The sequence below is a fragment of the Chelonoidis abingdonii genome, chromosome 9 (genome assembly GCF_003597395.2).
Source record: "Chelonoidis abingdonii isolate Lonesome George chromosome 9, CheloAbing_2.0, whole genome shotgun sequence".
NCBI lineage: Eukaryota > Metazoa > Chordata > Testudines > Testudinidae > Chelonoidis > Chelonoidis abingdonii.
In genome coordinates, this window is record NC_133777.1 from 38483825 (window position 1) to 38611859 (window position 128035).

The window sequence follows — 128035 nt, forward strand, 5'->3', positions numbered from 1 at the left end:
GTTGGCCTCTTGATTGCCCTCTAAGGTCTGCTCATGGGCTGGCTAATAACCCCATATGTGCAGCTCTCCCAGGGAAGCACACATCTCAGCCAGTGGAAGTGCACAGCTACTTGTAGAGATACGTAAGATCTCCCAGAGCTGGTGCGATCAGCACCACTGGAGGGCTGTCAAATACAGCATTGCTAGCTGTTCTGAATGAAGGAGGTGTAACCTAAGACGGCTCCAGTGCGTTGTTCAGAGACTTGCTCCCCTTGCCCTTGTTCTGACGTATCGCTATACGTACTCGTTGCTGTGCCTCAAGATACTGGGGCCTGCAGGTGTAAACGCAGTTCCCATCGTCCTGGCCCATTCCTTTGCCGACTCTAGAATGGAAGCCTCCATTCTGAACAATGTTCACAGGGGCTGACACCGCTCACTGTCAGTGATGTGGTTGCAGAGCAAACCACAAATAGACCTTCTTGACTGAGCGGCTGGGACCCTTTCACCCCATGAGGCTGGATCACTCATCTGTAAGCTCCCCTGGCTCATGAAATCCTGTCTGAGGGGGAAGCGGTCACTACAGACAAGAAGTGGGTGCCAGAATGCAAAGTTTGGGCATGGTATCTCCCTGACCTGACTGAGCTGAGCAAGTTTCAGTTTAAAAAAAGTCTCTTGTCTGATTTCCAAACGGCAGTGAGGATCCAGTGCTTTGCCAGGCAAAGGGCTGGGGAGCAAGACCCTCTCTGCTCAGCGTAGCAGAGAGCAGGTTTGTTTGGCCAATCGCTACTCTTCGGAAAGGCAGTCAGTACGTTGAGAGAGGTGCTGATAAGTAGCCAAGGTGGGATTTTGTGGACAATTGTTTTACAAACTGTGACGGGAACAGAAACGGGCATTTGTGGCATTTTGTAAAAGCTCAGTTACAACCAGTTTTCACCCAGCAGCCTTGAAGTAGTGCTGAGACCCAGCAAATGAACCTGCCCCAGCCAGCGTGACTGCTGAAGCAGGGTGCAGAGTAAGGTGGAGACAGCCTCACGAAGAGCTAGTCAGCTAGTTATAAAGCTCTGTCCATGGGAATGGTCTCAGCTGGGAGTGACACGGGAAAGGAAAATTCTTGTTTCAAATATGATTATGATCTTAACTGTCCCTTTAAATCCCCCAAAGTGAGCACTGTCTCCCTGCCCAACGGGAAATGTGCAAGGGAAACAGTGAGTGGCTGCATTAATCACCAGGAGTCTCGCTGACATGTGAGACCATTCCACGTGCGAGGGCTTGCTAACACACTGGGCATTACGAAGGAGCGAAGCCCAAAGTGCCCTGACCCCAGCCCCTGCTCCCGTTCATTCTGACAGCACTCGCCCCCTTCAGACGTTCGCTCGCCCCCACCTGCTGTGCTGGAGGGAAGCAGCATTATCCTAATTTTACAGATGGATAAGCTGAGGCACGGAGAGTTTTGGGAGACTTGCCTGAAGTCCAAAGGGAGTCAGTATCAGAACACAGGGATTCCTGGCCCCCACCCTGTACTGGAACCCTGAGATCACAACCCCTTCTTTCTTGTTTTCCTGCTCCAGACTCCTAGGACTGAGCAAAAGAGCCTCTGTCAAGTTCCTGTTCCACTCATGGGATTGCTTGTGGGAGCTTATCTGGATTTGTCTAGCCCCTGATCTCTTTGAAGGGCGTGCTTGGGCTTTCTTTGTAAAACTCGTTCAGAGAGGTTAGGGTTGACAGTAGCAGAGTCAAACCAAGTCTCAGATGCAAGCAGAAGGGACTAGGAAGGAGACCCCTGCACACCTTGTGTAAAGCAAAACAGCTTTGGTTGTGAAGTTGCTTAAAAATCCCTCAAACTCTTCTAGTTGACAGTTGAGTGAGTGTTTGCACCTTGGGACTTGTTCATGCTTGGGGTGCAGCGCAACAAATCAGCCACCACCACCAGGCAGGGACTGCGCCTTGGTAAGCAGGAGGGGGAAGCAGAGCTGAAGTATAAATGCAAGTGATGGACCTAAGAGAGGGAGGAGCGGTCCATTTTATCCCCTAGACCTATCCCATGAGGCCTGCAGCTACCCTCATCTTCAGCACCAGGGACACTTCTGCTTCCTCTTGCTCAAAGCAGCCTGGGGGCTTGGCTCATGATGGAGCATGGCACACTGGGACCTGTGTTCTCTGCAGGTCATATCTCTTCATTAAAGATGACGGCTGTCGTCTGATATTGTTATACAAGCTTGACAGAGCCTGCGGCCTTCTGAGGGTCATGCAGGGCACCCTGCAGTGGTGCTGTAGGCAGAGCAATAGGCTTCAGCGACAGCTGGGTGGTTAGTGCCCAGCGAGAGGGAGCCATTGCTTAAAGATGTGTATAAGTTTCAGTGACTGATTCACAGGGCTCTGCGTGGCCCCTGCTGTGGAACTGAGGTACAGCACCTGAGCTTTCGCTTAAAAAGAAAACACAAAATCAAAAGGTTGGTTCTTGCCCCTCATGACTGTGACAAAAACATCTCCAATGTAAACCAGTCTGTTGCTGTCTCCTCACGTCTGCTGCCTCCTAAAACAGGAGCTCTGAGCTGGTGTCTGTAAACAATGCCCCCTCCGGCTTGGTGGGGCAATAATCCTGGAACCTAGGGACCGTTTTAGTGTCAATGCAATTAAGTATTTCATTGTTCGCTTAGCCCACTGTCTCTCACTGCCTCTCCAAGTGCCTAAACCCACAATGTGCTGTACCTCGCTGCCATGTCCTCCAGCATGCATGCACCAACCTCTACCAGTCACTTGTGCTTTGTCAGTGCAGACGTTGTTGGCACTGAAAGGCATCACAAAGTGAACAGGTTATAACAACTCAGTCAGTGGCAGAGATGCTGAGCTGAACATATTCTTTATATTCCTTCTCAGTGCAATAAAAACTTCCCTTCGTGAATTTACCAGCCCACCCCCAAAACATGAGCACCATGGTGCAGAATGGAGGTGCAGTTTGCTGCTGCTGTTGGTGATTAATAATTGGGTTCAGTTGACATTGGTTTAACTGCTTTTAACAGGACACAATCAACATGTACTGCATATCCCCTCAGCCCCCGCTTTCCCAGTCATGTGGAAGTCCCAGACAGACAACAAAGGAAACTCGGTATGTGGAGGAAGCAGCAGGAAGGGCTGTTGGATGTGCAATAGAAATAAACTGACAATAGCAAGCACATACAATACTGCTCTCTCTAATCTTTCCCTTAGAGAATTTTGACTGTTGTTTGAAACAGCTGTGTGCACAAGACTTTAAGCTGGTGGTGCCCCTTTAAATTAACCATTAAAGGAGCAAAGGATTTACTGTGCAAAGAATTGAGCAGGGATCCCAGTTTCACACTGGGTCCAGTTTGGTGGGGTTGCCTAACGTTACCCCTTGTTTTCCTCACCTGCAGAGCTCCGACAACATCCCTCCAGGATATGAGCCCATTTCGCTGCTGGAAGCATTGAATGGCCTCCGCTCCATCTCCCCATCCATCCCTTCCGCTCCTCTGTACGAGGAAATCAGCTACACTGGCATGGTGGATGGGCTGCCTCCTGTCGGCCGCCCACTAGCTGGGATTGACAGAGCCACGGAGAGCGGCCCTCAAAAGAGCAAGCGGAGCAAATCTCCAGACAGGTCAGCCCCAACAAAGGAACAAAAGAGTCTGCGCCTCGCATGGGCCCTTTGGGTCCTCCCCAGCACAATACAGCCCTGTCATCTCCTTCTTGGCTTGCCTGGCCCATGGCTTGGCATTGCCGCCTAGCGATCCCGGCACTGCTAAGCCTGCAGCGGTGGGTGGACGACAGCTGTTCAGAGCTGGGAGCTTGGGGTGGTGCCTGCATGTTAGACTTAGAAATGCCTGTCTTGCGATTGTTTGAGGATTCCATGGAGGGCTCACTGTTCACTGAAGAAAGTTGAATTTTTACCAAGCAGATCTGTTCTGCCAGCTGTTTCCAGGGTGTTTTGGCTTCAATAGCTGGTGACACAACTCCAGAGTTTTAAACAGGCTGGAAGAAACCTCTTCCCTTCCCAATTACCCAGGTGTCCCTGACTTTGTATACATGATGTCATAACTCTGCTGGTTCTCCAGTCCTCCATGGAGTCCTCCAAGAGACAGGAGCTGAATTTCTAGTGTGAAAAACAGAGACACAAACCTTTGTTACAATTTTTGAAGCCACCTTTATCCATCACCCAGAAGCAGAATGGGTGGGTGCACATGTGTTCCCACCGTAGGTCGCCTCTGACATGGTTTGTGCAGGACCAGGACGAAAGTGACCCTGCACAAAGCAGTGTCAGAGCCAGGATGAAAGTGGGTTAGCTGCTGGCTCTGTGCTGTGCCACCCCAGCCCTTGTCTCCTCTCATGGGCAGTGACTTCATTTCCTGCTAACAGAGAGATCCTGATCCATGAGCTCTGCAGGCCGTGTCCAGATGAGGATTGAAAGTGGTGGTGGTGTTGGGTTAACTAACACCTTGTTTGAAAAGTCTAGTGCAGAGAAGGCAGCCTGGACTCTAGGCTCTCCCTCAGCTAGCTTCACCTTGTCAGATACCATGTGTCCACTAGGCTAGTCAGACACATTGGCCAACCCCCTTCTAACACGTCCAGTGCCAGCCTGAGCAAGGCTTATTATCAGAAAATTCACTTCCTGCTCCGAATCCCACATTTCCCTGTTTGGAGCATCCTTCAAGAGAGTGTTTGACTTTCCCATGTGCTCTCTGCTGCATAGGGCTGGCGCCAGGCACCAGCTTAGCAAGCAGGTGCTTGGGGTGGCCACTCCAGAGAGGGGCAGCACATCCAGCTATTCGGCAGCAATTCGGCGGAGGGTCCCTCACGCCCATTCAGAGCGAAAGACCTCCCGCTGAATTGCCGCAGATCGCGATTGCGGCTTTTTTTATTTTTTTTTATTTTTTTGGCTGCTTGGGTGGCAAAACCCCTGGAGCTGGCCCTGCTGCTGCACATGTCAGTCTCCTTCGCCGCTCCTCATTCTCTTGCCTGGAGCATGTGGCCTAGCTCCACCAGCAGCTGCTAACTTTGGAAACGTCCCTCCCCCAAGGCCTCTTCCTTGCACGTGCCTTCTAAAATACATCTAGAGAGCTTGGCGCTACCAACCATTCCCCTCTGTCTTCACAGGCTGCATCACAGGAGGTCCCCAGCTTTCTCTCGTCAGCTGTCGATAAGCATACTGAGCAGGGGAGTAGCCTTCCTGGCTCCTTGTCACAGGACGATCTGCTGTCCTAGTGCAGTGTGAGGCTGGGAAGCAGCAGCCCCCGATTTTTAAGCTGGTTTTTCAGCCATACTCTCACACCCTGCATGTCCTGCAGCCCCAGTTCCATGCTCGTGCTTCCTTTGAGCATTATCTGGTATCGTGTGCCCCAAGCCCAGGGCTGCAAGGGATCCTCCCCTTGACACATTGAAGCCCAGTCGAGAGGCAGAACCCTGACAAGCATTGCAAGAAGGGGCTGAAACTCCTGGGAGTGCCAGGCTCAGCTCCCAACAGGCCTGAGATGGCCCTTCGCCCTGCTGAGCAGGTTCTATGCAAGTGACAGTTGGCATGTGTCTCAGATGAGACACACCAGAGGTGTGAGCACTCGGAGCAGCTGCTTATGCCCTTCTATCCCTTTCTATGAGAGGGAGGTTTGTGATCACACATTCCCCTGCCTGCACTCTTGTGCACCTCCTGGCTTCTGCCGTTTCCGCTGTGCTGTGCCTGCCGGGGGCTGAGCGATGCCTTGGGAATGGAAGTCACTGTGTTTTGTGGCTCTCTGCAGTGTCACTCTTCCCCTCCTTCCCCCCCCAGTGCATTACGATCTCCTTCATCTCCAATCCATGAAGAGGATGAGGAGAAGCTCTCTGAGGACTTGGACTCCCAGCCAGCGCTGAGCGAGGCTGAGCTGGTGCTGAGGGAGAACAGCTCTCCTGGAGTAAGTCCCCATCCCAAACGCTGCTCAACCCTGGCTGCTCCTTGCCCCATAGCCCTACACCAGCGAAGGGCCACTCCCTGGCAGCTGGCTACGGGTGCTGGTCTGGGGAGCTGCATTTCGGGCAGGGTCTTCCTGAGTAACGGTGCTCAGGGTTAACCCTTTAGTGTAGAACGAGAAGGAGCTCAGAGTTCACTCCCGGGGAACCCTGAACACTTCCCCTCCTCCCTCAACTCCACAGCTTTCTACCCCTCACCCCCAATGCCTTGGGTTTCCCATGCTGCCAACCCCTCCCCCTGGGCGCAATGGGAACAATTACAATTGCAGCCAGGGAGAGCATTTCTAACCCCTTGGGGCTGGCGCCTGAAGGGCTTTGTTAACATGGGATGCTCCTGCCGGGGCAAAAGGGATCCTGAGTGGCATCCTTCGGGAGAGAGCTAGGTTAATTCTGGCTCCAATCACCGCAGTTGGCTCTGCAGCTTCCTAGCTCTGAATCCCCCAGCCTGGGCCTGTCTGGTGCGCCCACAATCAGCATCTAACACCCGGGAACCTCCAGGAGGGTTCAACGGGGGGTGCTGTCCCCGAACAGGTGGGCACCCTCATTCCCCAGGCTAAAACGGCACTAGTGTGGGGATAATGCTGGGCACCCTGTATTGGGGCATCAGACGAGCTGCCTCCCCACCCCCCCATCCTGGGCACAGCCTGCTGAGCGCCTCGGTAGAGTATACTGGGTCCAAGGGGAGGGGTTCCAGCCTGCAGAGATTGTTCTATTCTCTCCTTTTCCAGAGAATGGTGGCTGAAGAAATTGAGGAGATCTCATCCCTGCAGCAAGGTACGTCCTGCCCATACCTATGAGACAAGTCAGTCTAGAGGGTGGAGTTTGGGGCTGGAAGTGACCCCCTGCTAGCCTCTTGGCCCTGTTCTCTCGGCTTGTGGAGGGCTCCTTCTGATCCCCCTTGAAGATACTCTTCGGGATTGGACGTGGTCTCAGCCTGGGATCACATGCCCAGGTCACTAATCTCCGCTGAATGTGGGAATCCCTCTGCCAGGGACCGGCTTTGAGGTTTACAGTTCTCTTGGAAACATGAGTCTGACAATGGCTAATCAGCTGAAATTCCCCCGTCTAAGGGCCTGTCTTGGCAGCAAGCTAGAGAGTAAATCTGCAGCGCACTAGCCTGCTGCATATTAACTGGCCACATGGATCCTGCAATCATGCGCTCAGGGTATGTGCATGTTTGATCTGGGAGGTGTGATTGCCAGCCTGTGCTATGCGTGAGCTAGCACGCTAAAAACAGGGGAGATGGGGTAGCATGGGTCGTGGCTGGAATATGTACTTGCCTGGATCCCAGGAACTTTCACAGGTGGCTGGTCTGAGCAGCCCCAGCTACACTGCTGTGTTTAGCACGCCTGCCTGAGCTGGGAATCTCACCTCCCAGCTCAAAGGCAAGATGTAAACATTCCCCAGTGTGCATTGAGCGCTAGGGAGCTTTGTGTGTGGTAGCAGGGTCTGCATGGCCAGTTAGCACACAGACAGGCACTAACTCTCTAGACAAGCCTGTACTTTGTCCATGGGATTTCCTTGGAGACTGAGCGCCCCCTAGTACTTGTGCACAGACACAACGCCTGACCGGTGCCTGCTGGGGCCAAGGTGTGGTTCTTCATTGAAACATGCACTTTGTGCTACAGGGATCTTTGTGTGAAGAACTACCAAGATCTGCAGAGCTCTGTGCGCTGCGACACCCTCCAGCATTTCTTGTGTCTCAGATCTTCCCGAGGGAGTGTTTAAAAACTGCATTTGAATAGTGGCTGAAGCTGAAGGGGAAGCTGGGAACGAGGGAAGCGACAGTGACTGAAATTTCACGCGCGTTCCTTCCCAGCCGGCTCTCCCTGGAGCTCAGCTCTTCCAGGATGGGCTGACAGGGCAGATCAGTAATGCAGCACCAGGCTGGCTGTGTGCATTTCCCTCCCCTTTGCTGCTGTTGCCATGTTCCCCAGCCTGCGCCCGAGGGCCAGGAGGGAGGCAGAGGCTCTCAGTTGGCCATTGTGCCAGGCAGCACCCACTGTTCCCAAACACTTAATGGGAAATTTCACTGCAACTTAAAAGCCTAGATCTCATTCCCTAGACAAACCCTCAGTAACACTGGGCTGCCTGTTGATCCGCTGTGGGAGGTGGCCTCCACATGGGGAGGGAGGAGAGCACCCGGGGGTGGGTTCTCCATCCTGCCCAATGCCAGGTGACCATCTCCCCGCTCCAGCACTGCTCGGTGGGCAAGACCCAGGCTGTGTCCTGCATGTGTGGGGCTGGCTCAGCGCTGCTAAGATTTGCCCTCTGGTGCTGTGATCAGTGCCCAGGGCTGGGCTGGCAGGACAAATGGCAGGAGGCGCTGCATGACTTTGCTGGGCTCCCTAGGCCTGATGTGTCTTCAAGCGTCTCAGCTGCAGACAAGAGAGGTGCCTTTTTCAGTCGCTGGCCGTGTCACCTGGCAGCGTTTGCAGGGCGCGGCAAGGGGTAGTGGGGAAAGAACCTGTTCTTTCCATGCTGTGGGGAGCGGGGGCGGGGGGGCTTGTTGGCACTGGCCTCTCCTCTGGAGGGAAGGCAGCACAGGGCCTGCTGTCTCTCTCCCGCTCAGTGTATCGGGACATTCTCTGCTGACTCCAGGTAGCTGCCTGCCCTCCATGGAAGACATCCTGCCGGAGAACATCTGCAGTGAGCACAGGAGCCTTACGCAGTCAGAGAGTGACCCCGCTGTCAGTGTGTACCTGCCAGGTAACCGCCCAGCCTGGGGGCGGGGGGAGATCTCCTTGTGCTGGCACAGCGCTGATTGGTGGGCGGCTGCACTGCCGTGGCTTGGCAAGGGGGTCTGTGCTGTGTATACTTGCTGGGGGCTGAGCCACCCTGTTTGCAGTTTGCTTGCCTGGATCGGCGCTTCAGGCAGCTCGTCTCCAGCAGAGAGTAAAACTCTCCCCTAAAGCACCCACTTGCCATGATCATGTGGCGCTAACTGCTGCCCCCAGGGGCATGGGCGAGTGGGGCTCCCAGAGAGGTAACTTGCCCTGTATCTCTGCTTCCCCTCTCTCTCCCTTTGCCGTCCCCTCTTCCCCCACCCTTTTGTCTTGCTGCTTCCAGCCCTCCACCCCACCCCCTTTCTTCCTTTCTGCTCTTTGGGCTGCAGCCACTAGAGGGCAACACAATTGCAAGTGTGATAGTGGCTTCTTCATGTGAGTTGGTGAGATTCTCTCCCCACCCCACAACCAAAGATTCATGAATATGCGAGCTGAGGCATAACATGGTGGAGGGCTGAAAACTCCTGGTCTCCTTCCTCTAGTGACGGCAACATCTGATCACTGGCCCTGGTGCTCCAGCTGTGAGCTCCCGCCGAAGGGAAGAGCCCACCTGGCAACAGATACTGGGCACACTGGGATCTTTATTGCTCCTTGTCTCCATACTGCTGACCCAGGGAGGGAGAGGCAGGGCCTGCCATGCTGTGGCCCCTGAGCATGCATGCTGTCACCATGGTCCACACGTGGCACTCTGGGGTCATCCTGTAAGGGGGAGGGGCCCATCTGTGGGCATGCCGGCCCCACTCACTGTGCTGCGGGTCGGGGATTGCGCTTTGGGGGGCTTCGTGGCTGAGCTGCTCCCAGCGCAGCTCCATCAGCTGTAGTTGTTGCAGCCTGTTCTCTCCCGTAGAGTCGCGGTCTGTTCTGAGCATCTCTCTAATGTCTCCTTCCTTCTGTCTGCCTCCCTGCTCCTGCCCTGGGCAGCACTGGGTCCCGATTCCTGCTCTATTGGGATAGAGGAGTAAGCTGGTACGTCGTCTCATTCTCTCTTACGTGCAGGGAATTGCATGGGGCGGCAGGAGCGTTTCAGGGTGGGGGCAGGCTAACTGAATGTGTCAGTACCAGGCTGGCTTCTTCTCCCCTCCCTGCCCTTCCAGCTCAGCCCAGGATGGTGCATTGTTGCAATGGTTTCCCCTCACCACTGGGTGGCAGTAACAGGCGCCAGAGCAGGGCGTGGGAGACAAGTATGTGATGAGCCAACTGGTCTGAAATCCGGGAGTTCAGCTGCTCCCAGGGCTTCTCTCTCCAGACTGCTCAGCTTGTGCCTCCTTTGTATCCTGTCTGCAAACTGACCTGGCAGCTCTGATCCCAGCCCCTGGCAGAACTGGCAGCATTCCTGAGTCCCCTCTGCCCAGTGCTAGTTGGGCCAAGCACCCTGCCAGGTTCTGAGGGGAGTCTGCTGGGCAAAGCACCCACTGGCCTTCTCCCCAAGAGAGCGAGGTGAGTTCAGCCCACTCCTTGCGACTCAGGGCACACGGTGCCGTCAGCCACTGCTGCTGTGACAGGAACAGAGGAACCCGGTCCCTGCTATGCTGAGCACCCTCCCCCAGCTCCTCACTGAATGCTCCTGCAGGAGGCCCTATGGCTGTATGTGAGCCCTTAAGCATGTAATAACTCAGCCCTGTTAGCAGGAGTGGCCAGAGTGTGGAGCTGGCCCAGAAACGCCCCCTCTCACACACAGAAGGAGATCTGATTGATGTGCTTCCACTCACCGTGTGCAGGGTTCCCCAAAGACTGGGGGGCCAAAAGCCTGAAACCTGTGAGGGTTCCTATCTGGGCCCCAGTGCCCGCTGGGTCCATGTCCTGCTGAACTGTGGCAGAGGGCATGGGGCTCATGCACTCATCAGCAAAGCCAAGAAACTGGACAGGAAATTCTTGTGGGTCCCCACCCAGCCCCTCTGTCCTGGGAGCCAGTGCAGGGCAGTCCCCTTCCCGAGCAAAGGAGAGCGGGGCATACCTGGCATATGCTGGAGTGTGGGGAGCATCCCATTTGCAGCATGGAGTCCCTCTGGCTCCCCCAGAAAGGTCCTGTGCCCACAGGGCTCCTCCAGTGCACACATGCTGGCTGATTTCCCCCCAAGCTGTGGCTCAGTCCATTTTGCGCCCACCTGCTCCACCCCTAGGCTGATGAGAGGGCAGCAGGGGTTGACACATGGATCGATCTCCCTCTCTCTCTTTCCCTTTGTTCAGGGTTGTCCGACTCTGAGACCCTTCCAAGCCATGGCACCAACAGTCCCACTCAGCCCCTCCTCTTCAACCAGCCCTGGCTCTGCCCGGAGGACTCGCACAGCCTTTCCTTCCGCCCAGGCCTGTGGGAGTCTCAACTGCGTCTCAAGCCACACGCACAAGCTCTCCTCTCCCCGAGGGAGCCAAGAGCCGCCCGGGCCCAGCAGGGCCCCCAACTGACACTCTGATCATGGCTCGGGTGTGTTAAATGAGTCTGTAAATGGGGCAAGAGGAAGGCAGGTGCAGAGTTTGAGCCAGGCTCCGTGGGGCCCTGGCGCCCACTTTCCTCTTGGGACTGGCCGCTCCCCTCACCAACGGGCACAACGTTTGCACGGGTTGGTTTTTAAAAGATGTTTAAAGTACTTCCTGTTCTAACCCCTCTGCCCCTCCCCTCCCCCAGAGGAGCCAGTGGGAGGAGGCTGGTGGGGGGTGCAAATGAAGGACACTCCCATGTATATTTTGTACACATGATGACTGCTCGCAGCTGTGGGCTGGCGCTACCCTTCCTCTGTAAATACGCCTTGGGCCAGTCGCCCTTTGCAGGCCAGCCAGGCTCTGCTCTGTTTTCTCCTGGGGGCATCCAGCCCAGGGGGCTCTCCAGCTGTTTTCTCCATGTGGCTCCCCCTCTCCTCCAGGTGTCTCTCTCCTGGGAGTGGCATTGCCTCCTGGCCAGCTGGTGACCCCATGATTGCTTTGCAGCTGGCGCTCGCTCCCCTGCAGCCTTGTGTGGGAGGAGCAGGGTGGCCGGGCTCATGCCTTCCCCTGCAAACGGACAAGGGTCCCAGCTCCCCTCTGCTCTGGGTCAGTCCTTCCCAGGAAAGATCCAGCTGAATCTCCAGTGTGGGGCACATGAGTCACCACTCCCCTTCCTGATCCTGCACCAGGGCTCTTGGATTCAGCTGCCCCTGCTAGCCTGCCCCCTCCAGCCTGTGTGTTGCTCCTCCCTGCCAGGCCCTGGTTCCTGGGCCCTCAGGGTGCCATGAATGGCTGCAGGCAGGCTCTTACCTAGTTCACAGTCAGCTGCCTGGTCTGTCAGCACCGGTGGGCTCCAGGGCGGCTTTTGGAACTCTTTAGACACAAGCACAAGCATCCTGCTGGAAGGTGGGGACTTTGCCCTGCCAGGCAGCCACCAGCAGCACCCACTTGGCTCCCTGCAAGGCCAGGGCCAGCAGGGCCTTGCTGAGTGACGCTGTTCAGGGGAGCTCTTAGGGAGAATAGCCCGTTCCTCATCCTTTACTACTCTGCCCCCTTTCCCTGCTGTGGTGAGGCCCGGGCACCTGCTCCTCCCAGCTCTGGAGACACCCTTCCTGGGCCCAGTTTCAGCCCCTGGCATCTCCCCGTAGTCCCTGCACCACTGTGGTATGTCTGAGCCCTGGCAGGGCAGAGAGCCCAGCCTGCAGAGAGTAGGGAGCAGCGCACTGACAGTGCTAGGCCCTATTACAGCTGGGGGAGGAGCAGCCTGGCAGCTTGTCTCATGCTGGCTGAGGCAGAGCCGATGAGTCAAGCACTCAGCTCTGAGTGGGATGGGGCCCAGCATCTCTCCAAACCTCAGCATGCGGCATTCCCAGCAACAAGACCCAGAGAGGGCAAGAGGGGTCTTGCCCCCAGCTATGGGATTCCTGCCATGCTGGCGCCTGGGAAAGGCCGCCATGGCAGAGAATCACCCCCCAACCAGGGTCCCTTTGAGTTGCAGCCAGCTCCCCCCACCCAGGTAGGGCCTTTATGAGGCAGGAGATCAGCCCTGGGCCCCCACTGCGATCCTGGGCTTAGGTGTGTCTGTTGCTGAGGAGATGGGGTGTGCATGGTAGCAGCAGAGGGGGCAGTCTTCCCAATACTCCTGTTGTGGCCCCTGCGCCAGAGAGCAGGCATGGTTGTGGCACAGGGAGATGCCATGAAAAGCACCCCCCCAGCCTTCGCTGCTGACTGTGGTGACTCCCTTTGGCAGCAGGGCAGCTCCCTTCACCGCTAGCTTCAGGGGCGTGACTCTCTGCCCCTTGTCCTGACCTGCTGCTGCATGGTCACTGGGCAGGGTTGCTAGCGGGGCATGGGGTTGCTGGCAGCCTATGGGGCTGAGGGAGCTCTGCACACAGCTTCACACTGGGACCTGGAGCAGGGGGCATTTGGGCACCTGCCTTTCCCCACTGTACATAGCCAACACCCATGGGCTCGTTGGTGCCCCTTTTGCCCGCCTTGATCGATGTCGCTCAGTGCGGTGACCTTGCCGTGTGCCTTGTTCCTGCTTTCTGTGCTATGGGGAGTCCCCCACCCCACCCCTGGGGCTGGCCCAGACCCTGCAGGAGTCTCCTGTCCCTGCTGGGAGCTGTGTCCACAAGGACGTGTTCCCGTGGGCAGGTTTGTGTGCATGGCTGCTGGGTGCTGCCGTCTGTTTCCGTTCGCCGTCATGCCTTTCGTTCTCTGCTGCTCCCCAGCAAGATGGGCCAGCTCCCTGTCTGCCCCAGCAGGGATTTCTGGGGCTCCTCCCTTTGTTCCTCTGTTTAGAGTAATAAATCCATGGAGCAATAGCCTCTGTTTCTCTGTTATTGGAGTTGCCGTGTTCATCCTCCGCTCTATGCAGGGGGAGCAGAGCATTCCAGGGCAGGCGACTGAGAAGAGCTCTGGGTTTGTTCCAGCTTCACAAAACAAACCCCTTGGATGCGGGCCCCAGCTGAAACTCCTGCAAACTCCAGCCTAGTCACAGGGCAGGGCAATCACTCCACTTCTCCAAGGGCAGCCAGCACTGGGTCTTTCTCATGCCTCTGGGAAGCACATATCAGTCTCCAGTGCTCTGCCCCTGCAGCAGCCCAGACTTGGGCCTGGGTTTGCCCTGTCGCAGGGTGACCGCCTGCAGGACACTGGGTGGACACTGACTCCTCTGCGGAGGCCTGGCCTCCTACCCCATGGCTCTCAGACCCCAGGACGTGCATAGCGGGCCCAGGAGAGGTCTGGTGGAGGCTGGGGCTGGAGGGTAGCTAAGAGGTCTCCATCCTGCCAGCCCCGCACTCTGAGCACAACACCTGTCTCCCCAAGCAGCTATCTGCAGGGCCTCAGGCATGGGATCTGTCTGTGGGCAGGGAGGCTCCACGTGCCCAGGGGCTGCTGGGCCCCTGCCACTCACGTCTGCTTCTTCAGGCCATAGCCCTCCCCACCCGCAGGCCAGCTTGTCTACTGGTGGTGGGGAGATGTCCCTGCCACACAAGCAGGATGAGCTCTTTCCAGCTGGTGCCTGGACTCTCTGCTGCTGAGCTGGTGGCACCCACCTACCCCGCCAACCTGGCTGTCCACTGGCAGTGGGCGCCCTGGTGTTCCCCTCAGCTCTGATAGGGTGCCCACTCACCCTCAGGTATCAGGCTTCTCCTGGCACTCCCTGCTGCTGCCATGTGTCCCCTAAGCTTGCTCCTAGCCAGTAACAGTGGTGATAACTGTGACTCCCGGAGTCAAAGGGTTAACTACAGATCACAGTGCAGAGAACACAGCTGATCAGACAGCTGTGAGGGGCAGGTCCCTGTGGGGGTGGGGGGGCCCTTGGTCCCTTCCCTCCCACTCCCATGTTGGAGCAGGAGGAGCTCAGCCTGGCCTCCCTGACCCCAACTGTCAGAGACCCCAGTTGCTGTTCACTGGGAGCCAGGGAAGCTGGAGCCGGGGGACAGCTTGGCCATCCTTGTTCATTGCTGGAGCCTGGGGTGCATTTGGGGGTGGGATGAGGGGTTCCAGAGATAGAAAGTTCAGCCTGAGCTGCTTTTATCATTTTTAGATTCTTATAACTGGGTTGCGGAGGAAGGAGACAAAACTCAGGCCCTGGCCACCACCACCACCCCCCCAAATATTCATCCCCGGCCTGCCCTGAGACACTGAGCAACGGGACCAGGGGCCAGGCTCAAGATATTTCCAAAGCTATTGCTCTCTGCCTGGTGTCCAGGAGCCCCTGACGGAAGTGGGAAGCTAAGAATGGGCATGTCTGGTGTGTGGCACAGTGTGCAGCTCTGAGATCACAGTTGGGAGCTGAGAATGGGCATGCTCAGTGCCTGGCACAGGTCCACAGGAGGGAGAGCTGAGAATACCAACTAAGGTGAATGCAACAGTTGACACCTCTTTCAGGCTGCATTCATCCGCATGGGTGTTCTTACTCAGCTGAGAACACCTCATTGAGATGAATGGGCCACTTCGCAGCTCCCAGAACTCCCTGTCCTACAGCCACAGATGGATGTGCAGAGGCCCCTGTGCCTCACAGGGGCCAGAGCTGGAGCAGACACTCTGCATCTACACTCTGCAGCCCCTGCCTGCATGCCTCTGGCGGGTTCATGCGCTCCTCGCAGCCCCACCACCTCCCCTCAAGGGGTGGTATGGGCCTGCCAGGGACATAGAGGGGCCAGGAGAAAGTGGAGCTGGCAGCTGAGTGGTGCATAGCTCAGTGGTCAGAGCAGTGGGGGCTTGGTCAGACAGCAGGCGAGAATATGGTGGGTTGGAGATGATGTAGGGGACCAGCCAAACCCTGTCTTTAGAAACCCCAGTTCAGTGACTAGAGCTCTGATGAAAAACTGAATGTGATCCCTTGATGAAAAAGGGATGGTCTTCAAAGGGGCCTTTGCACCCCCAACTTTCCCTTTTCCAATTCTGTTCTGGCAGTGGTTTTGAGCCCCAGAGAACAATCTGTTCCCTCCCCTACAAATACCCCCAACATCCTCTACACTCCCTCCCTGTGGCTGTTCTACCAGGTTGGGGGTGAGCCCAAGGGTTTCCACTTCCCTCCACTGCTCCCCAATAGGGGAAGGGAACCTAGAACTCCCCACTTCCCCATGCTCCCTCCAGGCATGGGGACAGGCACCAGGCTTACCCCTTTTCCCCCAGTGATGCTGTTTCTAGGGAGAAAGAGGAGCTCAGAGTAGGATAGGAGAGTATGGGGAGGAAAACGGGTCAGAGTTGTGCAGGAAGGTATTGTGGGTCTTCAGCTGTGCCTCCCAGCTCCCACATCCTTGCCCTCCCCACCATTCCTCCCTTCAAAATATACTGCCCACCACTGGCTCCAGGTCAATCCCTGTCTTAATCTGTGGGACCCTACCCCCATGACGTTAGATGTCCAAAAACTATTATTCTAACACTGAGAAAGAGGACAACTTTGGTTAAAAGCCCATCCTTTTTCGGTGGGGAAATAAAATTATATATAGATAAATATAGATATATATAAAGTGCGTGTGTATGTGTAGGTGTAAGTGTAGAAGATTGATAAGGGAAGCCCATACACTGATAGACTTTAAGGTCAGAAGGGACCATTATGATCTTCTAATCTGACCTGCACAACGCAGGCCACAGAATCTCCCCCACCCGCTCCTGTAACAAACCCCTGACCTATGTCTGAGCGATTGAAGTCCTCAGCGTGTGGGTTAAAGACTTCATGGTGCAGAGAATCCTCCAGCAAGTGACCCATGCCCCACGCTGCAGAAGAAGGTGAAAAAAACCCAGGGCCTCTGCCAATCTGCCCTGGAGGAAAATTCCTTCCTGACCCCAAATATGGCAATCAGCTAAACCCTGAGCATGTGGGCAAGACTCACCAGCCAGACACCCAGGAAAGAATTCTCTGTAGTAACTCAGATCCTATCCTATCTTGTGTCCCATCACAGTCCATTGAGCATATTTACCACTAACAGTCAAAGATCAATTAATTGCCAAAATTAGGCTATGCCGTCGTACCATCCCCTCCATAAACTTATCAAGCTTAGTCTTGATGACAAGCTTAGTTTTGCCTCCGCTGCTCCCCCTGGAAGGTTGTTCCAGAACTTCACTCCTCTGATGGTTAGAAACCATCTAATTTCAAGTCTAAACTTCCCACATTAGTACTGAGCTTAAATAATTCCTCTCCCTGATATTTGTCCCTCTGATATATTTATAGAGAGCAATCATATCTCCCCTCAGCTGCCTTTTGGTTAGGCTAAACAAGGCAAGCTCTTTGAGTCTCCTTTCATAAGACAGGTTTTCCATTCCTCAGGTCATGCTAGTAGCCCTTCTCTGTACCTGTTCCAGTTTGAATTCCCAGCATTACTGAGCTGTGTGTCACACTGAAGCCTAGAATATTGAGTCAGTGTGAAGTGATGGAGACAGCTACAATCAGGGGCTCTTTGGGTTCAGAATATCACTAGGGTCAGTTGTCACTGGGCTTAATGATCTGGTACTGTCACAGTTTTTAAGTTCTCAGCCGTTTTGACCAGGAATTCCACCTTTGTGACAGCCAGGCTTGCATTTATGCCATGCCACGAGTCCTAGACAATTGTGATAGCAGAGGGAACTCAACCAATCACCACCCTTACGCTACCACTCATTTGCATGCAACAATTCCATTGGTTGTATGAGAGACTGCACCGATGGTGGATTCTTGTCCCAACTGCTACCTGCACAAATCAACACAAACCTCCCAGCACAACCCACTTAGACACAAAGGAACACAACAATATACCCAGCACACACACTGACCACAAACACAGGTAGGTCTTACAGCAGCCACCACCCACCCAGATCTACTCCATTCTCCAGCAGCTCAACACAAGTCACCACCACCTACGCAGCAACACACAATACACCTTAGAGTAAACTATGGTCTGGGGGCTGCATCTGGCTCTTCAGATGTTTTAATCTGGCTTTCAAGCTTCCACCAGGAGCTGGGTCTGGGGCTTGCCCCACTCCAGCTGGAAAGCAGGGTCAGGGTCAGGGTCAGGGTCAGGGTCAGGGTCAGGGTCAGGGTCAGGGTCAGGGGTTGGTCCTGCTCTGTGTGTGCTGTGGCGCTGCACAGCTCCTGGAAGCAATGGCATGTCCCCCCCTCTGGTTCCTATGCATAGAGGAGCCAGGGGGCTCTACATGCTGCCCCCTGCCCCAAGTGTGGCCCCCACAGCTCCCATTGGCAGGGAACTATGGCCAATGCAAGCTGCAGGGGTGGAGCCTGCGGACAGGGCAGTGCGCAGAGCTGCCTGGCTACACTTCTGCATAGGAGCCGGAGCAGGGGCATGCTGCTGCTTCCAGGAGCTGCTTGAGGTAAGCGCTGCCGGGAGCCTGCCCCCCTCCCAGCCCCCAACTCCCTGCCCCAGCCCTGATCCCTCTCCTACCCTCCAAATCCCTCGGTCCCAGGCCAGGGCACTCTCCTGCACCCCCAAACTCCTCATCTTCAGCCCCATCCAAGAGCCCACACCCCTAGCCAGAGCTCTCACCTCCTCCCCACCCCAACCCCCAATTTCATGAGCATTCATGGCCTGCCATACAATTTCCATACCCAGATGTGGCCCTCGGGCCAAAAAGTTTGCCCACTCCTGCCTTAGAGTTATCACTTTGAAGGCTGAAGTGTCTGGTATGAGGAACTGTTATCAGAGCATGAACTCCCCTCTCCCGCATAGCCTAGACAGATGCTGGGGTTATTAAGACCTACCTGGGAAGCTGTCAAGGGCAGGGTCAGGATAGGCTGACCAGATAGTGTGAAAAATTGGGACTTTTTTTTTTTGGGTGGGGGTGGGGTGGTAGTTGATGTATAAGAGAAAGCGCCCCTCTCTTCCCCCATCCCACAGCAAGGTCCCTGTGTGCCTTCTGCCTGTGATCAGAGAAAGTTATAGCCAGGGCAATGCCACTGTCCTGTGAGGACAGGGAACTACGCTTCTGTGTGGCCTTCTCCCCGCATCACAGAACCATTGACTGCCCCAGATCCACCTCTGTATTCTCATGGGTGCCAAGAAGTCACATTGGCTGGTCTGAAGGCTGCCAGGAGCCCTTCCAGTGCTTGAAATCTGCCTTGCTGGTGGCACCAACACCAGCCTACCCAGATTACGCCCTTCCCTTCAAATGCTATTTAGATGCTGCCACATGGGGTGGGTGCGGGGCTCCCCCAGGACAGGCAGGTGGGGGGTAGCATATGTCAGCTTGGGACTGAGCAGCTCAAATATGGCAAATAGCCATTACAGCAACTTCCCACTAGAACTGCTGGCCCTCGTCCGAGGTTTCAGAGGTACCTGGCAGCTGCTCACTTTACTGTATACACAGACAACAACCCCTGGCACAGCGCCACTCTGCCAGGTGAGGAGCACCGGGAGGATGCTGGGCATCACAGCTGGCCAGCTACACTCCCACTGCGCAGTTCAGGCAGATGCTCTGTGTAGGCGCAAAGCACATGGGGTCTGGCAGGGAATGGGGGCCTTGGGGGAGAGGGGAGAACAGAACCCCTGGCAGTGGGGGGAATGGAGGGCATGGGGTGGAGTGGGAATGGTGCACACTGAGCCACTGGCCTGGGGGACCTGGAGTCAGGGGAGCTGGGACCGGAGGGTGCATAAAACTCCAGGCAGCAGTGAGGTTGGGGTCTTCCAGGGATTCCCTGCAATAGAGGTGGTGGGAGCGTAGCCCCCAAGGAGCTCCTGGGGCTCAGCCCACAGAAGCTACGCATGCACCCTTCTGGTTTGTTAAACATCATCTGGCTCCCAGAAGAGTCCTCCTATGCCCCCCCACACACACCCACGTCTGGGGCGCCACATGCCTACTGAGCACTGGGTGGTTCACATGCACGTTTCCCCGGCCTGCCAGCTGGCCTGATCAGTGCAGGGTCTCAGCCTTCCTTGTGCGGCTGTGCCCTGACTGAGCTCTGCCTCGCAGCTGCTCTCCTTGATTGGCTGGAGCCTGCTTTTTGGATCACCCACTTGGTCATCTGCCTCTGCCCTTGACCCTTCCCCAATGGGTCTAATCCCCCCAACTCCTGCCTGGGCTCATGGGGCGCCAGGCTGCCCTTGCACCAAGGTGCCTGGCCTCAGACCCTGGAAGGAATAATGGCCTGGGTTCTCCAACCCCATCTTCTCTCTCCCAGTGTCTAGTTTGATTATCCTTCAGCCCCATTCACCTTGCCTGGGCTCCTGGAATGGGGCGACTGCCCTCCTGGCCTGGGTCCGAGAACCAGTTCCCGTGGTGGTGGGGGGGTCCCACCTCACATAGCAAGAAAGACAGCTAAGGAAAAATGAGGTTAGAAAAACAACCTTGAATACAAGTGACATCGAAGAGATCTTAACAGAACAGAAGTGTCCCAGCCCAGGATGGGTATGAGGAGCCCAGCTTGGCAAGTTCCTCTTGCGTCTGCATGGGGCCGTGTCTGGGGACTGCTCTGAGGAACGGGCCGCTCGAGCAGGGCCCACTGAGCCACATCGATTCGCTCTAAAATACCTGGGCTGCTTCCAGGCCAAGGACCTCAGAGTCAGACTGCACCAGTCCTAGTTCCGCCCGCCCGCCCGCTGTCTGTGCCAGTGATTTATGGAGTTGCTTCACTTTGACATTTTGAGCAGGATTCACGTTGCACCAGCGCCCCCGACAGGCCTTTATGTGAATTAAATTGTTGGAATTCCCTCTTCCCATCGGTACTAAATCTAGCTACCTGGTGCCAACCAGGGCAGAAGCTACCCCCCATAAGGCCAGAGGTGAGCAATGCCCGCTGAAGTTCTGGCAATCCTCAGGAGGGGCCTGGCTCATATCCAGGAGGGCGTCTCGTCCAGCCCCACTACACACCCAAACCCGACTGACCCAGCCTGGCTTAGAGCCAATCCTTATCCCGATCTGGCTTGCTGACTTCCCTTCCTACACATGCCAGAGGCTGTTCCTTTGGAGACCTGCTGTGGATATGGGTACAGCTAACATGAGGTTTACACCATCTGCTCTGGATTTTCAAGGCCCAGCGAGAGCTCACCGGATGCTGCTGGAATTGCAACACTTTCCAAGGCTTGGGGCCCTCTCTCGGAGTGAACCCATTCCAGGGCACCCTGCCCTTCACAAAGAAAAGAGAACTCTCCCCGGGGGCGCCCACTGGCTTCTCTGAGATAGGTTGCATTACCGCACTGAACGCCTTGCTGCACTCATGTCCGCCACTCCAGATTTGGGGATCTGAACCCGACTCCCTTTCGACTGGCTGAGGGCAACAGAGACCATCACCCATCTCTTCGGAATGGCTCTCGCCCGTCCCTTTGGACCAACCGAGCCTACTTACCCTTCTCCACTCCGGCCTCCAAAGTTCTTGTCTGAATATTTGCTACTGCCACCAAGCTCTGCACCTACCGCAGCTGCCCCTGGCCCCGTACCTCAGCGGCCCTCCTGCCTGTCACAGCATAGATCTCCCAGCTCTCATCACTGGCATTGACTGGGGATGGCCCCAAAGCTCCAGCATCTCTATTTTCCAGGCAGGTGAGTTGTTACATGCTCCTTGGATTCCCACAGCCAACGTCCTACTGTCTGTGCCAACCAGCACCTTTTCTGAGCTCTGATAAGCATGGGCATCAGGTGCCTAAACCCAGCGTTTAGCTCATCCCGCAGTGCTCGAAAGCAAGCACGAGGCACTCCTGTCCCACACCCGGCTCCACGAAAGCAAGCTGGGCACCTCACCCACGGACAGCCTGAGAACAGCCTGAGATCATTGCAGCCCCACAACCTGCAGTCATTCGCTGTGCCAGATAAAACTGCTGATACAGATGAGCACCGGCTCCCCGTGGGAGCCAGCTACTAGATGGGTTGCTGAGTCTGTGCCCCATGCCCAAGATGGACGACTGACTCAAGTGTCCTCTGGCTTTGCCCTGCCCAGGCATGGGCATAGTCTCATTGCCAAGGGGCTGCAGGTCAGCACTGAGAAGCATCAATAGAGCTGCAGGAGCTATGGGACACTGGAAGAGCTGTGTTGGTTCCCATATTGTTTGGAATCAGTGTCCCTGAGTCTAGCCCCTACCATCCTGCCTGGTCCCGCCCGCATTCCATGTGGGATCATCCACTGTGTGCCCCCCTGGGGCCATGGGGAGCAGTGGCTGGGCTGGGGGGGTTGCTCTGTCCTGGGGGGGCTCCGTACAAGGCCCTTTCCCAGCAGGTGGGAGGGGATGTAGCACAGAGAGGGCATGGGGAGCACAGGGTTGGGGGGCACAGATTCACCCAGACACAGCGGGGGTGTTGGGAGGGTACACCCCCTGAGTCCCTGTCAAGAAGCATGCAGTTCCCCACAACCTCCCCCATACACACCCAGCACTACACAGAATTGGGGGTCCCAGAGACAGCCAACCTCACTTGGCCCATTGCATCCCACTGCCCCCTGCCCCTAGTCTCCCTGCAGGGACCTCAGACTCAGCTTCCCTGAGGGGCCTCTGGGACAGAACTAGCCCCTGGGACAGGGAATGAGGCACAAGATTCAGCCAAAGTCAGAGAGGGGAATTCGAGCCCAAGGTTGGATCCCCACAGCCCAGCACCCCCCGAAAAGGGCCCCTGGCTTTCCTCCCCAGGCCCTGCCTCCCCCCAGGCCCTGCCACCTGAGACTGGGCCTTGCTGCAGCTGTTGGGACATGTGCATGAGGCACAGCACCCTAGACCACACGGGACCTGTACCATACAGCTTAGGCCAGTGACCGACCCACTGAACAATGGCCAGGCAGGGAAGGGGAGGCAGTGGTTGGAATGCGGAACAGGGCAGGTGCGTCTGTCTGGTGGTGCAAGCAAGCCCCAGCTTGCCCTGTACTAAGTACCTCACGCAAACCCTGGCCCAGGGACAATGGGCAAGGGAAGGGGAGTCAGAGGGATATGGTTTCCCTGCAGCCCTGTCCAGGGGCTGAGCTTCTTTGGTGCTTTCCCACACCTTCCAAAGCACCTTTCTTTGGCTTCCTTCTTCCTCTCTCCAAGTTTTGCTTCCGCCCTGTTAACTCACCAGGTTTATTTCCACCCCCATTAGCACATCAAAACCAGTCCTGCTTTTGGGGGGCCCCTGTTCTCCTGGGGGGCGGGGGGCAGCTCTCTGCTGGCAAAATCAAACACAAAAGCCAGCGGCCTCCAGCTCATTAATCCTGGAGAAGGCAGAGGGAGACTCGGGGGGTTGGCGGAGCACTTTGGAGCCCCAGAGTCTCTCAGAACAAGGCAAGGCTATCAGAGCATCAAGAGTCGAGCAGCAGTTACAGTGAAGCAATGGGGCTGCGAGGTGCCGCCAGCCAAGCCGTGGTGGGTGTCAGCCTGGGGGAAGGGCTCCCATGGGAGATGGCTCAGGCCTCTGTGGGTCTTGGCAGGTGCTGCTCAGGGCAGCGTTGGTTACTCATTTGTCCCTGCCCCTCTGCAGCGTGGGGGGCAGAGTGCAGCCTTTCGAAGGGGATTTCAGACGGAGCTTCGGCTCATTAATGTCCATGTGACACAGAGTAGGGGTGTTAGCCCTCCCTGCCCACACTGGCCAAGTGCAAACATGGGCAACTGAATTTCCTCTCCATGCATCACCCGGCAGTTTCAGTGGGAAACTGGCAACTTTCCCTGCTCTCCTGAACTGTGAGATAGCATTGCTATGCTCTGTTCAGCAGCTGCTACGTCCCACCCCAGAGACTGCTGCATCTCAGCTGGGAGGGAAGCAATTCTTGGGCATGTAGTTTGCAAAGCACATTGCAATCTTGCGGGCTTCAAGGTGCTTGAAAAGCAAGTGGAGATGGAGTCCCTGGGGGTGTTGTCCCTGGGGTCAGGCTTGGGAACAGGTGCCCCACACTAATAGGAGGTCCAAGTGCAGTGGCAGGCTGACTGGGCTGGGGCGTGAAGGTGTCAGGAACAGAAGAAGTGGTGCCTGGAGCCACTTCAGGAGCAACAACCAAAGGGAACAGGGCTGGTCTCTCCTGCGTCAAAGCTCACTGGCTTGGCCTTAGTGCCCTCCTCAGCCAGGGGCAGAACTCAGCTCCAGAGCCCCAGACCAGGCCCAGGCTACTCGTCCATTCTGCCTGGCACTTGGGGGGTGATCTGGGGACTCCCCCAGCTCTCCATGTCAGGACTCCATCACTCACCCTAGCGGTGCCCCTCACCCAGATCTCTGGCAGGTGATGGTCACAAAGGAATCAGTTTGCAGAAAAGATACAATGGGCCAAGCAGAGACAGACCAAACCCTCCAGCCCTGTGGCCCTATGAAACGTCCTGGCTCAGCCAGGAGGAGCCTCCGCCAGGCTCAGCCAGTTCCCAGAGCTGAGCCAGGTAGTGGGGTTGGGTCAAAGTCCTCACTCTATCTTCTTGTAGGAGCACATCACGCTTGCAGCCACGGAACACTGCTGATTCCCGTCCAGGGACAAGGGCTGAAGGTGGCTTGAGGTGACTGATCAAGTTGGGACAGGCCAGGCCAGGGCTGGGGCTGCACCTCTGCAGAGGTGCAGGCGAGCTGAGGTTTGCTCTCAGGAGCAGATGAAGCCCCGAGGAATTTCTCCATGACATGTAGGAGGATAAATCACACCTCAGTCATGAAACACACCATCTTGGCCACCCATAGGGCAACATTAACCCATCCAGGCAATGCTCAGCCAGGCCTAGGCTGAACTCTCAGGGTTGTCAGAGCCTGTTCAGAGACCTCCTCCCCTCCCCATTCCATGTTGCTAGGGAAATAGCCCATTAGGCATTATTTGGGGTTCTTCGAGTGCTTGTGTGTGTCCATTCCACATTGCGTGTGCGCATGCCCAGTGCCGGAGATTGTTCCCTCAGTGGTAGCCGGCGGGCCAGCTCAAGCACACTCTGGTGCCGTTCGCTCATGCGCTGATATAAGGAGCACCGCCAGCTCCAGACTCTCTCAGTTCCTTCTTACCATCTGTGGTGGTTGCTCGAACAACTCCCCTTGCTTAGGCAAGGAGGTTTCAGTGGTTTTCATGTCAGCTTAGTTTATTACTCTTAATATAGTAGTGTAAATAGTGTAAATATCGCGCATGAAGCTAGGCTGCCTCCTTTAGGGGAGAGGGCTCCCTCTGCCCCTGGGGCCAGGCGTGCCTTGGTCCCCGGGCACCAAACCTTGTGCCACCCATGGCAAACCTATGCTGGTGAGCGACCCACGCTCCAGTTGGCTGAAGTGTCTGGGAGAGGCTCACGATCAAGCGTGCTGTCAGATCGGTCGTACGAAGAAAGAGAGAGGCTAGCTTAGGGCTCTCTGAATGGAAACTGCTCAGACTGGCATCGGAGCCAAGCTGCTCAGATTCAGCACTGAGCACTCCGGGACGAAGTGCCCCTTCAGCACCACGCAGCTTGATGCTGGTCTCCAGCTCCAGCGCTGAGGGAAAAAACCCTCAGAAAGAGCGCGCCGAGAGAGGCCCTGGAGTGCGACCCACGTTGGGCCATTCCTCCAGCCCTGGTCCCCTGGCAGCACCATCAACTCTGCCCCAATGAGTCTGGTGTGGGAGCCCCCGCCGACGCCAGGAAGTCTTCGCGGCACCAATGGGCTCACTGGTTCACCCCCACACACACACACTTCTGGCCAGGTGTGTTAGTAAAGTCAGGTGTTAATGCACACACAAAATCTCCTGTCGCTGGCTGCTCATATGGAGACCTCACTTACCCTCCCTGCATGCCTATGATAGGGGACCTGCCAACCACTTGACTCCTCCCCTGCCTTGCAGCCTCCTAGGTTTCTTGGCTTCCCTGGCCCACCAACACCACCTCACCGACTCTCCCCTCCTCAGCTGCTCCTGTCTCCAGATCCCAAGTAGAGGAGCGGGTCCAAAGCAGTGGGAGGCTCCAACAGCAGCTTTTCCTTGATTCCCCTGTTCCCTCCTGCCCCTGGTCGTGCACTGCTCTAGGGCCATACCTGGTTCAGTGGCAGGGCAGGTCTGTTTCCTTAGCCCCAAGGCTGCCACACAGAGCTCTGCCGTGGGCCCAGGCCTGTCATCATGACAGCTCCTGGCTGGCTCTTGCAGGCCCCAAACTCCTGTGACTCACAATCAGGTGGCAAGAGTTGGCAGCTCTGCCACACTGCCTTTCCCTGGCTACTGCGAGAGTACTCCCCCTCCCTGTCACTACCCAGCCTGGGGCCTGGCCATCTAAGCCCTTCCATCTCCCACCCCATCACTAGCCTCTGCCGCCACCTCCAGCCTCCTTCCTGGGGTCCCCACATCCACCTGCACCCCATTTCCCTGCAACTGCTAAATCTGCCTCCTGCTCCCCCTCACTTTCCACATTCCCTTTTCACAGTCCCTGCTGCTCCTCAGTCCCCGTGTCCTGTTTAGCCACCTGAACTGTAGACTGCCAACCATGTCGTGTGTGGGGGTCTGCAGGAGTGGTAGAAACTCCCACAAAGTGGGTGGGCTACCGGTGCCCAAACTATGGCCCTGCCCCACATTACCATTCCCCTTGAGGCCCTGCCCCTACACTGCCCCTTCCCCAAAGGCCTTGCCCTCTGCTCGCTCTTCACCACCCCTACTCCCCATCGCTTGCCCTTATGGCCAGTAAAAAGTGAGGGGGGAGCATGGCCCCCCTGGCCACTCCTGTTCTGGCACCTCTGGGTGCCTCCATACCTCCCATGCCATCCTTACTTCTGCGCTGCTGCTGGCGGCAGTGCTGCCTTCAAAGCTGGGCACCCAGCCAGCAGCCGCTGCTCTCTGGCCACCGAGGCTGGGCTGCACAGGGAGGCGTTTCTGAGCCTGGGAGCTCCATTGGACACCCCCTCCCCCGCTCCCCGAGCACCATGCCCATGGGAAGGGGGATCCAGAGGCTGGCCTGCTGTAGTTCCAAGGGGCATTGCCTGCTCCCTCCCAGCTGTCCAGGGGTTCCAGCCCTGGGCTCATCTGCACTCTCCTCCCACCCCTGGTCAGTGGCACTCAGATGCCTCCTCACCCCCATCCTACACTGTGCCCTGGGCGGTCACCCACCCACAGGCTGGCCCTGGGCTGTCACCCACCCACAGGCTGGCCCTGTTCATGCGACTTGCACCAGTAGGAAAAAAAAAAAAAACCCAAGATTTGAGTTTTCTATCATGGGATCCTGGAGGAAGCTTAATTTTACTTAGAGCTCACTTCTCTCATGATACATTTGTGACAGTTGGCATGTCTGGAAGTGTCTCTGCCCAGCTGGCACTGGTGCCCTTGGGGCTCAGGGTCCTACTTCGCAGTGGGGGCCACTAATTCCTTCCCATCATATCCCCCTGGTCATGCCCAGAGGCTGTGGGGCCCTCCCTGAGTTGTGAGCCCTTTGTGCCTCTCCAGCAATCTGGGGGAGGAGGGGGACAAACATCTTAAGGGGTGGAGGAGGGAGAAGTGGGGTGGATGGGAGTGTAGGAGCCTGACCTGTCCAGTGACCAGGATGTGGGGGAGAGCTGTGCTGGGCCCATGCCCCCAGAAGCTGCACATGCTGATGCCAGGAGGGCCTCATATGGGACAGGATTAGTCAGCGCCAAGTCAAACAGGCAGCAACGATGTGGCTGCACCAGCTGGTTGGGCCACTCCCATGTGGGCCAGGACGCTGTGCACCCCAGGCTGCTCTCTGAGCCCGCGCCTCTAGCTCATTCGCGCCCTGGCACGCTCGGCTCTCCTGAGCGCCACGAGACATGGCGGGCTCTGCCGGGCGAGCCCAGACACGCACAGTGGTCCTGATGGAGTGGGGGGAGTGTTACACACAGAGGAAGGGAGAGGGAGGCACACACGGAGCAGGAAGGACACGCTGTGGGAGGGAGAGCAGGCAGAGCAGCATGGTGCCAGTCTGTGGGTTCAGAGTCGTGTCCCGCCTGCAGCTACTGGGGGGCTTTCCCTCCTCAGCCTTAGCCCCCACACCCGTGGCCCCTGCCCAGCTACGTAGGGGAGGGTGAAGTGGGGGCCTTACACGCATACCGCACACTGACCCACCGGTGCCCTCCAATACCCGGGGGCCTGTGCACCCCATTGTAGTGTGCTCTCCTGCGTGGAGAGCTGCGGGGTGCTGGCTTTTGGAGTCTCCCCTATGTGATGCTGGGTGGGCTGGATAGCCATGGGCTGCCCTGACTCAGCACTGGGGGCATGGGAGGTCTAGGCTCCAGCACTGGCAGGGATGGCACCAGACACTTGCTAACCGGGCCTTTCTCCAGCGAGCCACTCCCTGCCCTGGAGCCATGCTACCTGGAGGAAGCTCCCCCTCCCCCTCCGAGGACACTGAGCTGGGGAAGCTCCTGGACCTGACCCATGACGTGCCCAAGGGTTGAGACTCCTGAGTGATAGAGGGGCCCATTTGTGTCCCAGGCAGCCTGGCCCCAGGGCTGGGTCAGCCCACAGCCTGCTCCCCGGGGGTCCCTCCAGCACCTGGTGCTGAACCCTTGGGCCCTGTCTCTGGAGAGGCTTCGGGCCAGTCCAGAGAGCTGAGCTCTCCAGTGGTGACTGGAGCCCCCCCACCTCGAAACTACACCTATGCTGCTTGTCTTGGCTGGTGCCCCTCAATCCTGACCCTCATCTCCCCTGCTAGTCTAATCCTAGGCTGCCCCCCAGAGCCACCAATACCTCTGAATCCTCTGTCCTCATCTCTGCCCCTCAACCCTCACCTGCAGCCTCCCCCATCCCAGCCCAGGGCTCCGCACACATACAGCTCAGCTGCTGCCCCTCAATCATTACAGGCAGACCCTTGCCAATCCCTGCTAGGCTGGATCAGAAGCTGCTAGGTGTGCAAAGGGATGTGGGTCAGTTCCTGTGCGCTGTTCTTGGTCCCACAGTAACCCATCCCCACAAGGGGAAGGGCTGTGCAGGACCCCACCATGCTGTCCTGCTTTAGGGAAGTGGGGTGGGAGCTCAGGTTGACTGCAAACCCCAGGGGATGTGCTCTTTGGGGCTAAGTTGTGGGGATTCCCAACTCCATTCCTAGGCAGGGCTGGCCCAGCTAGTTCTGCCTGCTCTGCTGTGCTCCAGGAAGCAGCCCTTGAAGCTCAGCCAGTTCTTTCCTGCAAGTAGCTTAGAGTGACATTGCAGGTGACAGGCCCATGTTCCCGGCACCCGTCTTCTGCTCCTGTCCCACAGCCTGGCAGTTAATCAGCCATTGTATGCCCGGGTTCAGTGCCGGTCACCCTGGCACAGGTTGAAACTGCCAGCACACGCCCCCCGGGGCTCTGTTCCCGCTCGCAGCCCGCGCCATGCAGGCCCGTGCGCTCGTGCGTGACATTCACAGTTACCGCCTGAGTGCAAACATGCCACCCACATTGCATCTGCCAGCCCCATGCAGTGAGCCCAGCCAGAGAGCCAGTCCGCACGGCGGGCAGGGGAAAGGGCCCTGCAGAGAGCTTGGGAGCTGGGGGAGGCCTGCTGGGTTACAGCTTCCAGCACAGACCCGTTATGAGACCCCCCCATCCCTTGGCAGACGGGGGACCAGTACGCCCTCACACACACTGCTGGGTCCCCAGTGTCTGTCTGCCCAAGGCCTGCTCAGAGGAAGTGTGAAGGAAATGCAGGGCCCAGGCTGGCCAATCACAGGGCCTCAGTCTGACTGTCCCTGCTGGCAGCGCATGACCAGCTCGGGGGCATTGCCCCTGTGTAGGTTTGTGTGCCCCCCTGCCCCACAGGACTGTGTGGGGAAGGCCCAACTGGGCAGAGCTGTTCGAATCACTGGGTGTGGGGAGCTCAGAGGGCCCCACAAGGCAGCAGGTTGGGCCTCACCAGACCCCACAGGGGCATTCGCCGTAGTATGTAGGTTCTTGTGCCCAGAGCTCTGGGTGCCATGGGTGGGTCTTGTAACCTGTTAGCCCCCCAACGTCCAGCCCTGGCTCTCCAAGCGCCTAGGGACTCAATCCAATGGCTTATCAAATGACACTGGAAGCAGAGATGCCCTAGCACGAGCCCCCGCAACAATGGGGGGGGGAGGGGCTGGCCCCGAGCCTCATGGAGGGAGTTTGCTGCACTCCAACACCCTCAGGATGGGCAGGGTGCCAGGCATGTGCTGGGTGAGGCCTAGAGATGGGGGATGCGTGTCCCATGCCCGGGGGGCTGCCAAGGGTCCAGCACTTCATGTGGGCCGATATGCATGGCAGCCCAACCATGCCTGCTGCAGCCTAGTCGCAACATCACGCACTCAGCTGCAGTGGGGGGGCAGGGTCACCCCCCCCCGCAGGCTGTAGGCACAGGTGTTGCCAGAGAAGAGGCAGCAGCAAAAAGGGGGAGAATGGGGATGGCGGTAGAGTGTGAAAAGGGACAGAATGGGGGTGCAGTCACCCTAAACCCCGATCCCTCAGTGACCCTTCAGGCTCCCACTGCCCCCAGAATTTCCAGATCAGGCTGTGCCAGGCTGGCGGGGTGGGGGGGTGGCGGCAGGGTAGCTTGCCCGAGGCCCTGCAGGGACACAGAGGGCCGTGTTCACCAGGGCGGACACCCATGCCCTCACCAGCTGCAGCAGCAGGTATGGGTATGTGTCGGTTCATTTCAAATACGCAAATCAGCTCATTAAGTGATTTATCTAAAATATCACCCAGGGCACTGCCCAAAATGTGATCACATGGGGCACCTACCTAAACCAGCCCTCAGCCAGAGGGCGAGCGGGGGGGCCGTGGTTAGAGCGGACAATGGAAATAGTCTAGGCCAGTATGATAAACCTCAGTGGTTCAGGAAGCAAATTAGCACTCACCATTGCCCAGAAACCTGGCACAGTGAATTCATTGTTTCTAGCACTATCACGCTATTCCTATTTAACCAGCATGACAGGGGAAATACTGCGTTTCTATTTATAGTGTGATGGCTCACAGCAAAATCACTGACAGGGTTTATTATTTTTATCAGCCACAATTGGTTAATGACATAGTAAAAGGCTCCTCGTCGGTTACTAACACCGATCAGTTAATAATTAAATCACACAGGGGTTTAAAATCGTGGGCTGCACAGTGCAGCAGGAGACACGTTAAGGAGCCACTTGAGGCTCATGCACCGCAGTCTGCAGCTCACTGGCCTAGCCATCGGCCTTGCTAAGCAAGCTCAGCATTCCCAGCAATCTGAACCTAGCCAGCGCCCGCTTCCCCGCCCCTCCATGCCCAATCTCTGTTCCTAGCCTGGCTCTGGGGACCCCTTCAGCAGCCAACCCAACGTGCTGAGCCTCCAGGCGCAGCACACTTCACATTGTGCTGAGCATTTGCTGACAAGCCCCAGGGATGGGGGGCAAGTGAGATGGATTTGGGGCAGCACTTGCCAATGGTGAGAGGCAGCCATTGGTCCTAGTTCCAGCTGGCTGAGCCAGCCCCACTGCTCAGGGACCCTGCTAGCTGCCCTGGGAGGGACTCTGAGCCAGTTCTGGCTCATGCTATTCAGTCTCCTGCTTTAATTACAGCTCCCGGCTTCAAAAGGCCATGCCTGCTGGGGCTATGCAGCTACGAGGGGCCTGGGCCACTGGGTGCTTTGGCTTATGCGGGTCAGTGAGCTGTTGACTCAGTGACCCAGACTAACACTAAGCTGAGTGGGGAGGGGCAGGGAGAAAATAGGGTTTTGGCTCTGTTCTGATTTCCATGGCATTGCTGCTGGGCCGGGGGATGGGAGACTGGCAGAGCATGCAGCAGGCAGGGTGCAGCTGCAGCTCTGAGGGCAGAGCCAGCTGGGCTGAGGATGGCCTCAGCCGAATTTCAACATGCTAACACCCAGAGCAGCGGTGCCATCTCCCGCAGCCCAGGGGCAGTCTCTGTGTCGTGTCCCTCAGCCTGGGGGTGTGAGCTGAGATGGCTAAAAGGGCCAGACCCCTGGAGGCCTCTGCCTCTCCTGGGCAGGCTGAGCCCAGCTGCCTCTCTACTGCGGCACTGACAGTAGGCAGAGCAAAGAGCTCTTTCCAAACTCCTCTTGGGTGGGCTGGCACAGCGACCCAGGCCCTGAACCTCTCACTGGCCCGAGCAGCCACCCCATGGGTTGAGCTTTCAGTGAAAAGCCCCTTCCTCCGGTATTACCCCCATGCCCTGCATCATGCCCCTTGCTGACCATGGTCACCCTGAGTGGCCCTGTCTGTGCCCCAAAGAACTGTGGAGGGAGCAGGGGCAATGGTGCGGGGCATGGCCCCAGCAAGGTGCCCAGATGGGTTTGAAATGGACCGTGGCTTTCGCCCCTTGTGCAGAAGAGGCAGGTGCCCAGGCAAGTGTGATGAGACCCCCAGGGCCTGGCATCTTGTGTGGCCATGTGCCCCTGGGCAGCCTGAGAGTGAAACGCTCCCAGATCACACCTCCCCTGCACCAGGCAGGGCAGCACCCAACTCAAGCTGGTGGCACAACAGAGGTGCCAGAGTTGCAGCAGGCTTGTGAGGGGCTAGTAGGGTGAACTGTGTGAGGCCTGGGCCACTCAGCCACTGCGCAGGAGGCAGCTGTTCAGCTCTGCTTGAAGAGTCTAGCAGTGCTCAGCACACAGCATGGGGTGGGAGTGGGGGATCATGGGGGCCAGCAGCCACCTGGCTAAGCCTGCCTCAGGCTGGGTGTGGCAGTGCCAGGGCTCTGGCTGGTCAGTGCGGTGGAGGCTCAGAGAGGGAGGTGGGGCTGGGGAGCAGTGAAGGGAGAACGACCTGAAGCTCTTCTGAAGCTGAGGAGGGAGGGGCAGAGGGGCTGGACTCCCCCTGGCTTGAGGTGCTGAGCACCTGATTGCTGCCCAGATGGTTCAAGCAGGGTGATGCCTGGCAGCCTTGGGACACAGAGGCTCCTGGCACGTTCACATTTGGAACAGGGAACCCCGTGCTGGAGGTTTGCACCCCTGGATGCAGCAATGCCCATATTAGCCAGCCCAGCTGGCATCAGCCCTGCTCGCCGCACCAGGCTTGCTCAGCTTGGCTGCCCTGCCACCTCCCCCCCATCGGGGGTTAGAACTGCCTGGCACACCAATGGGCTGGTGTGTTCTCAGCCTGGCATCAGGAGCCATGCTGCTGTGTGCTGGGGGGCAGCTGGGCACGATCCCAGCACGTGCAATGAGCTGCGAACTCTGGAACTGAACGCGACACTGTTGGAGGGATCCATTTTTATTCTTTTTGTCTTTTACAATAAAAAAACAAAACAAAACAAAAAAAAAACCCAAGGGAATTAAACACAAAAAGCCACACAAGTCTGAGACTTCAGCCTGCAGTTTCTCCCAGGAAACCCAGCACCATGCCAGGTCGGCAGGCCCGTTCCCTGCACGCTCAGACACTGGCAAGGAAAGAACTGTCAACAGCACCCAGCACGTCATCCAGGAAACAGGCGCTGCCCGGTCCATGTCACTTGGGCGCAGATGCACTGAGCGCTGGTGGAGTGTTAGTCATCACTGTGACCTGAGCGACACGTATGGAGCCGTTTGCATGATGCTGTGTGCGAGGCCCAGAGAGGGTAGGGGATGCGAGGATATGGGTGGAAGTGGGAAACGTTACGTTGGACTCTCTTGACACGTGTGAATGTGCATGTGCATGTTTACAGTTTCAGCCGGGTTGCAGAGCCATTGCAAGCCCAGTGATTTCAGGTTAAAGGCCACAAGGACGTGCTTCAGCCCGGCTCATTTGCCCTCTGGATGCTCAGGCACAGCTCCCAGGGGCATGGGTTTGAGAAGACTCCACAGATCCATGGAGATTTTGTGCGTTGTTTTCAAAATCGCCAAGAATGCCTGCAGCCTGGCCCTGCGGAGGTGGGCTGCCAGCTGAATTGCTCTAGGGGACACAGCCACACTTTCTCTTTCTCACACTCTGCTTCTGTTCCCTCTTCAGTAGGGATGTAAATATCCATTTAAAAAGTTAACTGTTTAAATGATTAAAATTAGGTCACTTAAACGGTTAACCAATAAAAGGGAGAGAGACTGGACCCTCTGCAGCTGGGGCTGCTCTGGCTGGCTGAACCATGGCGCTGCAGCTAACGGTTAGGATCGGTTAACCAGTTAACCATTTAGTATTTTACATCCTTACTCTTAACACCATTGCTAGCTAAGGATAACAGCCCTATGCTGATCATCCTCATCCCAGCTCCTACCTCCCTCCCTGCGTGGCCACCTAGGGCCCTGGACAGGAGCTGGATCTCCCAGGAGCTGTTGCACGAGGCCAGCTGTGGGGACTGCACAGGTGGGCAGTTCACAGTAAGCACTAGGAGCTGGTAGCACCAGCAAGGTCAAGCCCTCGGACCCCTCATGGCTGCTGGCTTTAGCCTCCGTCTCTTTCGAGCAACCCTGCCCCCTTCCCAGCCTGCAGCATGGCTCCAGCGGCTTGAGCAGGTGGAAAGGGGACCTGCAGCAGCAAGAGCCATGTCACCCCCTGACATGACTGGTGTTTCCCAGCCTGGCAAGGGCTACAGCTGCAATTGCACTGTGGGTGGTGCTGGCCCTGGGGGTGCCTGGGAAAGTTCAGTTCAGGGCATGGGGGCAGCTGGGTTCATAATTGGTAAGCCAGGCAGATGAGAGTGCTTCACCCCAGCTGCTGGCTAGCCTGGGGCTCCCTGCAGCACCCTGCTGCTGCAACATGGGCAGGTCTCTAAGTGGCCCTGTATTGCCACCATCCTCCCTCCCAGTGGTAAGATCCTTGTCCCGCATGCTGCTGGCACTGCTCAGTGCATGGCCTCAGGGCTGGCAGCGCCATAGGACAGCTGCCCAGTTCCCAGAACGCACTAACTCGCAGAGCTGCAGCATGGTGGCAGCAGGGCCCCCCTTTTAAGAGTTTGTGATGTTCCCCTCTGCCCCAGTTACAACCCAGGCTGGCTCCCCACTGCCACTTTCTTCACTGTGTGGCTATTCCACCATGCTGCTGAGCCCTGGCTGGAGCAGGGCATGCTGGGAGCTCAGGCCAGCCCGTACACTCAGGCTCACTGACTCATGTGCTCAGCTAAGACCAGAGGTGGCTCAGAGAGATGCTCTGCTGAGGTGGGGCGGTACCAGCTTGGCCCTGTAGGGCAGGATAGACAGTAACAGTGTCACTCATGTGCGTGACAAGGGGGAAGACAGCATCATTCTCATTTCACAGGTGGGGAAACTAAGGCACGAAGCTGCGCATGCCTGAGGTCACAGTGCAGGATAACGGCAGAGGCAGGAGGGAACAGGACCCAGGTGGCCTGTTTGCCTCTGCTCCTCACTGGCTTCCTGCTCCAGAGGGTAGCACGGGCCACTCCCAAGGCAGGGTGAGCTCTGCCATCTTCACCCTGAGTGGGAGGGGAAGCTGCTAGGCCTAGCAGCCAGCCCAGCTGAGGCCCAGCTTTCCTGGGGAGAGGTGAAGCTGGCTGGGTCCCTGCTGCAGAGTGAGGTGCTTCCCTCGCAGGCGGAGAGCGGCCAGCCCTGGCTTGGAGCCACAGCCAGGGGAGGCTCCTTTGGTTTGCCTGGCAGACCTGCAGCTCAAGGCTCAGCTACCGCAATGGGTGAGTACAGGAGGGGATTTCACTGCCGGCTTATACCCCTCCCTGGCTGGGCAGCAGCAGCTCCCCGCAGGAGGAGCAGCTGGGTCTCCATGCCACTCGCTGAATACTTGGGTCCTGGCAGCAGGGCTCACCCCATGGCAGGGCTGCTCCCTCCTAGGCCCTCCCTCTGCCAGGCTGGGGCAATACCGGGAGAGGCCCCTCCAGCCCAAGGAAGCTGGTCACTCAGAGCAGTGTTGCTTGGGCAGGCTATGCAACTCAGGTGCCAGCTCTTCCCTCCTGCCCTGGGCCATCCTGGCTTGTTTCGGGCACAATGCCATTCACAGAACTCCCTCCAAGCCTCCTGCTCACCCCTCCCCCTCAGGTTCCTCAGATGCCACCCCCCGGGGTCCTGTCCCACAGCTGCTGCCCCTTTGGCCCCCCATGCAGCCTGGGGGCCATGACGGGCACAGAGCCTCCTGGGGCTCAGGGCCAAGGTCCAGCTGGCCCTGAAACAGTCACTTCCCAGCTGAGTCATCAGTCTGCAACATTACAGCTTGCCGGGGGGTGAGGGGAGGATGGACTCCCAGTGCGACCCCTGTTCAAGGGCTCAGAAAGCTGTGGGCGCTGGCAGTCGGGGAGGGACAGGGCCTTGCCCACCAAGTGCTTGGGAGAGCAGGAGGGACTCAGCCTGCCTTCATGCCAGGGAGTAGGAGAGGGGCAGGGGCCCAGCACTCCCTGCAGGGGAACTCTCGCACCTTGGCAACCTGGTAGGGCTCGGCTCCAGCTCAGCGAGGGGCAGTCAGAAGAGCAATCAGTTGTGGGGGTGGGTGCTGCAGGCCAGGGGCACCTAGGGCCCCACCCCAGAGGAGAAAAGAGGATCACATGAGGGTGTCGACTTTGTCCCAGGGCTGCGTCTCACTGAGGAAGCCATCACAGAAGTTGAAGCCCTGCTCAAAGCCCCAGGGGTTGCTGAGCGCCTCCCCCCTCGCCTCCTCCCAGGGGTGCCAGGGGGTGTCAGCGAAGGGGGTGAAATCCTCCCAGTGGGAAGCCCCTGGGCTGGGGTGACTGGGAGCTGGGGCACCCCACTTGCCAGTAGGGGGTATATACCTGCCTTGCATGGCGAGGTCCATCTCTGTGGACAGTGAGCTGAGTGCTGCGTTAATATCCAGGTCCTCGAAATTGCTGCTGTTTCCCCGGAAGACGTCATCAAAGGCATCAGCCCAATTGAATTCTCCTCGCAGGGCCTCTGCATCTCTGCCACTAGAGGGCAGCAGAGGGGACTGGGCAGTTCTGGCTGCTGGGCAGCTGTGCTTCAGCAGAGGGCTGGGGGCATCCAGCAGGGGGCAGCGTTGGCTGTGCTGGTGCAGCAGGCAGCAGATGGCCTGGTGAGGGGTGTGCCCTGGCTGCCCATCCCCCAGGTGGGGCACGGGGGACAAGAGGCTGCACTCAGCCTCCAGGGCAGGCACGGCAGGGCACTGCCGTGGTGGGCTGTAGGGTGCGGCCATCGGCTGTCTCCGCTTGAACACACCGTCGATGAACATATGGGCGTACTGAGGGTCGATCTCCCAGAAGCCCCCCTTGCCTGGCTCGTCCTTCTGCCGCGGCACTTTCCGGAAGCATTTGTTCAAGGACAGGTTGTGCCGGATGGAATTCTGCAGCCAAGAGAAGGAGGAACAGGCCCATGAAGGACATGGCGGCAAGGAGGGGCTAGCAGTACCTGGGCCTGCTGAGCCCTCCCAGCACCTAGAAAGTGCATAGCACTAGCCCCATTGGGCAGATGGGGAAACTGAGGCACTGGGCATTAGGGACCATGGGAGTTAAGCACCTAAAGATCTTTGCGATTTGGGCCTAAGTGACTCATGTGGGAGGAACCTGGATCAGAACCAGGGCTCCTGACTCCCAGTCCCCACCATCTGCCTGAGTCTGCTGAGAGCCTGACCCCCAGCACTCTCTGATATGGGAAAAATGCCCCGTGCATCTCAATGGGGCCTTAACACCAACCCCCTCTGCTCTGGGGGCTGCCCTGCAGAGGCTGTGCTGGAGCTGAAGCATCCTCCACCGGTCAGGGCTGTCCCTTAGCCTCCAGATATGGATACAGGGCCCTTCCCTGCCCCCTGACAGGCAGCTCTGGGCCAAGTGCAGAGAAGAGCCTGTCCACTTGAGGAGTTGAGGCAGCCCTGGTCCCTGGTGCAGTGACACCCCCATCCCCAAGGGCTATGCAGCGGCTGTTGTGAAGCCATGGGCAGGTCCTAAACCAAACCCCCGTGTCACAAACAGCCCCATCCAGCTGAATGGGCCCCAGATACTGGAGTGCTCTCCCCCACAGCTGGGCTCAGGAGCGAAGGGTGCATGGGCTGCGGCCATGGAGATGCTCCACCCCAGAGCTGCCCCCGGCACCTTTCTGAGCTCAAGGCTTATAAGACGACTGCTGGCAAGCTAAGGTGCTGCCTGTGAGGGCAGCGCTGGGCTGGATGTGCCATGTTGGCAGCGAGGGCTCTTTGGGACACGCTGGGCAGGTGTCACCCCCACCCTGCCCAGATCCTCTCCTGCAACACTCCAGGCGTCCCAGCAAAGAGCCCCTAGTCCTTTGTGTTTCAGAGGCTCTCTGCTCTGCCCCCAGAGCGCCGGCTGGGCAGAGCAGCACTTACTGCAGGAACACCAGGGAAAGGGGCAGTGTGGAGCCAGGACTGTGGCTGCATGGGCTTGGCTCCCCGTTGGAGCTGGCTGGGCTGGAATTAAGCTGCAGCCACCAGGGGGTCTGGCAGCAGCCCCACGGATTAGCACTGCTTAGTCCAGCCTGTCCTGATGGCGCCCAGCAGGAGCATGTGGCCTTGGTGTGTTGCTAATGGGGACCTCAGCTCGGTCTAAGAAGAATGTGTGTTGTGGGGGGAAGGGGCGGGGGAGAGAAAGAAGCTGGAAAACACAGTCCGCAGAGGCTCCCACACCCAGAGGGGAAAAGACACCCACTGCTTCCTGTGTTAGAATCACAGGCTTTTTCAGCCAGTCTCCCGAGTCTTTGGGACCAGCGTGATGGTGTCACAATGCTTGGGGTGGGTAGCATGGGTGCCTGAAAGCATTACGCCCTCTGAGTCCAGCTCCCAGGAGCAGGGACAACATACCCAGGCTCATTTGTCAGCACGGTCAGAGACCTGCCAATGCCTCCTGAGACCCCCCCAGCCGGAGCTCAGGTGACCCCATTAGCAGCCCGGGGTCTAGACACACAAGCCAGGTTTGTTCATCCCCCGTTCTTTATAGCAAGAGGCTTTTGATGAACCCAGGGACACTGGCTCTTGCCCCTGCCCCCCCAAGTCCTGTCACTTATCCCTCTGAAATCCCAGCAAACTCCTCTCCACATAGCAGAGAGTGGGGACACAATTCGCATGGCCATGACAAGCTGACATAGCTGACCCACAGAGAGGGGACTGCTCGGTAGGTTTGCTGGGAGCTCTCCCACAGCCGTGACCTGCCCCAGAGCAGGCTGCATTTCAGTCCCAAGCAGACACCCACTCTACCACTTGTAGAGTGAAAGGCCCCATAGAAAAAGAGGGTGGATGAGCCACCTTTCCAGCATCCCCCACTCCAGACGACACTGTGGAGGAGCAGCCCCACAGCTAAATAGTGTTTGCTGGGGTCTTCCAAGAAGCAAGAGAGAGAAAAAGTGCCCTGCACTCCCCCTCTTGGCACAAGCAGCCTTGATGGGGTTGACCGAGGCAGAAGGAATCAAATATCACAGCTCATTTATCAGCCTGCAGAGCCCCAGTCCTCATGGTGACAGACAGAAGCCTCCATTGTCCATCGCCTCAACAGGGCTGTTAATTATTCAAGCCACCGACTCACCTGCCAGCTGGGCTCAGCATGCCGGTAGTAGCAGAAGTTCTCCATGATCCAGCTGTAGATAGCTGACAAGGTGACCTTGGCCCTCTTGCTGGCCCGCACAGCCAAGCAGATGAGGGTGGCGTAGGAGTAAGGGGGCTTCACCATAGGGTTGGTCTTGTAATCTATCTCTGCAGCGCCAAGGCCAGGCAGGTAGCTGGTGCCAGGGGAGGTGGCTGTGGAGGAGGGTTTGCCTAGACACGTTGGCATCCTCTTGGCTGCAGTGTCTCCTGCTGGTGGGCTGGCCGGGGCCTCGGACCCTTGGAGGAGCTGCTGGGGAGGCTGCTGGAGAGGATAGCTGGGGACAGGTGGTCTCTCCGGATCAGTGGTGACGATGGAAAAGTCTTGGAGCCACTGCAAGTTGGTGAGGCTGTCATCCAAGGTCACAGCCCCACCCACATTGTCCTGGTCCTCAGGGTGCAGCAGCAGCCATTTCTCCTTGAACTGGGCAGCGATGTCGGGCGAGATGAGGATGGGCATCCTCTGCTGACACGCTCCCTCCAGTCCCACTGCAGGGCAGAGCAGAGGGACATCAGCCATAGGCCAGCCCTCTCCCATGCCCTGCACAGCTCCTTGTGAGAAGCACCCCAGGGGAGGACAGCTCAGGGTGGATGGAGGAGAGACCCAGGCCGCAGGCATGGACAGCTAGGGCCAGGGCTTCCAGGAGCTGCTGGGGTCAGCACAGCCATATGGATCTTTCCCTGGGAGCATAGCCCTTCTGCTGGGTGGAGTTGGCGCAACCAGGGCCGGGTTTTCGATATCTAGGGGTGCCTCTTAACAATTCAAGCCCCCCACTCAGTAATCAGGGAAAACTAAATGGAGGAAAGAAACATCAAGCAATGCCATCCCTGCAGGTGCATTTGTCTGCTGCCCCTGACCTCTCCCCTGTGCCCCCAGTACTCCGTGATTTCAGCTCTCAGTGGTGGAACCTCACTGCTGCAAGCCAGTCAGCACTAAGACCTGATTAGCAGGAATTCTAGCAACCAGTTGAGCAAGACAGGTCACCATAGGCAGACCCAAAACCTACAAACTCCTCCCCCTCTGCTGGCAGAGGGCATCTGAACCCTCTGCTTAGTGAGTTCAGTTCAGTTGAGGGTGAGCCCCCTCAATCAGGCCAGGCTATGCACGGGCCTGCTGCCCTTCACTCATACAATACGGATAATGTTTCATGATCCCTGTATTCAGCACTAAAGCAATTTGTACCCCAGCACCAGCCAGAAGTGAGAACTTGGGCAACACAGCTCTGCCTGCTTGCATCTAGGCAGAGTGGATGTGTTCATGTAAATACAGTCTGGCCCTGAACCCCCCCACCCCCAGCTCATTACTAAGTCTCAGGTAAAAGCTCAGTCAGACCTTGCTGGAGGAGCCTCCAGCACAATATAACATGCATATCTGTGGCACCTTCAAGCAGGGACCTCAAAGTCAGGGCCGGTGCAACCATTTAGGCAAACTAGGCGGCCGCCAAGGGTGCCTAAAAGCCCGCTCAGGCGAGGAGGTGGAGTGGAGGTGAGCTGGTGCGGGCGAGGGCTGCCCACAGTAACCAAGTGGTGGGGGAGCACACAGGGGAACCACTCCTCACCCCAGATCATCTTCACTCTGCCTCCTCCACTGAGCACACAGCCCTCTAAGTCTCCTCCAATCTGCACCGCAAGCCTGGGAGGGGAGGAGAATTGGAGTGGCCCCGGCGTGCTCAGTGGAGGAGGCAGAGCCGAGGCGGGCTCCCCAGGCAGGGTTAGCTGCTGCACGGGATGGGGGTGGTGGGATCCCCAGGTGGGGGGCTGGGTTAGCTAGGTGGGGGAATGACGCAAGGTGGAAGTTTCGCCTAGGGCGCAAAACTTCCTTGCACCAGCTCTGCTCAAAGCACCTTCCAACCATGCGTTACCATCTGCATTTACACCTGGGAAACTGATACAGTACAGGGACCTACCCAGGGAGCGCCAAGGAATCAGCTGGTTCTCACCCTTGGAAAACACTCCTCAAATGCACATTCCCCTTTTGCGCTGAGTGAGCGCAGTGCCCAGACTTGGAGTCCCCTGCTCCCCAGCCCCGCAGGCAGTGGACGGAGCTGTGCAGCCAGCACAGAGACAAAGAAAGACCGAGCAGTTGCCACCTGCAAACAAAACAGAATCCATCTGCTGAGAGATGAGTTACACTGGCAGCTGGCTCTGCCCTGCTCACCTGGGACGTGCAGTGTAGAAAACAAAGTGCTGAGGCAGCCTCCTGTTCCCACAGGTAGCCAAATGCTGCCACTAAAGGGCTCACATTGTCTCTCATTATGGTAGTGCACCGACAGACCGGGCATGCTGCACAGCAAACAGGGAACACAATGCCACAGGGGAAGGCGGCTCAGGGTGGCCCCAGGCACTAGCAGCTTGAGAATGGAACAGCAGCCACAAGTGTGGCAGAGAGCCTGGAGAACCAGACCCATTGCTAGCTGCCCGGCAGACCAGAGAGGTGGCAGGACAGGGCAGCTCAAAAAGTCTCCTCTCACTCAACGGCTCCTGGGCTCTTCAGCAAACCTTACAGCAGGCAGCTTGGAGCCAGGCAGAGCCAACCGGGGGCATCTACAAGAGTGGCCCTTCCACTCTATGCCTGACACAGCTGGACCCACAGCTGGCTTCATGAGTCCCTGACTGCACTGCACTCAGGGGTTACTGCCACCTGGGAGGCAGGGCAATGTCAAGCGTAGCCTGCTACAGACAGGGAAAGGCACAGAGCTAGTCTCTCCAGGTCACACAGAGCCAGGACACAAGAGTTCCTGGCCAAGCCCCAGGCCCTCTGCTGAAGGCAATCTCCCCCTCCCCACCCAGGCAGGGGATGAAGAGCCCTCAAAGCTCCTAACGTCTGAGAGACCCCCTCTGCCACCACCCACAAAGTGAACGTAACATTGGTTACGCAATTAGGCTAGAGGCACGGATAGGTGCGGATCCATAGCTCCAGCTCCTGGTGCCTCCCGACGGAGCCAGCATTGCAAGGCCAACCCCCCACGCCCCTAGACCTGCTCTCCCCACCCAGCCTTTCTTTTGGGGGCAGATCAGGAAAGGCGCCACGTTCAGACGAGATCCAGATCCAAACCCGATGCCTGCACATCTGTCCAGCCCACCCGATGAGCTCGTTGCGTGCCTCGCAGCCTGGGTGCTAGGGAACAGCAGCCCCTTGGGGCAGTGCCCGAGCAGGGAGGGGCGTCTGTCCCTCGAACTGGCCAGACCCAGGACTGAACTGCAGGAGACTAACCCGGGAGAGGGGCAGGCGCTTGCCAGGGACAGCGGAGCTCTTACCTTTGCAGAGAGGTGCGGGCTGGGGGTGGCGTCCCCAGGGGGGGTCACCTGTCTGGCCTGGTACAGACACACTCCGCGCCTCCTGCTACCACCCCCTCCGCCCGGCTGGCCTAGCAGGGCGCCCGCATCACCTTCTGTAGGGCTGCAGGGGCGCCCTTTAAACCGATCCCGGGCGTCCCATTGGCTGCAGGTGTCTGGAGTCCCTTGTGCCTTCTGGCCAATGAAGCCCGGAGGGAGGCTCCCAGCCCGCCCAGCAGTTAGGGATCCTCTATAAATTCTCATGCTGGACAAAGAAAAGCGTCCTGACTTGAGGGGCAGAGAGCAAGAGCACAAGTTGTGCCTCCAGACCATGAGGTTGGCTTAAACCTCAGGGGATTTTTAGAAATCCTACATTTGGCTTCTTCTCCCCGTTGGTCTCCTGGTCTCGGAGCCTTTGGTGGTCACGTTTTCCAGCTTTTCTCCACAACTACCAGGGCTAGGAATGGATTTTAAAATGCAACTGAGTCTCATGTCATCCTGACTCCAGGAGCCCAGGCTTTAAGAAAAACTACCAGTTGTTGGGAAGCTCATGTTGAAATCGCCAGAGCTAGCTGCCTGTGAAACTCAGGAAGAGGGGAAAGCATCTTCCGCATAGCTCCTTTGCCAGTGGACAGCTTGTGTGGGAGGGCAAAGGAGTGGTGTGAGAGCTGGAGAATAAGAGATGTTCAACCACTTGCAGCTTCCAAAGCCTCAGAAAATCAGCCCTTCAGAGGAGGCCCAGAAAGGTCTATAGAGTGACGCCAGCTGCAAAGCATGTTGCAGCTCCCAGAGCCTGCAAATCCCAGCATGCAGCATCCCATACAGGCCAGAGCAGGCCATGGAGACCACAGGCACAGCTCCAAGCACGTGGGATGACAGAGGGTGTATATCCTACCCCAAATGAGGCCTCTGAGTTGCATCCCAGATGAGCTGGCTGCTGGCAAAGGGCAGTGTGACTGTATTTAAATGTGGCACCTTCACCATGTTCCACCCACAGACAAAGCCCAAGGTAGGGAAACTGAGATATAGCCTCAGAGGGAAAGTTACTTGCCCAAGGTCACACAACAAGTCCAGAACAGAGCTGGAATGGAACCCAGGAGTCCTGTCTCCCAGTTCCCCGCTTTAACCTTCCATGAACAATGACAGACCCCAGACTTTTCTTAGTCCAGTTTAAACACCAGCTACAGCATTTCCCTCCCCATCAGAGCACATGATCCAGTCCTTGGATGTTATAGGTTCCAGTATGGTCTTCAGGGCTGCAAAGCTTGGACACCTTAGCCTCTGCTTCAGCACTTCCCCTCACCAGTCTGATACACTAAACAGCCTCAGCCCTAACTACTCAGAGGCCGGCGGGGGGGGCGGGTAGGGGTAGGGGGGAGAAAGGGCAGAGGGGGTCTCTTGGAAGGAAAGAAATCAAACTGCCTCAGGAGGCACCGGCAAGGACCTCAATGCACATAAATGTCACACTGCTGGCTCCTCCCAAGTCACACTGTGTTTAGAGTCTTCTATTTGCACCCGCTCCCTGGTGAGCCTTGGCTCGGGGGCAGAGTAGGGCTAGATACGAGTGCAGCCCTCCCTGGCAGCAGGACTCTGCCTGAGCAGCTTTTATTTGACTCAAACTTATTGGAGCAGCTCCTGGGGCCAGTCCCAATGCCTGACACATTCACATTCCCCTGGACTATAGTCCTAGTCGCTTCAACCCCAATATTCCCCTCTCTCCTCCCCACCCCAGGGCCTAAAAGGGGAGGCCAGATGCTGAGCTTTGGTCACCAGAGCTGGAATCTGGAAGCCACCAACAGCCAGCAAGGGCTGGAAGAGGGAGGCAGGAAGGGGGCCGGGGCCAGGGACTCATGGCCAGGTCACCGGTTCTGACCTAGCCCAGGGAAGTTGCAGCTAGGTGTTGTTGGCTGTCCAGGATGTGGGGGGAGCTCATGGGATGGGAATCCACCTCATTCTCTGCTGCGCTGGCACAGACATGGCCAGATATGCTGAAGGGTTTGTGAGATGCAGGGACAGGGATCACGCTGGGCTGGAATATTCTGGTGATTGAAAGGCTTTGGGTGTTAGCTGGCAGCCCCCCCTGTCCTGTCCCACCCTGTTTGACTCTTGGCTAGTGTAGGCTGCCAAGGATACCAGTTGCCACTAGACCTACAGGTGACCAACACTGGGGCCCCAACCAAAGCTCTGCCACAGCATCCTGGGGACCCTTCTGCAGCCACAAATTCATCCCATGCACATGGGCCACCAGAGGGATATGTGACCCCTCACTCATATGCTAACACAGTGCTTTTATTGCTGTCACTCAGTAATGGTTCGCCCTCTTCCCCTGGCACACAGGCCAGTAGACATCACTGAATGTCTTGGCTATGGTGGACCAAGGTCAGATTGCACTGTGGGATTTTGGGCTGAATATGGTCAAGGTCTGAGTGGGAGGCAAAGAGCCATGGCCCTAGGACTATAATCCTGTGTACACTCATACAGAATCTACCAGGCAGGATGAGTGTTAGGTAACCAATTCCTTTCTGCAAGAAACAGGCTGTGGAGCCAGCCCCCGAAAAGAGCATGTGAAAATAAAGGCATTTCCCATGTGGGCGTTCAGAAATCCAGACACTCAGGCACACCACAGGCTGTGCTGGTCTAGGGCTACCTGCCAGACTAGGGTAGGAGGGGAGGGGGTCAATTCCTGGTGAGTGCGTTGGCCCAACTCGGAAATACCTGCAGTGCATGGGTGGCTCATTCCTCGTAGCACTAGGGGAAGCAGCGGGGTTGTTGATCCAAGGCTTTGGCTCTGGGCGGGAGAGCTGCTAGAGGAACCTGCACAGCAGCTGTGATAGTTGAAGTCTCAAGCAAGTTTTGCACTAAAGCTTCATGGCACATTACCAAGGCCCTTCCCCTGAGAGAAAAAGCCAAAGTCCAGCATTTCAGTGCCCTCGGACAAACATAGCACTGACTGCCTAGAGGTACCTGGTTCAATCCTGACTTTGGCAGGCCCATCAGGTACCTTTGCCAAAGGAGGCCCTTTTCAATGAGGACAGCTTCATACTCAGCACCTAAGCGCACTCCCCCCTTTTTGAAATAGGGAGGGTGAGGAAAAAGCTTCTGTCCCTACCTGGGGGTGGAAGGAAAGGAATCCTTATGGCCACCCAACCAGCTGCAGGAGTGCTCTGGGTGCCTGGCTCGGTGCCTGCTGCCTGGGAGATGTGAACCCTTTATGTTCCTGTGGTGGGACAGGCCAGTTCTCACCCCTTAGGCAGGAAGGGGTTACAGAGTTCAGCTGGGCACAGTCAGCCCCAACCTGGCACAGGTGGGAAGCCTGTCAAACTTGGAGAGGGGTGGCCCTTTAAAAGGGAGGACCCAAATCACATGCACGTGGCAGTCAGAGAGAAGAGCTCCCTAGCCCAAGGGGCTGCTTACCAGGAGGGCTGAAGAGCCTCTGCTACCTGCATCCCCTGAAGTAGAGGGACCATCCTTACTTTGTTTGGAACCCAGGGCCCTCAGCCTAATGTCATCAAGACAGGAGCGGTCAGGGAGCCAGGCCCCCCTCCCAGACACCCCTGCCCTCTTACCTTTCAGGCAACTGCTGTGGGAGCCTGGACTCTTTGTGGGCTCCACTGTTTGGTTTGCCCTTGCTGGTTTTGGACTGCTTTACTCCTGGAAGGGGGTCTGCCTCCCTCAGACCTACAGCTGGAGAAGCACACTCTAACCTGCAACATCTATAGCCAGAGAGCAATGTCTGGGACAGGCCCACCTTCACCCCATGGCCGCTCTCGAGGTACAACCTCCACATTTCTATTCAGAGAAGGCCTTGGGTGTCCTTGGTTCATCCAGTCACTGCTTCACTCACAGATCTCCTTACATCTCTGCTTCCAAAGGGAAGCCTAAGGCTTTGGCAGCAAATGCCAGGCAGCTGTTAACATGCTTTGTGTAAGCGGCCCTGGGACAGCTGTTTTTCAGGAGAGGGACTATTCCTCCCAGCTGGACTCAAACCAGGGATCTAAGGGCATCATTCCAAGCACACTACAGCACCCTGTGCGAACCACGGAGCTATTGAAGGGCACCAGGCAGGGAAGCCCATATATGTGCCTGTGCAAGCTCTTCCCAGGCGGACTGCAGGCACTCCATTTAATCAAGAGAAGGTAACTAAAGAGGGCAGTATCATCCTGTGTGGGCAGAGCACTCTCCCCTTCCCCAGCCCCCTAATCCCTCCATCCCCCCTCAAGCCCAGTCATTTGAGGGTTGATTCTCATCAGAACCTCTGAAAAGAACCCAACAAGAAGGGCTGAGCAGATGCTATTGACAATCTGGGCAGAGCCAGCTGATCTGGAGACACCTCAGCAACAGCTGGTGCAGCAGGGAGCTGGAGCTGGGCTTTTGCCTTTGATTTGTGAAGGAAATAGCCACCTCAGTCTCCTCCGCCCCCAACGTTTTGATACCTACTGCAGAGAAAGGAGCCTGTCTAGTTAGAACAAGAAGCTCTAGTCATCCCCTTTCAGCACCACAATGTGAGTGAACAGGCCATCCCCATGGCGGGGTGAACAGGATGGCTGGAGCTTTCCCACCTCAACTTGGCAGTAACTAAAGCTCGGGAGAGGGTGAGGGGGCCACCGTGCTCCCTCTGAAATCCCCAGCCAGGAGCAGACACCCACACCCCAGCATCTGCACAGTGCTGTCCAAGCTGCACAACAGGAGTGATGTGCTGGGCTGGAAGAGGGATCTGGCGAGAGGAAGGGCAGCCCTCCAAACCCAGCTGCAGTCCCAAAGGCCCATCTTGCCTCACGTCTGTCACGTATACCGATGTAGACACCGGCTACAGAGCTCGCTGGCACTCCACATGGGTTCGTCCCTAAAGCTTTGCCAGGCACGGCTGCGGGGAGCTTAAGTAGGATGTTACATGCAGCGCCACCTAATGGCTGAACAGTATAATGTAGATTAGTGTCCAGACCTTGGGGACACTCCCTTTAAGATCCAGTTTCCTCCATCCAGCTACTCCCCTCAACCACCGCACAGGCCCCCTGGATCACAGTGTGCTCCCCCAGCCCTTCTCGCCAAGGGTCACAGTGCTGCCCCCACATCCCCTCCTGCCCGGGGTCACAGTGCAGCCCCCCCCACCCAGGGTCATGGTATGGCCCCCAACCCCTCCCACCTGGGGTCACAGTGCAGCCCCCCCAGCCCAAGGGCACAGTTAGGGCAATCAGATGTCCTGCTTTTATAGGGACATTCCCGATTTTTGGGTCTTTTTCTTATATAGGCTCCTATTTATCCCCCCCACCCCCATCCCTATTTTTCACTCTTGCTGTCTGGTCACCCTAGTCACAGTGCCCCAAACTCCTCTCCCAGCTCCTCCAGCCAGGCGCACTCGCTGGTAACAGGCCCCCGAGATTATCCAGTGCCCGCCCCGGCTTTCATAGCTGGGACCCTCCCCCCGTTGCCTTTCCTCACTGCCCCACCTCTTGGTCCCAGCAGCCAATCACGACTATGGGTAGCAGCCAGCGGTCACGGGAGGGCGGAGCTAAGGAGCCCCGCCCCCTCCCCCGGAAAAGGGGTCCTGGTCAGTTGTGCCAGGGAGTCAAGCGCCCCTGTCCGCCCTGGCCCGAACCCAACATGCCGCGCGGCCGCGCCTCCCTGCCCACTGCTTTGATCTGATTGGCTACTAGGGCCACTAATGGAGTTACAGTGCCCGCCTCCTAGGAATGGCTTTGGCCGGATTGGGTGATGGCTATTGCATTGGTGTCACACGCCGTATTGTGATTGGCTGGATGCGGACAGAGGGCTCGGTGATTGGCTCTTACAGGTGGGGCTCCGCCCCGCAGTGCTGTGATAGGTCAGCTCACACAGCAGCCTTGGCTTCTCTCTGGTCGCGGCTCCGTGTGGTGATGGCGGCTCTGACGGGGAGCGCGGGCGCGGCGGGGCTGTTGCCCTCCCTCTCGGTGCCCGGCGTGACCGAGCTGAAGCCGCTGAGCCGCTACGAGGCCATGCGGCTCGGGCCCGGCTGGAGCCACTCGTGCCACGCCATGCTGTACGCGCCCAACCCGGGCATGCTCTTCGGGCGCATCCCGCTGCGCTACGCCGTGCTGGTCAGCGGGGCCTCTGGCGGGTTCCGTGGGGCGGGGCCCGGGGGCTGGGTCCGGTTGGGCGAGGTGGGGAGCCGGGCCTGGGGCTGGGTTTGGGGTAGGGCCTGGGGCGGGTCCGGTTGGGCGACGTGGGGGTCTGGGGCAGGGCCTGGGTCTGGGGTAGGGTCTGGGGCGAGTCCAGTTGGGCGACGAGGGGGTCTGGGGCAGGGCCTGGGTTTGGGGTAGGGCCTGGGGCGGGTCCGGTTGGGTGAGGGCTGGGGTCGGGAGCGGGAGCCGGGCCTGGTTGGGTGGCGATTGGGGCCTGCGGTGGGGAGCGGGGAGCCGCCTCGGCCTTCAGGGTGTGGGACTCTCATGAGTCCCCTTGGCGGGATGGAGAGCTGGGACCCTCGCTCAGGGCTAGGGCTGTGGCCTTCCCCGGGCTACTGCACCAACTCCCTGCGGGCTGCCTGTCGCTGCCCAAACACAGATCTGCCAGTTCTATCCTGCCTGGCCGTGCCTCGCCCCAGGACAGCGGCTAACCCTCTGCCCCTGCACACCACTAGCCATCCCAGTGTGTTTAGCAGGGTCGCCCTAGGCCTGTGGATTCTATGCTGGCAGCTGCTGCAGAAAAGGCCCTTTAATCCATAGAGAGGGGCTGTGTGTGTGCATATGTCTTACCTATTGTTATATGGCCCTTATGGCTGCGAGGATGGCTTTGCAGATGTGAACCTCTGCTATGCTGTCTGCCAGAGTTTGCAGATGGGGTGTTCCTTTGCTTCTGCTGTCGCACAGGGTTTTGCTGAGCAAGAACAAAGTGACTTGAACAAGACTGGTGGGTTTTGCTGTTGCTTTCCACAGTGTTGTAAGTGACATTGAAACTGACAAGAGTCATGTCTGTTTCACTCGGCTGCACCTTGGGAAGGGCTGAGGAGAGCGCGGAGGTAGTCACTGAGAAGGATTAAAACCCAGATATAGGGGAGGAGCAGAGCAGCAGAAATGCCCCCTTTACAGCAGCCTGCAGAGGAGAGCTCCATCTCCCTTCCTGCAGGTACAGAGGCTGGAGCTTCACATTTTTCAACCGTCCGCTATCTGAGGCCGATCCAAAACATGGAGCTCCGAAACTGGCGCTCTGCTCCTGGACAGTAGCTAGGAGATGGGGACTGAATGTGCCCCTTGAGCTCACCAGTGTCTGTCTTTTCTGTGTATCTCTGGTTGGTAGGCTTGGTCCTCTGGCTGTGATATGCCTGGTACACTTGTCAAGACTTGGTGCTGGCTGCTTGCAGGTCACCTGACTCCAACAGTGGCACTAAGCTGATGGGTTTCCCTTTTAGACTCTCCATATGGTGCAGTATTGATGTGTCAGGATTCCCCAGTACTGTTTTGTCATTCCATGGGTATCTCATAAGAAGGTGACCCACCTGAGGCTCAGCTTCGTCCTGCAGAGAAGTAGGAATGGGCTTTCTGGGGCTACCACTAGGTAAAAATTGGAGGGGTAGGCAAAACTGACAGTATCAAACTGTTCAGATACCAAGGCAGCAGAATTTTCTGCTAAAAATGATTGCAGTGAAAGAGCTGTTTGGCCTTCAGCGCTTATTTCCTAACGAGATGAGTTCACACATATCAGCTACAAAAACTGTCTGACAGCCCAGCACTGGGTCAGGTTTTAGGTTTTCCTTCACAAAGGCAATTAAAAAAAAAAGCTAATATTGTGCCGAAGCAAATGGGGCAATGGAAAAGGGTACAATAAAGCCTCAGACCTCTCTGATGAGGGTATAGACTGTCTTGTGCCTCATGTGGTTTGGCCCCTTTGTCTTGGAGAGGCTTCTTGTGGTGGTAAGTGTCCAGCTCTTGGCTGGGGGTACCCTCTCCTCTCCCACAGCGTCCCTGGGGCTATGTACTGTGCCCCATTAACGTAATGCGCCTCTATTGCAGATGCAGATGCGATTTGACGGACTACTGGGCTTTCCTGGGGGGTTCGTGGATCGCCGTTACTGGTCCCTGGAGGATGGTCTGAATCGGGTGCTGGGCTTGGGTTTGGGCTGTGTGCGCCTGACGGAAGCTGATTATCTGTGCTCGCACCTGACAGAGGGGCCACATCGCGTGGTGGCGCACTTCTACGCCAGGCAGCTGACCTTGGAGGAGCTGCACACCATCGAGATCTGCGCGGTGCATTCCCGGGACCACGGGCTGGAGGTGGGGTATTCGGGGGGGAGGTGTCTGGAAGCTCTGAGGGCTGGTCTACATTACGGGCTAAAATCGATTTTAGATACGCGATTTCAGCTACGTGAATAACGTAGCTGAGGTCGAATATCTAAAATCTATTTACTCACCCGTCCTCACCGCGCGGGATCGATGTCCGCGGCTCGCCATGTCGATTCCGGAACTCCGTTGGGGTTGGTGGAGTTCCGGAATCGATATAAGCATGCTCAGGGATCGATATATCCCGTCTAGATTAGACGTGATATATCGATCCCCGAGCAATCGATTTTAACGCGCCGATACGGCGCGTAATCTAGACGTGGCCTGAGACTTCACATCATCGGGGAATGAAACTTCCCTCACTAGGCCTGCTGGGCTGCTATCCATTGCAGCTGGGTGGGGGAATGCACCGCATTTAACAGCTACAAATGGCAACTGGCGAGTGCTAGGCACTGCCACATGGCAGTCCCTAGGTGTGAGTCTTGGCCCTTCACCGGGGAGTTGGCAAGGAGGTGGTAGCATAGGGAGGGCTTTGTGCTGCACTTTGAAGGGGAGTTCTGATTGCTTTTCAGTCATAAAAATAGTGCCTCTGACATGGGGGTTGGGTGAACTTTAAGTAACCCTCAGCTCTGGTGGGCATCATGCAAGGTCTGGATGTGTTGTCTGTGACTGGAACTGTGATCTTCTGTGTGGCAGTGCCTAGCTTTAATCAACAAGGTATTAGGCCCAGCTTGGATTGCACATCAGTTGGTAAGAAGTCAGAGAAAGAGACATGAGTTTCTTTCTGGGGAATCTGGTGCTACAGGATTCTCTGGCAGGGTTGGTGAGCTTGTGCCAGGTCATCTAATGCCCCTGATGTAGAACACAGATGGTGGAGGACTCTTTGTACAGCCTGGGTACGATGCTGTGATCTGCCAGGAGCGATGCTGCGTGTGCACTAAATGTGACCCTGGGTTGTGGCACCTGTTGAGGGGGACATGGAGCCACAGCATTCTTGCAGAGTGGTATGAAGGGCAAGGCATAGACCCAGAACATAGGTCATCCCTGGGGGCAGTTGGTGGTACACCTGGGCTGTTGGGAGTGTGGTGGTGGTGGTGGGGAGTGGTAGGGAAAGGTGGGATGGTAAGCTGTGGTGCTCATACTAGGGGATGGTAGGGGATGGGATGGAGCAATGGGTGAGGTGTGGTATGCTGGAGGGAAGAAGTGTCAGGGGTGGGATGGGTCGGTAGGGTGGGTGGTCAGACTGGGGCTAGAGTGCTTGTGCAGAGGGTATGTGGGGCATCACCTGGGTTTGGTATGGAGTAATGGGCAGGGATGTGGTATTCATGCTGGGGGTTGGGTGTGTTGGATGTGGCACCTGTGCTCATCCTGGGGAAGGGGGCTGGTATGGGGAGGGTATGCATGGTCTGGGTGCTGGGGTGTGGTCTGGTGAGGTATGGGACCTTCATGGATCAGGGTGGCTGGTGGGGCTTGTGTGGAGGGTGGGCTGAAAGCGCAATTTGTTGTTACTGAATTGCTTGTGCTGTTGCAGGTGATGGGAATGGTCCGTGTCCCCTTGTACACCCAGAAGGACCGCATGGGTGGGCTGCCGAACTTCCTGGGGAACTCCTTCATCGGGACTGCTAAATTCCAGCTGCTCTTTGCCCTGAAGGTCTTGAATATGGTGCCTGAGGAGAAGCTGGCAGAGGCGGTGGCTGCCACCCAGAAGCAAAAAAAACCGGCAGCTGAGCCCGCAGCTGTGACGGCCAATGTGACAACGACAACGGCAGCTGTGACGGCCAATGTGACGGCAGCTGTGACGGCCAATCAGATAGTGGCTAAGCCAGCAAATGAGTTGGCAAATCAGCCTTTAGCTGTGTCAATGGCTGAGCCAGCAGCAGAGCCCGCGGCTGAGCCAGCAGCAGAGCCCGCGGCTGAGCCAGCAGCAGAGCCCGCGGCTGGGCCAGCGGCTGAGGCTATGGCTGAGTGATGAATTTTTCTTTTTCGACTTGATTAAAAATGGGCAAAGAGACTAGAGACTTTCTTCTAACTTTCCAGACAGTCACTGGCTGCAAATGCTGCGCAGGTGACTCCATCTCAGTGCTCCTCAGGTGCAATGGGATTAGATTTGCCTGAAGCAATGGAAAGCTATATTTTGTAAGGCCCATAAACAGTACCAAGCTTTCCAGACCTCTCTTAACTGCCCCCCTCCGGAGTCCGTGTGCTTACCCGAGGACTCTCTTAGAATGCTTTAATTTACACGGATGCTCTGCTCCATTCATGTCCCAGCTTAGGTATTGTTTTAATGAACAGAAATGTTACTTTTAAAATTGTTCCAAGGAGGGTTTTTAGGCTCCTGCTGCAGTATTGTGAACCCAGTCACAGCTGTGTTGGGGAAGGGGTGGGGGAATAAGTGGACCCAACTGAAAAGAGGCATGTCTGCCAGCTCTAGCCTCATCCCAGGTGCAGAAATGAAACTGCCTCCTGTAGGAACAGGGCAGGGGTGCTCCTAGTGTTCCCAGGTTTCATGACTTTGGTATCACATGGAGGAGTTGAAGGTGGCAGCTTACTTGGCTAGTGGCAGTTCCCAGGTGGCTTAGTTGTAGGTGCCCCTGTGGGGTGCAGAAAGGCAGTGTGTGGCTTTGCATATGGAGAGTTGGGGGAGCAGGAAAATGAAATAAATGGCTTTGCTGTACTTGTTCGCTGTTGGGATCTTTTCTTTCTTCTAATGAAAACTGGAGAGCAAAGCTATTCCCATTAGCACGCTTTGAGTGGCTGTACACTTTAGTGTCTGCATCTACATGGAATGAAGCAGCCAGCGTTTGACTGCTGGGAGCTTCCCTTTGCTGAGTTGCCAGGCTCATAAGAAGTGAGTAACTTTTTTTTATTTCATTGTAAGGTGATCCTGGGCTTTGTGCCCCCTCTGACTACAGTAATACACTTGATGGGCACCTTTCCTTTTTCCACTGGATTTGCCATTTTCAGTTTACCCTTAAATTTCTCACCCCCTTTTCCTTTAGTCCACCCTGGGCCACAACCTTAGTTCTTATTCACTTCCAAACTCTTAGGTGGAACTGGAGCAGTCCCTATTTGGAAATCCACCAGGCATCACCACTATAGGTCTGCCAACATCACCATGTCTGTGCTGGACTGCGGTTGCCATGCTGGAACCCACATACTGAATTCCTTTCCCAATATGGTTAGGAACTGTTCCCAGGTCTCCACTTTGGCTGCAGCCAGTGCCTGTGTCTCCGGGGCGTTGCCTGGAGCTATCTCAGTGCCATGAACCACTGTCAATGTCTTGTAATTTGGTATTTTCAAAGAATTGTCGCTTTTACTTCTGCATAACCATTTACCAAATCCTTGCTGATGGCATGAGTTGCATCCAGAGCTTTCCCTGTCAACAGGAGAACCAAACAGATGGTCCCCTTCTCCTCCTGTGGCCAGGCATGTGAATGAATGGAAATAACACCTGGCTTTGTCTCCTCCTGCTCAACAGATGAGATAATTTCAGCTCTCTGTGCACCATCCTACAGCAGATTCTCCCAGCCCTGCAGCCCAAACTTGCCCTATCAAGGGTCATAGGGTGCAGCCGGGTGCTGCCCTATCCATGTTTCAGGTACTCCTGCCAAGCCCTTTGCTTTGGTCACTGAACAGTCACTCTGAGCCAAGGGAGTTCTCTAAACTGAGACACTAGCTCCCCACTGTGGGCCTGTCTCCGTATTCTTCTTTTCCTGATGGCTCAAATTGCTGTAACAGGATACTTGAGGCATGTTTCAAACCCAAGAGTGGCCAGGTCCTCACTTTCTTCCTATTAAAGCAGCGAAGAATCCTGTGGCACCTTATAGACTAACAGACGTTTTGGGTATTCACCCACAAAAGCTCATGCTCCAAAACGTCTGTTAGTCTATAAGGTGCCACAGGATTCTTTGCTGATTTCACAGATCCAGACTAATACGGCTACCCTTCTGATACTTTCTTCCCATTAATCCTCTTCTCTGCTCCCTCTTTCTCCTGCCTCTTCTCCCTCTTGGAGTGGAAGATGGGTTTCCTCTAGATTGAGAGCCAGAGTCTGACCATCTCCTGGGTTTGCTTCCCCTGCTTCCCGCCCCCTGGGGCCCGCTCACACCAAATGTCACCAAGCTGTTACCTGGTGAGCCACCGAGATGAGCTGACCAGCCCCTCCACTTCTTCCAGTTTCTACTCCTCAGGCTTCTGATCCCAGTCTTCTTGTCCACTCAATGTTGGTTCCCTCTAATTCCTTACTCTGCCTCCTGCCCCATATTCTCCATTTCCCCAGCTTCTCATTCAATCTGTCTTCCATGCTTCCCCCAGCTCCTTGTGCCAGCCACTCAGTACTCCCCCTGTACCCGGCTCTTTATCAGCTTTATCTCCCCCACACTCTGCTGGTTCCCAGGCTCCTCATCTGATCACCTTTCCCTCTCCTGCCCTACCCACTGGCTTCACCTCCCTGGCACCCAGTCTCTGCTCCCTGGCTCCTTGTTCCATCTACTCTCCTGAGCCCTCCTCTGCAGCAACCCAGGTCTGCTAGTCACTTCAGTGTTTCAGTGGGATGGCTTTGCCCTTTACAGTGCCTGATTGCCAGTGAGAGGGGGCAGGGGATGGCACCTAGCACACAGGAAAGACAGCTTCTCTACTCTCTGCTACCTAGCCCCATTGCACCCAGGAAGAGCCATTACAAGGAAAGTTTGGCTTTGCTCCCATAGCCCTGGGCTTGAGCATGCTCAGTGGGGCTGTAGGGTTGGTGCATGCAGTCAGGTTGACATTAGGGGCTGGAAGGGGAGGGAGAACGCACTATAAAGACAGTCTTTAGAGATTTTTTTCTCTCTAGTGTTCGTCCCAGATATTAGACAAGGTGAGTCACATTTTATGGGACCAGCTTCTCTGGAGATTTTTGCAGTTAAACTTTAGCAAGTCGTCATAAAGCACGGGCAAGCTCCTTTTCTCAAAGGCTTAAGTGGCCAAACATGGGTGGATTTTCACAGATAAAGATGGTGGACTGCAACTTTCACAAAAAATCTACTTTTCTAACATGAAAAACAATGTTTTGCCCCTTGCCTGCTTCTTAGAGACAGCTGAAATAAAAAAAAAAAAAAAAAAGTCACCTGGAGGCAGTCAACCAGAATGGAAATGTGGAATAGTCAATGGTTTCCCCAGAGATGTTAACCATCTCTGCTAGAGCTGGTCCACTGCTATTTTCAAGAGGAGCTAGGTTCAGCTCCCTTGAAGTCACAGCAGGGGCCCTTAACTAGATTGCCCTGGAGACTGGGGAAAAGGTCAGGTTAGCCTTAAAAAGCATCTTACCACAGCCCTGCAGAGCTGTATGTAGTTTCAGGGAAGTCTCTGTTAACCTTTATCACTGACAATCCTGGACATTGTCTGCAGCATATGTCATCCCCATCCACTACAGTGATAGGTGTCACCTCATCAGTCTGTCCTTGTAACCTACCAGATTCATTGCTAGGGTTGTGTAAGCCAATGCTATGGGGCTAGGATAACTGGCAGCCAGCAGGGGTGCACTCAGGATCTGGTTAGTTCAGACAGATTGCTCTGGTGAGGCCTCACTGGAGGTCAGTGACAGCTACAATGGGGCTGAAATAGAGGCAGAAGCCTCCTCCCATTACACTTGTGCTGGTTAGGTACTGTCAGCAAGGGAGGCTCCCCTAGGTCCTTTAAGGCTATTGGCTCTATGAGCTCTGACAGAAGGACCAGAGAAGACAGGAAGGTCTTGAGATAAAGTGACATCAAGTATTACATCAGCCAGCTCCCATGGAGAGTAGATGCTGGGGTTATGCTTGCCTAGGAAGGGGGGAGTATGACTTCCGCATAAGATGCCATTTCTCCCTCCTCACCCCCCTGCCCAATCTACATGAGGGGGAGGTGCAAAAATAGCAGCAGCACCAAGGGATGTGCTTGGATCAGGAATGGTGAGATGCTTCTGTCAATACAACCCCCTTAATGCCAGCATCCAGAAAGTGTTAGGGTGGGGGAGGAGGAGGGGTGAGAAGCAGGTGAACTATGAATCTTACTAACCCCCTAGGAGAGAGACCTGCTGATAAAATGGTGCAAGTGGACCTGATGCTGAGAGAAGAGCTGCTCTGCAGAGAGCCCTGACAGTGCCAACACTACCACCTGCCACTGTCAAAGGGAAGTAGCGCAAGTCACTTCAACCAAAATTCATAGGTGTGCAGGACTGTGCTGACCCTGGGCAGGGCTCTGCCCAGCCACTTTCTGAAGGGAAATAACTGTTCCAGCAATAGGGTCACGGAAGCCTCTCAGCCATGCTCCCTGCTAGGGCTGACTGGGGCAAACCTTGTCTGGAAGGATGGTCCAGCTGTCTCACCCAGTGCTCCAAGGACAACAGCTGCTTTTTGCTTTTGTCACCTGTGTTTATGGAGCACACTAATGTGCTTGCCGTTGGCAAGAACAGCAGTTTAAATCCAGACTTGTAGTTGAAAGCAAACAGGAGAATCACAAAAGAAAAAATCATTTTAATTGAAGACATTTAGAGAGACAAGCTGACTAGGGCAGCAATATGCTCTTCAATAAATACAGGGGGCAGGAGGGTTGTGACAAGGTGATGTGTGACGGACAAGCCTTTGCAATGAGGACAGTTCATAAAGGGGCATCGCAGGTAGGACAAGTAGCTTGGCTCCTCTGGATGTGCTCCGTTGCTGGGGCATTGGGAGTTAGAATGGACAACAGGTACAAAAACAGTTGCAAGAGTTCAAACCTAGGCCCCCAGGAAAAAAGATTCTGTATTGCACAGCCATTTCAGAGAGATAGTAAAGTGCAAGGAAAACAAACCCAATGCACACTGAAGCATGTTCAGCAACTTAACTCCTCCAGCACAAGTGTACACTTTTTAAAAAATGAGCTACATAGGGGGGAAAAAACCTAATTTGTAGTAACTGGTTTTGTAAAGCTGCTTTGATAAACCACAGCCTCTCTGGAGGTGAGGAAATGGAATCTGCCAGGAGCCACTAGATCAAGGGTCATTTACATTGGTATATTCACTGTCCTAAATATTACAGTGTAGGATACATGATTGGGAGCTCAAACAGAGCATCTTGCTAAGTCTGCTTGGGCAGGGAGCTGGGCTTGAGTAGGTACCCCTGTAATTTCACAACTGGGAGCCTCTATACAGCGTTACCAGGAACAGTTTCAAGCCTGGGCCAAAGCAAATTGTCAATGGCTATGCTGCCTGGGAAGATCTCACTGGCACAGAAGGGAGAGCTCAGGGGTTTTTCCACTGGGGACCCAACTCATTTACAATGGGAAGAACCAACAGGCCCCATCTAAAAACATGTTGAGAATAAAGCCATCTGTCACACAACTGAATGACAAGGCCTCTCCATGAAGGGTCTATAATAGGAGTTCAAGCCAATCAGACCCAGTCTCTGAGTGCCTCTGTGGTAGCTCCACAACTGAAGGATTGTTGGTGATCTTACTGGCAGCTAGAGAACCTGTTCCTCTGTGGCACATGCTAATACAGAGGCTGCACCCCAAACAGACTGATCACTCCCCCTTGTGGTTCCTGTGTGTATAAGAGCAGGCTAACTCAGCCATGTGGCCCTCCACTTCATTAGTGCACACAAAGTACAAATGCAATACTAGGACACATGCATGGGGATAGGGAAAGGGAGTGAACAAGGAGGTTCCACAGGGTAACTTCCCCTCCCCAGGAAAAGCCCATCAGTCCTAGGTTGTCCACATTTCCTCCATATCCTGCCCACAGCAGCTAGAAAGATTCCACTCAGGCCCAACCAGGAGCAGTACAAGTCTCGGCAATCAGGAGGAAGCTGCATGGCATCCACTCCTAACTGCCCAGACAGCAGGTTGCCAGTGAAGGGCAGATCCAGTCTATTTCAGAGGTCTCAAGTCTCCTCACTGTCTTAGCTCCCATACCTCCAACAGCACAGGTCCAACAGGGGAAGCAGGATGGCATTTCTTGGCTAGAATGCAGATGGGCACTGAAGGGAGAGGAAACCTCAGGCTGCTGTAAATCAGCCAGAGTCTGGAGACCTGGGCTGGGCAGCTCGGAGGGAGGCTGCCCTTGCCATTAGCATAGGGATGTGCCCCACAAGGGCTGCAGCCCTTAACATCCCATGTGGCCCAGCACCTGAGTGCATAATGATTTCCTAATCATCCAATGGAAACTTTTAGCAAATTTTATCAGTATAGGGAACAGCTCTCTCTCTTCTTCGCCCCTCAAAAAATACAGAGCACACTGGTATCCATACCAGGCAGGTAGGCCAGGGAAACTAGAGAAAAAACAAGGTGATGGGAGAACAAGGCTGTTCTGCTCTGAGGAGGTGTCAGCCCAACCCACGGAAACAGGCTTGGCTCAGAGGAGCCCCTTCTAAAACCCACTTCTAAGCAGCTTAACCGTCACCTCTGGACCAGCTACCAGCTGGATCTAAGACATTTCAGTGTCAGGAGGACAGGACTGTCATTTTGCCCAGCCTGCTGGGTGGGCTGCCTCCGGCTGCATAGCAGGAAGTGCACATACATTTGCAGAGATTCCATTCCTCCTGGGAAGGCAACTTCTTTGCAAGAGAAGGGCCCCCTCACCAAACGACTTGACATGCACAAAAACAAAGCAGAGCTGGTGGGGGAGGGCGGCTGATTCTCAGTCTGAATGAGTGAAGATCACTGCATGGCACTGTCTAGATCTTCCCTCCCCACTGAAATTTTCCCCACAAAACTGGCCCCAGCCCATGCTGGTCGGTCACTGCCCTCTTTCTCGGGCAGGGGCTCTACCTGCCTCAATGCACTGAATTAGACACACAGCGATGGCTGCACAGCCCCACCACCAATCCATCCTCTAGTTTCCACCCCCCTCAAAGGCACTCCCCCTTCGAGTAATTCAGTTCCTGGGCTTGGCTCCACCCCACATGGGACAGGGTTACAGAGTGCAAGCTGCATCTGCAGCACACATTCTGTATTAAAAACAGGCTTCTAAGGGCTTCCTGAAGAGGGGGTTACCAAGACTGTCCTTTATCTAGGATGCTAGCAGTGCCAGGCAGAGGCCTCTGACAAGACAGGACACTATTCTCACCCCACTTAGATAGCAGCTGACATGGTAATAGCAAGGGGATAGTTATCCTCTACAGTTAGACATTGACTTGTCTTTAGGTGACATCTGGAGAACTAGTTCTTCCAGCAGATTTAAGTTACTTTAAGAGGCCAACTTTGCCCTGTAAAACCCCATCAGTCCCTGTCTCCGTAGTAACCTCCTAGTTACCTGCCACCCACAGGAGACAACACCCCAGCTGTAGTTCAAGACGTCCTCTGCCAACTCCCAGTTTCAAAGTGGCCACATGAACAGTGGGAATGGGGGTGCAGAGCCAAGGGGGCACAGCCTCCGCCAGGGGAAGAAGGGGCTTGACAACTGCTGGAAGGAGGCCAGGCATTTACCCATAGTGTATGCTTTGCTCCTATTTGCTCCGTCCCAGCTGATCCCACTAACAGAGCCGATGGGACAGCACTATTACAATGTCCTGCTAGCACTCAGGTGCCCCTCCTGTGGCTATGAGGTCTTTTTGCACACTCATTCAGTATGGGGGGAGGTCTGGGGCCTTCTATCTATTGGGGAGGTCAATGTCTGGCAAGCTCCACATAGGGAGACAAGTGTTCTGCACAAGTCTTGTGCAAACAAAGCAAGCATTTCACTGCTGACAGTCACGATGCGGCCTCTACAGGGACTTCAATACCAAACTCCTGGCACGGACTGAGCAAGGCTGACCATCAGTGCACCCCCTCCACACCTCTCATGGCCTGCAGCCTCTATAAACACAAGTAGGGCAGCAGCTAATTTTCTTCAAAAGCAGCGATCTGTGAACAAGTCTCATTCCTAAACAGCCTGAGGGAGGTTAACTCAGGTTCCATCAGTGACAGTGTAAGGGAATGGAGGTGGCTCAGGCTTCCCTCTGGGGTTCCAACTACAGAAATAACTCTATACATCTTCCCCACTCCTATCCTGGTGAGCTCTAGCTCAGACTCAAGGCAGAAGGATCTACACAGTATATTATAAATACATTTCACTATGAAACAGCAATTTCAATCCCTGTCTTCTACTTTAGAGCACTGTGAATCAGATGCTTCTTTTAAGTCATGGGGTGATGACTATCTCTGGGCATCTCAGCAGCAGTTTCCTTCCTGTGAGTGGGCAGGAGTGTTACCAGCAGCAACACAGACTCATCAGCAAGAGCATGGGAGCCCTAGAGAAATGTGCCCCATTTCCATCTGCCCTTGGACTGAGAGGACATGGCGGGCCCACTCCAGCCCTGGCCCTCTGATGTATTGTGGGCTCTAACATGGTTGGTCAGTGCATGTTGATTGCCTTATCGTGCATTCCCGTCATTAGCTATGCTATGGCAAAGCAGATGACTGAATCCTTGTCCATCTCATGTACAACTATGTGCATCTATGTAAGTACTGGCCAAAAGCAAGGAGAGAGGGAGGGGAGGTGTAAAAACACAGAGCTGTAATGGGAAGGGCCACTTGCCTACAGCACAGTGACACCCCTTATAAAACAGCAATGACTGTCAATCCACACAGGATTCCGTGGGACTCTGGGCCAAGACGACGGCAAATCGAGGCTGCAGCAAGTCAAACATATGGTCTGCCAAATCTCAGTCAATCCACAGCTGAGTGGTCAATTTTAAGAGGCTGGGTTGTTGATAGGAAGCCCGCATCACTGGAATCAGTGCAGAGCCAGATGATTCAGGAGATAAAGGGAAGAATTATCCTATTAAAGACAAGAGAACAGCTGTCTGAAAACCATGGAAAGGACAGGACAGACATTGTGCTTTACAGAACAAAATGGGAGCCCCTGTGCTGAAGAGCTTACAGTCTAAGACACTGGGGCTTTGCACATTTGAACCAGTGGGAAGAGAATGAGGAGTTTGCTATTCTGATTTCCAGACCCTGCAGAACTGGGGGTGGGGTGGGGGGGGACACAGTCTCAAATGCTCAGGGCCCAGCTGAGCTGCCCTAAACACTTGAGGAAAGGGGTCACCTGCAGCAGTGGGAGATTGCTTTTAACAACATTCACTGGGCTCAAATAAATTACATCAAGTTAATTCTTGGGGGGAGGGGGTGGGGGAATCAAGGCCTTAAGTCAATAGGCATTCTGCCATCAACTGCAGCAAGAGCGAAGTCAATAACAAAAGAGGCAAGATTATTAAATAGTTGCCAGTGTACAGTCCTTCACAGAGGGATCCTGGGGTGCAGCACTCTCAGAAGCTGGGCTCTAGCTGTTTCCAAGAGGCTGAATTGTACATTGAGGCACACAGTCTATGCTGCAGTGACCCTTGCTTTAGGCATCTTGCCTCATGTGCCCCAGGCACTACGGTGGATCTGTTATGCCACTGGTTTGTTGCAGTGCAGGGCTCCGGAGAGAAGGTAAACCCCATTCTCAGCTGCCTACCTCTCGCTTTGCCGCCACCCTCTGACTGGGTCACGTTGCCCGGCTGTATTCAATGCCGCTCTTTGCTGAAATGCCAGACCATGGCAGCAGGCTGCGGAGGAGACTCTGAGCTTGGCGGTATATCCGGTGAGGAATCGAACATGGGCTCAGACTGGCGAGCGCTGAGCCAATATGCTGTAGGTAGTCAGTGAGCCTCAGTTAAGAACAACAGGGACATTTACAGTGATATGTAAGAAACAACCTAAAACACACTGTATTGACAGCAGCTTGTAGGACAGTAGCAGGCAATGAGAGCTAGTTCAGGCAAAGCAGCACTGGCCAGCTAACTGCTCAGGTACAAATAAGCAGGTCTGTACCCCACAGTAAGAGTAAGACACTTTGGGAACATTCCTTACAATATGCCCAGGAAATGCTTTAGCTGAATAATCACTTTCATTCCACAGCACTCCAGCTGCTGGAGCCATGGCCCATCTGGTAGCAGAGACATTTTGATTGCTCAGCTACAACTACACGTTACCATCACGGCTTTGGAGCGGAACCCGGAGCTGGAGTGTGGAGCAGCTCTGGGGCAGAAGAACTGCAGGTTTTTGCCTGGAGCTGGAGCGGAGCTGGAGCACAGCTCCAAAGCCCTGGTTACCATTAAGGAGTCAGGGAAAAGGGACTGCTTTATGCTCCCCCCAGACTGACTGACCTGAAGCTTATCCTATAATTTAGTTTGTCATCTGTGTTCTGTACCCACCCTGCCTCCCTGAGGAGTGTGTGAATCCCTAGAGCTGTTCAGAAGAGTGGACCTTACTGAATAGCATGCTTCCAGCTGCACTTGGAGCCTAACATACCATTAGCATTGGGAAGGTTCTATCTGCATGATCTACAATAGTTAGCAAGTTTCTGATATACCCAACAAAGGGCAGACCCTGCCTGTCTTCTCTGGACAGGAGGAGAACAGCTCACTAGCCCTTCATTTCTGAGACCTGACTTCAAGTCCCCAATCACATCAATAGTGAAACCATTTGGAAGGCACCTGTTGGAAGCCACCACACAATGGAGCAGTCTCTGCTCAAGTGGAAACCAAGACCAGATCCGAAGATGATGCTGTAGGTTGGGATTAAGGCTTTGGACACTAAGTGTTGCTAGCACTGGTGTGTCAGCTAGGAGCATGGGGGTGGGAAATCACAACCTCTAGCCAGCACAGCAATGCTGGCAAACCCCCCAGTGTAGACACCACTATGGTGACTGAAAGGTGCTTCTGTTGGTATAGCTATACCAGCTCCCCAAACAACATTAGCTATGCTGACAGAACAAGTGTTGGTTTGTGCTCCATCTCCACTAGGGGGCTCTGCTGGCACAGCTACGCCAGCCAAGCATATGCAGTATACAGGAGCCCTTAGATACATTGACAGAGCCATGTGGGGAGCCCAAGACTGGAATAGCAGGGGCGGAGCTGCAGGTCTTGCCTCAGGTGCAGTCAGCAGAGCTGTGCTGAGTGAGTTGTGCACAGTGCCCATCCACACCTAGTCCTAGCTAAACAGTTGTATTACCATCAGTCACCCAGCGTAGAAAAGATACATCCCTAACCTCACAAGAGACGTGTACTGTTCTGCTGAACAGATCCCATAGCACTCCTGAGGAAGTCAGGCATGAACATGTCAGAGACAAATCCAACTCTCCTCTGGAAAGCAAGGAATCCAGTTCAGTGAAGCCTACCCTTAAACTGGGATCAGTCAATTGCAAACAGACTTGCTTTGCAGAGTTTGTTTTAACCAGACACATGGTATTTGGGATATTTCGCTCTGCAGCTAATCAAATCCAGGGTAAAGGATATAAGATTGTCCAAGGAGGATGTCCACCATTGATGTATAGAACGTAGGTGAAGCCATCTTTGAGGACCCCTCTGATAGAATAATAATAGGGCAGGTAGTGATGCTGTCTAAAGTCTCTATTTTCATAGAAGTTAATTGCTGTGTTGTTGGTGGTGAGGACATGCAAGTAGATGGCTTTACAGTGGTCTTGGGCAGTTGTCGATATATGATCCTTCAAGCTTTCAAGTAAGAGGGAACCTATCAAAGGAAGGAAGAACAGCATTACACAGAGCAGCAGTGAGTGCTCTTACTGGGACAGGGTGGAGAGTGCAGCCAAGACTCTGCACCAGCCATCAGTGCCTCTGAACAAAGCTCCTAGAATAAGTTCCCTGTAAGCTGCACAACCGTGCAGCAGGCTGCCAAGGGCCAAGCAGGCAGGCGGGGAGAGGCACCCCTCGCCTGGGCAGAGGAGCCGCTCCCCTGGCCCAGAGCTGCTGCAGCAAGAGAGGGCTGCGGGGTGTCCTCTCTCCCCACTGCAGCCCCAGAGCACCCTGTACTCCAAACCCCTCATCCCCAGCCCCACCCCAGAGCTTTCCCCAGCCACAGCCCTCACCCCCTGCACCTCAACCCTCAGCCCCACCCTCAAGCCCCCTGCCTGCCTGCCCTGGCCCCAGCTCCGCGCCACTCCAGGAAGGGCTGCGGCCCCTGGGAGAAGGGGGATGGAGGGTTCTGCATGCACTGCCCTTGCTGCCCCTCCAGGTACCTCCCCCAAAGCTCCCATTGGCCGGGGTTCCCCATTACCGGCCAATGGGAGCTGTGGGGGGCGGTGCCTGGAGGCAACGCCAACGCACATGGAGCCCTCTGTCCCTCCATTGGAGGGCCGCTTCCGAGGGCCACTTCTGAGGGGCCGGAGTTTGCCCATCCCTGTTTAGAACATGAAAGACAGGCCTTGAAGCCCAGTGACTGAGGTATTCCTTGGTCTCAACAATGGATCCCCAAATTGGGGAACCAAGAAAGTAGTAAACTTTGGTTAGTGAAAGTTCCAACACTAAAACCCATACAAACAAGTAACTATAACACAGAGTTCTTATTAAAGCAAGACAAATACATTCCAACAACCATCATAGGCAGTAAGGAGGAATTGGGGGGGGCTGGGGCAGCTCCCCCCTTTATATCTCCATGCAGTAGCGAGTAAAAGCAGGGGAAGCTTGAGCTATCCCAACAGATACCACTGAGGGAAAACTTTCCACCAGCTGTGCACACTCCCCAACAGTGGAATACACATGTGCAAATCACTTGAAGGAAAGTTTTTTATCTGGCCTTGAAGCATACATTCTGCCACATTAAAGAGAGAAGACTTCTTACTCTAGGATTTCCCCAAGGCAGTGAAATTGTTGTGCTGTAGCTGGGGTTCACACTGATAACTGCACTCACTTGATGGACATTCTGATCCACAGTATTATGCTACTTCTTGAATCCCTCTTGTTCCTCCCCCTCTTTTTAACAGCTGGAAAAGATGTCACACATTTGCAGCCTCCGAGGCCTGTAATTCTCCCCCACAGCACAACACAGGCACAGTATGAGCAATGGCAGTGCCCATTCCCCCTTCTCCCCTCGCCATCAATATCAGCATGCCTCCCCTCCAGGATGGGGTTAACAGCTTCATCGGCTTTAGGAGTTCTGTCTCCATAGCCATTCAGTCCATAGCAGATCTGCTGGCACTGCTAGCAGGTCTGACAGTTTATGACAGTGTTTTCAGCATGGTCAGCTATCCACTGGGAATGGGACTGAGATCCATCTACTGTTTTCAAAGGCCACTGAACAGCCACTAGATGGTAAAGACTCTCAATCACACTGTAGATGCAACAGTGAGCTACTGTGATGTAATCTATATCCTATTTCCAATTCCTTGAGACATGACAAGTTCTATACAAGCTTAGTGTGCAAGCTACTCTCTGAAGTGGGCAGAGTCAAGGCATTCTTAGTTCTATAAGCTTCAACCACATACCAAACATGAGTCACAAGGGATAAATAAACCACACAATGGATTGGTGCTCAGCAACAGACACAGAAAAGCTATTTAGAATGTTCTTACCTATTCCATGTTTTCTAAATTCTTTCACCACTCCTAGACTTAAAATGTAAGCAACTTGAGTATCGACTGGAAAATTGGAAGCTAGAATATCTCCATCCTGAGTAGAGACATAACAAAGCATTTAGTAGGATACACGTGTATAGCACAGCATATAATGTCAAAACAAAGCAAGCATCTATTCACAGAAGAGTTTTCTTATCCCAGGTGCCTTTATGGAGCTGTTGGAAACGGGGAGATAAACACAGCCCCCTAACTGGAAGGATAGGAAAGAACCTATTTGGGCTAGGGGGAGGGGTTTCTGCTATTTTCATATTTCTTGCCAGTTGGTGGATAGTAATCATTTAGTTCCTTTAATGTCTTCCACAGTTAACTAAACACTTGTTTCATGTTTAGTCGTTTACTGAAAGGTGTTAAATGACATTGTGGGGTCCCACGTTTGAGTGTCCAGATCAAACGTCAGCAGTTTACCAGCTAGAATGTGCTTTTTCTGCTAACTCTGCATAAGAATGGCCATACTGGGTCAGACCAATGGTCTATCTAGCCCAGTATCCTGTCTTCAGACAGTGGTGATCCATGCCCTGTCGTCCACTCCAGCTTCTGCAAACAGACTCTAGACTCCGAGTCAAGCTGGGATCCTCTTTCTTACACATCATCAATAGTAACACAATGTTCTACAGGCCATGTTATGCCCTCAGCAACATCACAGCCTTCAAATGGGGTTTGCACAGGTGTAACCAACTGGAGCTTAGTAAAATGAACTGCTGGTGGTGCACAATAAAAGGTCTTGAAAAATTTGGTCTTTTGACAGCTCAAATGACTAGCCAGGCAATGAGAGAAATGGGCCCCAGAGCAGGTAATCATTCGGGGGTATACATACATCTCATCTTAGACTATGGTTTGCCTACCTCTTTATGCACTTTTGTTCTGCTCTTTATCTCAGCTACTATCATTCCCACAATGGTGCCTCTGTAGGTGGCTCCAAGGGAAAAGAACTTCTTGTTGGAAGTGATGTCCTGATACCATGAGTCAGGGTACCTGGGGAAGAAAAAAAAAAAAAAAAGGCAATATCCATGAATGCTTAGGGAACGCACAGCATTTCAAATTGAGCCACGAGCCTGCAGTCAGACCACCCTGTGGAATCTGGCAGGGTTACAACATAAGCTGGGCCAGAATAAGACTTCAGTGGGAGACCTGCAACGAACACTCAGATGCTGAAGGAAGTAGTGCTGGCAGTCTAGTAGGTGGTACTCTTCTACAGGAGTCAATAGATATCCAAGCTAGGAAGCTTTGCTGATGGAGGGAATCTCTTCCGGATGGAGTTAAAACTAAGGCCTCTGCATGTAATCATTAAAGATCCCATGGCACTTTTTGTAAAGGTGTGAGTGTTAACCCAGGTGTTTGGACCACATCCCAGCTTGGCTAATTTCATTCTATGCTATCAGTAACCCGACTGACAAGGATTCCATCATTTCTTGTGGAAACATGACTCCCACCTTCCTCCTCCAAAAAGTATTCCCTTAATGGGGGGGGGGGAGGCGTGCGGAAGGGGGAGAAGCAGCCCTCTCCAAGATTTCTCCCCTTGATTACAAAGCTCCTTATAAGATGCCCACCGTTCCCTTGGTGGGGGCTTTGGGATTGTTTAGAAACAAGAGAGTTTATCTGTTTCAGCTGTTCATTCTCAAGACCCCCTGAATTCTGATGGACAATTGGCAGTGCAGTATAGGTGACACAGGACTGGACAGGCAGTAGGTAATGGTCAGGACTGAAGTACATCGGAATGTGGGGCAGCTGTCACAGTACCTGCCTATGCTCTCAGCTCCACACTTTCACACTAATTGTTTATAGACTGTCTCTCCGCACACCCCCTCCACCCTCCGCAGAAGTGTTACATACTCTATTGGGAACCAGTCACCGCAAAGCTGTTTCACTACATCTATGTCATCGTGGCAGAGAAGACGCAGGTTTATGTCACTAACTGCAGTTGGGGGCACCTCCTCTGTCATTCACACCTGCAAAGGAAAAGGAAGAAAATTAGGAAGGATGCACCTGAAAGCTTCAGGTTTGAGACCTGTTAGTATCTGGAAAAAAGGCAACACTGGGGCTAGGGGGAGTCTTCGCTGCCAAGCAAGTCATTCTTAGGCCAATCTGAGTTCTGCATGGCACAGGGAAATACAAATCATGATTTAAAAAAAAAATGGAATTTTTTTTCATTTAAATTACCAGTTTTTCTTTTAAAAATAATCTGTTTAAAATTAAATCTGACGTTAGTACAAAATACGTTAAATAAAAAAAAAAAAAAAATGCTGAATCCATGAGCCTCCACCAAAAAAGCTTTGGGTTAAAGGCTGCTTTTCTATATAAAGCCAGAATTAGGGGGAAAACATTCATATTTGGAGGTCATGCTTTATAACTATGGCACAATAAGTCATGTACTATATTAGGAGCTTGAGCCTGTGGGAGATCCAGGCCCATGCTACTGGATGCAAGAGACGTGCAAAGTCATCACAGGCACTGAGACCCGGCCTCTAACTCCGGGAGACACCATCTAAGTATCTCATCAGGATCATCCGCTGAGCCCACCTGGGTGATTTCACATTCCTATGTTACAGCTTCTCTGTACCTGAGCTGTGATTGGCTCAGTTCTCAAATATTAGTATTTATGATTCCACTAATCATGGATACTTACTCTAGTTATGGTGTACCCTCCTAAATGGCAAAAAAAAAAAAAAAAATATCTCAAATCCAGTGTAAAGGCTCTGTTTAATTGTAAATTAACAGGTTTTAACAATTCTGAACCAATAAGAAGCACTTTTCTTTAGAAAATAAAGGAAGTACAAATAGAAATATTGATTTGAATCATCAGTTTTAATCAAAAAGTTTCCACTTAGTGATTTAAATTAGGATTTAAGTAACTGATGTAAATCAATCCACCCTGCAGGGAATATTTAAATACAAACCTTGTCACCACCATCTCTTCCTACCCCAGAATTAGTGTAATTATAGCAAAACTAGAAATAAAAGTTTTCTCTGACAATATTGTCCAATGTATTTAAGTACTAGGGAATAAAGCAATCAATAGGTGGCAGAGCAAACATGCACATCGGTATGCACGAAGGAAGCACAGAGCCAAGTTACACTTGCTAGTCAGAACAAGCGTTCTCTACAAGATGCCAAATGGCAGGTGGCCTAGAGCAGTGGCTTTCAAACTGTGGGTTGTGACCCAGTACTTGGTCGTGGAATGTAAGGCACTGGGTAGCGGCAGCTCTGGTCAGCACCACTGACCAGGCCGCTAGAAGTCCCATCGGCAGTGCTGCCAGACTAAGGCAGGCTAATCCGTACCTGTTCTGACACCGCGCTGCGCCCCAGAAGCGGTCAGCAGCAGGTCTGGCTCCCAGGCTGGGACGAGGCCACGAGGCTCCGCGCACTGCCCCCAAACACCAGCTGCACACAGGACTCCAAGCTGGGGGATAGAGGAGGGTGCCTGCAGGCAAGAGCCATGTGGAGCCGCTTGTGCATCTCTGCCTAGGAGCCAGACCTGCTGCTGGCTGCTTCCAGGGCACAGCACGATCCACGGTGCCAGGACAGGCGGAAAGCCTGCCTTAACACCGCCATTGCATCATTGACCAGGAGCCACCCAAGGTAACTCCATGCCTCAACCCCCTCCTCCTGCCCTGAGCCCCCCCAAAACCACTCATTCCCAGCCCAACTCCAGAGCCTGCACTGCCAGCCCAGAGCCCTGACCCCCCTCCTGCACCTCAACCTCCTACCCCAGCCCAGATCCCCCTCCCATACCCCTGAACCCCTCAATGCTGGTCCCACCCTGCAGCCCTCACCCCTGCACCCCAACCCTCTGCCCCAGCCTTGAGCCCCTTCCTCATCCCCAGCTCCCCGGGCCATGGGTATCAATTTTCTTCAACTGGGTTGCCAGAAAAAAAAACTGAAAACCACTGGCCTACAGTAGTAAACATGTTATGCGGAGCCAGAGCAACAAGAAGTGAATGAACAGCAACTGTTTAATCTGAATCCCCACAAGCCATCTTTAGTTATCAGTACCTCCCCTCTCCAGGATCCTATAGCTTCAGAGCTTTTTCCTATTACAGCAGCTCTTAGATGATCTGTGGAGCTCTCGGTCACAATCATGAAGCATTTCTTAGGACTTCAAGCAATGCCTTCTACTAGTTGTAATTCAATTCAGGACTCTCAAGATTTCCAAATGCTTGTTTGATGAATACTCAAAACCAGATGGCTCCCTCTTTTTGTCTGGTGCTTCTCTGGGTCAAATTCAAGTGATCAAATATCAGAACAGCAAAACTGCAAGGGAAAGCAGTGAAGGACATAATGGGGGCTGCAGGTAACCTGTAAAAATCCTAGGGTATATCTACACTTGCAGAGTTTTAACACTAAGTTTCACGGGTGAAAATACAGTGTTGGTTTGCGTACTCCCTTAATTCCTCAGACTTCAGAGTGTTTACATTAGCAGCACTTCCACCCCGGAGAACAGCAGTCTAGGGCAGCTATCCCACAGTGCAGCTCTCTCCAGTTTGAGGATGGGTCTTGTGTGAAGGGGGCGGAGGTGATGGGAGGGGGCATCCTGGATCCCTGCACAGCCTCCTCTCCCCAAACACTGATCAACTCCAGTAGTTCAGCATTGCTCCAAGCAGGGAATCATTTGCTCCGGGGAGCAGGCCTTGTCACCTGGCCATAAAAGGTGAGCATTTGCCAAGAAAACAGGAAGGGGATTTTCAAAGTTCCCGAGACTTTACAGGGGGAGAGATGGATGTCTGTTTACCTGCTGAGTTTCACTTCACAAAGTCATTGACAAGTGTAGACGCTCCCATGGTTTTTGCGCAAAAAAAAAAAGAAGATGACATTTTCTGCTTTAAATGGCAAGTGTAGACATGCCCCTAGAGACAAACAGATGCACAAAAGAAAGGGAAGTACCCAAGCAGCCACACCCATCACATAGATGAAAATAAATTTTCAGCAGATCTCTCTAATTCTGTCCTAGTGACCCAAATTGCCCTCAGGAAGGCATAGAGCTGGAGGGGAGTGGTGGTGTCCACCAGAGAATCTCTGTCAAGACATGGTCTATAGCAGGTATCTCAAACACATGGCCCGCCAAGCGGCCCACGCCCACACCCCCCCAGCCTACCTCCAGGCCAGGGGTGGGCAAACTACACCCATGGGATTGCCCCCCCTAGAGCCCCACGCCACTCCCTGAAGCAGCTGGCATCACGTCCCTGTGACCGGGGAAGAAGCAGAGGGCTCCATCAGTGTGTTGCCCTGGCTTCCAGGCACCGCCCCCCACAGCTCCCATTGGCTGGGAACAGGGCACCATGGCCAATGGAAGCATCGGGGGAGGTACCTGGAGGTGCAGCAAGCAGCATGCAAAGCCCTGCATCCTCCCTCTTCCAGGGGCCACAGGGACATGGTTCCAGCTACTTCCCGGAGAGAAGCGGGAGCAGGGCTGGGGCCAGCAGCCTGCTCTGGCCCCACTGTGCACTGCTGCCACCCTGGAGCCCAAAGCCCTCCTGCACCCCTCCCCCCAACTCCCTGCTGACCCCCTTGCTGCATCCCACACCCCATCTGCACCCTGAGCCCCCTGCCTGTACCCCAACCCCTGCTGCACCTCAACTCCCTGTCCTGAACCCCCACCACACCCCTCATGCACCCTCTAGGGGCAGGGAGGGGGCGGAATTGGGGTGGAGACTTCAGGAAAGGGGTTGGAATGGGGGCAGAGAAGGGGTAGAGGGGGGTGGAGGCGTGTGTGTCAGTCATGTGGCCCTCGTGGTTATTTGAGTTTGAGACCCCTGGTCTATAGCTACAGCATAAAATAGTCTGAGAAACCCTGTCCTATGGACTTGGATGTTTCATGAGTGGGGCACTCACAGAACTACGGTGCACACAGATTCAGAATGAGCAATGGTACAGGATGCAGACACGCAAGCCTCTGATCGCAGTCATTCCACCCATCCATCAGATGTCACCCCATTAACTTGTCTGAGCCCAGTGACAGTGTAAAGACCGAAGACCCCAACTGCAAGACAGAAGCCCTTTTCCTTTTGTTTCGTGGCTTTGATTGGTTACAGGTACATTACCACAGGTAATGGTATAGAGAGAAAGGTCATCTTTAGAAAGTATAGTTAAGTATAGGATTAGAATAACGTACCCCAGAGACAAAGCACCTGGAATCTATATTTTGTTTTGCTGGAAATAGAATGACCACCATTAATCTCCTTGTACTGGGCTGGTCCACAGCACATGGTAGTTTAGTAACAAGGAGATAGACAACAAAACCAACTAATACTAAGAATCAGGAAAATTACTGATCCATCTGTAACACTGTGAGAAAGCCAGGAGGATCATGCTCTCACGTCATAGATTTTAATGCCATAGGGAACCACTGGATAATCTAGTTTGACCTACCACCGGGTTCTCAAATTTGGTTTGTGGCTTGTTCAGGATAAACCCCTGGCAGGCCGCGAGATGCTTTGCTTACCTGAGTATCCACAGGGAGGCCACTCGCAGCTCCCAATGGCCACAGTTCACCATTTCTGGCCAATGGGAGCTGTGGGAAGCGGTGCGGTGGACGCTCAGGTAAATAAAGTGTCTTGCGGCCCGCCAGGGGCTTACACTGAACAAGCCATGAACCAAGTTTGGGAACACCTGACTTAACATTATCCTGATACTATCCCACTGAGGGAATCCCCAAAGCAGAAGGCTATGTCTGTGCTTCCCCAGCTGGGCCAGCAAGAGCATACACATGATCCCACCATCTGGTATGTTTCTCTAAATGAAGAGTTGCTTGTCTCACAGCCCTGTGCACAGAACGGGTACAGCCAGAGCAGAAACACAAAAAGTGTCCGGAACCATGGCTCAACCACAAATTGGAGGGCTCATCTCTTTGGCAAAGAGGAGAGTACATGGTCCAGAGTCCATTCATCCTTGATGCATTTGCTAAGAGGGGGCTAATTCAAGTGTGGTTTCTGTAATGTAGATATCTGTTCGATCGGAAGTGGAGAGAGGCCAAAAATCATTTCACACAGGCCACTGAGCAATCTTGGTCAGTTATACTGCCGCAGGAGGTGTGGTTACCAACTCTGACAATTTTACTGTGAATTTCAAAATATTTGGTGTTTTTCTTAAAGACTCAGCTCCCAGGTTCATATAACCAAAAATCTCCACATCTTTCAAAAAAGCTTCTAGCCCTCATATTTAGAGAAAAGCCAGGAACATGAATACAGTACAACCTAAATGCTCAGAAATCAGAAGGCCAAAGGGGAAAAAAAATCCATCTTTTTTTTTTTTTTTTAAACCAAAGATTTTAAACTCAGGTTTTCTAAGTCTTGGAGGGCTAACTCATGATTTTTGAATGGTTGGGGTTGGTGATACCGAAAAGAACAGTGTGTGAAAGCAAGTGCATAATCCCCTATAGCTGAAGAGGGGGCTCTGCCCAATTTACAGATGCTCCAGTAAACCTCTGATCCTAGTACTCTGAGATGGAAGAGATTCAATTCCAGTCCATGCTGTGATTGTGCAGGTGTGCGATTTAAAACACTGTCATGATTACAAAATCACTTCAGTTACATAAAGCTCTCTACGGCTGTCAAATAAAGAGAAGCAAGCAACTGCAGCAACAATTTGGGTTTGAGCTGCTCTGACAGCACATTCAGTGCTGACCAATCCTCCAGGGAGCTGGGAACAGCATGTTCCTTGAGGTTCTTGGGAACAATTTTGGAGAAAACATTTTTAATAGTTGTGGCTGTAGCAAGTATGCATTCAATTCAACTCCCTGCTGAAGATCCACTGAAGCTACCCAAAAAAAACCAGCTACAGTCGCAATGCAGAATATTTCAATGCAAGACCAGAAGATTCCCAGGATACCTGGTCCTTCCACTGCACTCTTCCACTGCACTTCTGCAGTCCACAGGCATGTTTCTGGTAGAGAACTTGGGAACAGATGACCATACATCATTCTTCCAGTAACATGGGGCTGCTGTGGCCTAGCAGACCGAGCACCAGCTGGGAACTTGGAGATCAGCCATTGGCTGGTTGTGTGACCCTGAACAAGCCACAACACCTCTCTGAGCCTCAGATACCCCAAAATACAACAGAGATAAATGTATTTTCCTATCCTTTAAAACACTTTGAGATCCAAGGATGGCAAGCACGATACCAAACTACTGAGTATTATTATGAGTGTTTTCTGCAGTTATCTCACTTTTAAGAATAAAACTTTGCTAACCCTTCCCCCACCCAGAAAAGCTTACAACAGTCCTGGGGCAGTGTTTCCCAAATGGTGGCTCCATCAGCAGGTCACAGGAAGGGTGTGGGTTGCCGGTCAGTGACCCTCCCATCATGCCCTGTGCATACCCCAGAAGTGTCCTCCTCTTCCCTCCCCTCCACCCTGGAAGGCGCAAGAGGGGCAGTTTGACCTGGGTCCTCACACAGAGCGGCATTGTGACATGGTGCACGGGGTTGCAGTGCCATTCAGATTTGGCCCAGCTACTGCTCCATCATTCAGTCCCACACTTCAAGAGGGTAGGTGAAATTAAAAACAACACATTTAAACAGATGAGAAACTACTTTTATGCAGCCTATAATTAACATATCTCAGGATATTAAAGGAAATAATTTAGTAAGTTTCAAAAGAGGATTGGTCACATATGAGCAGGAACACCATAGCAATGATACCAGCTAGACTAACAACTACAAGACCCATCAAATCCTCAGACTTCAGCAGATTACCAGCTGGAACAGCAAAGTATTCACAGTTAGACACTTTGAAGGGTTTTACATCTACCTCCCATATTGCTACGATGACAGAACGGACACTTGACTAGAAGGATCATTGGTCCTTTCTAGTCTGGCAAATCCTGTGCGTTCTGAAAGATGACAACCTAACATGTCTCTGAGCCAAGATACCAAAAGGTAAAAGAGATTAAGCTAAAGCAAGCATGGACATACTCATCCAGTTACATTATTTCACAGCATTCAGCAGCAGTCTCCAGCGGAAATACTGTACAGTATTTGTATCTTATTATTACACCTTCTGGTTTGTCCTCTGTTTATGTAATTGTTCCCTGTGCATCTTGCCTCCCGGGAACTCCTGAAGCCAAGTTTAGTCTGGTGTGTATGTAACCCTCAAGCTCCTTCTACAGCAGCTGGGAAGGGTTTCAGTGTTCTCCAAGGACATGTAACTGGAGAGAAAAACAACTGTTTCCACTGGTGATGGGTTTGGAAATTCATAGGCAAGTATACTCAAGAAGAGCTACTGCCAACAAGGGAGAGAAACAAATGGATCAAGTTACCAGGAGAGGTAACTAAAGAAAAGCATGCCAGTAGGATTTTGTTCTCTTCCAGATTAAATTTAAAAAAAAATAAGAACCAATCCCTGTGGAATCCTAATACACCCGCTCAATGATGATTCCCCATTTACAGTTGCATTTTGAGACATATCAGTTAGCCAGCTTCTAATCCATTTAATGTGTGTCATGTTATTTTATATTGTTCTAGGTTTTTTTTAATTTTGTTTTTTAATTAAAATGTCATGCAATACCAAGTCAAACACCTTACAGAAGTCCACCTATATAATGTCAATATTCAATATAATGTCAATATTATTACCTTTATCAACCAAATTTGTAATCTCATTGAAAAAGACAAGTTAGTTTGATAGGATCTGTTTTTCATAACTGCATGTTACTTGGCAGTACATCACCCTCCTTTAATTCTTTATTAATAGAGTTCTATATCAGCCCCTCCGTTATCTTGCCCAGGATCAGTATCAGATTGACAGGCCAATAATTATCTGGTCATCCCATTTACTGGCACATTGGCTTTCTTCTAGTGTTTGGACCTTCCCCAGTGTGCCAAGGCTTATGGTGGAGGAGGAAAAAGAGGAACCACCACCATTAGCAGTCCAACAAGCTCCTAAACCAGTTTGGATGCAAGTTATCCAGACCTGACAATTAAAATGTCTAACTTTAGTAGCTGTTTAATATCTTCCCGAGATAGTAGTGGAATGGAACGAGTACTGTGATGTCATTAGACATTTCCCCCCTTCCCAAATACAGAACAGAGATTTATTGAACATTTCTTCCTTTTCTCATTCTTGATAATTCTACCATTTCCATCCAGTAACGGACCAGTACCATTGTTAGGATTGTTTTCTTCCTAAATTTTTTGTCCTTACTGTGCCAGCCACAGATTTCTCCTTATGCCCCTTTGCTTCCCTTATCAATTTTCTATAATTCCTAGCTTCTGATTTATATTCATTACTCTCAGCTTCCCTTTTCACCAACATTTTTTGTTGCATGTCTGGATCATGCATTTATGCATTTGAAAAAGACAATTAATTGTTTTCCTTCCCCTTATACCTTTGGGCAATGGCACTGATCTAAATTTTAGTGGAAGGGGCTTAATGTTCCCCTACGCCTACAGATATCAGAGGGAGGATACAACATGTTATGGTGCCATTGAATTTTAAACAGTGCTGAAAAGCTGTGAAAAAATACAGGAAGGGAAAGATCATGTGCATTTAAACTAATTTTATGCCTCCCCCTTCAGTGATATAAAAAGTTTAGCAAAATAACTCTGATTTTAGGAAGCAGATTTTTGTCCCATCAATGTGCATTAGTTATAAGGGAATCCACTAAATAATTTTTATTTATTTATATTTTAAATTCAACTGTCTAACAGGAATCAGCTGCAGCTGGAGGGGCTTTCCTGAAGACAAGGCGATGGTGGCAATTTGCATCAGCAGCAGCGGAGAGGAAGGGAGCAGAGCAGCAAGCGGGGGTCAGGAGATGGAGGAGAAGCATACAAACCAACAAAGAAGCAGGAGTACAGGGATTCTATGTAAGTGCAACTCTCTGATCTGAACTATGCCGCTGCACCGAATACCCTTACTATAGCAATGGAAGAGGTTTTTCCCCTCACTGAAGTAAATCCACCTCACCAAGTAGTCCTCCATTGACTCAGCTGCATCTACAGTGGAGAGTTAGGTCAACCTAACTATACCACACAGGGTTTGAAATTTTTCACATCCCCGACCAATGTAGCTAAGTTTTAGGTGTAGACCAGGCCTAACAATATTGGAAAAGTGGAACAGAAGTAACAGTGGAAGGAAATGAGCGTGGATAAAAGGGTAAAGAACAACCAGATTTCTTCAGATTAGTGGATCGTATAATTTAGAGAATGTTATCCTGATTTTCCCATGATCCAGCCATTCTGTTCTTATGGATAATTGAATCAGTCAGTGCTACAAGTCATTCTTTAGTTGTGGAGGGTGCCAGACTTGAGAATTACTGTGGATCTTCACTACTGGGCATGGCTGCTCTGGATGGGGAACATAACTGTTTAGTTGTTACCACTCAAGAAAGATCTTGGAGTCACTGTAGATAGTTCTCTGAAAAATACCTACTCGATGTGTGGTGAATGTCAAAAAAGCAAACAGAACCTTAGGAACCATTAGCAAAAGTATAGATAATAAGACAGTGAATATCATAATGCCACTATATAAATCCATGGTATGCCCACACCTTGAATACTGCATGCCATTCTGGTTGCCCCCATCTCAAAAGAGATTATTAGAAATAGAAAAGATACAGAAAAGGGAAACAAAAATGATTACTGGTATGGAGATAAAAAGACTGGGACTGTTCAGCCTGGAAAAGACAACACTAAAGGAGAATATGATAGAGATCTATACAATCAAGAATGGCGTAGAGCAGGGTTGGCAGCCTACGGCAGCAAGCCAATTTTGAGTGGCATGCTGCCGCAGTCCCGGCCCCCAGCCCCACTCAGCCCCCCTGCCCACCGCTCTCCCCTGCGGGGGCAGGAGGCAAAAGCTTGGTCCTGTGGCAGCCAAGCTTCCACCCTCCTCCGATTCTTCCCCCCAGCATGGTGCTTTCCTGCCACTCCCCCTCTCCTTCCCTATGCCAATCAGCTGATGGCCCTAGTGATGGGGAGGGGGGAAGAGCGGCAGCGTGCATGCAGCTCCTAGAGGAGGCAGAGAAGAGGTAGGGACGGGGCCTTGGGGAAGGGGGTGGAACAGGGCATATCCTTCCCAGCCTCCTGCCATGAGCCACTCAGGGTAGGGGGCTGGGAGCACCCCTACAAGCTGAGCACCCAAGCCCTCTGCCTGACACACCCCCTACACACACACACACCCACACACCCCGCAGTTTGCCCTCCCCTGTTCTATAGGCAGAAGATCCTGGAATGCACATGTATATGCATTCCAAGCCTTGGAAAACACTGTGCATTGACCTTCCATCATGCCAATGGACTGCATTCCAATGAAGGACAAGGCTCCCTGAAGTAATTTTCCAGTTCATTTTCTACTGCACTCTCCTCATTGGTATAATCTTCACCTAAAAGTTTCACTACAGCACTCTTCTCAGTTTCACGCATTTTTTTCAGCACTGGCTCTATCGGCTCATCCAGTTCAGCCATGGCATTTGGAGGTTCTTCTATTTCTAATATCAATGTAAGTTGCAGAAGCTTTGGATTTAGCAGCCATCTGGACAACCAGCAATAGAAACTGCATGTGTTTATGATGTGGATCTAACAAGGAGGCAATAAGTGCAGGTTTGGTAGTTATGGCAGGATCACTGGGTTTCATGCGATGCTCCAGAGAGTGACAAACAGCAGCCCTGAAATCAGTGACTTTTCCATTTTCGACGGGAGTGTCGCTTCTGAGGGGAGTTTAGATAAGATTGACTGTTCAGCAGACATGGCAGTTGTAGCACATTTTAAAGCGGAAAGTAGCAATAAGACATCCTCTACTAATTACCAGTGCTCATCCTGCAGCTGAAGTGTTCTGGTATCAGATTGTTTTGTTACAGGGCTATATGGAAGTGCAGCTGTTATGCTCACCGAGTCATATAATGAACATGTCATATAATGAATTCTAGTGAGTTTTACATGACTGAATCAGACAGTGTCACTTACCCTGAAGCTGTGTTTGTTTTCTTTCGAGGGCTTTTGCAGCCATGGTGCTGTGGTGGCAGTGTGCAACTAGTCTACTTGCAGCTGCAATAGCACGATCCACACTACGTGCAGCTAACCATAAATCATGAGTTTTCTTCAATGTAACATACCTCGATGCGCTGATGAGCATAATGTTGCTTGCATTATTGCGTATACATGCCAAGAGACAGCCTGCCAGACCCTATCTTTCCACTGTAGCATTTAATTTTTCAGCACGGTTTTCCACTATACATCATTCTGCCATACTTTTGGTTTGTAGAACCACAGACTGAATCTCCCAATTTTCAATATAATAGCAAATGACAGTCATGTAGCTTTCTGTAGTGAATTCTGTCCAGCAGCCAGTGATGAAAGCCACTTTAATGGCATTTTCCAATTTTTCCTGGACAGACTTCACACAGTCCTCATAGCACTTCTCTGGTCACAAGGTTATAGTCTGTCTCACAGGCACACAGTATTCAGATTCTACCAAACTTATCAATGCACAAAAACCTGTATCCTCGACGACACTTACAGGCAGCATATCTGTAGCGATCATGTGTTGCACAACAACTCAGTTTTTCGTCACCTTATGTGTTGCATTTTCTTGAACTGCTAGAAACAAACGCTGCCAGTGTTTTATTTTTGCTTTCTTTTTCACATGAAACAGAGGGATGTTTCAGCTTCAAATGCTTCAGCTTTGCTCCAGTGCTGTTTGCATACTTCAGCTCTGTCTTACACAGTTTACATTTAACTGCACCTTCTGTTATTTTTGTGAAACGATTCCAGGCATTACTGCTTTTCGACTGCTCCATCTTCACTATGAAAAAGTAGTTACCAAAAATCACAATAACCTATATGATGCTGTTTGAAGGTTTAACGCTACCAAAGTGTTACACAAGTTTCATAGCAATGGTCCTAACAATGCAGAACCTAGTTCCACATACACTTTGAAATGGTATCGCGCACATTAGAAATGCTGCAGCATTAGGTATTACAATGTCATGAAATTATTTTACTAATCTGTTTTAAACGTTTACTGAATACATTAACAGTAAGACTGATGATTATTGGTTAACTATTTAATATTTTACATCCCTAGTCCTAATCTGTTGTAGCATTGCTGTGAACCATTAAAAACATACAGCAGTGTACCCCAGATGGCTGCATTTCAGTAGAGGGTGAAAATTCTTGCATATATGTATAGATATATACAGAACAAAAAGTACCTGTGTATTTGCCATATTAAAATACAATCATACTAAAAAAACAGAACAAATGCAGGGGAGGGATCTACTCCAGCCACAAATCCCAGGCTCAGCAATGTCTGAAAAATTGTAAAATGCTAGGAGATCCTTCAGACTGAAAGACAATAGACAAAATAAAACTGCTTCACCTCAATATGGGGGGGGGGGGGGTGGGCCCTTCAGAATGAGAATATACCTTAAAACTTGTAGGTGCTGCCTGCCTAACCTAATTTTAAAAGCAAGCTCTCCCTTCACAATATTATGGGTAAAATAAAGTTGCACCTTATAGCAGCTACCAAAGTACAGTCTGGTAGTCTAGAGCAGCAAACAGCACTTCCAACCACGAATTAACGTTTAAAAGTGACTATGCAGGAAACAGTAGGAAATGCTTAATTTAAAATCAGTTCCAGCCTCTATGCCTGGATAGTTAGCCATGAGACAAGGTGTAATTCCCTTTAAATTTGATTTATGGATCTTTCTGTTTCTCACACTAAAGTTTATACTGGACAATGAGGATTTAAGTTGTCACTGTGTTAGTCTGTGTCAGCAAAAAAAAAGAGAAGTCCTGGTGGCACCTTACAGACTAACAAATTTATTTGGGCATAAGCTTTCATTTCATACCAGATAGCTAATCGACTATGAAACTGAACCATAGTAAGTAAAAAAAACCACACCCACTATTACAAACATTAAGTTAACACACCCCTCGAGGGCAGGGAAGCATTATTACTACCAAGTTTACAAATGAGACAAGACACAAAGAAATTAGCTTGATTTCCTAAGGAACTGGACCATTGCAGTCAATGGGAGCTGGATGTGTTCAGCACCTCTGAAAATTGGGTCATAAGTGACTTGCACAGGACTACACAGAGACTAAAGTGACCGAGTTGAGATCACAACTCAGGCATTTCTGTATCAAACCACTAAAGACCTGACCCACATTCTTCAGCCCAAGTCTTTCCCTTAACTCTAGATTCCAAGATACTTGTATCATAGCAACAAATGTCCCAGACTAGGCTAGTTAATGCTGTCAGAAAAAGCTTACAAATTACAGCAATAAGATCCATGAAATGGTGATACCAAAGGAGGAATGGATTCCAGGAGGTCTGTGATCCTTGAATTCTCCGCATCAGACCAGGGATCTGATACAATCTAGACGAACAGAGCTGCCTGACAGGGGACTCTACAACGAATCAAGAAATCCCAGTGCCGGCACTGAAGACATGGGACTGTTTCACGACACATGATTCGGAAGTCGCTTCCTCTACCTCTTCCCACAGCACAAGAGGAACATTTGGAACCAAAACTAAGGGCGTATCCACACGGCGTCGCTCTCCCCGACCAGGAGCAAGGCACTAGGAGACGCGAGCTCGGTCAGGGAGAGCTCCGTGTGCGGACAAACCACTAAGCGCTTGGAAGCGGCGCCACGAGACCCCGGCGCTCCGGGCCGCTCCTTGCCCCGCAGGCTCACGCGCTCTCGGGGGGGGCACGGACTCGGGGCGGGCCAGGGGCTCCGGACCTCAGGCTCGCTGAGGCAGGGCCGAGCCTGGCGGTCCCAGCGGCCAGCGCCGCACAACTCACTCTCGGGCGGGGCGGCGGCTGCCTCGGCCTGGGCTGGGAACGCGGCGGCGGCGGCGGCGTCACTCAGCACATTCCGGGCCGGCGGAGGCTGCGGGGCCGCCCCTGAGGAACCAGCAGGATCCACGGCCACAGGCCCAGACGCCTCCTCCCGGCGACCCCCCAGCAAGCCGCCGCCCCATAGGCTCCCCGGCCCCACGTGACAGCTGGACCGCCATCTCGGCCGGAACTCTGTTTGCGCATGCGCGCCAGCTGATTCTCAGGCCCGCCGGGTCGGGGCCCGGCCGGTGCTGCGAGCGCCCCGCCGGTCAGAGGCGGCTGCAGGCCTGTGGCCGCCCCGCTCCAGCGCTAGCCTCGAGGCTCTGCCCCTATCGCTGCGGCTGGTCCAGCGCGGGAGTTGGCCCTGGGCAGGAGCGCCGCGTGCCCGGCCCTTGGAGTCGCTCCCTGCAGTGCGCCCGGCCCCAAGCGGCTGTAGCTCAGCCCGGGCGAGGGCTCCGCCGGAGTGTAGTTAGGATAGTGGTAGAGTCTCCTCCCCGCCCCATTTAGTGCAACTCGCTGGTAATTCAGTCTGTTTAGGAAAAAAAACCCACTTGTCTTCAGCACGGCTTCTTCTCGCATGAGGAATGAGTCAGGAATCAGTCCCTGGTGCACAGCATAAACTCATGACTTTTTACCAGTTCACAAGCTGTTTCCAAATTTACTTACCTAAAAATCATGTTGGGCATGTCTTCACTAGCACCGTTAAAGCACTGCTGCGGGGGCTTCTGTAGTTGCAGCTCCCAGCGCTATAAAAAAACCTACCTCCGAGGGAAGACTAGCTACCAGCAGCGGTGCACTGTCTGCACGGGCATTTTACAACGCTGAAACCTGCAGTGCTCAAGGGAGTGTTTTTTCAAGTGGGTTTTTTAATGTAGCTTTTGCATAATGCAGATTTCTCTTTGGGTCCAGACACAAAATCATGCATTCATCTAGAATTTTAAGATGAACGTTTCCCCTTCATGCCCATGCACTGGGAAAATACAGCCTGACAGAATTTCTCTGCTGAAAGAGCTGTGCCACTGGAACTTTGTAAATATACCTTGGAAGAATTTATTACAATCACAAAGCTGACATCCATAAACTTTTGCAGTGAGATAAGCTAGTGCATTTTAACTTCAGAGACCCTTTTACAAGCCACTTGCACCCCATAAGCCTCTGCTCCAGTAGCCATGGTGCTTCAAAGGTAGCTCAACAGCAATCAGTGCAGAGGCGTATGGGACAAATGACAGGATCCTGTTACGAGTGGGCAGATGACTATGGATGACTGCGAATGACAGAAGGGTCACCATACACAAACTGAACACTGCTGCTGTAAGCTATCTTGCTGGCTTTTCTAAGAACTGTGCAGATCACTACATGACAAACAGATTATGATGGAAGCCCTTCCTGTACCAGTTGCAGTTTGATGTGACAGCAGCTGCTCTCACTATTTTACTCAGTCTACAGTAAACTTTGTCTTTTAAAGTTCAGCTAATGGCCAGAATGGTCCCCAATACACAGCAAGAATCCATCATGCACATTTTCATTTTGAATAGAGAGAACATCATGGAATATTCCACACTTGTTGAATACCATCATCAAAATTACTACAAACTTCACTGACATAAGAGATGTGTAAATGACATGCCAACTGGCTTAACATAGGAACTAGAGCAGGGGTTCTCAACCTTTTCCTTTTTGAGTCTGCCCCATCATGCTATAAGAATTCCACAGCCAACCTGTTCCACAACTGTTTTTTTGGCAAATCTAGTAGATTAATAGCCAGGGCTGGCATTAGGTGGTAGCAAGCAGGGCAATTGCCCAGAGCCCCACATCATGATGGGCCCCCATGAAGCTAAGTTGCTCAGTCTTCAGCTTCAGTCCCAGGCTCAGACTTGAGCTTTCTGCCCTGGGCCCCACTGTGTCTAACACTGGCCCTGCTCTCTGGTTTATTTTGATAGCCTCCCTGAAACCTGTTCGTGCCCCCCAAGGAGCCCCAGGCCCCTCATTAAATGCTCCAGGTCAGCGATTTTTAAATTCCTGCTAGAACCATTTGACAGCAGCATGGAATCCAGGCATGCGTCATGCTATGCATATCCAGGACATCCTTTCTCAAACCCAAATCACCAAGAGGTAGAGGTTAATGGTCCCTCCACCATAACAAAAGTCCCCATTCATTTGGTAGGTTAATTGTCTGCTGACACCATCTAATTCAAAACTATAATCCTTCAAAGCCATGATGATAGAAAAGTTTTAAAGTAAGGTTTTTAATTTGAGTGCCTGAAATAGGTCAGAGGTACAAAACAAGAAAGAAATCCAAGAGTTTAATTCAACAAATAAAATGGAGGCCCATCCTTGAGCACAAATTTTGGAAAACAGGCTGCAGACAATTTAAAATCAAGTAACTACAGGTAAACATAAAATAAACTTGGGTGTTACACATCAGGGTTATCACCACCTCCACTTCCCCCTTTCAGGTAACCTTTCAAAGGAGATATGGTACAATGAGTATTGATAAATAACTTTCCATGCTCCTTTATGCTCAGTAGTTCTTAGCTTCAGGACCTTTACATCTTGTTGGAGCTTCTACCAAGTGATTAATTTTATCTCTCCAGGGAAAGAGAAGTAGACAAACATCAGGATTACTCTCCAGTTGTAATTTATTGAGTGAATTACAAGTGTCAAGCCCCAGCTTCCATCTCTTTGTCCTTTGATTTGAATGTGTAATTGGATAGCTATTATTGCCACACATCTCTCTGTCCATTAGCATGACATCTGAAATATGTACAAAGAAATAAAGTGATCGACTCCTTGGAAAAGGATGCCCTTGCTTCCTCCTAAAGCCAATGAAAGGGGCTTAGAGAATTGCATTATCGTCACTGTGCTAGAAAATGACCCAGTTCTGAGCGGGGATACATTATATATTTCACTGCAGTAATATAGAAGACAAACGTGTTATCCTGACTAGAACACTTCCACAGAGTACAACATTTCTAATTAAAAGCCTGTGGTACTGGGAACTTACCTTCTCTGGAACAATATTGGTGTGGTTGCAAATTAATTGCAGTAAAAGGTTAAACTTCTAAACATCAGTAACTAATTTGTTGCAGTAAGCCGTTGAGCCGTTTTTGCCAACCAGCATTAGTGATACCAGATTTGATCTTTAAATTTCACAAATTTGTTGATTTGAACACGTGAAAAGGATATTCCAGAGGCCTACCAAAAAAACAAGGATGTTGCAATTGCAAAGGAAGTAAGTTCCTTCCTAGCAAAGGCCTAATAAAAATTGGATTTGCTGAACACCATTTGAGAGATAAAAGCAACGAAAGCTATCACTTCTCATTCTTTTCTTTAGTGGTTTCCTCTCAGAGGAAGTGCTACCCTCCCCTACCTTGTGCTTCAGAAGCAAGCATTCGCAGTACCAAAAATATACAGTGTACACACACTCTATTGGCATGGGTACAAACATTTACAAAGAGAAAGAACAGGGGCAAGGGACTAACTTGCAAGTCTGCGTATGGTTTTCCTTCTGTCCTTCACAAATGAGAAGGTGCAAGAAAGTAGCTGGTCTCACTACTGAGTCAGACAGATGTGTACCTGTGAGAAACACCAGATCAAGAAATACAGTGGTACTGCTCATTAGATGAGTTATTTGATATTAAAAACCCCATACATTCCAGAGGGCTTATTTTTTTCTTATTAATCCATATTTATGGATGAAAGAAAAAATTGTCCATGTTCAGGGCTAAAGCAGCCTAGCATCTGCCTCTCCTCTACTCCTGAAGAAACTCCATCTTTTAGACACCACACAACACAATATTAAAGAGGAATATATGGTTCCATAAACATTTGGTTTCCTCTGTAAGGCTTCCCCAGTCAGGGGAAAATGGGTGCACATCGTACAGTTTAAGTTAGGTTCTTTAGCGAATAGGCCTGTATGGGAAAGTCATGCCTGGTATAAAAGTCTGCACAGGATGGGCTGGGAGTGCTGGATGAGCCGGATGCGCAGGCAACGCAGGGTGTGCTGCATGTGCAGGATAACCCAGCGGAGGGGTGTGGATATGAGGATAAAATCCTGGTGGCAAAGCAGCATGGGTTGCTTGTTGCACTGGACCTGAAATCACCAGCTGGAGTAGGCTGTGAAAAGAAGACCCAGATAGATGTAAGTATTACTTCAATAATAAATTGTCCAAACAAGGAGCATCTTGGCACAAGGCCTGCTCCGTGCCAAGAAGAGTCACTAAAAAGCCCTTGCCAATGCGTAGCAACATTCATAAGCTCAAACACTGGGAAGCGCTTTAGGGAGAGAAGGGGGCAATTATGCTTATGACATCCTGCAGACTCATTGTGTATGCTGCAAGGTATATGCACATGACAATCAACAGAGTTAAGAAATTTTCAGTAATCCTGGTTGAACACCTGGCTTGTCAAGAAAGAGGGGGCTCTGGTTACCATCTCTCCAAAGGACAATGCTCTGTGAGGCTCCACAGCCAGGCTGCAGGAGAGAGGATGAGGGCTCAGGTTTCAGAGGGATAATAAAAAGGAGTGAGACTGTCAATGGTTTATATAAGCTAGAGTTGAATACCCAAAATCGGCAAGGGTTCATTTTTTAAAAATAGGCAAATGTTAAGGCCAACATTTTCAACCGCAGGTGCCTAAAGTTACGCTAAATCTACACTAAGAAACCTAAATAGAAATGGCCTGATTTTCAGATATAGAAGCCTACCTTTAGACACCCAGGTTTTAATATTTTGACTAATATTAAAAAGAAAATATGTAACAGTTATAACAAAAACCAGCACAGTTAAGCATGGAGTCTAAGTACAATAGGTGGGCATTAGGGATGGGGCAGGGGTAATTTTTAAAATTGCATTTCACTTTCACCGTTTTAGTCTAATTGTCTTAATCCAAGAGTACTTGTGGCACCTTAGAGACTAACAAATTTATTTCAGCATGAGCTTTCGTGAGCTACCTCACACCTTCTATGGGTCATCTTAATTATCATTTCAAAAGATTTTTTTCCCCTGCTGACGATAGCTCATCTCAATTGATTAGACTCTTCCTGTTAGTATGCATACTTCCATCTTTTCATGTTCTCTGTATGTATAAATATCTCCTGTCTGTGTGTTCCATTCTGTGCATCTGAAGAAGTGAGCTGTAGCTCACGAAAGCTCATGCTGAAATAAATTTGTTAGTCTCTAAGGTGCCACAAGTATACTCTTGTTCTTTTTGCAGGTACAGACTAACATGGCTGCTACTCTGAAACCTGTCTTAATCCAGGCTCTCACCCTGCAAACTGATCTGTGTGGGTGGACCAAGGAGGAGCCTCACTGACTTTAATGGGGTTTGCCTGGCTTGGGGATTTGTACATATTTTAAGGCCAGAAGGAACAATTAGATCATTTAATATGACCTCCTGAATACCACAGGTCAAACTATCTTGAATTATCTTTGGGAATCATTTAAGAACAATGTAATAGATTCCCAAAAAGCCATAATTCCACAACTGAGGAAGGCGGCCATGCTGGTTTAGAGGGGACATGAAGGCAGTTATAAAATATATAAATACAATAAAGGGAAAAAAGGAGAGCTTGATAGTAATGAATACAAATCAGAAGTTAGGAATTGTAGAAAAATGACAAGGGAAGCAATGGGACACAAGGAGAAATCTGTGGCCTGCAGAGTTAAGGAGAATAAAGAGATTTTTTAAAAATGTATTAGGAACAAAAAGAATCCTGAAAATGGTATTGGTCTATTACTAGATGGAAACGGTAGAATTATCAGTAATATGCAGAAAAAGGCAGAAGTCTTCAATAAATATTTCTGTTCTGCATTTGGGGAAAAATATATGATATAATCTCATCATATGGCGGTAACGCTCCATTCCACTAGTCTCTGGAAGATATTAAACAGAAGCTAGTAAAGTTAGAGATTTTTAAACAAACAGGTCTCCAGTTAACTTGCATCCAAGAGTTTTAAAAGAACTCGCTGGACCATTAATGTTGATTTAAATAAGTCAAAGCACTGAGGAAGTTCCAGAGGACGAGAAGAAAGCTAATGCTGTACCAATTTTTAAAAAGGGTAAATGGGATGACCCAGGTAATTATAAGCCTAACAGCTGGACTTGTATCCTGGGCAAGATAATGGAGCAGCTGGTACAGTAATCGATTAATAAAGAATGAAAGGACAGTAATGTAATTAATACAACAAATCAACACGTGTTCATGGAAAATAGATCCTGTCAAACTAATCTGGTATATTTTTGAGAGAAAGAGTTTATAAATTTTGTTGTTGAGAACGGTAACAGTGTTGATCTAATATACTTAAGACTTCTCTAAGGCATTTGACTTGATACCACACAACATTCTGATTTAAAAAAAAAAATCAGCTATAAAATTAACATGGCACATATTAAATAGATGAAAAATTGGCTCACTGATAGGTCTCAAAATGTAGTTGTAAACGGGGAATCATCATCGAGCAGGTGTGTTTCCAGTGGGCCCCTGCAGGAATGCGCTCTTGGCCCTACACTACTTAACATTTCTGTCAATGACCTGGAATAATTTGCAGATGACTCAAAAATTTGGTGAGTGGTAAGTAACAAAGAGAATAGATATGTCAGTGATTCAGAGGAGAGCTATGAGAATGATTAAAGGATTAGGCAAAACATGCCTTATGTATAGCATTTGAGCTCCTGGAGTCTGTCTTTAGCTTAACAAAGAGAAGGTTAAGGGATGACTTGTCACAATATATAAGTATCTACATGGGAAACATATTTAATAAAGGGCTCTTCAATGTAGCAGAGAAAGGTATAACACAATCCAATGACTGGAAGCTGAAGCTAGATAAGTTTAGTCTGGAAACAAGATGTTAAATTTTTCACAGTGCAGATAATTCAACATTGGAACAGTTTACCAAGGGTCATGGCAGATTCTTCATCCCTGACCATTTTTAGATCAAGATTGGATGTTTTTCTAAAATATATGCTCTAAGAATTATTTTGGGGATAGCTCTCTGGCCTGTGTTAAACATGATCACAAAGTTCCTTCTGGCCTTGGAATCTATAAATCTGTGAAATTTCACCCAGTTGCCTCTGTATTGATCCCCAAAACTTGTGTTTGACTAAATCACACCTTCCAAAAAAGCACACACACATTATAAGCTCTTTAGGGTAGAGGTCTGCTTCAAACAAACATGTAGGAAATGCTTTGAAATATGCATTAAAATAAATACAAGTTTGGAAAGGTCCCTTACTTGTTGTGGGGTAGCCGAGCGCACACTGTTCTCAAGTCATCTGAAATTCAAGAGGATAGAAAAACAAACAGTGTGGATAAAGCAAAATAAAAGATTTTTCCCCTCTACTCTTCATTCTGGGAAGTTTTAGTCAGATTTCATAATATAACTAGTAGAGACCCAAAATTTCATCCTTTTATGCATAAGATATGTATAGAGAACATTTCCCTATATCTTTTACATCACAAACCATTTCACACATCATCCATCTGCAGTTGAGCATTCTCTTACTTGCCTTGTATTTAAGTTAAGTGGACAGAAATTCACATCTGTTGCAAGCCAGACAAACCCTAGCACAAAATTCTCAGTGGATTAAACAGAACTTTGCCCAACTGGGGCAGCCACATTGGCAACTCAACTAGAGCCAGGGGACCAGCACCCAATTCATATAAGGGAAGACTGCTATGGTCATCTCATCTTTAACAAGAAGTAGAGTTAAAAATAGGAAGCCTGAAGACTACATGTCCCATTATGCAATACTCCATCTTGAGCAAGACAAGACAAGGAATGGAGACTCAAAGTACCTCCTTATCATGTATTAGACTGCTTCAGTTCATGCTGAGGTAGAAGAAACATGTTTGGGAATGAGTCAGGCAAGAAGGAAGAGCAGATCTTCAAAACCCTGGTATCAAAGGCTAGAAATTGGCTAGTTGTACTCCCAAGGCATTACAGTAAAGTCATGGGAAACAGGCAGCCAAGATGTAGGCAATACCACAAATATCACCGCCCAATGTAAAGTGGCGCTTACATTTCGTAAGGTACCAGCCTCCGCTTTTTCCCCACTGTTGTAGAAGTACTCCGCTTGCAGCCCTTTCTAACTGGTTTTCTTAATTATAACTCAGGGGTGGGCAAACTATGGCCTGGGGGCTACATCCAGCCTCCAGATGTTTTAATCTGGCCCTCGAGCTCCCACCAGGAAGCGGGGCTCATCCCACTCCGGCACTCCAGCCAGGGAGCAGGGTCAGGGTCTTGCCCCACTCCGCACGGCTCCCAGAAGCAGTGGCATGTCCTCCCTCTGACTCCTACACATAGGGGCAGTTGGGGGCTCCGCACGCTGCCTCTGCCCCAAGTGCTGCCCCGTCAGCTCCCATTGGCTGGGAACTGCAGGGGCAGCACCTGCTGACAAGGCAGTGCACAGAGCCGCCCGGCTGCACCTCCGCATAGGAGCCGGAGAGGGGACATGCCACTGTTTCTGGGAGCTTCTTGAGGTAAGCACTGCCCAGAGCCTGCCCTCCAACCCTCTCCCTTGCCCCAGCCCTGATCCCCCTCCCCCTCTCTGAACCCCTCAGTCCCAGCCCAGAGCACCCTCCTGCACTCCCAACCCCTCATCCCCAGCCCCACTCCAGATTCCGCACCCCGAGCTGGAGACCTCTCTCACCCCAACCCCCAATTTTGTGAGCATTCATAGCCTGCCATATAATTTCCATACCCAGATGTGGCCCTTGGGTCAAAAAGTTTGCCCACCCCTGTTATAACTGAACTTTATGTTGTTGTATCAAAGTTTGTTACTGACAAAAAAGTGTGCTGCTCCTTCCTTCCTCTTCTCCAATTGTTACCTGGGGAGTAGGACACCAGTCCTGGCACTGTTTGTACCTTTGTGTGCCCCATTCCTCTGTGCACTGCTTCATTTATGCACCAAGGAAAGCTGCACCCTGCCAAGCAGGCTTGGAGGTGAAATGCTCCTCAAGAGGTATTTTCAGATTTGTGTTAAAAGACTCCAGTAACAGAATCTGGGACACTGGCTCTATTGGGGAAAATAGTTTCCAACCAATTTAAAAAGAATCCTACTCTAAAGAACATACAATCGTGAGGTTCTTTTAATGCTGGTGTAAACAAATTCCTCCCAATTCTATAGAAAACTGAATACCCCAAAACGTGATTAGCAGCTATTTATACTGAATTCCCTTCCTCTTCTATCTAGTATAGCAATCCCCACACAAGATGGGCCAAGTAAGTAGTTAGGAAATAAGGAAATTTAAAGGGACAGCTTAAAAAACAAAACAAAAAACAAAAACACAAAGCACACACAACCTCATGTTTTGGCTTGTTTTGTGCTATACTAGATTACTACAACTAAAATCTTAGAGAAAAACCTGATTTATAGTTGGCTTTGTGCACTTGATAATACTGTGTACAGTCAGTGTAACACATGCTGAGAGGAGTTGATTCAAGCTCACACAGGCACCTCAGGGAACAAAGGCTGTTTTCTGAACCTTTGGATCTGGGTGAGACGCCCTGAGCGGGGGAAGGTTTGTTAGATTTCTGGTGTTATGTTAACGGATGTTCTGTTATAAAGTTTGCTTTGAGAAAATGGTATGATTGGCTGACCTTGCATTTGGGTTGAATCACTTGACCAGCCATTTTTATTTTTTGTTTGTGTGGGTCTTTCAGATGTTTTTGGGCCACACAAATTGGTAGGAGGACTTTAGTTCCAGTTATTACACCTGCCCCACTTTTAATACAGCTTTTAGAAGTTGACTGGATTTTCAAGTTGGTGTCCCTTTAATAAATTCACCAAGCTTCTTTAACAGGCCTCAGATTTATAATGATCCAAAAGCTTAGCTAATGAAATAAGTTTACCATCTTGTGCAAAAAGTACTAAAAATTATAGGCCAGGGGACATAAAAAAAGCCCCACCCAAACAAATCTTGCTTCTCCCATGATGAAAAAGACTAGATAGGTAGACTTCAAAAATGTTTCAGCTAAAACCACCACCTAGGTTATTTTCCATGTTATGTTTATATCCTATGCTCTAGTTCATGGGCCCTCATCCAGTGCAGAGAAACCACTGAGTTGAACAAACAGGATGCTGTTTCCTTTTAAACAACTGAAAATGTGTCCTTCCCCAGAGCTCCTTTAGAGAACAGTAGTCCTGCTAGAGATTGTGTTGGGGCAAACCAGTAATTCTTTTCAGTCATATGGGCCAAGCCACAAACTGTGGTTTTTCCTACTCTGAAATGTCATAAAAAACTGTCTCCCTGTACCCAGAGTCAGATATGGCAAAGTAAGATTTGACTTCTTTTAAAACTGCAGAACCAATATACCGGCCAAACAGCAAACTGGATTCTACTCTGGCTCATGAATCAGGATTGTTTACTAACCTTTAATTGCAATGCAAAACTCTGCCTCAGTTAATACTTTGAAGGCATGGGCTGTACAATGTAACTCAGGGCAGCATCTTTATTATATGTGATTCATGTGCTCACAAGAACCTGGATCGACTTTCACATTTCAGGGTGTTGGAAGGACTAGCACACATTTTTAATGTATGTAAAAGGACAAGTTTGCCCTGGAGTTACTGGGGCAAAATTTGCACACGCACAGCCATCCCCTCCCGATAAAATGACATACCGTGTAATGAGCCATAAATTCTATCTGTGACCCACCTAACTCTCCCATTCCAGCCACTCCCCCTCATGACTGTAGGGTTGCTAATGGGCCACTTCACCTTGAACGGTCCCTTGAAATACATGAGACACAAGGTGGGTGAGGTAATATCTTTTATTGGACCAAAGTCTGTTGATATGAGAGACAATCTTTCGAACTTACACAGAGCTCTTCTTCTGACCTGAAGAAGATCTCTGTGTAAGTCCTCTAATATCCTGAGACCAATATGGCTACAACACCACTGCACACCGTGAAATATGTTAACTACTTATGCTAAACAATCTGTTCCATCTTGTATTTAGCTGTGACACTCTGACTCCTTTTCACAGACCCAAAGAAAAGCCTTGTATAGCTTGAAAGCTTGTCTCTCACACCAATAAACGATATTACCTCACTCGCCTTGTCGCTCTAATTTTCACCGTATCATTTTTCAAAGGAGAATCATAGTCTGAATCCTTCTCTAATGTATGTACAATGGATGGCTACACTGTAATTCTTTAATTTGATAGTTTTAAACCAATGTAGGAAACAGGTATTAAAAACATGTATCTGGAACCATAAATATCTAACTGTGTAGGACCTAAAGCAGGCCACAGAACCATCATCTTTGGAGTGTTTTGATGTCACCTGTACCATTCAGGCTCTGTTTATGGGCCCAGAAGAGGACAAACATACTCCCATGTCAAAAAACAAACTACAAACCACCAACACAGCCTGGCACCAATGGTGCAAGTATGTAGAGAATATTCCCTCCCAAATCCCCAAAGCAATAAGCTTTCTTGATAGTTCATAGCCCTTATTTTCAACAGTGGTCTTTCCTTTCTTACTCTCTGTCCTGAGCTGTTTGCTACACCCAGCTTGTAGCTCTAGCAATCTCTTCTTTCCTAAGACTTGTAGAGCATTTCTTCTGTTAATGCATTTACCCATGTATTATCCCTCCCTCCCCCACATACTGGAGAAACGTGATCTCAGGCCAGGCTCTTCACAAGCTGCTTTCAGCAACATACCTCTCGTGCACAGCAATGCTCCTGATGCCATGGCCACCTGCAGAGCCTGAGCCAATCTGTCTAGAGCCAGTTCAATCTCTTTTGAAGCATTGAGTGGATTGAGTTCGTCAGACAGTCTGTTAATTTCCTCAACAAGTGGAACCACGTGGTCAAAGGGCACTAGACCTAGTCGGCCATATAGGTTCTTCTCTGTTAAGTGCCCCTGAAGCATCATGAGAACCTGTAGGACACTTAGATGCAGTTTGGAATACAGCAGGTGGCAGTCTTTGTCAGCTCCAGTGGCTGAGTCCTTGGCAATTTTATTGGTGAGGTGACCATTTGAGAGAGAGGCCTTCTTTTTTCTTTTGTAAGCCAAGGGGGCCTTCACACACCAGCGGATCAGTCCAGTGAGGGGGGTGAGCTCTAAAAATCCTATTGGCAGGTTGGCTGCAATAGGAGTGTTTAAAAAGGTTATGAGTATCAAACGGGGGTCCTCAAAGATCCAAGAGACAACCATCTCAAGCAAGTCCGAAGGGGGGATGAGATCATCTGAAAGAAAATATGAGACACTACTCAGCAAGTCCCCTTCTCTGGCATAGGGACAGCAATTTCATTCTCCTCCCCTCTCCTTCATCCGTAAGTCTAGGCCCAGCCTCTGCTAAAATCTTTATTCATGCATCACTCCCTTCCTATCACAACTACTGCAATTATTCTTTTGTCTTCCTAAATCCCAGCTCTCTAACCTTCAGAATGCTAGTCACATACCCTCACTCCAGGAAGTCTGGGCCAAATTACCACCAGCTCTAATCCCCTTCACTGGCTTTGTAGCGACATCTGAACCTAGTTCGAGAAGACCCCTTCATTCCTTGCCCTTCATCAAAACCGTCAACAACAGGGCCAATTGTTACATGGACAGTTGTCTATTACAAACTGGACTTAGGTCATTCACCACTGTGTTGTACGTCTCAGCTTCCCACACACACACCAAAGGGTAAGTGCTGCACTCAGCATTGTGTCTAGCAAAACTATGATGCTGAGTGCCATTAAAATGCCAATAGGTAGCTGAGAACACAAACATGCCCATAACAGCTAGAGGTCACTGCAGCATGTGTTTCGAGAAAAGAACGCTGCCTATTCGCAGTTTACCTGAAGAAAGGTCGTAGAGCGCGGTAACCGACGTTATGAACTGGCAGCAGAAGCGAGGACTGGCACTGAATATTTGTTTCAGTGTCTGAATGGAACCTGGCACCAAACAGCAGTAGTCATCCACTATGGCACGGGCTAACCTCACAGAGTAGATTGCTGGTGTTCGCTGAAAGAGATTTGCAGTACCAAGTGGTGACAAGTACGCAAACCAGGACATAAGACATTTCGCAGAGCCCAGCCCATGGGGAGATGAAGAGTTTTTCACTAAGGCTGTTACGTGAAAGGGAAGGTAACTTCATTAAAATGGATACAAACACCACTTTGGAACAGGACAATCATTTTTTTTACCATGACTGTCACCTATTACAAACTCATCTATAAGCCTCTTTTTAGCTTTACTGCAGTAGACTATAATTAATAATAATTCTGTGCCAAAAAATATTAAAGAAACACTATTAACTTGAAATCTACTATCTAGTCTAGTCAAACACTATTTAAAAGGTGTTTCAAACACCACACCTGCCCATGTCACCCTGACAGTTTTTTTTTTATTTCAACTATTATATGTCTCTATTTTCTAAAAATGTTTTCTCGTTCATTACTGTATGAAAGAACAATCTGTAAACTGACCATTCTCACACAAAAAATATGTAAGGTCTAGGGTACAAGTCAGTAACTGAATGGTAAAAACCTTTGCAAGAATGTCTACAGCTGGCCAAAGTTACACATATCTGATACAGAGCGTCATGTTTAATCACCACACTAACCTTTGCTCTTCGCACGAAAATGTTCTACTTTTATGAACTGAGTACAGCAATGTCCTCTGTCCACTGCTGTCCAAGTCCTCTTAACCACAGTCCCACACTTGACACTCATCCTGATTCTGAAGACCATACTGGCCCAGAGGAAGAAAGCCACGCTCCCAGGGATTTCTGAAGGGGATCAGGATCAGGACTCCCCTGCCTAAGGTTCTCAGGAAAATGAGTGAGTGCGAGGCATGTGAGAAATAGGAAGGCAGTTCACCAGAACAGCACCATCCCTGCAACGTCTTTTAAGCACCAAGTTTTTAACATGGAATCCTTTATGTACTTAAGTGATCTGAAGGAGGCAGTGCACCACAATAAGCCACCCCTTCAAAGTCTCCTGCCACTCACATTACACCCCTTCCTGTTCCTGCAGCCTTTAGGAGACCTATATAGAGAAACAATTACACTGCAGATCTTAGGGAATTCCCCTCTTCTGCCCTTCTCCACCCCTCCCATACCCCTGTCTGCAAAACAGCCTGATTCTGCACATCTCCTGAAGGGTGCGGGAAGGAAAGCTCACTCCTGTGGACCCTAGGAGGGACATCAGGTTGGGGCTCCCCTAAGGCAGATATTAAGAAATCCATAGGAGCAGGGGCATGAGAGCTCGAGAAGCTTGGAGAGTTATGAAGTTTTGCCTGGCACAGACCTCAGTAGGGAGAATGTCCCTCGTTGCACTGCCCTGTCGACATTCCTAAGCTGCATGGGAGTCTGCAGTTGGAGGGTCCGTGATGGCTACACTGCAGATATGAGTTCTGTGAACTGAATTCTAGAGCCCATCTCTCAGTACTAAACCTGCTGTTTCAGCCACTAGACAGCCCCTTTACTTCAGTTCATCCACCTACACAACATGTTCACCTAGTCAGCTCTTAGAGACTGTCCTATCCATGTACCAGCTTTACCTGCAGCCACGATGCAGCACATTCCAGAACGGGAACTCTGCACACAGCTACTGCCATAGAAACCAATTTTCCTAGCAAGATCATCCTGCCATCATCTGCTTTGTTTCCTTGAGGGCTGAAAAGGGCTGAGAAAATGATCTGCCGGACTGAATCCTTGGTTTGCTCTTGGAAATAACTGCACATGATCTCAAGGAGTTGAAGCTCCTGAAGAGAATTCAACCTCTAAAAAACAAAACCAGAAGATAACGAAGTAAATCCCAATGTAGCATGTCCAGAAAAGCATTATAAGAATATGTCTCTTTCTCCCTTCCTCACCACACTTCCATCTCCTGCTCATGGGCAAGCCTGGCCATACTTCTCCATGAACTGCCTGTAGAACAGGGTAAACACACTGACCCACAATTTCAGGGAGCATATAAATTCCTTGGCTGAAAGATCAAACAGCAGCAGTGAAGTCTGAGGGCTTCTGAGCAGTAGCAGAAATTCTGGCCTAGACTTCATAGCATGTCACACTGTAGCCTGCCTTATCACCTTTCAGTTCTTGCATCCTCTCTGGTACAGCGTACACATGCTTGGTTCCGAGACAAACATTACATTTACTTATCAAGCTAGAAAGTTTATTAATCATATTATTTGCAGGGTAACTGCATGGAGCTTGTTGTCAAGGCAAAGGATAAAGTCTAGAGAGGGACCCAAGAGAACTCCCAAAAGAAATTAAACCAAAAATTAAAAAAAGGTCTAAAGTGATTTCTTTCCCTGGTTTTTCCAGTGCCTGTTATCTGTCTAGGCCCTGATCCTGTACCCATGGGTGGACCCTTGCATCTACATGTAGCCCCAATTTAATCAGTGGGGCTCTACAGAGATACAAGATTCCAGCTGTGTAGATCTGATTGCAGGACTAGGGCCTAGACTGTAAGTACAAGACAACATCAAGACATTATCAGCTAATTCAAATGCAGTTGTATTTTTGCTCATAGGACCTGTTACCTACTTTAGGCTGGGAGTTGCGCTCTTTGGGAACCTGAAATATGAACTCTTCTAGCAACTCAATTGGGCCTTTGTCCACAATGGGAAGAGGTGCATTTTGGAGCTGACTGCTGAAGTAGATGTCCAAGTGATACAGCACTTCTTTGGCAGCACTCAGGGCATCCCGGCGGAGCAGGGAATGGCGAATGTCATTCATTGTGCTCCTGCAAGAAGAGAGAGAAAAAAGTGATGAGTAAACCTCAGTATCAACAACAACAATTGCATCTATCTCAGTTCTTCTGCCTCAAGGAACTGAGAGGCTTCTGCTTTTTATTTGGTAGTTCTCTTGTATTTGCATGTAGGGACTCTAGAGTAGAACAGCCGGGACTTAGACAGCAGGCGTCTGTCACCCTTTCCCAAAAAACCTTTGATTTTAGTTTTCTTTGGCCCACACCTCACTCTACTTTTATTTAATCAAACAAGCAAAGCCAAGACACACAAAAGTGTTTCTCATACTGAAAGGATTAATGGCACTGGCTCCTGAATATGCTTAGGACTCTTGAGAAAACAATGAACAACCCCTGAAGAATGTCGAATGAGCTGCTGTACTGCTGTCACAAAGTCAGGATCGCAGCACAGAGGCAGCACATAGATCTATATATATGTGACTCAAATAATTTATCAGACACCTAGCAGCCTGAAACCTCTCCATGTGGGGGAGAAGACCAGAGCCAGTGGCTCCAGATCTCCTTCTGCAGCTCAGTGCTTTCCCAAACTGCTTTGGAGTGAAATATACCTGGTTCTTGAGTTTCACTGCTACAAAGTTCTAGACAACCACTGTGAAACTGACCAGTCATATTAGCTTCAGTCTGGGCAGCTCTGCAGACCTCCCAGGAGCAGGAGCCCTGTCTGCAGACTCAAGATAACATGAAAGTGCAGTTACACACAGGCCCCATTTGGAAAGTTTTCTGGGCAACTGCAAGGGCTAGGAGCCTTGCTGGTAAATGAAAACTCAGATACTGCAGAAAGTGCTGGCATAGCCCCAGGGCCAATCACGTCAAAAACCCTGTAATGTTTCTGTGCTATCCTTGCCCTGCTTCAGGTTCTCTACTGGGGTGCCAAGCACAGCAGTGTCTCTGCAGCTAGGGGGAGGAGGCTAAGGCAAGGTAGAGCAGCGCTGCGCTCGCTGGGCACAGTTACAGGCCCAGGTCATGGGTGTGCGATGCCCCCACGTCAGGAGAACAGGCACGAAACCTGCTGTTCCCCCCTCCCGTAGGTGCTCCCCGCCATATCCAGGCCTCCCAAATCTCCCCCACTCCGGCCCTCAGGTGCCCCTCCCCCATCCTCTACCCCCAAATCCCCCCCTCACTCCGGCCCTCAGGTGCCCCTCCCCCATCCTCTACCCCCCAAATCCACTTCCCCGCCCAGGTGCCCCTCCCTGAGGCTAACTAGCCCGCGCCAGAAGCCACGAGGCGCCCCAGGCCCGCCCCTAAGGCCGCGCGGGCTCTGGGCTCGGTCGGGGCCTCGTTGAACCGCAACGCCGTCCCGGCGCACCTCCTACCGCCGGCCCGCTCAGGCGGGCATATCGGGCGGCCTCCGCGGCGGGCCGGGCTGAGCGAGGAGAACGGCGGGCCTTTCTGCGGCCGCCGCGGCGCAACGCGGACGGGCGGCAACGGCGGCCCCGCCGGCCAAAAAGGGGGATGGGGCGCGGCCATCTGCCCACAGCGCCACCTGCTGGCCGCGCGGCGCGAGGCGCCTGAGGCAGCGGGGCCAGGGGAGACGTTTGGGGGGTCGTGCCCCGAGGGAGGAGGTGTGTAGGGCTGGTGGGCGGGGGAGAGGGTGTGGGGCCATTCCCTGGGGAGGGGAGAAGGAGGAGGGGCTGTGGGGCTGGTGCCTAGAGGAGAGGGAGTTGTGGGGCGGGTACCCCTGGGGGAGAGGGGTGTGTGGGTTGATGCCCGGGAGGGGCCAGGACCATGTGAGTGGGGGACACACAAAGGGCTGGTAAGAGACTTAGTATGACCAGTTGTCCTGATTTTATAGGGACAGTCCTGTTTCTTGGGTCTTTTTCTTATATAGACTCATATTACCCCCTCACCTCCATCCCAATTTTTCACACTTGCTGACTGGTCACCCTAAAGAAACGGTTCTGTATTTCCCCTGTGCTGGGTTGGCATTAGGAAGGGCTGGCCTGGTCCCCCTTATGTATGTGGGGTTGAGAGCAGCAGGGTGTATCAAGTTACCTCCAGCCCTGGGCACTGCAGTGCCATGCTCCCTGCTGACTCTCACAGGGACCAGAGCCAGCTGCAGCCCCTGAGGCACCATAGGGTCTGTTCTTTTACATTGCACCATAAAAGTCAGCTAAGCTAACCCCCAGTGAATACCGCTAGTGTTGGGCCCTCCTCCAGTGGCATAGGCTGAGCCATCCCCTTGTCAGCACAGGGGCGCATCAGAGGTGTGGCTGGAGCAATGCTGCAAAATGGCTAATCTCAGTTGCTGGAATGGCTGCTAGGAACTATTGCAGCCCAGCCTAAATTATAGAAGCCCTGGGAGCTCCCCTTTTTTATGCTGTGGTCTGGGCTGGCACCCACCCAACCCCAGAATCCAGTGGCAGCAAAAGGGGCATACAGCCTGCAGCTCAGAGCTGGTGCTTGAGGATTTAGTTAAGGTAGATTACAGCACCATTAATGCTTGGATTGCAGGCTCTTCGGGATGGGAACTGGCTCTCTGTTATATTTTTTCACAGTACCTAGAACAGTGGGTTTGGGGCCTGTAGGTGTGACCACAATAAAATAAATAATAATGCGAGCACTGTGTTTACTCTATCAGATACTTCTTGTTAGTTTATAAGCAAACAATACTCAAACCTGCTTCAGTCATCAGAGATACAGCCAGGTGTTACATGCCAAAGCCCATAGACACGCTTTTTAGTAGCTGCTCATACAGCTTTCCTCTTTTATAAAATGTAAAGGAAATATTGTAGCTCCTAAAAGAACAGCAGCAGACCAATACGGACAGTTAATTAAATACAGCCCTTCAAGTCAGACCTTCAGGAAGGGTGGAAAGGGAGTTAGCCTGAACCCATTGCCAGAAGTAAAGATTAGCCTCTCTTCTGGGACATAGACCTTCCATCTCCAAACCCTGATGGCTTTCTGAGCACATGGCCACTTCTTGTTCTCAGAGTGGTTCCTTCAGCACTGGCCTGTCCGGCCACCAGCCAGAGCTGGCATTTGCTGCTCCTGGTGGAGTTGTGCTTTCTGAATTTCAGGCCAAGTATCAGAGCAGCCCCTGCTTATTTACAGCAGCTCCCTCACCCCCCAGCCATAGGCTCTGCACTGCTGCCATATTAACTATAATGCAGAATGCTCTGGCCTCCCTGAAATGGCCCTTCCCACCCCTGGCCTGTGCCTATGCTGTCTGGATAACCACTGTGCATCAGTGGAATTTTTAGCTGGGGTCCCTCAGCCTCTTTCCAGGCCCATACGCCTCAGGAGTGGAGTAAAGGAGTCAGATTGCAGTTCATACCTGGGCGTGCAGTGTCCTCCTTGGTTTTGTTCAGGTATCTGACATTCTCTCACTTGCAAGAGGGTAATTGCTGGACACTCTTGTCATAATAGACTCATAGATTTTAAGGTCAGAAGGGACCATTACGATCATCTAATCTGACCTCCTGCACAACGCAGGCCACAGAATCTCACCCATCCACTTCTATAACAAACCCCTATCCTATGTCTGAGTTATTGAAGTCCCCAAATTGCGGTTTGAAGATCTCAAGCTGCAGAGAATCCTCCAGCAAGTGACCTATGCCCTACGCTGCAGAGGAAGGCGAAAAACCTTCAGAGCCTCTGCCAATCTGCCCTGGAGGAAAATATCTTCCCGACCTCAAATATGGCGATCAGTTAAACCCTGAGCATGTGGGCAAGACTCAGCGGCCAGCACCCAGGAAAGAATTCTCTGTAGTAACTCAGATCCCAACCCATCTAACATCTCATCACAGACCACTGGGCATACTTACCTGCTGATAATCAAAGATCAATTGCCAAATTAATTGCCAAAATTAGGCTATCCCATCATACCATCCCCTCCATAAACTTATCAAGCTTAGTCTTGAAGCCAGATATGTCTTTTGCCCCCACTACTCCCCTTGGAAGGCTGTTCCAGAACTTCACTCCTCTAATGGTTAGAAACCTTCATCTATTTCTTCTAGTTTCCTTCTAGAAGCTTGTTAGATGTTACCACCACTGGGGTGGTGCTGTGTCCCTAGAGACAGTGATCCTGCCACCCACCCGCACCAAGATCTTCAACTCCATCCCACAGCCACAGCTTTTAGATTACATCTATATTACAAGCTAGGGGTGCGATTCCCCAGCTCACATACACTTACTTTTGCTAACTGTAATTGAGTTAGCATGAATATAAATTGCAATTTAGCAGCGATAGCACAGGAAACAGAGGCGCCACTGAGCTGTGCCAAGTACATGCCCACTTGCCCTTCTTGAATATTGGCACATCCAGACTTCTGGAATTTTCTCAGTATTTTAAGATTTATTAAACATTAACATCAGCAGGCCAGGGATCTCCTGAGCCAACTCTTTTAGGACTCTTAGGTGTAAGAAACTTGGACCTGCTGATTTAAAAATGTTTATCACTAATAAATTGTGTTTAACATCTTCCTTGGTTACTGATAGACTGGAAGGTACTTCATCATCTTTGTGCGATATAAGAAAGATTTGCTTCTTTCTAAATACAGAACAGAAATATTTATTGAACACATCTGCCCTTTTTTGCAACATTATCAATTTTACCATCTCCATCTCTGTCACAGTGTAGTTGGTCCTTAAAGGGAAGTTAGGCCATGCCTCACCTGTGATGGATCAGTTACCTCCCAGCTGAGAGTGATCATCTAGGGATCAGCTGATTATGAAGACCTGCAAGCAGCTTAGCTGGGAGTGGAGAGTTGCAGGAACTTGGCTAGCTTATATGACAGGCCCTGGAGCAGTGTGATGCTCTATAATCAAACTGGTAGAGAGCTGTAGAGGGTAGAAAGGCTCCTGCAAGAGAACTGTTTTTGTGGGCTAAAAGACTATTGATGTGCTGAATTGTGTTAATTAGAAGAAATAAAGTCAAAACCCTGAGAAAAGGGGCCTGAAACAGACTCTGAGTGTGGGGGGTCAAGCCTTCCTGGGTGGTAGGGACATAACAGCAGTCTGCAGGGTTTATACCATTGTTAAGAGTATATCAGCAATAGAAGAAATCCTAAAAACTCCTTATTGTTCTTAGCCCTGTTAACTATGAATTTTTTCCCTGATGAGTTTAGCTTCCTGCATCAATCTTCTACACTTCATAACTTCTAACTTATATTGACTGCTATTTCTCCTTTTTTCCTTTTGTTATATATTGCTTTTTTATTTCTACTTGCAGTCTTTACACTGTCAGTGAACTGGAATGGGTTTTTAGCCAAAGTTGTCCTCTACTGCTTTTTGGCCATTTAATAAACTTTTCTTAAAGCACTCGCAGAACTCTCAAATTTCATTTATATTTTTCTGTCTACATTTTTCTACCCAGTTAACTTTGCTCATCATTTTCCTCTGCTTTGGGAAATTAGCCTTCTCGAAGCACAAAGTATATAATGACCAGTTGGGAGTGGCCTTCATTTGCCCATATTGAATGTAATCAAGTCATGGTCAGTGGACAGTGGCAAGGCAACCACCACTGATTCCAGTCCAATGATTAATTCATCATCTTTATCTGACATAATGAGGTTCAAAATGGTTAACTTTTTGTTGGAAAGTCATCCTCTGTTGACCCAGACTGGATATGAATCAGTAACATAGCTCCAGTTCCAATTATAATCATGCCCCTGTGTACTTTGCAACACGCTGGGCCTCAATCAGCAACAAAGTCCCCAGATTCCTCTTCCACTAGAGGGGCAAGATGAAGTTCTGTGGCAGAGTCAAGTCATTTTAAGAATGAAGGCTTATGGAACGAAACCTGACAGTGAATCCTGCAGTCAGCATGACAGATACTTTGTTACTTATCCAGTGCAATTCATTCCATGCTACATCCACATTTTCAAAGGGCTGCAGATTTTTGTGTTGTCCTGGATCATGATCATTATTCAAAACTAACATTCCACGGCAATTAATGGAGCTGCTCATACCGCTTACAGCTAGTGTTTCCAGGTGCCTGGAAGCTCCAGCACCAGCAGCCAGCTCTGTGTCCTCTGGACACTGCATGGTTGGAAGATTTTCTTCCCACATGGCTGTTTCAGGAGGCGTGCAATGCCCTTTAATGGCACAAGCTTGCACAGGCACTATCACAGCTCAGCATCCTATTTTACATTCTCCTGTCAAGGTAAGATAACAATGGTGAACAGTGAGCAAGGCAAGTAAGAGCCAGATGGTGTTTTCAAGCGCTGGCCTGAGTTGTGAAAAGGATGTAGGGGAGCCTTGCTGCAGCAGAAGCCTGTGACTCAGCCGAAATTCTACCTATGGGACTGGGAAAGAACGTCCTGAAGTTGCAAAGAGCAGTTATGCCACCTCTTGCCATATGTGCTCCCTGCTGCACTGGTTCTACTCTGCTGCCAAGCCCCTTCCTGGGAGGATCCAATCCCACCCTTGTGAGAAACTCACCAGCTGCATTTCAAGGATGAAGAGCTCTTGGCAGATAAAGGGATGTAAATAAAAGCAGCTGTTTCAGTCAGAGCAGCACTCACAGTGACCAAAGGAGAGGCAACATGGGGACAGCTGTAATGTGGAAGCCTGGGAGCAGTGCAGAGAAGTGACATGCAGAGCCTAGGGGAGATGAGTTTCATCATGTTGCATAACCTACCCAGCCCAGACAAGCCTCCACAACTGCTGCCCTCAGAGATTCCGCAAGCTTGGGGGTGGTCCAGCTATGGAGGCATCTCCCACGCCCGAGGTGGTGGGGCTGTAGGGAGCTGCACCACCTGGGGAGGCTCTGGGCCTTGCTCTGCTCCCACTCACATTGATGTGCATGAGAGCACAGAGAGAAAGGAGAATCAGGTCCTGCCACTACGCAGAACCTAGGGAATGAGGCTGGGAGGGGATGGACACATCCTCCATGAGATGGGTTCTTTCCTGACCACCATCTCAGGGGGGAAGATTTCTAAATGGGCCATAGAGGCTGAGGTCTCCCTAGTTGACAGTGCCACTCAAAGAGGCATTTGGGGCTAAAGATTCACCCCTCCTCTGGAAAGTAGCAACTGGGGAGGTTGGAGGGTCCTGGCTAGGGAGTGGGGAGTAAGCAGCCTAGAGTTGCCAATTTGAGTTGGCTGTATTCCTGAAGATTTCATCACATGAGGTAGCCTTTAAGTAAAGATTAATCTTTAATTCCTGGAGACTCCAGAACTAATCCTGGAGGGTTGGGCTCTAGGTCTGCAGGCACAGGAGGAGACTGGGGAGATTGAGCCCCTTGAGAAGGGTGCGGTAGATAAGGTGGGTGCCTGCTCCCTGAGTTCTGTGTAGGAGCTGAAAGGAATGAACAACCCCTCCCCAGCTGTCTTTTCCTGTCCCTAGAACAGCTGGCAAGCCCAAGTCTGCTCAATAGCTGCCAGAACTCCCAATGAGTTCTTCAATGGGGCCAGGATGTCCCTGCTGAGTGGAGTATAATGTAGGAGGAGATGGGAATGTTCCAAGTTGGGATAGACTCTCCTAGTTTATTTTAGTGACAGTACGAACATAGTATCAGAGGGGTAGCCATGTTAGTCTGGATCTGTAAAAGCAGCAGAGAATCCTGTGGCACCTTATAGACTAACAGACGTTTTGGAGCGTGAGCTTTCGTGGGTGAATACCCACTTCGTCAGACGCAGGTATAGGAACTTCCAGGGCAGGTATATTAGCTAGCAAGCAAGCTAGAGATAACGAGGTTAGTTCAATCAGGGAGGGTGAGCCCTGTTCTAGCAGAGAGGTGTGAAAACCAAGGGAGGAGAAACTGGTTCTGTAATTGCAAGCCATTCACAGTCTTTGTTTAGTCCAGAGCTGATGGTGTCAATTTGCAGATGACTGAAGCTAGCAGTTTCTCTTTGAAGTCTGGTCCTGATTTTTTTTGCTGCAGGATAGCCACCTTAAGTCTGCTATAGTGTGGCCAGGGAGGTTGAAGTGTTTCTCCTACATTTTGTATTTGCCATTGCTATATCTGATTTGTGTCCATTTATCCTTTTCTGTAGCGACTGTCCAGTTTGGCCGATGTACATAGCAGAGGGGCATTGCTGGCATATGATGGCGTATATTACATTGGTGGATGTGCAGGTGAATGAACCAGTGATGGTATGGCTGATCGGTTAGGTCCTGTGATGGTGTCGCTGGTGTAGATATGTGGGCAGAGTTGGCATCGAGGTTTGTTGCATGGATTGGTTCCTGACTAGAGTTACTATGGTACGTGTGGCAGTTGCTGTGAGAATACGTTTCAGGTTGGCAGGTTGTCTGTGGGCAAGGATTGGCCTGCACCCAAGGCCTGTGAAAGTGTGGGATCATTGTCCAGGATGGGTTGTAGATCCCTGATAATGCGTTGGAGGGGTTTTAGCTGGGGGCTGTATGTGATGGCCAGTGGAGTCCTGTTGGTTTCTTCTTGGGTTTGTCTTGCAGTAGGAGCTCTTCGGTACACGTCTGGCTCGGGGATCTGTTTCCTAATTTCCTCGTGCGGTATTGTAGTTTTGAAAATGCTTGGTGGAGATTTTGTAGGTGTTGGTCTCTGTTGAGGGTTAGAGCAGATGCGGTTGTACCTCAGTGCTTGGCTGTAGACAATGATCGTGTGATGTGCCTGGGATGGAAGCTGGAGGCATGAAGGTAGGCGTAGCGGTCGGTAGGTTTTCGATATAGGGTGGTGTTAATGTGACCATCACTTATTTGCACCGTGGTCTAGAAAGTGGACCTCCCATGTAGATGGTCCGGCTGAGGTTGATGTGGGGTGGAAGTTGTTGAAATCGTGGTGGAATTTTTCTAGAGTCTCCTTCCATGGGTCCAGATGATGAAGATGTCATCAATGTAGCGTAGGCAGAGAAGGGCGTGAGTGACGAGAGCTGAGGAAGCGTTGTTCCAGGTCAGCCATAAAATATTGGCGTATTGTGGGGCCATGCGGGTGCCCATAGCAGTGCCACCGATCTGGAGGTATAGATTGTCCACAACTTGAATAGTTGTGTGTGAGTATAAAGGCACAGAGCTCAGCAGCCAGTTGTGCTGTGGCATCATCAGGGATACTGTTCCTAACAGCTTGTATTCCATCTGTGTGTGTGGATGTTTGTGTAGAGAGCCTCTACATCCATGGTGGCTAGGATGGTGTTTTTCTGGAGGTGACCAATGCTGTAGTTTCCTCAGGAAATCAGTGGTGTCACGGAGATACGGCTGGATGCTGGTGGCATAGGGTCTGAGTAGAGAGTCCACATATCCAGACAGTCCTTCAGTGAGAGTGCCAATGCCCGAGATGATGGGGCGTCCAGGATTTCCGGGTTTGTGATCTTGGGTAGTAGATAGAATAACCCTGGTCGGGGCTCTAAGGGTATGCTGATTTGTTCTGGTGTTAGTGTAGGGAGTGTCCTGAGTAGATGGTCCTATTAATGCTTCTCACAAGGGAAGACAAATGAGTATGTGTCTTATCTGGCCTTTACCTTCCACAGAATAGTGAAGACCCTATTGGATTTTATAGAGTCTCTGGCTCTTCTCCCTCCCCAGAGTTAAAACTCTGCTTGGGGTAAGATGCTTTATATATACACATTTAATTTCCTTTGTTGTTGGTTGGGGTTTAGGGGAATCAAGAGGTATCCGTGGCAGCATCAGACTTTCCCAAATGGAGCTCTAGCTGAGGGCTTCAGGTCTGTGTTGAAAACCCCCAGCGCAACTGCTTCTCTCCCCAGACGCTACTCGGAAGAAGTGTGCACATCTCTGTGTGTCTTACCGCCCCTCAGACATTAAAATTCTTTTACATGAACATGGACTTGGTTTGCTCCCAGGCACAAGGTACCATGGAGCTGGTTTCACTCTGTATCTCTGGTTTAAACCAAGCAACTCGCTTTTTATACTGTTACATTTGGGAACTGACAACATTTCTGATAATAGTTGAACCAATGTGGTAATGATTGACATACTTCACTCGTCTGCCTTTAACAGGGCATTGGGAAGGAAGCCTGGCTCTTTCAGACTGGGGGGATGTTGCCAATCCTACACATTCAAGAATCATATGTCAGGCCCCAAAATCTCATGAGATTATTCTTTATTCATGAGATTTGTAATGAATAATCAATGCTGGGTTCTTTCTATTGATGTGATTTTTGAGCCTTCTGGGTTTGTGTTTTCAAGTTTTTCTCTGCCACCACAAGGGCTGTTGCTATTGATTAGCATCCTTTCCTAGAGTTATGTTGGACCCCATGGCTGGAGATATCGTTATCAACTCCGATAGGAAGAGCTTTTTTCTCACTGAGCAAACCTTTGTTTTCCTGAAAGTGACCATATGGAGCCTATACCAGGCCTTGAGCAAACAGTGGAATCCCCCCTTGGCAAAGTCAGGACTTCACAAACTTTCATAAATAGGGGCCAGGGAACTTCTACTCTTCGTGGGGCATACGGAGCAACATCAAAGTTAAGTTGCACTTTCATTTCCTTCTTTCAAATGTAGACTTCAGCTGTTCCAACTAATTTTCTGGAGATCAGATTTTTCTCCACCAGACAGTATCTAAGGCCAAATCTTCAGCTGGGGTAAACTAGCCAATTAACAGTCATTGGGGAGATGTGTTTTCTGGATTATAGTACTTCCCTATAGGCCCTGATCCTGACCTCCTTACTTCAGTGGAAGTTTTGTACTGAAAAGTTAGGTCGGTATACCTACAGCACTCGAGGGGGGTGGGGGCGGTGAAATTCACTCCTGAGTGCTACAGCTATGATCCAATCCCAGATGTAGACGGGTCTAGGTCAACAGAAGAATTCTTCTGTCACCCTAGCTACTGCTGCGCAGAAAGGAAGATTTCCTACAGTGATGGGAAAACCCCTTCTGTCACTGTAGGAAGCTGCTCCACTACAGTAGCATAGCTGCAGCACTTTAGCTGTCATTGTAGCACCTGTAGCCTAGCCATGGCCTGAATAAAGAGGGTAGAAAAGTGCACGTAGCATTTCTCTTATATTTACAAACACTTTGGGTGAAATCCTAGCCCCATCAAAGTCAATAGCAAAATTCCCATTGATTCAGTGGAGCCAAGACTTCACCCTTTATGTGTAAGAACCACATGTACCATCTAGTGTCTTGGGACACCAATCAAAGGGACAACACAAGCTGGTGGCAAAACAGTGGTGATCTTCTACCGAAGGTACCACACAATTGTCTGGATGGAAGGGTGCACAGGGAGGGAGCTCTCTTATGGAGGTGTCAAAAACAATGTCCTTTGAATGAGCATGTGAGATATTTTAACGGGAGCATGAAGAATCATTCCCATGACTGTGTAGGTGGAAGTGACAGTGCTGGCATAGGGTGCTGGGGGGTATGGCTGGGTTTACTGAAGTTGGTACATCAGGATTGGTTTCATGAATTTCAATAGGCATTTCACCTGTGGAGGATGCTCAGGGAATGGCCCTGTGTTAATCCAGTGGCACAGGTGAACTGAGAACTGCACAGAAGTATGAGCAGCCCCAGGGAAGCATCCTGCACCATCAGCCTGCACTTCCCCTCCCTCCCCCATCCCTCTGCCAAACAATCGAGCCTTTCTCTCGGGCTGAGTGACGTTGGGAAGATGAATCCAGGGAGTCTCAAGGGCGAATGTCAGTGAGGGTGAACTCCAAGGAAGGGGGACTCTCAGGGGCTGCTTTCAAGACTGTTACCTGTGCCAGGTAACATCACTGCATGGCACAGGGACTGGGGGCAGGCGACGCAGTTCTTACTGTAACTAACCTCTCTGTCGATCCCTTGAGGCTTTGCTTCCCTTCCTCCCTGCAGGATGGGGGCCATGAGGCCAGCGCTGGCCTTGCTGTCCCTGGCCTACCTGCTGCACACAGCTGCCACCCTGAGAATCTGCGCTTTCAACATCAGGAGTTTTGGAGACAGCAAGCTGTCCAATGAGACCATTGCAGGCATCATCGTGAATGTGAGTGCTGGGAGTTTGGGGGGGAGGTCCCACATACCAGCAGTTCTTGGGAGCTGGGGATGCCCAGGACCCTATCAAACAGCTGGCCCAGGGGCTCTCAGAAGTGTGTTTTCTTTGGGCCTGGAGAGTATGCTATCACTTGGGCTGAAGGCTACTTAGAAACCCAACTGAAAGGGCAGCGATGAAGGGCCAAGTGCTAGGTTGTTTTTCTGCTTACTCCAGCATGATTGGCTAAGAAATGGTAACACTGGTTAGTGGCTCCTCCATGGTGGTTATGCCCTAGACTTCTCGGTTACAAGTGGAGACAGCCTATCTGAGCCCTGCCCAGGAACCCCTGTGGGGAGACACTTTCCAGCCACACTGTGCCCCATAACACTGAGAAGTGAAACCAAGGTCCAAGTGAGGAGGTGATAGATCAATGGATGGTTATGTATGGGCATAGATGGTCTATCAGAACAAAAGAATGGCCATTCTGGATCAGACTAATGGGTCCGTCTCTTCCAACAGCGGCTGGTGCTAGATGCTTCAGAGGGAATGAAGAAAACAGGGTAATTACTGAGTGGTCCATCCCAGTTTCTGGCAGTCATCAGCCACACAGTCCCCTATAACACTGAGAAGGGAAACTAAGGTCCTAGATAGATAAATATATTGATTGATCACCTATCTAGCTGTAAGGGTAGGGTGACCAGATGTCCCATTTTTATAGGGACAGTCCCATTTTGGGGGACTTTTTCTTATATAGGCACCTATTGCCCCCCACCCCGTGCTGTTTTTTTCACATTTGCTATCTGGACACCCTATGTAAGGGGATTGTTGTCCCCTTACTAAAACTCAGTGGTGGTGTTTTGGTTGGCTAGCTCCCAGTACCAAAAGAACTGGGAAGGGTCAACGGGAAATCAGGAGCCTGAGACTGACAGTCTCCAGGAACAATGGGGATTGGCCAGTGCTCCAGGTCAGCCTGATTGACAGGGCAGGCAGGCTAATCAGGGAGTCAGGAGGCCAGGGGAATCCTATTCTCTATGTGAGCTGGAATTGCCTGGGTTAGACAGAGTGGAGCCAAGTTAAGGAGAAAGCCGGGGCCCAAGCTGAGCTGGGGAGCAGAGCCGTGCCAGCCACAGGGGCCAGAGAAGCAGCCCAGGAAGCAAGTCAGTGCTGGGAGCAGAGTTACAAAAGTAGCCCACAGAGCAGACCTGTGCTGGGAGCAGGGCTGCAGCCACATAGCCAGAGGGACCAGAGAAGCAGCCCAGGGAACTGGAGGCAGAGCAACAGCAGTGCTGAGGCAGAGTGGAGCTGGAGCAGTCCAAAGCTGAGTGTGGTGAGCAGCTGGGGAGAGTGATGAGGACCCTGGGCAGTGGGGCCAGCGCAGAGAGATGCCTCCAGCCAAGAGGCCCTGCATGCCAGACTTGGAGGGGGGATCATAACCCCAACGGGACGGGGGCAATGCTGGGAAGAAGGGTCCTGCCACTTAAAGTCTGAGGGTGTGTGGTCACTGCCAGAGCAAGTGTCCAACCCGCAGCATCCCTGCAGCACAGCGAGGGCTTGAGGAGGCGGCCTGCGATTTGTGAGGAACAGGCTGAACTTCCCTTACATTCCAGAGACACTGCTTGTGATGTTCCCGTGCCACAGAGCAGGGTGCATGTTTTCCTCTAACCTTTCCCATTTTTTTCCTTATAATTGATTGCTGTTTAATAAACTTTATTTGCTTTGAACTGTATGCAATGATCAGTGGGTCAGGGAAGCATCCAGTGCAGAGAGAGCACCCCAGAGTGGCGAACACAGTAGCCCCTGCCCTAAGTGACCATGATAATGTTGGGGGGGTTGAGACCCCCAGAAATCCTGGGCCCAGCCTTGTTGGGGTTACGAGGACTCTGACACATAGGAGAGGGGGAGGGGAGCCCTTGAGGTCAGGCAGGCCTCTGGGTAGAGGAAATGGGAGCAAAGACTCAGATCCTTTTGCTAACCCATTTCACCAGGGTAGTATATAAGCCAGGAAAGAGCCCTACAATAACGGGACCATTCCCCTGCTTACATAGCTATCTGGGACCTTGGTTTCACTTCAGTGTTATAGGGGGACCATGTGGCTGATGACTGCCAGAAACTGGGATGGATCACTCAATAATTACTCTGTTTTGTTCACTCCCTCTGAAGCATCTGGCACCAGGATACTGGGCTAGATGGACCATTATCTATATCTATCACCACTTCAGATTCCAGTGTTTTTAAAGACAGACAGAGGGTAACTTTGGCAGCCATTCCCTATGGCAGTCAAACTCATCCTCTACAATCACTGCTGTGTTGGACTCTGCTCTTTTGGGATCCTGCTGGCTGATTTCAAACCCTTCTGGAACAGCAGCAGTCTGAAAGCTGCCATTTCCTCCATTTTCCCATCTAACTCACCCCAGGGCTCACTTCCTTCCCCCTAGCTCATGCACTGCAGAAGAAGAGAGGTTAAATACCCTGCTCAGCTGGTGGTTGAAGGGGCATGTCAGCCCTGGAGACACCACGCTTCTGGTGGCTGGCTGCAGCCTGGGATTTTGCTGATTGTTCTCAAAAATTTTCCCAGTGTTTGTGCATGTCTAAGGGAAGCTGGGGAGAAAGGTGAGGGATGTTAGGCACTGCACAGGCAGTCCGTACCAGGCTCAGCTTCACAGCACGGCACTTTGTGTTTCCCCCAGATCGTGCAGACGTACAACATCGCCATGGTGCAGGAGGTCCATGACACTGATGGGAGTGCTGTCAGGAAACTGATGGACCAGCTCAACAGGTGCTTTCCAAACCTACATGGAAGGGGGTGGGGAGGAGCCTAAAACATTGTTGTGGTCTGGAGTGTTTTAGAGCAGGTATAAACAAGGCCCCTTCAGGTGCAGCACCCAACCAGCCACACAGGGAAGGCTCCATTGCTGCCCGCAGAAGCTTAGATGAAGGGAGTGCTGGAGCTGTGGCTCTGCAGGTGGTTCTGGCATAATTGACTCAGTGACAGTGTCATGGGGAGCATCACTCACTGCTGGTCCAGCACCTCCTCTTGGTCACTCTGGGGATTAGCTCAAGGCCAACAACCCCATCCACAGTCTGCACCCCTTCACTTCAGCCACAGTCCACCTGCAACCCCTCTCGCAGCATCAAGTACCGCAGCATCCTCTTCATGGCTCAGCCCTCCAGCCGTATCACTATCTGGGTTCCTCCCTTCCAGGGGAGGTTTACCTCCTCAATAGTCCTGCCACTTCCCCAGTGGTGAGTGGGGGGATCCAGGCCCACCCACTGCTCTGGGTCCCAGCTCAGGAACCCTCCAAACCACAGTCACTTACTGCATTCCTTTGCCTCTACTATCACTGCATTTCCCTGGGCCACTTCCCTGCAGCCACAGCCCCCTCCTCAGTCTCAACAGCCTATCCAGAGCTCCTTCTCTTCTCCCCAGGTTCCTGCCTGCAGTGCTGTGTCCAAGGTGCTACCAGGTTGCAGCCAACCCCAGACACAGTCCTCCCTTCTCAAGTTCCAGTCAGCTACTGACCCTGCTCAGCTCTGAGGGTCTTTTATATGGGCCTCCCAGTCCCTGATTGGCCACTCCTTGCAGGCCCTCTTCTTTTGGCTGCTTTTTGCGCAGGTCTCCCTAGGGCTCTATTAATCCCTTACTGGCCAGTCTGGGGCGACTGCCACATCACAGACACCCTCATGGACCTCTGGAGCTTTTCACCACCAAAAGGCACATGCGTGAGAAGGGGGGGCATCCCTGCCTGGTGCCACACGCCGCCATTCTCACAGAGTGAGCATGATATGGGGTACAGTGGTACCAGGGTGGCACATTTCAGGGCAATAATCTTGTATACAAAAGACAGCACAAACAGAGGAGCACAGAACTCCCTGAGGACATCAGCAAGGTGCAGATACGGAGCAGGGCATGGTGCAGCCATTTACACCAGTGCAAAGTGACTGTATACACTGATTCTGATCTCATGTACTCAGGTATAAATGAAGGGTAACTCCATGACAGCCAATGGAGGCCATCCAGTGTGAAACCGGTGTAAGGTCAGAACTGGGGATTGTCCCCAATTCACACCTACTCTATGGGTGTGAATTGGGGACAAGGGCCACCAGCGCCTCAGGAGAAGCTTGTCAAAGGGGTGGAGAGGGCTGGAATGGGCTTGGGAAGTGCAGTGGACAGATCTACAGCCTCAGGCCAGGGGTGACATGACACCAGTGAGGTCTGATTCTGTTGGTGGTGGTATGAGAGCTGAGGCCACCTACAGCTGTCCCTGACGTGGAGGGGGTCACAGGCAAGAACTCAGTTCAACTTCATTCCCGTCACTCAGGTCACTACATTGAGCCTATGGCGAAGCTACGCTGAGTTGATCAGACTCAAGTGGAAGGGGTGAGGATAGGGCATACCGGTACCACCCATCCAAAGTGACCCAGCCACCTCTTTTTTATAGACATGTATACATGCCATTGCATCCCCTGTTTGGGGATAAGCGTGCGCCCTTTGTGGGACTCAGTCCTTGTACAGCATGCACTGTCCTTGCACATCATTCTCTTTGCCTCAGCTCACCTTCCAAGCTTCGCTTATCCATTATCTTGTGCATTGTCAGTGGTTCCCTGAGGGTCCCCCCTTATCTTAGCTAGCACAGACAGTCTGTTTCCAGCCTGCTGCTCCACTTACCTCCCTAATCCTGTCTCCCAAGAAATAAGGCCTCACCCATGTCCAATTACTCATGTCAAGCCAGCCTACATATTGAAGGGGCCCCAGGGGAACGATGCTTCCTGAGGCACCCCCCTCCTCCAAGCTTGGCTTCTCGGAACAGAGTGGCAAGGGGTCTGCCTGGAGGGAGACGTCTCAGCCGTAAAGCAGGCAGGGTCACTCCTATGCTGGCTGGGAGATCGGCTGGGGGTGAGACGGGAACGGTGTGAGATTGTGCAGAGCAGGGAGATGTGCTGGACATGTGCACGGCCCTCCCTGCTCCAGCACGGGCCTCACTGCCGGCTTCTCTGCTGCCCCAACTCTAGGGCATCTCTGCAGCCATACAGCTACGTGGTCAGCGAGCCCCTGGGCCGGAACTCCTACAAGGAGCAGTACCTCTTTGTCTACAGGTAAGGATCCAGCAAACAGCCAGAGCTAGTGACAGTACTAGGTGTTTTCACCTCAGGTGATGTTCAAAGCATCCCCCACGGTCTTGAGTCTCCTGCCCAGCCACTGCTGCTCTCTGGATGCAGGCCCCTGGGCTAGGGTTGCCAATTTGATAATATTTAAAAACTGGAACCTCCCCAGCCCCGTCCCTTCCCCTGAGGCCACATCCTGCCCCACCTCTTCCCCTGAGGCCCCACCTCTGCCATGCCTCTTCCCCAAGGCCCTGCCCCTTCCACGCCTCTTTCCCCTGATGCCCTGCCCCGTCCACTCCTCTTCCACCTTCCCTCCTGTCGCTCACTGCTTTTCCCCTCCCACCCCTCTACCCGGTTCAGGAGGGACTCACTTGCTTTGCTGGTGCTTGGAGCTGCAGGCACCTGATGCAGGTAGGAGGTGGCCCTGGCTAAATAGCGGCTGATGTGGGTGATGACTTGGCGCCTACCAGGCCTGCAGTAACTGGACGTTGGGTGTCTGGTCAGTAGATCTGGCTGGATCCTATCAGGTCCCCTTTTCAACCGGACGTTCCGACAGAAAACCAGGCACTTGGCCACCCTACTCTGGGTGCACCAGGGCCCACCCCAGAGTGGAGCCACCTGATTGTGTGTGGTCATTCCATCTCTCCTCCTGGCAGGACGGATGTGGTGTCGGTGGTGGACAGTTACTACTATGATGACGGCTGTGAGCCCTGTGGGAGCGACACCTTCAGCAGGGAGCCCTTCATCGTGAAGTTCTCCTCCCCCTACACAGGTAAGCAGGGCCCAGGAATCTCTCTGCCCCATGGCACTGGGAGAAGCAGCACCCCAGGCCATCCCTCAGCTAGCTAGAGAAGTCCCTGCTCCCCCACACGCTGATCCCTCCCTCCAGGGAACAAGGAATATTACCATGGAGAGTTCGGTAAAGTCTTTGGGAATGATGCTTCAACTCAGAGACAGGCCTCGATCCAAATAGGGGGAGCATGGGGCTGGATCCTGGCCTGGGCACTTATTCTGAGTGGTATGTAGGCAGCCTGACCTAGTGGTCGGAGCGGCACTGGGCGTCAGAGCCTGTCTGATACCAGGAGGTCAAAGTCTGCAACAGTCCAGAGGGCAAACTGAGGTCTGGGGTCAGGCAGGGCCAGGTTACCAGGAGCTCATTAGCAGGTAGCAGAGGCAGATATGGCAGGGAAAGCAGCCCTGAGCAGGAAGATCCCATTTAGCAGGTCAGTGGGTGGTGGGTTGGCGCTCACTGGTGCAAGCGCCTTGTGGACCAGGGTTCAAGACCTGGAGTCCTCAATGGGTGTGGGTCTGGATGCTGGCTTGGGGAGTGCTTGCCTGGGCTGGGGGTCAGCAGCTGGGGATCAGTTCAGCTCACTGTAGAGCCAGGTGCAGCTGGGACCCAGAGCTCAGCTGGGCGTCATGGGGGTTCACTGGGCTGTGAGTATACCCGCCCCTCCTCCAGCCCACGATCCCATTGCTCCTTGGGGTACGGTTTGGTCACAAGGCCGAGAGAGGGGAAGGGTGGCTGTGCACTAAAGTACAACCCCCATGGCAACCATTCTCATGGGGGCTGAACTCCTCAGAGCAGCTGGGGAGAAGCAGCGACAGTCCTGGCCAGCGGGCGCCCAGCCTAGAGGCTTCACTGGCAACTAACCACCTGCTCTGCAGCTTCCTGTGACAGCTGCTGCTTCGGCACTAAAGCCAACCAGGAGCACCTTTGTGGGTGGTGCTGACCCAGGAGGGCAGCGCCCAGGTGCAGAGGGACCAGGGGAGGCTAGTGCAGCGGACTGGAACTGCCAAGAGACAATAGAGCGAGCACGAGTAATGGAAGACCTGGGTTCAAGTCCCAGTCCTGCCTGATTCTGAAGGGGAGGGGAAGTGTGTGTGAGAGAGAGAGAGAGATAGCAGGGGTGATGGGTGATGGCTCTGTGTGCACACAGAAAATGGCTGTCTGTGTAACTTGTGTCTCTGCAGAGGTGCAGGAGTTCGTGCTGGTGCCCCTGCTTACACCCCCCAACGAGGCTGTGGCAGAGATCGATGCCCTCTACGATGTCTACTTAGATGTCATTGACAAGTGGGGGACTGATGTAAGCAGATGTAGCTGGGCGCAAACCCAGTGCCTGCCGTGTGAATGAACTCACTGGTGTTCCCTCCCCTGCTTGTCTTGTCTGAGGCTGCTACTGCCTGAATGGGACATCAGCTGACTTGGCTGTGGAAGGTCCTAGCTAGCCTATTACTCATGCCGACCCCCCCACTTCCTGCCCAGAGCCCCTCCAGCTACTCTGTCTGCCTGGGCCAGTGCAGGTTCCAAGGAATGGTCAGAGGGAGCAGCCAGGCCTGCTGCATACCACTTGCTGTGGCTGCGCACTGAGCTGTGGAGCTAACCAGCAGGGTTTGCCTCTGGGGAAGCGAATCCCTCTTCGTCCATATCCACATGCTGATCTGTGTCAAACAAAGCTGTGGAGCATAGAGGCCCATCTGTGCTGCCCCCAACCCCTTCAGCCCTAGGCCTGTAGGCCTCAGAGCCACACGCCTCCCCAGCACACAACCCCTCTGGGACCCTTGCCTTCCCATGGTCGCTGTTCGCTCAGCCCCAGCCCCACTGTGGGCAGAGTGCCCAAGGGTGGGGAGATGCGGGCTCCTTCCCACTCCCCTGCCAGGGTCTTATCACACGGATGGCAAACGAGGATCCTGGACCTGCTTCCAGCTAAATCAATGGGTTCTGCTGCTCAGCCTGGACAGCACGGTCCCAGTGTGCCAACCCCTCGAGCAATCAGGAATGGGCCATAGGCCCTTTCACCTGTGAGCATTGGGCCCAGGGCAGTGGTGACCGAAGCCAGCTGTTCCCTGATCACATTGAGCCAGGGAGGTGCACACAGCATGTCACCCTAGGGGTGGTCTTGACACCAGAGCCCGGGCACCTGCACCGTGCTCCCTCCCCAGAGTTGCTATCTCCGGGGCTGGGCTGGGTACATCAGTAGGAGACGTGGGGGGCCCTGCCTGTGCTGCCGCTGCTCTGCAGGTGAAGTGTCAGCCCCATAGGCTAAGGTCATTGCGGTGTCAGGACCTCATGTGTAGCTGAGCGGAAGGAAAGCCTCATGACCCCAGCCCCAGAGGAGACAACCCCCCCTGTGCAGAGAAAGAACCAGCAAAATGGTGAGAGGGAGTGACAGACCCCCAGACCACCCTGTGTCAGCTCCTGCCCCTGCCTTAGCCACAAAGACAGATACAGCCAAGGAGAGCAGTGGTTAGTCAGCGAGACCTCAGCTCGTGGCACTGGCAGGGCTGCCTGAGACACTCCAGAGCGAAGGGCTCGGGGAGGCTGCCGTGCTTGAGGTTCTTGCCTTGAACGTGTGCTAGGTGTGGGGGCTGGCCTGGCTTGGCCCCCTCTCACTGACCTGGCACTTCCTTGGCAGAACATCGTCTTCCTGGGAGACTTCAACGCCGACTGCTCCTATGTCGGGCCGCAGGACAGGCCTTCCATCCGCCTGCGCACCAATGACGTATTCTAGTGGCTCATCCCGGACAGTGCAGACACCACCGTGTCGTACCCAAACTGCACCTACGACCGGTTAGGAGAGCTGCTGCTGATGATCATCATCCCTAGTGCTGCTACTGGGCCTGGGCCTGGCAGCTGTACGAAGAAGCCCAGGGCTATATGGCTTGAGGGGGTCTCCGTCAGCCCTTGGGGGTTGGGCCAGTGCTGAGGCAGATGGGCAGTGGGGTGTCAGGGGAGCCTGTGCTGCTGCTGCCCAGGCTGTGCCTGTTCCACCAGTCAGTAGTGGGTTTCAGTCCCTGGGGCTGCCAGCCCCTCAGCAATGCAGCACCATGGCAGGAGGGTACCGCATGCACGCCACGGTGCATCAGATATAGGAATGACAGCAACCCCAAGAGACAGCCCAGCGCAGCCAGTGCCAGCCCTGGGGACAGGAAATAATGGGGAGGGGATGAAAAGGGACAAGGAGAGGGCTGCAGGTGGGCAGTGCCCTGGCACAGAAGGCCATCACTCATAGGACCACATCTGGGAATACTCAGAGACCACCTCAGCTGTGGAAAACCACACCTCTGGCACAGACCCCAGACGAGAGAGACTGTCTGTAGCCCAGACAGGACACTCATTAACCCTGATTGCCCTGTGCCGTGCTGTGGGCATGTGCTCCCCACACACCCAGGTGCGATAGGCAGCCCCACTCTCTCCAGAAGGTTCTGGAATCAGGTGTCGCTGGAACTTGGCCCTGCACACGGTGGTTTCTTGCCAATTTCACTTCCCCATGTTCAGCTGTCACTTGCCTCCACTGAGTGCAGGTCCTGCACAGGATGGAGCTGGCTGAGAGCCCGGGGTTGCTCTCAGGGGTCTAGCTGCTGGGGAGAGGGATTACCTCCCAGGACTGCACAAACCAAGCCACCCTGTCAGCTCCCCCCAGCACTCTCCCTGGCTCCACGACTCAAGGAAGCTGGTGAGGAAACCCACCAGCAGTGCCGCCATCGCTAGCCCTGGGCTCCAGCCTGGCTCTGCGGCAGGCGAGGGCTTTCCCTGCAGGGTGTGACCCTGAAGCCCAGCTGCTGGAGAAGTGCAGTGTTTAACCCTAGTCCCTTGTGGCGTATCACAGGATCGTGGTGAGTGGCTCTGAGCTGCAGCGTGGTATGGTGGCCGGATCTGCCAAGGTCAACAGCTTCCAGGAGACTTTCCACCTGCAGCGCGAGGATGTAAGTGAAGCTGGCAATCTGCCTGTGTACTTGCAGAGCAGCTAGCTGTGAGCAGGGACAATAGCTGCTAGCTAGCCAGGGGACAGCGACAGCTGGTCAGGACTGGGGCCAGGCTCAGAGATCACTGCACCCAGCTTTGCGGTGAGTCTCCCAGAGTTAAAGGCTAGTCCAGCTCAGCTACACTTAGGCCTGCTCTGCACACAGGTGTCCTGCTATAACTGTGGGTTTGGAGTGTGATTTTTTTACTGCTGTAGTTACAGGGGCAGGAACTCGTGTGGATGCAGTTATACCATATAAAGGGGCTGGATAGCTTATTCCCCTTCCCAGATGGGAAGAGCTATCTCTGGGTAAGCACTTTTAGACCAGTCTAACTCCATCCACACTAGGGGCCAAAAGGGGCACCACTTGTGAGTATAGACGAGGCAGGAGGCCTGATTCTCCATTGTCCTGCACCTTATGCAGAGTGAGAGCTGGGGCAGGGTAAGAGTGCAGGATCTGCAGGACAGCCTTTCACACGTATTTGGCTGTGGCATCACTGACTGCCCAAAGACATAGTTACATCTCCTCCTGGCCAGGACACAGCATTTCCACTTGGAGGGCCCTGCTGGCTCTATGCTTTACAGCTCGCGCCGCCCCAGCTGGTGGTTGCTAGTGGCCATTTTCTTATGGACATTGTGTATAATCTTCCCACACCTGCAGTTAGCCCCTGCCATTGGTTAAAACCCCAGGCTTGATCCTGCTCTCTCAGTGGAATAACCATTGTTCTTAGCTGACCAGCAATAAACTAGTATAGCCATAGGCGCCAACTCCGTGGGTGCTCCGAGGCTGGACCACCCATGGAAAAAAAAATAGTGGGTGCTCAGCACCCACCAACCACAGCTGTTCGGCAGTGCCCCCAATCAACTAATCCAGGGCACTGCGAAGCAGCTGATGGAGATGCCATCAAACAGCTGATACGCGGTGCAGCCAAACAGCTGTTTGGTGGCTGGGGGAGAGCGGAGAGCAGCGAGTGGCAGGCAGGTGGGGGCCTCGGAGCAGGGGTGGCGTGGGGGCAGGAAGAGGTGAAGTGAAGGCGGGGTCTTGGGGGAGAGGGATGAAATGGGGGCAGGGCTTCGGGGCAGAGCAGGGGCGAAACACCCCTTGGGAAAAATAAAAGTTGGCGCCTCTGAGTGTAGGTGATCGAGGAGACTCCGGCTGCTCCTTTCACAGCGCTGGGGAATTAGAGGGTGAATTACACTGAGGTCTTGGCTCTCCTCTCGGCAGTGCCATCCACTGCAGCGCATGCATCCTGTGCTCTTACCTGATTGGATGCCACCACTCCGGCATCACAGAGGGGGCTCATGGCACAGAACCATTCAGCCCCTCGGGAGGCCAGCTCCCCTGGGGTCTGTGGCTGTGTTTTGCGTGTGTGTAGATGGCAGTGCTCTTGGAGGCACTGTGTAGGCAGCATGGCCCAGTGGCTAGGGCGCAGGAAGGGGCATCAAGAGGCCGAGGGCCGGACAGCCCAGGACCTTCCCCTTGTGTGGCTGGTTAGAGTGGCTGTGTGAAGTGACAGTGACACGCTCCAGGCCAGCTCAGCCTGGAAGCATTTTACACATTCATTGCACTGGTCTGAAAGACTCCCCAAGGCGCAGGGCAGGAGAGGGTTAAACCTTAGGCTTGAATTGTGTGGCCAGTTCTCACCGCTCCATACCTCAGTTTCCCCTTCGTAAAGGGCTCTGAGCTCGAGGGAGAAGCGTGGGGAGCCTTGGCTCATTCTGGCATTGGCCTCCTGTTCGGCATGTGCCACTGGCCTCGATGTCCGTGGGGTGAGTGCAGGCCAGGCATCCCCTGGTTTGTGCTCACACCTGCTGGGAATGCTGCCTGAGAGCTGATCTAAAACCATGCAGGGCGCTCTTCTCCCCAAAGGCAGAGAGCTGACGGGACCCCTGCATCTGACGAGTCGCCTTGCATAGGAGGATCTCAGACCACCTCATTAATATTAATTGACTGACCCTGGCAGAGCCTTGTGATGGGGGAAACTGAGGCCTGGAGCAATTGAATGATTTGCCCAAGGCCATGCAATGAGTCAGTATCAGGGCACAGAAGAGATCTAGACACATGCTCTGCCATTAGCCCATTCTGCCTCCTGCTGCACCTCCGGAAGTGCCAGGTTCCATGTGACAACAGGAGCCATAACACAAAGTCATGGACAAGCTGTATCTGATGCCTGCTGAGCAGCCCCACAAACTTAGGGTCTGTGATTTCTCCCCTTTGTGTCCAAGCCCTGGCCGTGAGTGACCCTTTCCCGGTGGAAGTGACTCTGAAGGCTCGCTGAAGCTCGCCTACTCCTGCCTTGCTCCATCCTCCACTAGGCCAGGAGACGTAGCAAAGGAATTTTTACTGCATTCATATTCCCTTTGGCTGTTGCTGGCTGCAGTGCCAATGCCTTCAGACGAGCTCCCAAGGCTGAACCTCAGCATCTACGATTATAGCCAGATACCAGTCTCCTGGTATCTACCTGCTGCTCCTGGCACATCCTCATGGCTGGTCACAAACCCACCTCTCTAGGTGCTGCATCGAATGGCCTATCAGCGTCACTTACTGGTACTTGGATAACTGGCACATCCACGCCATGCCATTGGGAGATTCCTTCATGCATTGTAGTTAGTAAGCTTTGAAATCTTTGGTCTCGGGGCATCCTGTAGTGTTATGCAGGGCAACAGGGCTGTGGGGGGGGGAAGCTGATTTTGTGGCCAATGGGTACGTGCAATTAACATAGAATGAATGAGGGGCAGTTTTATAAGTGCTTGATGATTGGCTAGACGCCAGCTCTCCAGTCACGTGATATCTGGTGTTTTTCATAAAGCCCTACCTCTTGGAGTCACGTGATTATAGGAGAATCTTGGCTTTCATTAAAAGAGCCAGGGTCCAGCCTTCATGCTTGTGGAGAAAAGCTGGAAGATGTGACTAACCTCTCAGTGCTCAAACCCCACCAGGCCAATAAACAGAACCCACCACTGATTATTTTTTCTCTCTCGTGAGTTTTAAACCAGTCTCATGATTTGGGGGGCCTGGCTCCTGAAACTCTGAACACTTAACATGGAATATAAGAAGGGCCACACTTGGTCAGAACAATGGTCCATCTAGCCCAGGATCCTGTCTTCAGACAGTAGCTGATGCTAGATGCTTCAGAGGGAATGAACAGAACAGGGCAATTATCGAGTGATCCATCCCCCACTGTCCAGTCCCAGCATCTGGGGTTGCATCCGTGACCTAATAGGCATTGAGGGACCTGTCCTCCATGAACTCCGTGAACCTGACTCTTCTTGTCACTGTCTGTCCCCATGGAGTCATTCCCTACAGGACAGCATTTGCTGTGGTGTCCCATCCCGATTGAGGGGCAGAGATTCTATTCAGTGTCTAATACAGCTTGCCTTTTATAATCGCCCACCTGCACTAAGGACACTAATATAATCAAAGGGCCCGGAGAATCAAATGGATGCATCTGTAGCTGATTTGGAGTGTTTTTTGGGGGGTCATTTACGCTCTTGAAGGCCTCTGCCATCTGAGCTGCCAGATTCTGTAATGAGGGGCATTTCTCTGCTCATGGCAGGGTCCCTATTCAACAAATGCTACTGCAGCAGCAAGACTACAGCTCAGCCCCAGGAGGGAAGGGACTAGACCAGTGGTCCCCAACCTTTTTGTGGCCAGTAGCACATTCATGTTTTCAGAAGAGTGTGGCGGGAGCCAACAATTATTCACATACAGGGCTGGCTCCAGGCACCAGTGGAGTAAGCATGTGCTTGGGGCAGTACATGGTACGGGGCAGCATTCCATTCATTCTGCAGAGTCAGAATTGTTTGGGGGTTTTTTTTGGCACCAGTTCTGGGCAGTATGGAGAGAAGCCAAGAGGACAAAGAACGCTGGCGCCCGCAGCCTGCAGCCTCGGAGTTCTCTGTCCCCAGTAGGCGCAGGGCCATGGCTTATCTTTGGCTTAAGCCACAGCCCCACACCTGCCAGAGACCAAGAACACCAGCGCTCGCAGCCTGCGGCCTCGGAGTTCTCTGTCCCCAGTAGGCGCAGTGCCATGGCTTCTCTTCGGCTTAAGCCACAGCCCCGCACCTACCAGAGATCAAGAACACTGGTGCCCTTAGCCTGCAGCCCCAGAGTTCTCTGTTCCCAGCAGGCGTGAGGCTCTGGCTTCTCTCCCCTGCTGGGCACTAGGTGGGTCCCGCACCTGCCAGGGACAGAGAACAGCAGCACCCACAACCCGCAGCCTGCAACCCTGGAGTTCTCTGTCTCTGGCAGGTGCGGGTCCGCAGCTTCTCTCCAGCTTCAGCCGCGGCCCCTGTGCCTGCCAGGAACCAAGAACACTGGTGCCCCCAGTCTGCAGCCCCAGAGAAGCCAGAGAGAAGCCGCAGCCCCGTGCCTGCCAGGAACCGAGAACACTGTCGCCTGCAGTCTGCAGCCCCAGAGAAGCTGCAGCCCCGCGCCTGCTGGGAACCGAGAACACTGTCGCCTGCAGTCTGCAGCCCCAGAGAAGCTGCAGCCCTGTGCCTGCCAGGGACTGAGAACACTGGCACCCGCAGCCTGCAGCCCTGGAGTTCTCTGTCCCTGGCAGGCGCTGGGCCACAGATTTTCTCCCCTGCTGGGCACTAGGTGGGCGCACATAAATGCCCTGGTGGGCGCCAGGGTGCCCACAGGCACTGCGTTGGGGACCACTGGACTAGGCTGTGGGAACAGGACAGGATTTGGGATGGGAGAGGCATGTGGCTCACTGGGCATGCGGTGGAAATGCTTCTGTGTATTGCAGTCAGTCACTCAGCTGCCACAATGGATGGAAAGCCCTCAGAACAGCTCAGCGGTGGCCCTGAGTGAATGAAACCAATCTCCGTCTAGACTGCAGTGAGCTTCCTGTTTATTTGGGGGGTACCTAGCATCTCAGAGAGCCGTCGGGGTGCTGGGGGAGCTGGAGTTCATTAGTGCAGTCAGTGTGTGTGAGAGACCGCACACCTGCTAGGGTTTTACTGCCATGTTACAAAATATTTTATTTTAGAACAAATTAAACCATGACTAATGATTCTTCTAATTTATTAAATAAGGCACCAAAATATCCCACTGAGCCAGGATGGGCAGGGATGCAACCCCATGCTCTGAGTGTCCCTAGCCTCTATTTGCCAAAAGCTGGGAGTAGACAACAGGGGATGGATCACTCAGTGATTGCCTGTTCTGTTCATTCCCTCTGAAGCATCTGGATTGGCCACTGTCGGAAGACAGGATACTAGGTTAGCTGGACCATTGCTCTGACCCAGTGTGACCATTCTTAGGTTCTTTATTACTTGTGACAGGAAAAAAATGGGAAAAAACTAGTCATTTCTTCTCTCCCATGTCCATGATCTTTGTTACTGGAACGAGTTTCCTGCTACATCTCCCTTGCCCTCTAGGTGGCAGTGTAGACTGTTTGCATCTGGCTACAGCAGAGTTTGACACCTGCATATAACCCTTTTGCCAGGGGGTATCAGCAGCACCAAGGGCTGGGTTCTATATCTAGGGGTTCCTCTTAACATTACAAAACCAGATCCGGCTCAAGCCCCTATTTAGAAATCTGGGAAAACTACCTCCAACCCAAATCACCCCACTCCCGGGCCTGTAAAAAGGCAAAGCAAATGTTCATTAATAGGGAGAGGGAACTCTGCATGAATTTGGGGAAACCATGCACCAATGAGTCAAGAGCATGCAAACAATAAATAACCTCCCACCTCGCCATATCCTTTGCGTCTGTTTTCTACCTTGCCGTGTGGAAGTCCAACAGACGAATATCCCTTTAACACAGCACTCCATTTCCCTCTGCTGTACCCCATTCACAACTGGTTGTCCCAGGTCAGTGTAGTCCCAGAATTCAGGGGAGCATTTGCATGGGTTCACCACCCACCCTGATGGGGGTGAGGGGTCAAGCAATGCCTCTCCTGCTGCCTGCCACTCACTATTGCCCCGTCCCTATCTGCAATGCCACGTTCAGAGTTTCCACCACTTAGCTCAGTTCTGAGTGATTTCACCAGGCGGTAGGGGACCTGACTGCTGCTGCAGCCTCTGTGCTGCCTTTCACAGCAGGTCTAAGGTTCAGCCCCCTGGCGATCACTCAGCAGAAACAAAGACTCTCATTCAGATCAGCTCTGTCTTTAGATCACATTTGACCTCTCTTTCTCCAGTGTTTACCTACACAAAATCCCCACCACCACCTAAGAGCATCTGTTCCCATCTCCTTCTGCCTTTCACTTACATTTAGCATTACAACCCCCTGCTTAAGTTAGGGTGACCACCTCAGTCAAGGCATGATAAATACAGTTCTGCTACTTCTTATTCATACAATCAGGATAACAACATTTCCTCACTCCTGCGTTCAAAGCTAAAGTGAATTTTAAACCAAAAGAGCCAAAACTGATCACTTTGGCAAAGCAGGCCTGGCTGCTGATCCCTTAGGCAGAGTAGGTGTGGCTATTCAAATACAGTAGATGGGAGGGAGAGCTCATTCAGACCCTGGCTTTTACACACTCATACATACCCATATACATATACACCCTCACACACGCACCTAGAGCCTGTCTGTACATGCTTGATGCTGGCAGTAGCACCTGCATCTCAGCGATGTTGCCACATGCCCACAGCCAACCATGTGGCAGTGCCTATGCGGACCACACAGATCCACAAATGCTCATGTACCAGTAGCTTTGAGACATAGTCCCCACTCCAGGACAGCCCACGCTGCTGAAAGACGGTTGGTGTCTAAAGCTTTCCCTCTCCCCAGGACAAGCTTCCTCCACATGGGTTAGACTCCCTGTGGAGCCAAAACTAATTACCTGTGTCTGGCAAAAAATGTCTGTTAGTTTTGTATTATTGAATGAAAGAGTCAAATGGATTTTTAGTGGTATTTAAAACAAAACAAAACCAATTCATCTTACACCTACAAAACAAGAGTTTTACAAACTAGGAGTTGATTTAAGTCCTTAAAAATACTCACATATTTACAGAATATATTTATACACACACACGTTCTCTTTTTCTTAACATTCCTTGTACCGCTCTAATAATTTTTAGATTACATTCCCTTTTATACATTTGGAGGCAGTTAAATTCCAATGGAAAACCCTAATGTTCTTCTAGTGATTTTGACTAAATTGTCCAAAATCAAATGATTTAAATCAGATTGTCTCTTTGCCTGGATTATTTACAGACATTCCTTTGGAAAAGGGCACATTATTCCTTCAGAACGGCTGCAAAGAAACCAAGAATTCTCTCCCTATAATACTTTCCCTTTTGTAACATTTTGACAGCATTCAGCTGCTCAGTTCCCTCCAGCCTCTGCAGAGTTAACTTCTCACTCTCTTTCCTTAAATCACTTGCTTACCTCCCAGAACGACACCTTCATCAGCTTCATCACCATTCCAAGTATTGTTCAAGGGATCTGAATTCCCCACGCCTGCACTTACTGCTTCCCTTACTCCTGCCACTATGCCCCCTCAGAGCTCCCAACCTGTTTTCCAATCTCTTTATCTGTTGCCTGCCTGCTTGTCTGCCCAGTCCTGCTTTCCTTGCTGAAACCTCCTTTCTCATGGACACAGGCATTGTCCAACTACCCTTTTAGCAAAGAGGGTGGGCTCCTCAACTAGCTCCCACCCCTCCTGGTCCCTTTTCTTCATTCCTTTTCTCTCTTGTTGCTCTGGGGTGGTCATTCTGCCAGATAGGTAGCGACCCTTTCTGATAGAAGGCACAAGGCTCTGCTATTATTTACTGTCTTAGACTCTATCAGTTCAGCCCAAAAGACCTTAGGCTGCCTAGGCATTCTCCACCAAATTTGTTACCCGCACAAAATTCTCTATTACACACACTCGAGGGGCACCCAGCCTTACCCTGCTCCTAGGGCTCAGGTGTAACACTCTTAATTTAGACTCCCACTCTTACCCTTCCATGGGCTGAGGCATAACCTTACACTCTGTTGGTCTGCAGGGTCTTTTACCTTACACAGTAATATCCTGCTTACCCTCTATTTATTTATAATCACCAAAAAACAGAATGCACAAGCTACACATACAATGCTCACCACCCCCAATAAGACAGATGAACTTTTCTTGATGGCCAGTCAGGATCAGGTCCATATGCACGGTGTCATTGGCAAAGTGTTGAAGTCTGGAAGCTCTGGTTTTAGGGCTGTGTCCTGGAGTTGGTTCCCAAAAAACTTCCTTTCGGACCTTAGTTTATATAGTGAAAACTGAGTCCTGCTTAGCTATACCTTAAGCAATCATTATACTGAAATTTTACTAACCAGTCCTGACATATTTTAACAAAATTCTCTAACCAATCCTACCCTATCACCTTAATTAATTTATACCTAGCAAAATTAATTATGTAATAGACAGAATCTATCAAAGAACCAGACAGATCATACAGACAAACAACAGAGAAGTGGGGACTATAAAAATAAAACAAATAAAGAAATGAGGATTTCACAACCACAACTATCGATAAGTGATTTCTTGCCAGACAGATGCTGTCAAACTAAGTTTTCTTCAACCATCTTAAGGTCTGTTTCTTTAGCAGGTGATAGCAGCTGCTATTAGGACAGGATCTTCTTTTTACAGCCTAATATTACATTGTTTTAATGTAATTTAGATGGAATGTGAGGATGCAGCTTCCTGCTTCTCAGGGTATGTCTTCACTAGCCACGTTAAAGTGCTGCCCTTAATGTGGCTGTGTAGTCCCAGCGCTGTAAAAAACCCACCCCCACAAAGAGAGTAACTCCCAGCGCCTGTGCACTGTCTACATTGCCACTTTAAAGTTCTGAAACTTGCAGCGTTCAGAGGGGTGTTTTTTCACACCCCTGAATGAGAAAGTTGCTAATGGCTGCTGCTCTCCTAATATGGCTGCAGACAAAGGCCTTAGGCTTTAGAATACGGCTACAGGAAAAGGCCTTATCTTTATACCTGGCCCCCTCCTGGAAGGCATCACTGATGCCTTCCTCAGAGGGAACAAGCAGCTGGAGACACTTAGGCCTGGTCTACACTACGCGTTTAAATCGATTTAAACAGTGTTAGATCGATTTAACGCTGTACCCGTCCACACTACAACTCTCTTTATATCGATATAAAGGGCTCTTTAAATCGATTTCTGTACTCCTCCCCGACGAGAGGAGTAGCGCTAAAATCGATATAAACATATC

At 52.0% G+C, this 128035-nt stretch overlaps 6 protein-coding genes and 1 pseudogene across 19 annotated transcripts in view; 3 read left to right on the plus strand and 4 right to left on the minus strand.

The window, feature by feature from the left end:
• Positions 1-13465, plus strand: part of MGRN1 (mahogunin ring finger 1) — a 109885-nt gene extending 96420 nt beyond the window's left edge. The window contains exons 12-18 of one of the 6 annotated variants that reach the window (XR_012656519.1): positions 3372-3595; positions 5756-5879; positions 6663-6708; positions 8536-8643; positions 9642-9686; positions 10908-13249; positions 13386-13465. Coding sequence is in view for 4 of the 6 variants with exons in the window: in XM_032781617.2 (XP_032637508.1) it covers positions 3372-3595; positions 5756-5879; positions 6663-6708; positions 8536-8643; positions 10908-11131 (726 nt within the window). In the remaining 2 variants the exon portion in view is untranslated. Of the gene's footprint in view, positions 1-3371; positions 3596-5755; positions 5880-6662; positions 6709-8506; positions 8644-9567; positions 9687-10907 lie in introns of those variants that run through there. The other 5 variants (XR_012656518.1, XM_032781619.2, XM_032781618.2 and 2 more) reach the window with 5 other exon arrangements.
• A 20917-nt stretch (positions 13466-34382) lies between these two features.
• Positions 34383-45684, minus strand: LOC116825519 (forkhead box protein J1-B-like). 5 transcript variants are annotated; one of them, XM_032781615.2, is made up of 4 exons: positions 45649-45684; positions 38751-39295; positions 36021-36565; positions 34383-34779 (listed from the first exon to the last, which is right to left on the minus strand). In XM_032781615.2, the coding sequence occupies exons 2-4, from the start codon at positions 39264-39266 to the stop codon at positions 34536-34538; spliced, it is 1305 nt and encodes a 434-aa protein (XP_032637506.1). In that variant the 5' UTR covers positions 39267-39295; positions 45649-45684; the 3' UTR covers positions 34383-34535. The 5 variants fall into 5 exon arrangements, with proteins under 5 accessions (XP_032637506.1, XP_032637504.1, XP_032637505.1 ...); XM_032781613.2 differs by having other exon boundaries at positions 44798-45684; XM_032781614.2 differs by lacking the exon at positions 45649-45684 and adding an exon at positions 42065-42752.
• A 2234-nt stretch (positions 45685-47918) lies between these two features.
• NUDT16L1 (nudix hydrolase 16 like 1) lies at positions 47919-53005 on the plus strand. Of its 2 annotated transcripts, XM_032781607.2 has the most exons (3): positions 47921-48156; positions 50065-50325; positions 51863-53005. In XM_032781607.2, exons 1-3 carry the CDS (start codon positions 47956-47958, stop codon positions 52298-52300), a joined length of 900 nt encoding a protein of 299 aa, XP_032637498.1. In that variant the 5' UTR covers positions 47921-47955; the 3' UTR covers positions 52301-53005. The 2 variants fall into 2 exon arrangements, with proteins under 2 accessions (XP_074925489.1, XP_032637498.1); XM_075069388.1 differs by lacking the exon at positions 50065-50325 and having other exon boundaries at positions 47919-48156.
• Positions 53006-56802: 3797 nt separating this feature from the next.
• On the minus strand, positions 56803-82190 carry NAA60 (N-alpha-acetyltransferase 60, NatF catalytic subunit). 4 transcript variants are annotated; one of them, XM_075069392.1, is made up of 7 exons: positions 82165-82190; positions 67553-67668; positions 66565-66694; positions 65660-65756; positions 63588-63822; positions 61766-61952; positions 56803-61084 (listed from the first exon to the last, which is right to left on the minus strand). In XM_075069392.1, exons 2-6 carry the CDS (start codon positions 67660-67662, stop codon positions 61796-61798), a joined length of 729 nt encoding a protein of 242 aa, XP_074925493.1. In that variant the 5' UTR covers positions 67663-67668; positions 82165-82190; the 3' UTR covers positions 56803-61084; positions 61766-61795. The 4 variants fall into 4 exon arrangements, with proteins under 4 accessions (XP_074925493.1, XP_074925492.1, XP_032637497.1 ...); XM_075069391.1 differs by lacking the exon at positions 82165-82190 and adding an exon at positions 81463-81640; XM_032781606.1 differs by lacking the exon at positions 82165-82190 and adding an exon at positions 80927-81315.
• On the minus strand, positions 77791-79449 carry LOC142047316 (uncharacterized; annotated as a pseudogene).
• A 1538-nt stretch (positions 82191-83728) lies between the features above and the next one.
• On the minus strand, positions 83729-98649 carry INTS15 (integrator complex subunit 15). Its single transcript, XM_032781601.2, has 7 exons — positions 98514-98649; positions 96985-97183; positions 95994-96215; positions 94289-94454; positions 93164-93691; positions 88731-88770; positions 83729-85614 (listed from the first exon to the last, which is right to left on the minus strand). The coding sequence occupies exons 2-7, from the start codon at positions 97174-97176 to the stop codon at positions 85398-85400; spliced, it is 1365 nt and encodes a 454-aa protein (XP_032637492.1). The 5' UTR covers positions 97177-97183; positions 98514-98649; the 3' UTR covers positions 83729-85397.
• A 10245-nt stretch (positions 98650-108894) lies between these two features.
• Positions 108895-121156, plus strand: LOC116825497 (deoxyribonuclease-1-like). Its single transcript, XM_032781566.2, is given in 8 exon segments — positions 108895-109041; positions 111717-111805; positions 114040-114123; positions 114789-114904; positions 116107-116219; positions 117549-117703; positions 118743-118843; positions 121104-121156. Coding segments are annotated over 8 exon segments (858 nt in total).
• Positions 121157-128035: the final 6879 nt, after the last annotated feature.

Bases quoted from the DNA above. Each gene is read 5' to 3' on its own strand.
- INTS15 (XM_032781601.2), bottom strand. From the start codon at position 97,176: ATGAATGACATTCGCCATTCCCTGCTCCGCCGGGATGCCCTGAGTGCT. The intron at 94,455-95,993 runs GTAAAGCTGGTA...AATCTCTTTCAG, and splicing joins GTGCTGCATCGTGGCTGCAG to CGAACACCAGCAATCTACTC. The intron at 88,771-93,163 runs GTATGTTGCTGA...CTTGAATTTCAG, and splicing joins AGCATTGCTGTGCACGAGAG to ATGACTTGAGAACAGTGTGC.
- NAA60 (XM_075069392.1), bottom strand. From the start codon at position 67,662: ATGACAGAGGAGGTGCCCCCAACTGCAGTTAGTGACATAAACCTGCGT. The intron at 66,695-67,552 runs GTATGTAACACT...TTTCTTCCCCAG, and splicing joins GGTGACTGGTTCCCAATAGA to GTACCCTGACTCATGGTATC. The intron at 63,823-65,659 runs GTAAGAACATTC...TTCCTTTGATAG, and splicing joins ATTTAGAAAACATGGAATAG to GTTCCCTCTTACTTGAAAGC.
- LOC116825519 (XM_032781610.2), bottom strand. From the start codon at position 39,344: ATGGGAGAGGGCTGGCCTATGGCTGATGTCCCTCTGCTCTGCCCTGCA. The intron at 36,566-38,750 runs GTGAGTCGGTGG...TCTTGGCTGCAG, and splicing joins ATGCTGAGCCCAGCTGGCAG to AATTCCATCCGGCACAACCT. The intron at 34,780-36,020 runs GTATATACCCCC...ACCTCTCCCCAG, and splicing joins GACCTCGCCATGCAAGGCAG to GAAAGCTGGGCCTCAGCTGG.
- NUDT16L1 (XM_032781607.2), top strand. From the start codon at position 47,956: ATGGCGGCTCTGACGGGGAGCGCGGGCGCGGCGGGGCTGTTGCCCTCC. The intron at 48,157-50,064 runs GTCAGCGGGGCC...CCTCTATTGCAG, and splicing joins CGCTGCGCTACGCCGTGCTG to ATGCAGATGCGATTTGACGG. The intron at 50,326-51,862 runs GTGGGGTATTCG...GTGCTGTTGCAG, and splicing joins CCCGGGACCACGGGCTGGAG to GTGATGGGAATGGTCCGTGT.